Genomic DNA, 137,704 nt, shown 5'->3' on the forward strand with positions numbered 1-137,704 from the left:
ATTCTCGAATCTTTGATTCGTGTTTTGAGGTTAGAACGTGATTCGATCCTTTGTTTTTCTATGAATTTCATTCATAAAACAAATCCTCTTTTACATTCTTTGGCTACCACATCATAAAATTCATCAAACTAATGTAGTGTTAACCTTAAGAAAATCTATAATTAGCTAATCTTTAAAAATTGAGAAGTGGCCCTAAAATAAATTGAAACAAAAAGATTTCCTTGCTCAACTTTCTACAAGCAAAAGGTTGATGACTAGCCATTATGAATAATGTGAAAATGCATCAAAAAACAATGAAGGATCTCATTTAAGAAAAAAAAACCAAGATTAAATTGGAACAAGCATAAGAACCTGATCAACATATATACAAACTACTGATTTTGTTCTTAAAGCATATCACATGAATTTTAACTACTATATCATTATACGCCTGACGCTCCAAATGTTTGAATAGTAAAGAATACTCATCAATGCAAGATTCATCATTCACTCCTTTGCCAAATGTGAAATAGTTATACCTAGAGCTGATTCGCCTATGTAATGGAGTAGAGGATCATCTGATTAAACCATTACCTTAAAATTCGATCACCACAAAAATTTGCACAAGAAACTAATACCTTAAGGATTACTATGGCTAAAAAATGGCAACAATTATGGCAGCTCTTTATATTCATGATCAGTTGATCAATTTGATAAAATTCCCTCTAAATCAGAGACCAAAACAACTTAAACATTGATTTTGCTAGATTCATAAACCAAAATATCACGTGCACACATATTACAGTAAGGTCAATGAAAACAACATGATTCAAAGAGACAAGTATTAAAATTAAGGGTTAATTTCACATACCTCCCCTATGGTTTTTAACAATTGCAGAAAGCTCCTCTCAAGTTCTAAATATTACACATCCCTCCTCTATTTTCACTATTAAGTAAAATTCTAGATTCAAAAGACTATATTTTTTTTCAAAATTCTTATAATGCCCTTGAGTTATAATTCACAACAAAAATATAAAGGAAAAAAATGGTTTACAATCTCTATTTCATTTATCTTTATTTCCTACCACTATTACCTACTCATCAACATCTAAATTACTATTAAATAAATACTTATATTTATTCTAATGTTTCTTTTTTACTTAAAAATTTCTGATGTAGACCATTGTACCAACTATAAATGCTATATCTTATACCTAAAAACTTACCTACAATCTAGGCATGTCAATGGGTCGGGTCTTACCCAGATCTAATACATATGAGTAGGGTTTAGATTTAATTTTTCAAATCCAAACCCTACCCAGACCCAGACCCTATGAGAGAGTCATGGGTCTGAGTAGGATTTGATTTTTTAGAATCCATATCCAAATCCAGACCCATATCAAACCCTAGCCAGACCCATGTATACTTAATTAAATAATATATAGTAGTAAATTTATAAAATAATCTAATATTCTATGGCCATTGGATGTAAGACTTCATGACCGTTAGATTAAATGATTCACTCTTAACCTAATAAAATACTAATTAGTTCCACCTATGCCTATCTATTGTGTGCCTCCATTGTCTTTCTCTACCTCTCTATTTCATTTCTTTAGAAATCTTGCAAACTATTTCTTTTGCCCTACCATCTATCAGTTTGTCTTTACTGTTTTACTCAACTAAGTTCAAATATTGGTAAGTTCAAAAAATATTTCATATGAATATATGATGTAATTTGGTAGTAACGAATCTACTATAATGTTCTCAATTCGTCTATGTACACAATAAATAGTTTGTGCATGATATGTTAAAGTAATAATAAATTCATGATATTATAAAGCATTGGTTCATTGATTGCTTTATGAAATAATAGTCATCTACTGATTACTTTATTCATAGTACTTGCAAATTAAGGTATATTACTTTTATAGGCATTGAATCATGTTAATAACCAATCTATTTCTGTTTTCTAGAAAATGGCAACGGATCCCACTCTTAATATTGGTGATCAAGACAGAGTGGTCAACTTGGGAGACGAAGAAATACACACGCCTGTTGAAGGGAAGAAAAAATTAATTTCAAATGTATGGGATGATTTCGATAGAAGTAATGATGTTGTAACATGTAGGCATTGTAAGAAAAAATTTGCAGCAAAAACTACTTCTGGTACTAGCCACTTGAAAAAGCATATTGAAAATTGTTTTGCTAGGAAGAGAAAAAACCAATCGTTACTTTTTGCAGCAAAGAATGTTACTGATGGGACTGTAAAACTTGAGCCTTACAGATTTGATCAAGAAACTAGTAGAAGAGACATGGCTACGATGATAATTATCCATTTAATATGTGTGACCATGAATTTTTGAGATATTTTGCAATGGTTTAAACCCAAATTTCAAGGTTGTCAGTCGAAATACTTTAAGGGCAAATGTGATTAATTTGCATAAAGAAGAAAAGAAAAGGTTGTACAACCACTTGGATGACATCTCTTCTAAAGTTACTTGTACTACTAATATTTGGACATCAGACCACTCAGATATTGGGTATTGTTGCTTGACTGCATATTATATAACTGAGGATTGGGAATTGAAGAAGAAAATTCTTGCATATAAATCCATTGCATATCCCCATGATGGTGAAACATTGAGCTTGTTTGGATAGTGGGTTATTTTTCCAAATATATTTGCTTACATCACCATTACAATTTTTAATACAGCTTTTTATCTCACATACACCACATCACAAAAAATGCTACAGTAAAAATATCTCAAATAATTTACAATCCAAACAAACCAATTGTTTAAATTCATCTCTGATTTGATAATGGAGTGGAATTTGGACAAGAAGATTTTTTCAGTAGTAGTTGACAATGCAACTTTAAATGACTCTATGGTCAAATACTTGAAATCTTGGCTTGTTGACAAGTCTCTACTACCTTTGGGAGGGGAACTACTGCATGTTCGATGTAGTGCACATTTATTAAATTTGATTGTCCAGGATGGATTGGCTGAAATTGGAGGACTACTTAGCAAGATTCGAGGAACAGTAAAATACTTGAAAAAGTCTGCTTATGCAAATCAAAATTTTGAAAATGCAATTAACCAATGCAAGTTGAAAGGTAAAAGGAAAGTGGGTTTGGATGTTCAAAATAGGTGGAATTCTACATTTACAATGCTTGATACTGCATTACCACTAAGGGAAGCTTTTGATCGTTTAGACCAAATGGGCAAGAACTATAAGTATAATCCATCTCAAAAGGAGTGGGAAGTTGTTGTTATTGTTGTTCATAGTTGTCTAAAACACTTTTATAATGCAACTCGTCATTTTAGTGGTACGAAATTTCCAATAGCAAATGTGTTTTTTCCTGATATTTGTAGCATTCAACTTCAATTGATGAAATGGGAACAAAGTGAACATGACTTTTTTAGACATATGGCTGGTCCAATGAAAGAGAAGTTTGAAAAATATGGGGAAGAGTGTAGTTTGGTACTGACAATAGCTGTAGTGCTTGATCCAAGGTTTAAGATGGATTTGGTGGAGTATTATTATAGACAAATTCATGGACATAATGCTGAAAAATATATTCAACGGGTTCATAGTACTTTAGTTGATTTGTATATGGATTATGGAGGTAAATTTTTACCATCATTAGATCTTTGGAACAGTGAAAGTGTTGAGAAAAGTAGTTCAAGTAACGATGCATTGAGTGACTTTGATAAATGGTACTTCGAGTCTCACTCGTCTTGCCTTCATGCAAATCAAAAATTAGAATTGGATCAATACTTGGAAGAGCAAAAGTTTCCAAGAAAGGACAATTTTGATATTTTAGAATGGTGGAAAGCTAATTGTCCAAAATTTCCTATTTTGGCAAAAATGGCACGTGATATATTGGTTGTTCCGACCACTACAGTTGCATCAGAATCTGCATTTAGTGTTGGTGATAGAGTAATTGATGAGACTCGTGCCAAATTACTTCCAGATGTAGTTAAAGCATTAGTGACTACTGATGATTGGATTGAATCAAAGAAAAAAATGAGTAAGTATTTATAAATATTCTTATTCTATTATTTATTTACTATCGATTCTTTGTCAAATAACTTTTATTTCATTCACTATTTTAGGGCTCAATTGCGAGACATCTACCAATATCGAGATTTAAATAAGAAAAAGAGGTACAAAATTACATTTTTTTAATAAGGTTGAATATTTATATATGTTATGATTGTTTCCTTTTTCAAAAACTAATCCTAATTGGTATTGTAATTGGTGCAGACTTTTTCAGGAAAAGGAGAAAAGGTAAAAGCAAACAAATGAAAGATTAGATGTGGATGCAGTTAAATCTTTGAAAATATACACAAGTAGTCAATAATAGTTCTTTATTTAAGTTCATAATATTGCATTCAACTTTTTGAATGTTATTTTATTATTTGAAAACAAAAATTGGATGGTATTTATATTATTTATGAATTCTCTCCATTTTTAGTACATTTTTACTTTAGTATATTCAGAAATACCCATGGATACCCATTGGATACCCAAATCCATGAGGGTTTGGGTATGAATTTTCTTTTTCAGACCCAAAAGGGTCTGGATTTGGGTCTGGGTATAACTAAATTAAATGGGTCTGGATTTGGATCAAAGGGATCCAATCCAAACCCTACCCATTGACATGCCTACTATAATTTCATAATAATATCAGATTTTACTTAACATACTACAATATTTATCAATATTTCTAAATTTTAATTCCATAGCTGCCACTTTTTTAATACAAAATAATCTAAACCATCACTACTAATATAAATATCCAATATATTCCATTGGTACAGAATTCAAAATCAATCAAATTCTCTCTATAAGAATAATATCAACAATTGTAAATCAAAAATAGAAATACAATACAGTTATAAATATATACGAAGAACACTTTTTTTCATGATAACCATAACAGTATAACCTATATTTAGTTTATATTCCACTTCTTATCCTTAATTTTTATTTTTTATCACAGTCACTATCTCCATCTCTATCTAATTTGATAATAAAATTAGCACTCAATTTGTCATTTGACAATTTTAATTTGCTAATACCTATAAAAAATTAGAAACAAAAATAGACGCAAAGAAACTATTTACTAATAATAGAAATCGAGGATTGGGAATAGCTACCAAGATATATAAATATTGATGGTTTAGTATATATGATGATTTTATTGGTAGCAACAGTATATATTTGGTTGATAATAATAAATAAATGAATTTGAAAGAAAAATAGATATATGAGAAAGAGAATAGATAGTTAAATAGAAAAAACTGTAGTTTAAATTATTGGTTAATAATAGATTAGAGAGTTTTAATATTCGACATTGCTTGCAACCTGGATGTCTTAGGATCAACATTTGTTGATATCAGAAGTAGGATTTAGTGGTCCTTCTCATGTGTGAGAAGTAGGTTTTCATCTGTGCTTGTTCACAGGGAGCTGCTTTGTGCAATAATATTTCCTTAGTTTGTATTTGGTTAGGTTAGTTTCTTGATGCGAATGGTCTTCAAGCAACCAACCAGACCCCCAACCCAGAAACAAAAAGGCAATGGGGAAAAATAATTGTGGATTTGAAACAAACCAGTGTGGTTCTTTATCATTTTCTAGTTTGGAGGTTCATTTGAAATGCTTCATTCTGTTCATCTTAAATATGGGACTGCTCCATTGCATGTTAACTTTCTGAGCAATGCTACTCATTACAGTTTGAAAGTTCTGAAGTAAATGTTCCATTTGCAGGGCACGTGAAGAAGAAGAAAGAAAACTTAACAGGTTTGGCTTAAGATCTGTCTTATCTATAACAGTCTCACTTCCCTTCCTACTTTCTGAGCCTTCCTTTTTTCGTTAACTTTATTGTTTGTCTCTTCCATCCCTGTGGTTTATTTGATTGATAAAAAGAAAATTGTAGTTTTATGAGGAGATACCTAGAGACTGTGTCCTAAACTCAAATACCTTTCTAAGCTTGCCAATTGAAGCCTATAGGTCAACTTTAGTTTGCTATTTGTATAATGTTAGCTGAATTTTCAGCTAAAACTGGGATAATAAGGTGATACATGTGTGGATTTATCCTTATTTATTATGTGGCTACTGGAGGTGGTACAAGACATATTCCCTATGCTTTTAGTTTCCTTTTCAAGACAAACTTTACAGTTCTCTGGTTTTTCCTTATCAAACAAGGACATTGACAAGGTTTATTAAAGGTTCTCATGGGCATATTTTTGTTGCAGGGAGGAATACAAAAGAGCAATAAAGGAATTGAAGCAGACTAGGTTTGGCTCTAATTCTATTGTATGTCATTGAGTTAGGTTGCATAAGGTGTTGGTAGTAGTTCAGTAACTCATTTTGTTTGATGAATACTCGACAGGGAGAGGCTGGAAGCTCTGCTTGAGAGGTATGCTGCAAAATGGTTTTTCCTGAGTCAACATGAATCAAATTACTGGATTTTCCAACTTTAATTAAGATAATATTTTCTTTTGTTTTTGGGATTCAAACTCCTTATTTGAAGATTTCCTGTTTGGGAACAGCACTTTCTTTTCTAAACTAGTTGTACTTATCTAAAGTTGTCATTACTTCAGCCTATGTGTCTGGAGGTGAATTACATAGGTTGAACCTTTTACCTATCTACTAAGATGGTATGTTGGCGAATTTTCTATGAGGATTCATATCTGTTTCGGAAAGATATTGACTGTGACCATCTGCTGATCACAAGTATTTAATGTACTTTAATTTTAACTGAAACCTAAGTGGGTACAAATATAGCTCCAGCTCTCAAAACTGTTTTTATTGCTGGTACTGATTACGGTTGACACAAAGGCATGGATGTTTTCTCATCCGCCTCTTTTGTTGCCAGGAAAAAGTGGTAATTAGGGACTTGTGGAGCTTTGCCAGTGACCTAGAAGTACAGATATGATAAATTTGTTAAAGTGGTTAAGATAATTTTCTGAGTTGCTTTTGGCCCATATGGTTGCTGCATTAATTGATGGCTGTAGTTTCAGCGAATCACTGAGAAATGGGCATGTTAGCATATCAGCTTTATTTTAGGGCGGAAACACCAGTAAATACTTAACTGAGACTGATGGAATCATTGGTTCGCACAGCCTATCAGGTGTTTAGATTTATAAATCTTGGTTTAGCTTTCTTTACCTTGTTATTGCACTAAATCTGTCTTGTAATCTATGCATTTGCCCTTGATTTAAGCTGATAAATATGGAATGAACCTGGTGAAATCTTGTAATTATGAGCTATGTACATTTCAACATCTATCATTTTGCTTTTCAGAAGTATAGTCACTTTTGAATTTTTGAACCATTTCCTTGAACTATGAGTCCACTGTTGCTAAATGGTAACATTCATTATAGGAAAAGAGAAGCAATATGATGTGGCTGAAATGCCCATCAACTCTTATTAAACTTGGATGATACTAATGTGAAAAATTGTGTGGGCAAAAATGGCAAAAACAAAAAAGAATGGCGGAAAAATAAATCTTGAGGTGGATGGGCTTTGATTTTTTAATTAAAAAAATTAAAGCCGAGTTTGACTATGATTAGATCCTCAGTGCAAGTGCTAAGGAGAGTGGTTGAGGATGGTGGCTGTCACAGATATTTTGGAGGCTTGGAAGGGGATGGCTAGCAGAGCAGTGCCTGGTGCCATAATCTTGGGCTTGTTTCTTTTGCTCTCTCTGTACCTCTCCATCTGATTTAGTTGTTTTATCACTTCTACGTCGTATTCTGGATGTTGATATAGTTGTGAAATTTGCGGTTATTGTTAGCTGGTTCAGACAGCAATTATCCAGCTGCGGTAAAAAATTTTCAAGGTGGGTTGGCATTTTAGTTCTGACATCGAGGAGTCTGCTGATAATAGGTTGAAACTACAAGGGGGAGATGGAAGTGGCCTAAATGCTTTCATTTGTTTCCTACTTGTTCTCTTTCATTTCTCCCTTCTGTAACTTAGGTAACTTCTGATGTGAGATGTTCTGTGCAACTCAGGAAAAATGCAGGAAAGAGTGACGGAAAGCAGAAATAGAGCATGAAGTTGACTGGCCAAATAAAATAGAGCTGCTCTAGCTATCAGTTGGATGTTTTGCCCAGGAACCGGATAACTGGGCAGAAAGCAGCAGCCGTTTACCAATTTGAACTAATGTTGTTTTTGTTTATATGCTAGAATGATGACTTTTTGTGTGATGGCTTTCAATATTTCGCAAGTTTCGGGTATAGCAAAACCCAAAAACCTCAATTCCCCGTGCGGGGGGATCCACACTTTTTGACACCTAAGAAATGGTAACGAGTAGAGCAGGGCCATACCAAGTTGCTGGTTAATTACGTTACGAGATGTATTGACGGGCTTTACGCATTCAGTTCCAGCTATTTCTGCATCTTCTAAGCCACTTGAACGACATATACCGACGCCATTCATCACTGGAGGAAATTTTTTTTATTATTTCAAAAAATGGTGATGGCCTTTAAAAACGAAAAAGAAAATGTAAAGGATAAGCTTCTGATAATGTGAAGCTTTGACTTCGTCAGTAGTTGTCCTGCATCATGTTTTGAGTTTTCGCTAGGCAATTTATCTGTAAAGGTACTCGTTGGGTCTGGCTGTGAACAAGAATTGCTCCCTGCAGTGCATCTTATAGTTAACATGCTAATTTGAGAAACCTCCCTTGAGGTTTTTGACAAATTTACTTAGCTTTCCTAAGATTGCAATAATTAATAGACCTTCTTTAGTCCAATCAAATAACTAAAATGTCTTCCGCTTAAGTCATAAAGGGCCAAAAAAGAAAAGAAAAAGTCTTACTCCTCCGTCTCATTGTTATTGTAATATTTCACTTTTTTTTTATTGTCCCAAAATTAGAGTCATGCTACAATTTTTCCCTTCCACAGTTTCATTCTAACCCTTGTTGTGCATGTGTAAAAAAATCCCAAGAAATTTAATGGGACCTAATATTTATTCCCATTTAGAGAAGTTACAAGAGTGTGTAAAACAACTCTTACTTTATAAGGCTAGTATTGATGCGTTGAGGAAGAGATGCATTTGATTGAGATAGGATCCACATAATTATGACTCCCTGACAAACATAAACTTTAGTTGACTAAGGTACTTCCAACGGGTAAATTTGGAAAGCATCCGTTGGAAATAATAATCTATTATACATAAAAAGTTTCAATCACAAGAAACGTTCAAATCATACAAGTGATTGATTCATTGGAGATTCACAAATTCGAGATCCCTTCCTTATTTATTCTTAATTTTGTATAGTTCTAGTGTGTTTATTCTAACACATCCGGATTCATATTATGTTACCACATCCGAATTCCTATTGTGTTAGTATCATTTGTTATTTGTTAAGTGGGGCGTGTGTTTTAAATTAATTCTAGCAGTTGTTAGTTACTTAACTAGTATTAATTAAGAGTTACTCAAGTCATTAGTTTGGTTCACTAAATGACTAAGGTCATTTTGACCATAGTAAGCCGAGTTAGGATTTAGAAACTAGTTAATTGTTTTCTAATTTGATTAGGATTTTTTATTCTCATAAAGGGTATATAAAAGCTTTAGTTATACGTTAGTAAGTTAGACACATGGAATAAGAATTTCGTTGAGAAATTTTCAGAATTTCTTTTTTGAGAGAAAGAATTCTTTTTACTTGTGAAAGCCGTTCTTGAACATCTTAGAGTTGACCTACGATGTTTTCTCGATTTATCAATCAAGTAATTGCCTTGATTGTGGCGTCGTTCTACATGTCTTAATTTTTCTTGAGTGATCGAAGATAGATTAAAGACATCCATCTCCAAACGTTGATCCTAATTTTAGTCCAGAACTTGTGGTTCATGTTCTTGATTCATTTTGGCGTATCGAGAATCGCATCGTTATTTATGAGAATGCTAAAACAATGATGAATTATGTTCTTAGGTTGGGGACACGGGGCCAACACAAAATATATCCGATGACATAATGATCTTTTTATTGGTTGCGTATATAGAAAGTTAAAGTTGTTGCATGACTATAAGCCTTCAGGGGATCAATTGTAGTAGTATATTTTATAAAGGTAGGGGGGTTGATTTACTACTCACCCCTAATTCTAAGAGGGTATTTTATATTTATGCCAAAAAGAAAAAAAAAACCTTGCTTTTTTTATTTTATTTTTTCTGTTTTCCTTGCTTTTCACGCTTAAAAATTCGGGAATTTGTTAAAAGTGCCCAATACGGCCTAGAATCACCAATGCCCACATTTATGTCTTCCAGAGTAGTAGGAGGCAGGAGGCTTGGGGATTTACCCATTCCAAAACGCTCCCATATAATTTGGGCTTGATTTATGCAATGGTGGTGTTGGATACACTACATCATCCCTCCCATAAAAGTCTGTGCCAATGCAATTCTCAATCACTTCCTAAGTTCCTATGCAAGGAAATTATTCTTGAGAGAGAGAGAGAGAGAGAGAGGGTGTGAAAATTTTGAATTTAGGCTAACCCCATTTTAAACCCAAAACGCGATTAATTACCTAAGCCCAGCCGAAAGTCCAAACCAAAACATACAGGCCAGCCCGTCTTCTATCACTCAAACCCAACCAAAAATACATGGGCTCTGACCTTCTAGCCCATTCGAAAATAAGAAACAAGCCCACCAAAATTAATAAAAATTAGCCCAACCCTTTTTCTTTCTTTTCTTTCCTTTCTTTTCTTTTTCTTCTTCTCTTTTCTTTCTTTCCTCTTCCTCCACTTCCAGCCGTTTCCTCTCCGGTCGCCAAAAATTACCAAAATCTACTCCCCCACTCGATTTTTCGCGTAGATTTCATTTCTGGACTTAGTTTTAACAAAAATTGACCTTAAAGTGGCTAAAAAGACAAGAAACAGCCGCGGTTTTCATTTTTTCAAACACCCTATCTTTCACCAAAAATCATAAAAAAATATATTACAATACGCCTTATAATCTCTACATTACAACTATAATCTTAGCTAACCAGAAAACAACAACAAAAGACTACATTAAGGCAAAACAGTCCCTAAAATTCTTTTTTCATTTTTTCAAACAATTAACATGCATTCACAAAATCTATCTCCCTTTTCCCTAATCTAGCTCAAGCTATTTCCCAAAGTTTCATCCATACAACACCAACAAAAACCAGCAAAAATAAGCAACAAAAAAGGTAACCACACATACATTCAATCTAGTTAATTAAAAAAAGAAAAGCTAGAAAAAAAAGAGATAAATACCTCAATGAAGAGTTTGGTCCCTTTGCCAAGGTTTTTGATGAAATTGCCAAGCTCCAATCCAACCGATTGCTGCCTTGTTGTGTGCAAATGTGTTGGAAAAAATTTGGGAGAAAGGAGAGCCGAGAGGGAGTGTTTTTTGTTTCTTTTTTTTTTTTCTTCTTCTTTTCGGTTGAGACAAGAGAGAGAGCCGAGAGAGTCTTTCTTTTGCCAAAGTGGAGCTTGTCTTTCTTTTTCTCATTTCCCCCCAGAGAGAGCCGAGTGATGTATTGACTTGGAGTGTTAAGTTGGGCCAAATGATGGTTTTTCTTCCAAAGACAAGAAATATGCATGGGCTATCAATGATGAATTTTTTACCAAAATGGGAAGAAATGTTCATGAGGATGGAGTGTAGAAATGGGTTAATAGTGGTTTTGGTGAAACAAAAATGATTAGGATGATTTTTATTTTCTTCTTTTTTTTCGTCGTTTTTGTTTTTGTTGTTTTTGTTTTCTTTTTCCTAACATAAACCTAAAAAAATGAGAAAAATACACATTAAAATGTAACAAAATAAATAATTCATTAAATAGAAAAAATTCAAGAAAATATTAAAAATTGACAAAAATTTGGTGTTTACAATTAGTTTTCAAACATCTTGAAAGCTAATTAAAACGAACTTAGGTTGTCTGAAATTGGTATAGAAGAAATGTATGTATAGGTATCTGCTGAGCTTTAAAGTCATTTGCATCTTCCACCTTTGTGATATAAGTTTGAGCGGAACAGAGTGATCCTGTTGAAATAACAAGGGATGACAGTACATTAGAAATTCATTTTGATCAACTTGCAAGCAAGATGAGGCCTAAACTCAGGACAAAGTATATGAATTTAGCGGATTATAAGCATGAAGAAATTCCTAAAGAATCTGGGCAAACAGATGACTGAACATTCTATTTTCTTTTCATGCTACTTCATATCATCAAGATGTGATGCTCATGATTTGAATTTTATTTTGCAGCCATATCGATCTTCTCTTTCCTATGCCCAAACCCCAAATAAATATATAAGAGAAAATAATTTGATATATGTGTTCCTTACGGGATGACTGATTTTAGTTGATGAATGTTGATAGGTTGGTTCTCGAACAAGTTTTGGAGGAATTGAACAAGTAAAGGTTTGCACCATTTGATGATCAGTGCAATATTTGTTTCAAGTTTTGGCATGTAACACCTTTGTTTCTTTTATTAATTTGAATCAATAGCACCTTTGTTTCTTTTTTTGGGTCTGGGTATAACTAAATTAAATGGGTCTGGATTTGGATCAAAGGGATCCAATCCAAACCCTACCCATTGACATGCCTACTACAATCTCATAATAATATCAGATTTTACTTAATATACTACAATATTTATCAACATTTCTAAATTTTAATTCCATAGCTGCCACTTTTTTAATACAAAATAATCTAAACCATCACTACTAATATAAATATCCAATATATTTCATTGGCACAGAATTCAAAATCAATCAAATTCTCTCTATAAGAATAATATCAACAATTGTAAATCAAAAATAGAAATACAATACAGTTATAAATATATACGAAGAACACTTTTTTTCATGATAACCATAACAGTATAACATTAAATTTAGTATCATTTATCTTTTTACTTAAATAACTTGAATGAGATAGTTGGAATAGAAATACCTTAAAATGCACTCCTTTAGGTTTGAAGATAACTTATTTGGCTTCGTATTGATTTTTTCAATTGTAAAACAAGAGAATGACTTCTTATTTTCATGGACGAATTTCATACTCTGTCCATTTGTGCTTATGTATATAAATCTGGTATCTTTTAGCTTTAAAATCTCTTTAGGATTTGAGAATCCATGAAGTTATTTGTGAAAAAGAATTTCATGAGTTGGTTTGTCATGAACAAACGCAGCCACTAGACTAGTGACTAGCAGCCACGGATGATGTCTTCATATTCACAAAGTTTATTTCATTTTTGTTTGGCAAGCGCAATACTTTTGGAAAATCTTGTCAAAATGAGGTTTTGGTCTGCTGGTTCCTTGAGGGTAGTTTCTATGGCAAAGAGAGGAGCTGTAGGTGTCATTTCTCCTCCTCCGAGCGTTGCTTAGTTTGATCATGCCGGGTATGTGTTTGTGTGTGTATTCCTTTGCTTGTCTAGATTTAAAGAGAAGGTTAATCGAGTTCCTTGACCTTGACTAATGCACATTTTCATCCAATTAAGTTCTGTAAATCTCTTAATTTTCTTTTAGTGCACATTTTGAATATATCATTTTGCAATGTCTAGAGGTTGGAGGACTTTTTGTGTCTGATTGGATATTCACCGTTGTTTTAGCCATAGGTGCCTTTTTGGTTTACCATATTGTTATACCATACTTTTTAGAATTAGTTTCGAAACTTGTGATGATAAGTGACACAAGGAAAAATAAAAGAAGTGTGAGGCTTTCACATAGTTTCTACGATTCTATCTGGTTTTCAAATATTCTTAGGGTGCCTTTTTTTGGTTTGATACAAATTACGGTTATAAAATTCATAGTGCTATCAGTATTGAAGATAGTGCATCCTTCTTGCTTTGGTTGATGTCTTACTTTTGTTGTTTCTGTGTTTTTTTGGTCCAAGATGAAAGGCCATGTGTCAATTAGTAGTGGGAGACCTGGTTTCGAAGTCCATATGACTTTCAAATAGGATAGAGTAAGTTGTTCTTTTGGTCAAATGTTTTAGAATAACTCTATCATAGATTAAGAATTTTTTTTGTATTGATTTTTGTTTACAAGCATCCTTGGAATGGTGTTGAGAAGGGAATTGTTCTGCATGAGATCAATGTGCCAAAATCCACTTCAAAAAAAAAAAACTCAAGAAAGTATTTGTCTATGTGATACAAATCAAGAAAAAAGTGCTTCTAAATATGTATAATTTGTTTTTTGGTACATTTGTGTTCAATGGAGTAAAATTCTTGCTGTGGGACCGGCCCAACGAGGAGAAACAAGATGCGACTTCTGCCGCAACTGTGACACGGTTGATAAATCCAAATGATGGATTGACAGAACTTAAAGCAATGGGCCCAGAAAACATGACAAAGTTGGAGGAAAAGTTGGGATGAATGTTGGAAGGCCAAGTAATATCAGTCGCTGTTATTGGCTTCATTGCTTGGTTCATATCCAAGCCATGAAAATTTTGCTATTATCGAGATTCTACTTAAACTACTATTTTTAACTTTGGCAACTCATATTATCTGTTTTAAGTTGCAAGCACACGTCATTTGACTTATGGTTAATTTCACATACCTCCCCTGAGATTTTTAACAATTATAGAATGCTTCCCTCAATTTCTAAATATTACACTTTCTTTCATTATTTAAGTAACATAATTCACTATAATTCACTATAAAATTATAAAGAAAAAAAATGATTTACAGTCTCTATTTCATTTATCTTTATTTGCTACCACTATTACTTACTTATCAACATCCAAATTACTATTAAATAAATACTTATATTTGTTTTAATGTTTCTCTTTTACCTAAATGGTACATTTTATATCAAAAAACTTACCTGCAATCTTAGAATAATATCAGATTTTACTTAATATACTGTAATATTCATTAATATCCCTAAATTTCAATTCTATAGTTGCCATCTTTTTAATATAAAATAATCTAAACCATCACTACTAATATTAATATCCAATATATTCCATTGGCACAGAGCTCAAAATCAATCAAATTCTCTCTATAGGAATAATATCAATAACTGTAAATCAAAAATAGAAACACAATGTAGTTATAAATATATACGAAGAATATTTTTTTCATGATAACAATAGCAGTATAACCTATATTTAGTTTCTATTCCACTTCTTATCCTCGATTGTTATTTTTTATCACTGTCACTATCTTCATCTCCATCTAATTTGATAATAAAATTAGCACTCAATTTATCATTTGACAATTTCAATTTGCTAATACCTATAAAAAATTGGAAACAAAAATAGACGCAAGGAAACTATTTACTAATAATGAAAAATCGATGATTGGGAATATATACCAATATATATAAATATTGGTGATTTAGTGTGTATGATGATTTTATTAGTAGCAACAATACACATTTGGTTGATAATAACAAATAAATGAATTTGAAAGAAAAATAGATATACGAGGAAGAGAATAGATAGTTAAATAGAAAAGACTATGGTTTGAATTATTGGTTAATAATAAATGAGAGAGTTTTAATATTTGATAGAGTTTTTCAATGAGTTGACAATTAATAAATGACATTATTATCTTTTTATCACAACAAGGGTGGTCTATGTAATTATGTAAATCTCAAGGGAGTCAAATGAAATTGCTGAAAACCTCAGGGGAGATTTCTGAAATTATCCCTTATAGATATGGCAAAGTTAATAAACCTTGAGCGTTACAGTAGAGGTGTTGAACCTTGAGAGTTGAGATATGCAAAGATTAGGAGTTGATCCATCCAGGGCATTTTAATTTTTTTCAAATTATAGGTGTTAGGTTTCGAGTCCAAAATTTCTCATTTACACTCCATTTTTTCATATCATCCAATCCATCCCTTCTCCAGACCATTTAAAGTTACTATACGCAAAACACTATAATATTTATTAGCCATATTAACAACTATATTGCTTCTTACTTATCTATCAAACATTAATTTTTGATAATAACTATATTGTTTCTTACTTATCTAAATAGTATAATCTGTATTAGTGGTTTGTAAATGACAATTATCGTATTATTGTCTATATTTTTGTGGGCAAGAGTGGGTAAAAAAATTAATTACAATCGCGCGTCACGCGGTATGTATTGTCTAGTACACACAACAGAAGTGAAGATATGCCACAACGGAGGACGCAGCTGACTAAATGGCCTGTGGGTTTTTTCATAATAGTGGTACTGGTATTCAATTAAGCTTGCGCAGGCAAGTAACTTTCTAGAAGGGAAAATTATAAAATGAACATTGATGGTTCACTACTCAGCTGGCTACTGCTAGCACTATGGTTAATTGAGTCTGTGGATTATCATCCAGAGTCCAAGACTCAAGTGCATGCCTATTGGCTAGATCTGGCAATTTGCCCAAAATCCAATAATCCACCCAATCCACCCATTAATTTGAGAGGTTGGGTTGGGTAAATTGGGTATTGGATCAATTTTGGGTAGGATAATAAAAATTCATACATATTTTGGATGGTTTGAGTATTTGTGTTGGGCACCCATTACCCAACTTAAATTAAAAAAATAAATAAACAAATTAAACACAAAATGCACGATAACGCACGCAGGAGTTGATCTATTAAGTCAACGACTTTCCCAATACGTAGGGCCCCATAGATCGTATAATCAGGTGTAATCCCAGTGCACGATAACTTGCCTAAATCTTGACCATCCAAACAAGTCATATCCGTGTATCGGCTTTTAGCAAGCGGGAATTTGATGCGGCTAAATTCTTGTAACGGCTCGATGGGATGCAGCCTAATGACTGTTAAATGTTTGTGTTTGTGAGTTGTGAGCTCTAGGAACATAAGATCATGACGGTGTCCAATTGTTACACAATACAAATTCAATGGCAGCCCAAGGTGAGATACACACGCCTAAAATGTGTGCATTGTTTAGATGTTTCTAATTTCTCCATTTTACAACGGCTCAGATGCGTTATCATGCATGATTCCTTTGTGTTTATTTTTTGGGTCAAAAGTTCAGTTTATAATTTTCTTTAAAGTGTGATTGGGTCCAAATAGTTTACACAATTAGTATGTATGTGTATTTGTGAAAGTATATTAGTATATATTTTAGTGTGTTTATATGTGTAAAAATAACGTATTTTAAAAGAACTTAAAAAGTGAGTGTGTATTTGTATCTGTGAGTGTTTTAGTATGTGAAAATATATCTATCTATGTAAAAATGTATTTATGTGTGTGAATTTTTTTTTTATATGTGAAAATATATTTGAGAGAATTTATGTATCAAAATCTATTATTTAATATATTGCATCATATTTGGGTCATGGGTTTGAGATAACTCAATATGACCCAATCCAAAATTAATCCAATCTAAAGTTTGGCGTGTTGGATGTAACCCATTTAAATGAAAACTCAATATCAATCTGCCCAAAATTCACTCAACCAGTCCAATTGTCATGTATACAATTGGCAAAGCTCACTAATGAAGTACTTACAAGTCTAATATTAGTTAGACTAGTATATAAGGATGAGATGCCAATATCTTTTTTTTTTTTAGGGTGGATGCCTCTAAAGCCTGAGGCTCAATGCAGAAAACTTGATTTTAGCCTACAAATAATAGTATAATACTACTAGTTATATGCACAAGCAAAACAGCCAATTAGGGGTGGCAATTTTCGATACGATCTGAACATACGACACGAATCTAACACGAAATTAATGGGTTTAGATTGAGATTTCGGAGGTTCAGGTCAGAATCGGATCGAGTCAGATGAACCCGAAAAGAAAATAGGTTGATTTCGGGTCAACCCGTTGATGACCTGGTATGACCCGTTTACGAATTAAAAATATTTTAATAAATATAAAAATTATTTTATCTAACTAAACTAAGTTATTCTTTCTTTTTCAAAGGCATTAATTACTTAATCCTAAATGAATTTATTTAATTCATGTGAAGTTGAAATTATTATATTTGGATAAATAATATGTTATATTATTTTTTACTTTTATACTGTTTTAATTTATTTTATATTTGGTTTGGGATAAAACACTTTTACAGTGTTTAATTTATTTTAAATTTTGTTTGGAATTATTTATTTAAAGTTTTATTACTTGATTATGTAATTAGTTTTGTGAGAAATTGATTTTATTAGAAATTACAGTGATAAATTAATAAATTAAAATTAAGTTTCGGATCATTTCGAGTCGACCCGTCAATTCAAAATTTTTGGGTTCGTGTCATGTATTCTGACCCGTTTCGGTTGGCGGGGCAGGTTCGAGTCAGCGGGTTTTTTGTTATACCTAAGTCTCAACCCGACACGCCAATCCGAATTCGACCCAATTGCCACCCCTACAGCCAATATACCACATTGCCCTCCCTCAGAAAAATGTTTAAATATGAAATGCCTCCTTGGAATTATGGGTGAGTAGTAAATCACCCCCGTATTCATAGCAAAATTTTTCAAACAATATTTCACTTGCATCATAAATATATTTTTCAATTCACTTTTTACATTCTTAATCATCTTTTTATCTCGCATATATTACATCACAAAAAGTGTTACAATAATTATTTCAAATAATACTGGGTTTGTTTGAATAGCAAATTATCCCAAATAATATTTTGCTTGCATTATAAACACATTTTGCAATTCACTTTTTTATATTTTCAACCATCTTTTTATCTCATATACATCATATCACAAAAAGTATCACAATTATTCTAAATAATATTTCAAATAATACTCTATCCAAATAAATCCACTCTATCCAAACAATAGAAACATACCTCCTAAAGACTAGCACCGGTGGTACGCCGAATGATTTGACCAAAACACTTTTTATGCGGACACAATTGCCTCCTTAATTTTGGTACCAAACGACTTCATTTTATACCGATGCTGCTTTTCTCTGCTAAATAAAAACAGTTCCACTCTCAGTGCTACCTTGCTACATAAAAACAAATTTCTATCTAAAATCACAAAATAATAGTAAAATACATTTAAAAATTTCACCAACATCCAATTTATCAGTGAAGTGCCCATAAAAATGGGTACAAAAGTGAACCATAAAAAAAGGAAAAAGAAGCACTACATGATTTTTTTTTTTTTTTGCATCCAATAGATGTACCATTGCTAGTTGTAAAAGGAAAAAAAATTCATTTAACAAGTGGACATAAATAAGTGAAAGGCAAAACAAAAAAAAAAATACAAGATAACAACACTTCGTAAATAGGGGAATATAGAACCACATTACTACAAGATAACAACGAAAAGAGAAAACCAAGTATGAAACTCAAAAACCACAAGCACATACACTTTTTATAAATTAAAAAAAAGCAATATATAGAGAAGTAATGACAGGAAAACTAAATTATGCTTGAATTACTGAAAAAATTGTGTAAAATGGCATTTTTATCATACATATCAGATAAATTATGCAAAATGACATTTTTCCAATCACATAATTGTCATGTGATGGTTTTTCCTCTAATGGAAAGGTGAATTTGGAACAAAAATTTTATTTGTTATTGTAAAACAATAAAATTGCCAACACAACATAAATTATCTAATGGCATAATGGTCTTTTTTATTGGTTGCATCTATATCTATATAAATTTGAGAAGGGGCTTTAATATGGTTAAGTCAAAATGCTTCCAACCCTTCATTAAATTTTGTATAGAATTTTGATTTTTTAAAAATTGTTATATATCCTTTCATGTCTTTTGAATTCAAAAGTAAGAAGTGGCTTCACTTATATTGGGATTTGGTTTAAAATCTATTCATTTGAGGCTAAATAAAATGAAAACATCATCACCAAACCTACTCAAAGTAAAAAAATAAATAATAATTTATTTTACCCTTTAACTTAATAATTCTAACTAAGAGGGCAAATTATATAGAAAAAAAATAATATTCACTAGTCATGGATTAAAAAAATCAAGAATGATACGATTCATGAAACCTTAATTATGAAATCACTAACTAATAAACAAAGTACTACTAGCCTTTAGATATGAAAATTTTTGTTTGAAATCTTTATTTTTGACAAAAAATAATAAAAAATAATTGCAATTCTATCAAAATTAAAAAGAATAACAATACGGCTTAAGGGAAAAATATAGGCCATTTTACCTAAATTGTATCTACTTAATTTGTATATATCTTATCCAAATCCGACCCTAATTAAATTTGAATAAGAGTATAAAACCCAAGCGCTAAGAATAGCTGTAGGTATTATTGATTATTTTATGTACTTTTATTGTTTTCTTCATATGTAAATATGGAACTGCTATGCCATTTTTATATAGATTTTTTTTTGTAGTAGTTGGGGGTATTATAAGATATTATTAGTTTTTTGTTTGCATTTTCAAATACAAATACTATATTGTAAAAATATTAGACCAAAATTGCATATTTTCTTTTGCTTCAAATTTTATCTTTTCAATTTTATTTTGAAAGTACAAATATAAGTATATTTTAAGTGTAAGACCAAATTGCAAGTTATGGAAAATTTTTCTTTTATTTCAAATTTTAACTCTTCAATTTTGGGGTTGATTATGGATTCAACTTCTCATTTGAAATTTTGAATTATTCAATTCAAAATTTATATGAGCAATAACTAAACTTGGTATTTTTATACTTTTGTATTTAATTTTCATTTTTTATTTTACTTGCCAAATTCACTTTATAATAGTGTAACAATGACAATGTGTTAAGTTATATTTTGAATAAAGAATGGAAAAATTAGGACTCTTAGACCAATAAATATGAGAAATACCGATTACAATTAATGCAAAAAGAAAATCCAAACACATAGAGCATGTTATATACACATATGTATATAATTCTTATAAGTATATAAGAGAAAACTATATATTTTTTATAACATAATATATCTCAAATGAAAAACTTTGATATTACTTTATTTTGATTTGGCAGGTAAAAGATCAAGAGAGAAGTAGAGGAAAGGGAAATGAAGGAAATTGGCTGTGGGGGAATAGGGTTTGGGAGAATGATGAGATTTGAATTTGAATCCTTCCGCTTATATTAAAAAAAAAAAAGAAAATTACTTGACGTATCCAATAACAAAAAGGAGAATAAAGAGAAAAGGTGGGCCGACGGATAGTTGTGGTCCTATCATTCATTTTTTGGGCTATCTCATAAGTCCATACCTCATCGGGTGAGGAATCCTCCACTTTCTCAACATGGCCGATACGTGTTTGGCACAAACCAACAAAGTTGGTGGAAAACCAAAAAGTCAAAAAGGAAAGAGGTTTCTAGGGTTTGGATGAAATAGTACTCCACTGTAATAGTCGTCCTGGGGAGCTGGAGCCCTGACTCCGGAGGAGGCGGAGGAGGAACCAGAAAAGCTCAAAGCCTTTGTTCATTTTCTCTCTTCAAGTGTATCAACAATAACGAAAGTAGTAATAATCAATCATGGTATGATTTTTTTAGTATGATGATTTGTGTTTGTTTTGTACGGTACAAATTATATATTCATTAGAATTTGCTGTAAACCTAACCAAATAAACGTTATTTGGGGGTGGGGGTGCTGGCGGGGAGTGCAGCCGCAGGGAGATTATATAGAGCTTCACAGGAAGAGAAATGGCTACCGCCATGACCACTTCCAGCGCAAACGCAAGAAGGAAGCTCGTGAAGTTCACAAGCGCTCCCAATTTGCCCAAAAGGTCCCTTCTTTCTTCCCCTCTCTTCTGTCCCTCCCTCTATGCTTTTCTAATTCCTCAATGACGAGATTCTCTTTTTTTTTTTCACACATCCATTTTCCATTTTCGGCAGGCGCTGGGTATTAAGGGTAAGATGTTTGCTAAGAAGCGATATGCCGAGAAAGCCCTCATGAAGAAAACGTATGCTTCTCCATCACTTTTCACTCTTATTATCTTTCTTTCCTTTTTTTTGGTAAGCATCTTTTTGTTGTTATCTGCACTATTTATTCATGCTAACTTGCAATTGGATTTACACCCCTCCTATGTTGGATATTTTTACTTGTTAGATCTTTCTAGGCTTTTGTTTTCTTCTTTTATATGTCTACTCGTTAAGTTCAAGAGCTTAATCACAATCAAGTCGTTTTGACGCTGGGCGCAGTATCAGTTGCAACATTTCCCTTTGCTTACTTTAATAGAACCCTAAGATGAGATGGTCATTAGTTTATTAGCTGTCGATAATATGGGGCTTTTGGTTTACACCTTTTCCTTTTGCATTGCTGTGTGACAGTTTGGCTATGCATGAGGAGTCATCAGCCCGGCGCCAGGTTGAAGATGATGTCCATGAAGGAGCTGTTCCTGCTTATCTACTTGATCGTGAATCTACTACTAGAGCCAAGGCACCCTTTTTTCATTACCATTCTCTAGTTCTTGCTTATATTGTTCGTACAACTGATTGCTGATTTTCATCTATCTTCCTTTTTGTTAGGTTCTCAGCAACACTATAAAGCAGAAGAGGAAAGAAAAAGCTGGAAAATGGGATGTACCTCTTCCCAAGGTGGGTGCCTCAGTTTGTTAGGCTTGCCTTGCATTTTGGATATCACTGTCTTTCGCAATCGCTGAAAGAATTAAATGATGTCACCCCCCGGCGGGATTTGTGGCAGTTTGATTTTCATGTCCATATCCCATAATGTACAGCTTGCAGTAACTTGGCTTACTCTAAGCTAAGTTGTTATTCTACACACTTGTCTCTTCATCCTCGGTTGGTTTGCCAATCCCAGAAAACTCTTGGCCCATGTCATTACGTGCTTCTAAATTTTGGGTGTATAAAAGCACAAAGGCAGATAAAACCTGACAGCAAAAATTAGTAAAGTTCTCAACGTATGAAATGTCTAAAAGCTTATATGATGCATAAATCAGAGAAAATTTCATTCATTTATTTTTTTTTTGGGGGGGGGGGGGTTGCAGCTGTCTAATTGATGGTATGTTTCCTAGGATCTTTAAGTAGAATGATGGATGTCTGGCTTCAGTTGTACATGAACCAAGGCAACTTTGCCAAGGAGATCAATTCCCTGCTGGTTTCCTCTTTTCCCTGTTGCCAATGTTTGTGATTGGCTTGTATGGGACTTGTCTTGGCTGTTGGAGTTACACTTTTGTTGAGAACCATACCAGCTGGGGAGCCAATATCACTTTAGTTAGCTCGAGTTTTCCTCTCTCTCTCTCTAAAGGAAAAAAATTCTAGGTTCTCCCCTTTTTGTTTAAGGAAGTTTTTTTGGGAAAATTGCCCCTACCTTCCATGTTTCTGTTGCTTTAATCATCTCCCGACTTGAATCATCCAGTTGCCTCCTGACATTTTTGAAGTAGTTAAGATTTTAGGCAAAAAGGGGGGAGCTTTTGGAAGTTGGCCTTGTAGAAGCACAAGTTTTCCTGAGACATTTTGCTGGTTGCTAAATTCCTGGTTGTCATGTGGTTGTGAATTTCTTATACTTGAATTAATCAACTTTCTCATTGTTAGTTCTTTGATATATAGGTCCGCCCTGTAGCTGAGGATGAGATGTTCAGAGTAATCAGATCTGGGAAAAGGAAAAGTAAGTAATTTACCTGTCGCTTGCGTTATTTAGTTCTTTGTGTATGTTCAAATTTGCATTGCGCGAGTCAACAGTGAAATTTTGTTTACTGGCATGCTGTTTTTTTTTTGGGGTTTATTCACAGCAAAGCAGTGGAAGAGGATGATCACTAAAGCGACTTTTGTGGGTCCAAGTTTTACAAGGAAGCCACCCAAATATGAGCGGTTCATCCGACCAACCGGTTTAAGGTTCACCAAGGCTCACGTGACTCATCCTGAACTTAAATGTACCTTCAATCTTGAAATTATTGGAGTGAAGAAAAATCCCAATGGTCCAATGTATACATCTCTTGGTGTTGTAACCAAGGGAACTATAATTGAGGTACACATCTAAATCTGATGTTGCATAAATATTTAGTTTTTCAGGTTGAGTGATGTATAATTGCTAATGTATTCTGACTTGAATATCAGGTGAATGTCAGTGAATTAGGTCTTGTAACTCCTGCAGGAAAAGTTGTTTGGGGTAAGATTGTCCTTTCATTTTTGTCTCGGAAACTAGGAGGGGCCCTTCATTTCAGTTTTTAGTTGTGTGTTCTTATTGTCATTTGTGTTTTCAATGCAGGAAAGTATGCTCAAGTGACAAATAATCCTGAGAATGATGGTTGTATAAATGCTGTCTTGCTTGTGTAGGAATGGAGAGACATTTTGTATGACCGACTCTGGAGTTTTACTGACGCACCGATGATGTTTCTACTTATACCTACCATCTACCTACTTTTGTTCGTCATTTTTGTTAGTTGCTTAATATGACTACAAAATTTTACTGTACTATGAATTGAACATAGCATACGTTACTTTGGCGAATGGCCGCGATTCCTCATTGTTTTGTGTTTAATACTCAAAAGAATGAGCGATTCATGGGAAGGCATTTGTGGGCGATCGGTTTGTTAGGAGGTTACAGGACCAAGTTGACGGAAGTTGCCTGCCATATGCCTCGATGTTGTGCCTCATTTACTTGCTCTGCTAAATCTGTCTATAATCGCTGCATTGTCTGGTGAACGAACTGATAAGGCTAACTTTCCTTGGGGAGTCCCAATAATATCATGCCTAGTGTTATTTTCGAGTAGAGGTGGCAATTTGTCCCAAGTTTCAATGGATTACTCATGCCCATGGGGACTTTGGGCGGGATGGCCGGATGGGTACTGAAATTTAATATTGAGTTTAAAATGAGACAAATCTTAATTGTACCCATTAATTGATGGAAAATTTTGAGAAATATTTGGGTACCCATTGGACTCAAATAGCAAGGGTTTTGTTTGGATTAGCTATTTTTTGGGGGTATTTTTGAAATATTTTATTATAGTAGTGTATATGAAAAATTTTTACTATAAAATTTTTTTGAAATATTTGATATACTAATATGGATGGGATGTTTTTTGAGTTATTGTATATTACTGTAATATTGTATTTGAAAAACTTATTTTTTGAAAAAATAGCCAATCCAAACGGAGTCTTAGATTCAAAAATTATATTTAACAATTTTTATAGTCATACCAATAAATATAATCTAGTAGTCTTCCTAGTCATTATCCACAAGAATTTTCAACATTTCAATCAGTTTAAACCTGTCATCCTTGGATAATGATGAGAATAAATATTCAACACTCTAAGTACCTTGGCCATCTTGATATATGTTGGAATATGGCTGTATATCTATCTTTTCCTTTATTTGTTAATCCAATTTTTGGTGGGAATCCTGAGTATAAAGCACTTGCATGTTTATTTAATAAAACTAAAAGAAATTTAATAAATCAAAAATATTAAAATTATATAAAAAATAAAAAATGAATTAAAGGAAAAAAATATGTAGAAAATAGATTTGGGTATTGGGCGGGATCAATCTAAACTCATCCCAAAGTGATCCCGCCCAAATTAGTCCCAAAACACATGTGGGTAAGGTTGGGTCCAAACCCATATGACTCGGTTCCATCTCAAACCCAAGCAAATCTCGCCCATCCCGCCCATTTTGCCACCTCTATTTTCGAGTAGCATGTCAAAATACGCAGGCTTCACACCTTTTTTTTTTCTTTGTTCTCGTGTTTGATTCATTTTCTTTATTCAAGGTGTAACCCTTTTAATAGTGATCTTCCTTTGCATTTAGAAATTACACCATCTGATGCAAAAGATTTTCATCTAACTACAATACCCTTTTTTTTTTTTTTCGCAACGATAGATGTCCTATAAACTATTCTAGCCTAATCTAAAGGAAGGGGTAAGGGGAATGATCAATTAAGACCAGTCACAAACTGCGGCAAATTTTTGTGGGAGGCGAAGGTTGAACCCCAGAACTCCAGCATCACCGTTGAGGTGATGACCACTGGACCAAATGGCCAGCGGCTCTAACTACAATACCCACGCTTATGAAAATCATTTTTTGTAGTTTCACGTTCATGCGTCCAAACCTAGACAGAACATGAGGAAAGTAAGCCGCAAAAGTGCATGCTGCCAAGTCTACATGTCTGAAATGCATGAAAACATCCATCAAACAAAGAGACACCTGAAACTAATTCCCTCGTCCGAAAAACATAACCAGAGCCAATATTGAAAAGGCCAGATCATTGGGCGGCTTTGCCGATTCTTATCTCTGTTCTTCATGCATCATGGATGAAGGTAAGCACTGCAACCTGCAATAGAACCACGCAAGTACAAGAATACTTCTTGTTAAACCAAGCCTCCTATGCTGACACATAACCAAGACACTTACAAACATGAGATAAGCCGACACAATTTCAAGAAACTATGAAGTAGAAATTCCACGAGTCGAGTACATCATTTCCTGGCAAATGAGGAGAGAGAATCACAAGGGAGATAAGCAATGTAACTTCAGGTTCAGAAGCTCTCTATGCCTCCTATGACATGGGAAGGCAGAGAATTGAAAAGTGAAGTCAAATTACAGATGAATCTGATTAAACAAAGCTGGCAAACAAATGGATCAGCTATGTACTTTAAGAATACAGGAGTAAGTGAGTACTATAGGCTAATGGACAAGAACAGGACCTCACAGCAAGTATCTAAACGATGAAGTGAACACGGAAGACAAACGGAAAGGACAATCTTTGCAGAAGTTATATTCAACAGATAACAGTATACAAAAGAGAAAGACATTCTTAACCCGAGACTCAAACATCAAGAACAAAAGATGGAACTAGAAATGGAAAGTTTGCACCTGAAGAGGTGTGGCAGCAATCAGCGAACCAATCACAGGGCCACCGAAAACCCCACCATCTGGATCACGAAAGGTCAATTTTAAACTGTCCGACAGCTGCACCTGGCCGTTGTTAGAAACGAAGAAGAAGCCTGAGAGACGAACTATCTCATATAGTCCCTGCACATGTGAGCTTCTGAATGAATCTTCAGCACTTGTATGTTTGCATATAGATATGTATATGGACTGAAAGAAATATCAAGCAGTTGAGCAACAGCAATAACCAAAGGTCAGAACTACTCCAACAATTATACCAAGCTGAGGTGCATTTAGATAGCAGTGTCTAAGATATCAACCTGAGGTCCTAAAATCATGAATGCGTCCATTTTTCAACCCCAATACAATCAGGCGAAATTTCAAAACGAAAGCCGATTTTTCCCACCTTTCCTGATCAAAAGATCAGGCTTCTTCTACAAACTGAAGAGTTCCAACTAAATATGAAATTACATGTAAAGAGGGTCCTTCACTACAATTTTTTCCCCAAATTTCAGCCTGAACAACATTATCCTTCTGACAGAGAGGCTGAAGTTTTCCAACCTCAAGCTTCCTTCAGTTATATTTTATACACACATACACATATGTGTGTATGTATGTAAAGATCAAGCTTAAAATTGTTACCATGTGATACTAAGTGACACCCTCTAGGGGCAATCAAATTACCATTCCCTATTGCAAAGATGTTATTATAACATCACTGCTGATATTTAGCCTGAGATTCAACTGTCACACAATAACAAGCAAAGCAATTGCAAAATTGAGAGAAAGCAAAAAGATACAACCTCAAAAATGACTTGTGCTCCTCGCATGTTCATTCTAGGACCGGATATGGCACCTTGTGCTGACAAAATCACACAGAGACAAGAATGACCTCTGAATTGTGATGGAAATCTTCGATGGACTTGAAAATAATACTGAATCTTCTCGCCCACGCCCTACAAGCGGAATGACATACAACAATGATAAGCATATAGCAATAACTCCCAAAAGAACACACACACACATGCATGTGCACAAAAAGAAAGATATCTTAACTGATTCACCACATTAATTCCATGAACATGCTCATGGATATAGATAATAACATGAAATGCTCATGGATAAACCACTCTTGAACATCTTGATTCCCAAAACAGAGAAAAAACCACTACAGTTTCCAAGATGCTTTTATGTTCCAAAAAAAGAAATGCCAGATGCACAGTGCATATGCTTTGTCAATCCTAATTTAAAACCATTGTTGACTTTCTTCTATCAGGTTATCTATCATCAGCTTTTACAGATCTTTTCTCAATTCTTAAAAGCTTCAACACTTACTTTTATATGGCAACATTCACTACTGTTCTTATTCCACCAAGTGTTTATCAAATAAAATATAAAACAGTAGTATATCAGACCGCTCCTAGAAAAGTTGTGCAATTAAAAGATAAAGAAATTAAGTCATACTACAATATCCAGTTCAAGTTGGATAACTGACTGCTGATAGGATAGTTTAAGAATTTTTTTGCTTCCCCATTTAAGAAGTATTTGTTGAACAAAGTCTTCATTATGAATGGAAAAATTACTGTAGGATTTGATGTATGCGAGGAATGATAATAGGGAAATGTGATCACGTAATTTTCCGACGGAAAACTGCAATCCAAACAAAGCCTTAATTAAATGAAAATAAGGACGAAATGAGAAATGGTACTGTAAGATTAAGCTGGAAAGGTCTATGCTGAATGGAGCTGAATAGGGTAGTCATGAAGGTGTCAGATTCATTTTCTAAAATGTTAATACACAAACACAGCACCAAAGACTTTTTAGAGTCGTGTATGAGGGGGTGTCTTACATGCTCATTTTTAATTAACCAAATATGATAACATATAATATAACACCTCTGAATGTAAATAAATTTTATTTAATTTTTTTTTTTTATAAATGGTGGTGCGCACGGTAAAACCATACATAAGAAAGGTAAGAAAAGAGAGGAAGAATTAACATCACTAGTAGAGACCAACCATTGTCTGACTCATGATGAATGGACCAGTCTTTATTATCATTTACAATGCATAGATTCTAGTTGAAGATGCCTTTCATGTGTCTCATATGAATTACATTATACTTATCCCTTACATTATTGTTACGTCTCCTTCATGCACATTAATCCATTGTGTCTAGACATTCTTGAAATAAGACTACCTTCTATATCCTTCTACGTATCTCAATATCAAATCAAGAGTAGTCAATAGACTTTGTGTTGCTATTGCGTATATTAAATTTCAGACGGAAAACTTTTATGTAGATGCATTGGTCGCTAACAGGCCAACTTATTCATGAAGCCACTTTGATTAAATTAGATTAGTATTTTTGATAATCTTCTTGAAGGAAAAAAAAAAAAAAAAACTAACTGGTAATCTTCTTGAAAGAAAGAAAAAAAAAAAACTCAAAGCTTTTGATCCAAAAGAGTGGGTCTGGCCTTTTGATAAGATGGAGATGCGAGACGCAACGGATATCCAATCCGCCAAAGAGTCCCAAACAAATAACGCAGCAGAACTGAACTAGCCTGCAGAAACCCAGAATAGGTATGGACCTATTTTTGCAGTCCATCTAGTCCCATGAACCAATCTAGCCCGTAAAGGAATCGAGTCCTACAGGACTTCACATCAAGGACCGTTTTATTTGCGTGCCAATAGCCATATAATTGTTTTACTTCATAATCTTTAAAAAACTTAACCTCTCAGCCCACCCTAACCTTTATGTGCTTAGTGCCAACACACAACTCCTACAAGTCTCATAACTGACCCATCTAGAAAAAACTATGCGAAATTTGGGGTTCAGACATTGCACATGAAAACTATCAAAGAGCAAACAGAAAACCAAAAATATTGAAATTTAAACCATCAGCATATGCGGACCAAAACCAGATACAAATGCAGTTATTGAACAGGACAATAATGAAAAATCTGATACAAAAAACTGGTACATACTAATAGACCATAAATTGAACAGCCATAACTACATCAGAAGGAAAAGAATAACGATAAACAACCCAAACAAAAACAAAATCAAAAGACACCTCGCCAGCATCCACCACGATCACATCTACAATATAATTGTTGGCCAAATTGGATCCTGCAAGAAAATTTTCACTTTAAAATCCCAGATGAAGCTAAACATGTTTCTGGTTACATACACTCAACGCAACATGTTTTGTGTGCCTTCAAAAAAAAGCATAGAGATATGGAACAAAAACAGATTTCCTTGTGAGCCAGAATAATTTGATAACAAGAGCGAAAAGTGAAGAATATAGATTTGATTTACGAATTCCAGCATTTAAAAAAAATCTTTTATTGTAGCAAAACTTTCCATAGGTGTTTTGGGGGTGTATTTTGGAGTATTTTTAGAATTTAAAATTTTAGTGGGATACTTTTTCAAAATTCAAAAAAAAAAATTCACCAACCACCACCCTTCCCTCCTCCCTCCACCACCACCGTCATCCCTCACCCTTTTTCTCCCTTCTCTCTCCTCTCTCTTCCTCCCCCTCCCTTTTCCTTTTCCTCCCCCCCTCTACTGCCCCGTCAACCACCTCTCTCTCTCTCTCTCTGGTCGCACCGGTGCGAACTAGAAAGTGACCCCCTTCCCTCCCTCCCCTCTCCGGTCTCTGGTGGTGACCAGCGTGACCAGATTTGGTCTCACTGGTCGCGACCAAAGAGGGGAAGGTAGGGGATAAGGGGCTACTCTGGTTCACGTCGGTGCAGCCAAAGAGAGGGAGGGAGGGAGGGGTGAAAGGTTGAAGGTAGGGTAACAAACAAATCGAACCATTCGAATCAAAACTCGACTCGAGTTCGATCAATATTGAGCTCGAATTGGTCACATTAAACTCGAGCTCGAACTCGATGTCAAAATATTAAACTCGTTAACTCGCGAGCCAACTCGTGAACTCGAGTATATATATATATATATGTATATATTTATTTATTTATTTATTATTTTAATAATAAAATTACATATATATTCTTAATTTTTAATTATTTATTGAGAAAAATTATTTTATTCATTTTTTAAAAAATAAAATAAATATTTTTTATTTTTTCGACCTCGAGCTTTAGATTGACAGTTTGTTGAATTCGAGTTCAAATTTGATAAAATTAAATTAAGGCTCAACTTGATTAAACAAAAACTCGACTTGACTTAATTCGTTTATAACCCTAGTTGAGGAGGTGGGTTGGGAAGGGGGCGCGAACTAGAAAATGACCCCCTTTCTTTCCTTTCTTCTCTAGTGGTGACCAGCGTGACCAGATCTGGTCTCACCAATTGCAACCAAAGATGGGAAGTGGGGGATGAGGGGTTACTCTGGTTCGTGTTGGTGCGACCTGAGAGAAGGAAAGAGGGGTGGAGGGTCGAGGAGGTAGGTAGGGGAGGGGAAAAGAAAGAGAAAAAGAGAGGAGAAATGAGAGAGAGAAGAGGGCAGGGGCAGGGGCAGGGGCAGCGATGGCTGTGGAGTAAGGGAGGAATAGTGGACGGTGGTGGTGTGTGGTGGTAATGGATAGAAGAAGATAGAGGTGGAAGGTTTATTTATTTATTTATTTATTTTATTAATCGTATATGAGATTTGTATGGATTAGGTGTTTTTGGAAGTGTGTTATTATAGTTTATTGAAAAACTTGTTTGTGAAAAAATGGCAAATCCATAGAAACCCTTAGTTTTCTGACAAAACAGAAAAAAAAAAGCATAAGTAACTAAATTACATATCCAAAGACCATATTATCTGAATTCCCTTTCTTTCTTTTCATTAGTAATTTACATCTTATCTTTAGTTGTTAGTTTGTATTTCTCCTCCTCTTTTGTTGGTGAGATATGAAGTCCAAAACTTCAAAAAAATTTTAACAAAAACTTCTATCAACAGCATAATCATCATTGAATCAGGAACTCTTTAAATGATGTTTAAGGGAATATATCAGATTGCAACTTTTGGACATACAAGAATGCCAACTGATAACTCTCTCAAAAACCAAACAAAATAGTTAATAAACAAGATGAATTAAATTTACCAACAACTGGAGCCCTTGGTTGGGTTGTGCTTTGTTGACGAGACCCGCTAGAGCCGTCTCTGGGTTGAGCTGGCAATGCAAGTACCACCAAAGCTCCATCACTCGATAAACCTATGTTCATGTTACCTTCCCTTTTAAACTTTTACAAAACAGAATTTAAGGAACTGAATTTTACTTTTCCAGGAAGGGATTGGCAAATAAGCAAAGGAAAATGACAGAGAACTTGAGGAGGGTAGGAGAAGTTTTGGAGGTATTTTTTGTGTTTAGGGAGGCCGGGGGATTGGCGTCAGAGAGGTGTAGCGTGAGGTCACACCGAAGTATCTTAAAAGCATAAATTTATCAGACTGCACTCCAAAATACTCGGCAAATTAAATGTGCCTACTAAATTATTGTCAGATAGCACATTTAAGATCGGATTCAAATAACTATCCTATATGAGAAATGGTAACTAAAAACTCTATATTTCGTTGCACACACACATAAAAAAATTGGCATCTACTAATTTGACCATAGTCTCTGGACATATGGTGCATGATATCAAGGTTATGATAATAAAAAGAGTCATTCGTTTCAAATATTGAAGGTAATGAAAAATTGGTCCCTGATGAATTATAGATTTGATAACTTGTATGATACAACATGGACTTATTACACGAGTTCTCCAAATCCTATCAATAGAGGTTTGTAGCTTCATTTAAATGCAACAAAATTGGTTTTGAATAGATAGCAACAAATTTAGTAACAAATAATTATAAAAAATGATGAAAACTAAGCAACCATGTTGGGAAACAAATAAATGTTGGAGAATGAATTGGTAGACACCTACTAAGCAAGACAAGCTGTCAAAGATTGCGCTAATCCAAGAATATAAAACAAGTGCGTAAACATTTAGCATAGTCTTGTCTATCTTACGATGGATGGAGACATTCACCTCAATTGTTCCATCCACATAAACTTCTCTTCATTCTGTTCCCTCCAAGTTATGGTATGAATTCATTTAGTATTGGAACTAATCTTTTACTTTTCCTATGAAACGGGCCCTCTTGTCCAATAAAGAAAGCATGTCTCAGAAACCATCCTCAAATTTTTAAAAGCAAAAATGCTTGGAAAATAACTCTATTAAAGACTTGCTAAACAGTGGGAAAAAACAAATGTGGTATCATAATACGGTAATTGAAGAACAAAAGCTAAAGAAAACGTACGTGCAACTGAAGTGATTGATCGCCACCATTTACTTTCCTATCTATTCGGCCTTCGAATTAAAGTTTCCGGTAATATTTCATCAAGATGGGCGGAATTAGGGTTGCTGATTGTGGTGGATGGTCCATATGGAGGCCCCTATGTCGGCCAAAATGCCATTATTTCGGACCAATCAACATAAAATTTGAGCGGGGGTTAAACTGGGAGTCCATCAAGTGGTCAACAAAAATAAGAAGAAGAATAGAAGATCATTAGGTTGGTGAGTAGGCAGTTGAGAGAGAGAGAGATTGGACATAGTGTCGACTACAGTGGTACTTTTCCGGATGACACATTACTTACTCCAACTTTTGCGCCAACTTGGTCAGAAGCTGCCTCAAGGACCCCCATAAGTCGGAAGCTCTGACCCATGAGAAGGTCCATTTATCCTTTTCCAAATGGGTCGACGGCAAACCTTAGAAGCCCAATATTTTCCTCCTTTCCCCCATCTCTATCGCTCTTTCTTTTTCCCTTTTTTTTTTCTCTCAGCCATTTTATTGGATCTATGGTTTCCTTATTTTGTTTGATGTTGCTTATTTTTTCATTGAATAAAGGGGTAATTTCATAAACCTCCCCTGAGATTTCTGACAGTCTCACTCTCCTCCCTTGTGGTTTCAAAAATATCAGAAACCTCCCCTGAGATTTAGAATTTTGTAACAAAATCAGACCATGATATCAAAAGTGAACATAAAAAAGTGATTTCAAGAAAGAGAGAAAATTTTGTTTCCATAAATGCCCCTGAGGTAAATGCATAAGTTATATTAGTGAAATAATAAAAACTAATAAAAACCAAAAATAAATTAAAAAAAAGGATAATTTCAGATACAATATGTTATTCATCAATAATATTATATCAAAAGCTTTTACTAGATGGTTATTTGTTTCAATTGCATATTAAATTAACCATTAGTGCTTATGAGAGTGCATTAAATATTTAGTAGAGAGGTAGTTTATTTCAATAAGTAGCATGTATATAAATACTTAGTGAATGTACAATCTGGTTGAAATAATGTACACCGTGTTATCGACCAAGTACGATGCATAGAAATTGTTGAACATGCATATTGCAATTAGTCATCTCAGCAATATGCATAATGCAATGATATGTATACATTTGGAATGATTATTGGTGTTTTGACCCACTTGTGCATCTCCTTACAAGTTGCAGTGGGTATGTAATTTTATCTATATGACTAATACTAATTTGTCTATAAACACCTTACACGGAGTGATATATGAGGTATAATCAATTTACAAATATATACATTATGTTAGATGTTAGTTACTTAACTGTGTATATCTATAAAAGGTAGTGTAATGGTACGCATAAATTTGAAATAGTTAGGTGTTAAAAAAATATACATCATGTTAGGTGTTAGTTATTTGACTATGTATACATGTAAAAGTGAGATTAGATATAGCGTAGAAAAAAATAATTACGTGAATTGGAATGTATTTGTCCTGATAATCACGAAATATTAGCTGACTTGTGAGGTTATTTAAGTCTTTTTTGCCACGATGATGTAAGAAATGGGACCTAAATTCTGACAGGAGAGGTTTGTGATATTTTTGAAACCACAAGGGAGGAGAGTGAGACTGTCAGAAACTTCAGGGGAGGTATCTGAAATTATCCCTTGAATAAATAGGTTTTTTTATCTGTTTCTTTTTTTGTCATGTATTTTTCTTTTTTGATCAAGTTTAATAAGCTAGACATTTAAATCTGGGGCAAAAGAGGGTTTCTTCATGGATTACCATCATGTTATTGTCATGATATAAACCTAGTCATCCCAATCCTAAGTGTTCAAGCTCACTATGTAGCAAATGCAGTGCATAGTTGGAAATCGCTCCAGTAGGAGTAAGACTGAAATTGTGTCCAACATAATGATTAAATTTGTAATTCAAATTCTGATTCTAGTTTTTTGTACTGCAAATTTGTGCTACTAATTGCGGAGAAACCACTACAAAAGTGCACACTTTACACGAGATCAACTTACTCTTAACATATATGCACTACATAAACTTGTGAAACATTAGTCAATAGTACCAACTGCTGAGCATTGACCTGTTAAGCAAATGAAATGCAAATCATGAGACCTTTTCTCTTCTTATGTTTAGGCGTTTAGCTGTTTCTGCCTCTAAGCGTTATGTGAAAGATTATATGATGAACTTTGTGGTCCTTGTGCCAAAATTATGCATCTTTATAGCTGCAATTGGAAGGCACAACAACTTTGTGGCTTCTGGGCTATCCTAGGATGCATAATCTTGTCTCCTTGTGTGTCAATGTCGCATTGCTGGTCACCAACATTTTTTAAAAACATTTTTGAATTCTTGTCCTTGAGTTTTTTTTCAAGAAATTTACTTATCAATGTGTCATTGGTTTGTGATAGCAATTTGTGTCATCTATAACACTCTTGCACAAGTAGTTTATATTTGAGGAAGGATGCCATCTGGTAAGAAGTATGAGGTATGCCAGCAGCATGTATTTCTATGATGATTGCACATTCCATTTTGTCCAGCTGTAATGGATTCATTGTATTCTAGTAATTAGTTTTGTCATGTTGCATCTAATTGTTAGCTTTTCAGTCTTATATTTCTCTTTGCAATGCATAATTTGTCTAATCTCTAATTCAAATATACATTTGTCTGTTCATTAGCCATCCGCTCGGATACTCCAGAACAATGGGCTTGATGGTGTTGCAGCAAAGCAAGTCGCTTTGGTGCAGACATTTATTCAAAACACATGTTGTTTGAGTTGTGTCTTGGATCTCTATTTTTGGGTCTGTGGTGCCCTTTGGACTTAGAATTTTTGTTTAACGGGGCTTGCATGAATATTATCCCTTTATAATTTTGCTATCCCTAACTTGGATCTTATAAACTGCCAGGGTTTTGAATGGAATGAATGCTTAATGTCCATGAATTTTTCTTCTTGTTCTTTTTTTCCTTCCCCCTTATGTTTGTGAACGTAAAAGTAGTCCTTGATGGTAGCTCGTAGGTTTCTTGTCTTCTGCTCTAAGTGATAGTTGCTCTGAGTAATGGTTGTTGGATTTGTATTTTCTTCCTATGCTCACCTTTGATAATTTTCCTTCACCAAGATGTGTTGTGCATCTGACAACAAAGGGATGCCCAGTTGTTGTCCGGTCTTCTATAGGATGGATAAAAGATTTAAAATCCGACACTAGGATAGATGAAAGGTTTAAGATCTCATCCTAGGGTTGAATGTTTGGGGGTAGATTGTTGGATTTTTCCTATGAGCTAACTTTTGTGGTGCAAGAGCCATATCTGCTATGAATATCAACTCACACCCCACTCCTTCCACAAGGAGTGTGGGATAAACTCAATGATTGCATCCCCAACTAACAGAGTGTTTTCTCCACAATCAATGTGGAATAAACTCAATAATTTTCACTTGTCAATAAATACTGTGTCCCTTCTATAATTAATGTGGAATAAACCCAACAATTTACAGAATTTCCCCCTCAAACATAGTTCATATCAACTAACACCCTACTTCCAACAATTTCCTTCTCACGTAGGGATGGCAACGGGGCGGGGTTGGGGCGGGGGACCCCTCCCCCATCCCCCGCCCCGTTGCCTATTAGTTCCCCCCGTCCCCCGCCCCGTCCCCCGCCTCCTGCTCCCCCCGCCCCGCCCCGCCCCCGCCCCGCTTCCCCCGCGGGTGCCCCCGCGGGGTTAATAAAATTTTATTATATAATTTTATTATAATTAAATTTTAATAAATAATCAAGTACTAAAATATCAACACATCACCAAATTATTATTCATTGTAATTTTGCAATTGAAACTCATAAAAACAATCAAACAGAAGTTATTTGAATACAATCCAATATGATGAAATAAATATAACTAAAATAGTCAAGTTTTCACTTTTAGTACAAATGCAATCACTAATTCATTATTGTGTTTGTGGTTTTTTTTGAGAAAAAAGTGTTATTCTATTAAGTGTAATTAGAAATTTAGTATAAATATATTAGTAAATTTAGTATAACTAATTAATAAATTCTATTAGTAGACATGTAGAATTATTCATATAATTGATAATATCAATTATATTACATAAACTAATATACATTATATAATACATCTAACTAATAATATCATTATCATAAGTTTATAACTAATTAACTTACATGTTATATATAATTATATATATACTTTTTTTTGTTTTGCGGGGGGCGGGGCGGGGGATGGGGCGGGGGTATACTCCCCCGCCCCCCCCGTTTCTAAGCGGGGGGAAAAAATTCCCCCCCGCCCCCGCCCCACCCCCCGCCCCATCCCCCGCCCCGAGAGCCCCCCGCGGGGCGGTTGCCCGCGGGCACCCGCCCCCATTGCCATCCCTATTCTCACGTATTGTGGATTAGATCACCAACCATTTATTCAAGAACTGACGCCCTAATGATGCCATAGATGAGCAGCGTAGAACCAATTTGGATAGAGTATTATTTGAAATATTACTTAGAATAATTACTATAGCACTTTTTGTGATGTGATGTATGCGAGATAAAAATGTGGTTGAAAATATAAAAAGATAGATTAGAAAATGTATTTATGATACAAGTCAAATATTATTTGTAAATCTAAACTATTCAAACACGCCCAATATTTATCCACACAGCTTTCTTAGGCTATAACAAGAAAACCAGCCCGCTGCTCCTAGGGCTATTAACTGGTCGGGTAATTTTTTTTAAGTATGGGTTGAGAAATAATTCTAGTATTCGGATTCAGACCCGAATTCATTTACTCTAACAAAACTCGGATCTATTTATTCTAACAAAACAGCGAGTCGGATACGAAATATAGGATTTCAACCCGTATCCGAACCTGACCCGAACAATACGTTAATAATTATAAAATATAAATATTTCTAAATACATTCTTTTTACCAAATTAACAAAAGTGTTTTTTTTTACCAAATTAACCAAATTACCTGTATCTTAGATGAAGCATCTAAGAAATTAGGAATTGAAAGAGGCAAACTTGTTTGATCAGAAATATATTCATCACAAATTGCATATAAGTGCTTTTTGCTAAATATTCTAAGATCATGTTGGACATTTTTGCTAACATAGATAAAAGAAAATGAATTATACATGTTGGATCCTTTTTTTTTTTTTGAGTAGATCTGGATTCGATTTGGGACTCGTCGGATCCGGTTCCGAAATCTTAAGCACACGATGCATTGGATATATGGGTCGGATTTGGGTCTAATACATTAAAATGGATTCGGGTCTACAATTTTCAATTCTGACTCGAATTCGACGTTGATAGGCCTATTGGCCCTTCCTTACTCCGCTAAAAAAAGAGAAAAAAAAAAACAACGACAATAATAACTTGATAGTAACATTTTCTTTTTGTTTGTTTGTTTTAAAAGTCCATTTGGATTACTATATTTTGAATATTTTGTAGAGAAATATACCGTAATAATGTGATGTGATGTATGTGAGATAAAAAGGTAATTGAAAAGATAAAAAAGTGTATTGAAAATTGTAATGATGACGTAAGTAAATACATTTGAAAAAATAATTAGCTCTCCAAACAAACCCAATGTGTTAAAAAACGTAAAAATGTTTTGGAGAAAAATTATAATCCAAACGAGCTGGCTTTTAGCCTTTTAGGGTGGTGCTCTGGTCTGGCCTTGGGCTGGCGACCCCAACAAGCCTAACGATCCTCAAACTTGTGCACAGTAGGTATCATCATCATTTGAAATAAAAAAGGGTAGTAGTAGTAGGATTAGGTATTTCTTTCTGTTGGCGTTGTTGCATATAATTGAGAATTAGATCAGCATCCATATACCCTGTATCTTTTTCTATAGGCCATTTCTTCAAATCTGATTACTAGTAGTTTTTTTCCCCCGTTTTAATTACTACTGGTAGAAGTTAGACATCCCTAAATTCCGGCAAAAAAATCACATATCACAACTGGAAGCTCCTCCACATCCCCGGATCCGGATCTCTCTCAAGCTCATCAACTCCGACGACGACGACAAGACACTAGTCAACAAGCTCCACCTCAATCCCCTTACTCCTCCTCCTCCCTCCCCGCACAAATAACTCTACTGCTAACTGGTACTTCAGTCAAATTGGTGGACTTTTTCCCCTTTTTGTGAGCAAATGGCTTCTGCTAAATCGTCGTCGCGGTCAAGGCAACCACCAGCTAAAACCACCGCCCACCCCAAAGACTCCGCCAATAAGCTCGAGGATAATCTTAACCTCTTCAAATCCGATAATTTCGACGCCGATTCCTATGTTCATTCCAAGTGTAATTCTTTCAACGAGAAGGTCCCCCCCCACCACCCTCTCTCTTCTACTTATATTTCTATTTTCTTCTCCGTTTCTCTAATTTAATATCTTTAGGAATTTAATTACTGCTTCTTATTGTTTGGACCAACTTAAAGATTCTTCCTCCCTCTACTGCAGCTCTTATTGTTTAGACCGCGTAAATATTAAATTTTAGCTGTAAGGAAGGATTGTAGCTCGTTTCAGAAGACACGTTGCCCACATATGACTATAGAACAACGGAAATGCGTTCCGAGTTCTTTTGCCCAATTTTATACCACTACTTCCTAACAGCGTTCTTGCCAATATTGGGAAATGGAACAACTTACCTGCTGCGCTTTGGATGGTTCAAATTATTGAAATTGCGTGGCTTGTAGTTTGATAACCGTCCCATTTTTCATACTCAGCTTCGACCTACTCTTTCTGTTTGCTCTAATCATGTCTCTTTTTATTTGGTCGTGTTTCCACCTGTACCACATATGTTGCTATAACCATTGGACCCTAAGTTGACCCTCCCTCCTACATAACTTTCTGTTGATGAATATCATTTATAGAAAAGACAAGGCCAATCTACAAAGTTGTTCAATCATTGGCTTAGAATATCTTGACTTCGAGATGGGCTCGACCGTCTAAGTATTACCAATATGCTTCATTTCCTCCGGCGTATACTGCAATTGAGGAATTTACCATTCATTCATTTTGTCTTTTCAGTACAATTGCGATGCTCATGGACATTCTGTATATTTTAAGTGCTCAATAAATTATCCTGTTTGAATTGCTTCATATGTCAGAACAGCATACCTCAAGTAGCGATTGGCCTAGTGACCTAGGTGTAGGACTAACGACACTGTCATTGCTCTTCAAAATTTTTGTCCTCCCTCGTATTTGGTAATTTGGTTGTTTATGTATATACTACTTAAGGAAAGTGGGAAAAAGAAATTTGAAACTTAAACTTTCATCACAGAGTGTTCAAAGAAGGCCTTTGGCTGCAAAATGATGCTTCACATTCAGGTTCCAGTATCATCTTAAAGTTCAATTTCACTTAGTGCATGTAGAAAATTCTGTCCTAGTTACGAGAATTGCCATTAGCTGTTTGTTGAATACATACATACATACACATGTGTCTGTGTGTGTGTGTAATTTACCACGATAAATGCTGCCCACGTGCACATGCTAAATTACAAATATTAGTTGTATAAATAATCAAACTTCTATCGGGGGGTAGCTAATCGGAATTGTGTGGATTGTGGTCTGGCAGATTGCATGTGAACCATCATGCTTGTCAGGTTATTTGTGTACTGATTCTTTTGACATTAGTGAGTAATTCTGTCATAATACAATGGCCTCACAAGTTTTGGGGGGACAGATTGTGCCTGGATAGTACAGTACGCAAGTTACTTCAGCTTAAGTAGCAATGTAATTCCTAGATGTCATGATAGTTTTTAATTGCAACATTATAATTTTGCTGCAGTTAAGATTTCTCTGTTTGGTATGTGTGTGATGCTTTGCTCCGCATGAACGTATCAGAAATTTCTGTGTTCTTAAATGCTGGTGTGTTTCTGTTTGCAGGAAATAAGGCAACTATGCTCGTATCTTCTAGATCTGAAGAAAGCTTCAGCTGAAGAGATGCGCAGAAGTGTCTATGCCAATTATTCAGCTTTCATTCGGTGAGCCCTTGGTTATGTTTGCCTGGATGATAATAAAGATTTCTTTCGCAGCACTTACCTTTGGCTGTGAATGACAATAAAAGGATCTCAAATACCCATATTGGCATATGGACCTGCAACAGATGGTACAGAATTTAGGTCCTACAGTGAAAGAGAAATTGTTCTACGAAAGCTAATACTATTGAATTCAGTGGCAACCGGACCAAGAAAAACAAACTCTGTAAACTAGGAAAGACACTGCTCTGATCTGGAAGTTTTATTTGCGACAAACTTCACCAAGTTCTCCTTGCTCATTTAACAGCCTTATAGCTGCAACGAAGCAGAGGCACCTGCCATTTTGATCGACAATGTTTTTAAAAGACTGAAGCTTCATTTTCTATCAAAAACAGTCATTTCCATGTTTCTTTTCTTGGATTGTCATATCTAGTTAAAGATTTGAAATTATTCAGCTGAAAAACTGACACTTGCATTAATGTTAGAGAGACTGATTTGTGTTGTCTTCCCTCAATACATGTTGCATTTATTTGAAGGTTGAATTCTTGTTTTATTGAAATGAAATCTTGGGTAGCACTTTCTGGTTTCATTAATTTGATTATTTTGTTCGCCAATTTCAATTTCCAGTACATCTAAAGAAATATCAGATTTGGAAGGTGAGCTTTCATCAATGAGGAACCTGCTATCTACTCAGGCTACTTTAATTCACAGTTTAGCTGAAGGAGTTCAGATTGGTAGCTTGTCTGACTCTGCAGCTGAAGGTTTGGCTGCTAATGGCTCAGTTAATGAGGAAGTCACAGAGCCTTCAGAACTGGAGAAAAGGTTAATCGAGTTTCCTGATCTTCTTGATGTGTTGTTAGCCGAAAGGAGAATAGATGAAGCATTGGCAAGGCTTGATGAAGGAGAACGCATAGCAGCTGAAGCAAAAGAATTGAGAACTCTGAGTCCTTCTGTGCTCTTGTCTCTTCAAACTGCTATTGCTGAACGTAGAAAAAAACTAGCTGATCAGCTTGCTGAAGCTGCTTGCCAACCTTCTACCCGTGGAGCTGAGCTTCGTGCTGCTGTTTTAGCTCTTAAAAAGCTTGGGGATGGTCCCCGTGCGCATAGTTTACTACTCAGTGCACATTACCAGAGATACCAGTACAACATGCAAAGCCTCCGTCCATCAAGCACGTCTTATGGAGGAGCGTATACAGCAGCCCTCTCGCAGCTGGTGTTTTCAGCCATTGGTCAAGCAGCCAGTGATTCTTTGGTTATTTTTGGTAAGGAGCCAGCTTATGCATCTGAACTTGTGATGTGGGCTACCAAGCAAATTGAGACTTTTGCATTTCTTGTGAAAAGACATGCATTAGCCTCATCTGCTGCTGCTGGGGGTTTGAGGGCTGCTGCAGAATGTGTTCAGATAGCTTTGGGCCACTGTTCATTGTTGGAAGGCCGGGGGCTTGCCCTTTGTCCTGTGCTGTTGAAGCTTTTTAGACCTAGTGTTGAGCAATCTCTGGATGCTAATCTAAAACGGATTGAAGAAAGTTCTGCTGCTTTGGCTGCAGCTGATGATTGGGAACTTGTTTATCTTCCAGCAGTGACACGTCAATCTGTCAGGCCATCCGGTTCAGCTATGGCAACTATGGCATCATATCAGTATAAGTTATCAACTAGCGCTCACCGGTTCAATTTAATGGTCCAGGTACATATTCTTTTGCTTTGTTTCTTTCAAAAAACATTTGGGCATTTTTTGTTGTTAAATTTAGTTTCCTTCATGTTTCCATTAGGCCTGTTGCTTTTGGACTTGCTTTCTATAGTCTTTATGTTATTTCTTTAATAGATCTTTTTTATGGAAAAGAGTTTACTAACCATGTTTAGATCATGAGAAAGAGTGGGATTTGCACTCTCTAACTTGCACGCAGACTGCAATCTGATTAGTGCTACTACACCTTCTGGCATAGATTGAAATATCTTGATGTTGTCAGTTCTTTGAATGTTCTTGTTGAGGAGTATTGATAAGCAGGACCGAGGTAAAGAAATACAACTGTCTTTATGAGCAATAGTTCATTTTCCTTATATTTGTGTCTTCAATGTTTTAGTATGAACAATGTGGCCCAAGATCAAGGAAATCATAAGAGGTTCACCTATCCTTTTTAATCATCTGACATTCTGCAAAGTTGCTGATTTCCCTACCTCTTCATGGAATATATATATATATTTTTATCAGTGAGGTTGAAGGCTAGTCTATTGGATTCTGGCTGCTTAATGATCCTTTTTCAGTGGACAAATTGAGTGCTTCTCAGTTTTCTTTCATCTGCTGATTCATGGCATTCCGTTGCCTTTTACATCTTGGATGCTGTTTTCATGGTTTTTATTCTTTTAAGTGAGGCTGCTTTAGCTTCCTTGTGACTTTACAGATTTTATTTTGGAATTTAGACTGAAGCCTGCAGGCAAGCATGATTTTCAGGGAAAAAAGCTGCGCTTGGCCATGTATTCTGTTTGTTATTTACATGTAGTTTATAACCATTTTAACAACTGTTCACCTGTTTCTATTGTTTGTACAGGACTTTTTTGAGGATGTGGGACCCCTGCTAAGTATGCAGCTTGGTGGTAAAGCATTGGAAGGTCTATTTCAGGTGTTTAATTCTTACGTAAACATGCTCATAAAAGCATTGCCTGGTTCCATGGAAGAAGAAGCCAATTTTGAAGGCTCAGTGAATAATATTGTTCGAATGGCTGAGACTGAAGCCCAGCAAATGGCTTTGCTTGCAAATGCATCCTTACTAGCTGATGAATTGTTGCCTCGGGCAGCAATGAAGCTTTCCCCACTGAACCAGGGCAATTACAAAGATGACCCTCGTAGAAGAAGTTCAGACAGGCAGAATCGTCACCCTGAACAGAGGGAATGGAAGAGGCGTCTTGTGAGCTGTGTTGATCGATTGAAAGATAGTTTTTGTCGCCAGCATGCTCTAGATCTTATTTTTACTGAGGATGGTGATAGCCATCTTACTGCAGATATGTATATTAACATGGACGGAGATGTAGATGAAATAGAATGGTTCCCTTCTGCAGTATTTCAGGTTCTTTCTTTTTCTTTCTTTTTTTTTTTACCTGTTTTTCTTTTGAATATTCATTTCCCTTCTTTCTGCAATATTAAATGCATCCTTGACACAACTTTGTTGCTCATGTACATTTTTTCTTAAGCATTTGCTCTAGATTTTCTCATCTTTTTAGTAGATGAATTAGATGTTCTAGTTTATGGTCTTCCTCAGTTTCAACTCTAAATTGGATTCCAAGTCCCTTTACAAAGATGCACCTCGAGGCATTGTAACGCCTAAGACATCATATCCTAACAGGGACTTCAATGATTGAGGAGGTTCTAGTAGCCGAAAGAGGGTTTTCATATGCATGTTTGATTATCTGTTAAGTTCTGGCATCAAGTTTTATGTCGTGTGCAACTTTGGTTTTGCCATGTTCTTTATCATTGAGAAGGGGTTTAATTATGTCAATTATTATAGAATAGAATTGAAGTAGCTCTCAAGTTTTGTTATGGGAAAGGTGATACTAATAGAATTTGAGTTCTGATTCTGTGTAATCATTCTCTGTGATCCAGGAACTTTATGCAAAATTAAACAGAATGGCCATCTTAGCGGCTGATATGTTTGTAGGCCGGGAAAGATTTGCAACATTGTTATTGATGAGGCTCACGGAAACTGTAATCTTGTGGCTTTCAGAAGACCAGACCTTTTGGGATGATATTCAAGAAGGACCTAGGCCTTTAGGTCCTCTTGGTCTGCAACAGGTTTGCAATCATTATTTTGGATATGCGTCTTTGCTCTTTTGCCTGAACCCATTAGTCATTTCACTGTTCATTTGTTTGCAGTTCTATCTGGATATGAAATTTGTCATGTGTTTTGCTTCTCAAGGGCGGTACCTGTCTAGGAATTTGCTTCGAGTTCTTAATGAGATCATAAATAAGGCAATGATAGCATTTTCTTCAACGGGAGTGGATCCAAATAGGTATGATATTGCAGACTTAAACTTTTTTGTTTATGTAAAGTGTCAACATAATTGGTTTCTCTTTTCATGCTGGTGCATTATGTGTGGGGAGCACATATTGGTATCAGAAAATGGTTTTAAAATCAGTTTGTGAAGATATCTTAACTTAGTGAGTGTGACCACGAAAAAATCATTCAAATCAAATAACTTAAAAGTTCAGAGCACTTTGAAATATCTTTCTTGAGGTTGGGGTAAAAGCACCAAGGTGTTTTTGTTCCAATGTCAATAGACTAGAACGCATTAATGGTGAAGTTGTAAATTTTTAATGTTCATGAGAAAAAACAGACATATTGACATATGGTCTAGTATAGGGTACTAAGTCTTTCTGGATGTGGTCTTTTCTATTTTTGATGTATAAAAGTTTGATGTGGTAGCACACTTTCTAATATTTGAGAGTAGCCAATGTTTATGCATTTCTTGGTTACGCTGTATTTCCTTGCTGTTTAAATTCTATACCTAAAACTCTGTCCTTGAACAATTTTAGAGTTCAAAATTGGTATTTAAGTAGTTATGGGTAACTGTCATGTGGGACTCCTTGTCTACTACGAAGAGTGTATTCGTGTATGTAAAATGAGTATATGTGCATCCTTTTATGAGTTTGTATGCTTCTTTAGGTGCAAGTATTTTTCTACCGTCCTTTTTAACTTGGTTAGACTGAAAACTGACTTCAAAAACTGTGTGCTAGCGTTCTTCCGGAGGATGAGTGGTTTGTTGACATTTGCCAAGAAGCAATAGAAAGGCTTAGTGGAAAACCAAAAGTTGCAAATGGAGAACGGGATCTCAACAGTCCAACTGCCTCCGTCTCAGCACAATCAATTTCATCTGTCAGATCTCATGGGAGCTCTTAAAGAACCAAGATTTATCAATTTGTAAAGGTAACAATAGCAACTATGGTTAGCCCTCGAGAGACTATTGTACTCACATAAGCAAACACCCCCCTTCCCTCCCACCCCTCTTCCCCATTTCCATATCATTCTGTAATTTGGCTCCTGCATATTCCATTCTTTCTGCCATTAGTTTATGGTAGTGTCATTCTATAGTTTTATGTTTGCCTATGGTTAGGAATTCTTTTTGTTTCCGTGTTGGGGAAAGCAGTCTGTATATGCGGATTTGACAATTCGATTCAAAAATTCATTATATTCTTTGACCACTCGAGGAGTTTGTATATGTTGTTTGACGATTCGATCCAACGTTCATTCTAGTCTTTGTGCATTCTGTTGGCAATTGTATTGTATGCTGAAGCTATTGGACGTAATAAAGATATGTAGGTAAGACTAAATTAGGTACTTGTGATTAATCCGAGATATGTAGCATGCTGTGTCGAATTTATGAACAGCCTTAGCAGAGCGCATCAGGATGGTCAGTTGTTATTTTGGAATCTTTTGTATACCGGGATTCGTTTGTTAGTGGGAATTTGGTTGACAGTTCTGAAAGCTATTGGACCATTGACAACATTAGTTCTCATCTCCGGATACTGACAACGGCTCTATGCATCCTTGCAGAAGGATGATGGTTTATCTGAACTGGAGTTTGTATGTATCAACTAAAACCCAAGATGCTAATTGAGATGGACGATTCTTTGACTATTCAACTCATAAATCCTATCGTTTCTCGACACGAGAGGGTAAACAGTCTGCATTGCACCCTTTTCAGCACAATAAACTGTATTTGCAAAGGGTGCATTGGGATATTAACGTTCAGGACAAAAGCCTTGCGAGTCCATAATGAAATGAATGGTTTCATTTTGCAAGGTTTAGCATCCAGTCGTACTTGCACTTCTCTCCAGTTCCTTTCCGAGTAGCAGCATTTGTGCCATCGCGGAATCGATGGTCGGAGCCTCATGATATAGTTTCTAATCATCTTTCCTTAATCTTTTAGAACTTTACAGCTTAGTAAAGTACTTTACAGATAAGAACCACTGGGATTGATCAAGGGAAGTACTCTGTCAGGTTTAAGGATTCAAATCCTGTACGTGACAATTGGGGATGGGAGGGTTTTGACCCCAAAAAAAAAAAAAAACCTTTACAGCTAACAATAATTGCAATATCTGCTTATGCTACAGATTGTTTCCCGAAGCGTATTTACAAAAAAGAGTTTTTATGAACTACCAAACATATGCAATATATCAATACAACAATGAAGTTCAGAGCAATTGTTCAAAGGATATTATTAGGAAGATAATACCTTCTCCCAGCACTGATAAGGACATTTTTTTCACTGTCTACATTACGCATAAGTTCTAGTAACCGGTACTTCACAAGCCAAGTCGCTGACAGAGACTTCAATCGAGGTTGACTGTTCCAAGTTCCAACACGACTAATTTAACTACTTACCAAACACACCCATTATATAAGAACTGGTCATCCGCATAACGTAACTAGGATTTCTTTCGAAATTTAAAATGGATAGCATCCCAAACAATCTTCTCCATTATTCTGACCCGCATAGAACTTACCTTAAGTGATGCGAGATTACTTGGGGTCCTTCAAAACATTTTTGTGGTGTTAGGATGCATTGTTGCATAAGCCGTCATCAAATCACCAGTAATCACCACAGGAACACTTGCCATCCTTGAAATGGTGGAAACGTTTGTTATCTCTAACAATCAATTCCCTCCCGACAATCCTTGACATGATCTTGATGGCATTGTGACAATCACCACAAACACGAAGGTTCTTGATGATCCGCAGAGGTGTCCTGGCAGGTGTACTTATCAGACCATATGCAATTGCCAGACGTTCACTATGATAAAGCAAGGCCTGTTCTTTTGCCTCTTGATCAATGTCGTGAAGCACATATCTAGTATCGGGCACATAAGCTTGTTGCTTCATAGCTTCTCTCAACTTCTCATCGTCCTTGTAGAGAGTTGGGCTACGGAACTCCACAATCCTGTTTCTGCCCTCAAGCATGTTAACTGCAGACTGCTTCTTAGGCGGAGGCGTTGGAATCTTATTCTTAATGGCCTTTGAAGGCTCAAGAGAAACCATTAGTTCTTCTGCACGGTCTTCAAGATCAATATCTCCATGTATGCGCGCATAGTTCATCAATGCCTCCCAAACAGCTGCTGTTGGTTCAAATGGAAGTTTTGCAATGAACTCCTCAGCCTCCGCAAGATGTCCACATTTAGCAAGAACTCCAAGAAGCCCCAAATAATGCTCGATTCCGGGTTCAATGCCGTACTCTGTCTTCATTGACTCGAAATGCAAGAAACCTTCATCGATTGCATCAGCACTAGCACAAGCATCCATAACAGCAAGGAAAGTCTGCTCGTTGGGATGTAACCCCAATTTCCTCATCTGTTCAAACATCGCCAAGCCATCATCTCCCAAACCGTTGATGGCATATCCATTGATCATTAAATTCCAGGAAGCCATATTCCTATCAGGCATGTGATCAAAAACTCTTCGGGCGTCAACCATACTCCCGCAGTTAATGTACATATCGAGCACCTTATTATTCAACAGAAGATCACTCCTGCAAGTCGATCTCAAGAAGTAATCATGAACTTTCTTGGCGTCCCCATAGTTCTTTGACTTCATACACAAGTCAAAAAGGAGATTAAAACAATGAGCATCAGCAGCGATTCCCTCCTCCATCAATTTGAGAGCTTCAGTAACATTACCCGCCTCGCAGAGATTTCTCAAATCAACAATACTCAAAGGAGCAAACTCGTCAGTAACAACCTGCAGCCCTTGACCGTGAGATTGAAGGTTAGCACGGTTCTGAATTCCCTGCTGAGTAAACCTAACAGACTGACTTTCGTGCTGAGAGGATTTCCATGGATTTTGGTCCTGGTAACCCTGGTTATAACCGTGATTATTCTGCGGCTGAACCAAACCTGCACGTCCTCCTTGATTTTGATTAGGAAAATTTTGAGAGTCACAGGGAACCGGGGGGTTCTGCGGGTAAACCCTCTGGTTTTGCTGAAACCCTCCTCCTCCAAAACCTAGACTGCTATTTGGAGCAGCAGTTGTTGGCGCAGTATTGCTGACATTTCCGTGTGAAAAATGCTGAGGAGGAGGAGGGGGCGGGGACGGCGGATAATTGTGTCTAGGATTGACGTTATCATTGGAGAAGTGGTTAAAACCAGCTCCACGACCGCCGCCGCCACCGCCACCCTGTTGGGGAATGGAATGTGGTTCTGAATAACCCTGCCCAGGATAAGAAGAAGCAGGAGCAGGGTTGGACATGGGGTGAGGACTTCGATGATGATTATTAGGATACCCTCGACGATTGTGGTCCATCTGATTCTGACCACCAGATGTTTGATAATTTGCAGGAGCTGCAGGGGCAAAAAATTGAGAAGTAGAAGTAGTGAAATTGTTGCGAGAAACAAAGGTGGCAGGTTTTAGGTTAAGAGTTTCGGCGGAAAGCTGCTTGGAAATGGAGGAGGAGCAGCAGGAACGGATACTAGGACGTACCGATGCTGCCGCGACGGAGCAATTACAGATGAAGAAAAGATGAGGAAAACGACCTCTTCGCAGACTGGATTTTAGATTCAGAGACGCCGCCATTGCAGATCACTCCACCCCTAACCTATCCTAACCCTATTTGCTTCAATCTTGGTTAAACCCTAATACTCCTAAACCCTCTCTCTGAAAATGGGAGGTTTTCCATTTGGGTTTTTTGGGGGGTTGGAAATGTCGAAGAAATATTTATAGTGGCCGGGTTTATTTCCGGTTCCGGGGGGAGTGGGGAGTTCTTTTTGTTTTGCGATTATGTAAAAAAAAAAAAAATGGTAGACAATATATTTTTATGGGAAAAAGAAAAACAAAAGCCAAATAAATCTTCATATCTCACCATCTACCCTTTTCAATGCCTCTCACAGTCATAACACTTTGATATCTCACATCACATCACTTATATTCTTACATTTAAGAGGCAAAAAAGGAGTACACATCAAGGATAAGAATTAGGGCTCTTACTTCTTAGTGAGCCCTTTTCTTTTCTCTTGTTTTCATTTTTTTTACCTTTCCTGACACTAATCAGAGAGATAATTCTAAAAGTCCTCCTTCTCGATCACTGATCCAACTTTAATGGTTATTTTTTGTGAATTTAGATGTAAAGTTGAAAAAAAAGACCAGAAATAGAAATAGAATATGAGAGAAAAAAGTGCTTCGTTTCAAATGTGAGCGGCGAATAAACTCTAAATATAACGTGTGAATAATTATTAACGTAATTTTTCTTGGTTTTAAGTACAAAAGCTAAAAAAAAAAACAAAAAAAGGATTGTAATTGCCTGTACTTACTAATCAACCTTTACTAGAAAAAAACTTTCAAAATAGTTTTGACTAATCCATAATATTAATGCTCCTAAAAATCTGTAACTTCAGTACTTCACATAAAAAGTATGAATCATGATCATCCTCATCATGATGTGAGTGGGGATAACACTTGGTGACTTTTTCAGATACTTGGGAAACAAAAATAATAATAATATGATGGCCTCTAAGCATCTGCGACTGTGACTTGTTTTCACAGCATATCTGTACTGCTACTTTCTAGTTTTATCCGAGGCAGAATTATACATGGTAGTAATTGCTTTCCAACAAATGGGGAAGTCCAATTACTCGGAGAGCTACTATCTTTCTTCTGCTGTCTCCGTGACTATTACTATGGCATCATGCATTGGACTTGCAGGCTCTGTTGCAGTGGAGAAGCCTTCATCATGAGAGCAAACGCCTTCTTCTTCATGATGCTGGTGGTGGTGGTGGAAAAAGCTAATTGCTGGGCTTGGGGCAAATTCATGATTACTCCCCAGAGAAACTACGTTAACAACTGCTGCTTCGGCTCCTGTGCCTTGCTTCTTGGCCGCCCTGCTCAATTCCTTCCTTTCTTCATCAAATATTTTTGCCATTGCAGAAAGTTTCTGGACAACTGAACCATTAGAGACGAGAACTCCCCTATTCTCATAGAGGAAGATAAGCAAGAATATAGCAAGAGCTAGTGAAGAAGACAATCCAGCTATCAGGAAAAGCCCTTTAAAACTATCCAGTGTCAGGCTGTCGGAAGTAGCCACTGCTCCATATTGCTCCGAACAATCTGTTTCTTCCCCAAACCACTCCTTTAGAATTCTCTTCATTTTATCTCCCTCGGTCACGTTTAACACTGCCCTTGATACATCAGGTACGAGGGGAGAACCCTTCGGAAATGCCTGAAAGCATTTGAGAGCAATGGAGATTAACTAAAGCTACAAATCATCAACCGTACCATATGTGATCAAGAAGTAGATGATTAATAATCTCAGAACCTTTTTAGTATCAGGACTTACAAATCCAAAGCCAGCAGTCTGGAATGTCGGACCAACCATAGTGTACTTTCTGCAGTACTTTGCCAGAAAGAGCCTGATATAAGGAAGTTCATCAACAATTCCATCCACTCCTCCATTTCTGCTACCTTTACGAAGTGCTTCATCATACTCTTCAAATGTGTTGTAGTTTCTAAACTGGGACGCATCGAATTTCTTACTCTTGAGCAGCTCAGTTACGAAGGAACCAGTTTGGTAGCCGATATATTCACCATTTTTTGTCAGATCAAAAAGATCAGTAATAGTCGGTTGAAGTTGTTGCACTGTCAACATTGATGTCAGGCTGGCTGTATAACTTGATGTAAGTACTAACACCACAAATACCCATATGATTACTACAAATCTTGATAAATTGCTCATGACCTTCTCTTCTGCAACAAAAGAATGAAGGTTGCATTTAAAACAATAACGAGGGAGCAAGGATGCATTTATATGAACCCCATTGATTACCAAATTCAGATAAACTCTGTGTCCAATCACTAAGTAAAAGAGTGGGGAAACAAAAGGATGAATTGCACCTATGATGGGACTTACTATGAGCAAAAACAAGCGTTGAGAAGGAGAACCAGAAAATCATTCCAACTTGCTTCCCTGGTGGACCTCGGAATTCTTCATTTATACGATGCTCAAGTACCCAAACAACAAAGCCAGTGAAAATGAAAAATGCTCCAGTAGTCAGCCAGAGGTCCATTGTAAGCGGTTTCATGAAGATCCAGGCGTTCTTCCTCTCATCATCCATAATTCGAACAATGGTGGAAACACCAGACTCTGTGTAAGGCAACGTGAAATCCACGAACCTTGATCTATTTGCTAATATGGTCACGTCACCAACCACAGCATCATAATTCTGATATCAGCAAAAGTTTATTAAGTACACATTTCTCTTCCAAATAAAAGAGTTAATAATGTAGAACTCGTGTAAAGTCACACAATCCAAATCAACTTATAGTACTAGTTTTCTGTCTAATTAACAAATTTCAGCCTTACCTCGAGATATATTTGATATACAAGATCATTGTAATCTCCCGCACTGTCACCGTCAGGGGTTTCAAAAGGAATAAAATCATAGGAGGCTGCATATGGGAGGGACGTCATGACCTCTTTGAATACATCCACACAGAAACCAGTTGCAATGACAGCATTTGTTACGGGATCCTTTTCCACCTTCACAAATTCTGGCAATCCATTCTTGACCGGAACTCCAACCCTTAACTTCTTTTCATGACCTGTTGGCATTTCCCAGCCCTTAGGAACAATGTTGGACTCACCCGGCCATATAATGATACCGATATTGTCCTTACTAGACTCATGCACCAATTGAGCTTCATTTGGTTTCAGCTTATCTGAAATGCCATAAGTTTCAGTCCAGAACCCAATCTTCCTCTCCCCTTTTCCAATTACATTCACAATCTCGAAAGCAGATGGCTGTAGTTGCCCCTCAATAATGTGAAAATCGCCACTCAATCCATTGAATCTGATATTTCGGACAGATTCAATGAGCTCAGCTCCCATTCCTGAAGTTCCAATCATATCCAAGTCCGAGAGGTTCTTTCCATTTATCACCGCCTTTTTCTTGGATTGTGGTTGAGCCATATTAACGGCTTTCTCTGTCGCCTTTGCTAGTGCGATCACGGTGTCATACGCCCATAGCCCATAAATGTTTAACTCGAACCTATCAATCTCTGGATTCTCTTCCCTGAATCTCTTTCTCCATCTCTTTGTAAAGATATCCAATTTACTTGATCTAGGGACATGAGGCTTCAATCCCAGTACCCCTTGCATTGAGTCCACGACCGCAGGTTTAACAGAATCCAATAGACTCGTAAGAGCCTCTGTAATGATCCAGGCATAGCCCTGGCTCATCATCCCCACTTCATTTGCTTTCAAAAATAACCGAGAAGCAAGAGATGGCAGCAGATGAACCACAAAGACCCTGGTCTGCATGGTAATTAACTTGTATAGCTCTTCAAGAATCTGATCATCCGAAGCAGCAGGAGATATGACACTTCGATAGGAAACTATGGTATTGCTTTCTAGCATTGCATCAGTCAAGAAGGGAACTATTCCACTACCATAAAGACTGTCCTCATAGACAAGGACAGCTTTCCTCCAACCAAAAGTTTTAATAATCTCTGCTATGGCTGTAGCCTGAGAGGACGAACAATGTGCTGCTCGGACAAAAAACGGAGACTCTTTGGGAGAAAGAGATGGACTTGCGGCTGACGAAATTACTGGAACTTTGGCTTTGTTCCCGAGATCGATAATAAAATCTGCTTGTGCCGACGTTTGAGGGCCTAAAATTGCCTCGACTTGGACATTTTTGAGGAGGTCTATGGCTGCATTCAGAGATATCAACGCATACTTTAGGTATCAATAGTAAGCAGTGTTATAATTGAGAGAGAGATTCGGGAAACGAAGAGCCAAAACAACAGAAACACTCGAAAGGGTGCTTTAGTTTTGCATCCAAATTAAGGTGGGGAGGGGGATATCCAGTACTATAGTAATGTACCTGCAGAAGCTGCTTCAACAGAATCAGATTTTGAATCTCTGAGGTGAGCGACAATCCTAATGGTAGTGTTATCCTGAATGTTGTTGGACCGGTGATCTTCAAGTGCCATAAGCATGGAGGTTTTTGAAATCTTTCCCACCAGGGTGTCCAAATCAAGGATTACCCCAACATCAACCTTCGTCGCATTTTGACCATTCAGGAGGACGACCCAGAAGTTAATGATGATCAAATGTAGGTAAAGGAGCTTAGTACTACTTTTTACAGGATTCTGCATGAGATTATCTAGTCAAAATAAGTAGTTGAGCTCAACTAACATTCAAAATATGTCCAGACCCCCCCTATCCCCTACCTCCCCCACAAACAATTGGCTGGATCGAGTGTAAGAAAGCAAAGAGCTGAAAGAAGAAATGGTACAAGAAATGAAGACAAGTTTAAAGTTGTTGGCTAAAGTAGGGATCCTCTGTATACATGTGGCTTGAACGAAGTCTCAGCGGTTAAGATAGACTGTATACTTGTGGTTGGAACAAAAATATTTGATCAAACATGGCTGCAGTGCGTAGAAATCAGTATGGCTCAATGAATCTTGACCTGCTTTGTTGTGGTCTACGACTGATCATGAACGTCCATCCCATTGCGTGGACTGAGAACGGTTGACCTTTGTGAGATGCAGAGCTGCCAAGAACTGTCCTTGTTGTCGCAATTTTAATTTCCTCCTTTGGGCCTTTGATCCCATACATATTATTAAAAACAAGGTACAAGATGATATTTGAACCGTATAATTTTTTTTGATCAAATCTTGACCGTAAACTGTTCAGGAACGATCATCAAACCGTCCCTGCCCCAAATCCCGATTTTGAGATAGGGACCCTCTGCTCTACAAAAAAAAAAAAAAAAAATTTCCACAACCCTAATATAACATAACATGTTACTTAATTCATATAAATATATTTATATAATAACAATAGCATAGCATTTATTTCATATTATACAAATAAATACACGTATGGATATTATACTAGATTAAAATTTAGGTGGCCATTCCCGTCCCGCGGTCCCCACAGTTGCCATCCATCCGTATTTGACGTTGCAGCTCTTTCCCAAAAAAAAAAAAAAAGAAGAAGAAAATGCTAATACGGGTCGTAAATTATTGAAGTTTGAATGGAAGACGACACATTAACTAAACCAAACAGGTCGAAGTACAACCTAGTGTGCCGGTAATTTGAGTTTGGTCGTTGGAGCAGTGAGTGGAGAGTAACAATTACCTCTTTCTCTGCCACCACTCCATCCTTGGTCCTCTCAATACAAAACTGGGTTCATTCTGATTCTGTTCAAACAAAAACAAAAACAAGAACAAGAACAAAAACATCCACCGATTATGAACACTACTACTCAATGGGATGTGGGGAGTCAGTTTAGTTTCTATAACTACATAATAGATTTGATTTGGTTCTAGAAGTAGAAGTAGAAATGGGGTATGCATCTGTGAGCTGCTTCACTACATCTCTCATTGAAGGCCTTTTGCTCGGCTCCTTCTCCGTGCATCTCAGTGCCACTAAAAGAACATTGGTAGCCTGCTCCATGACACTCGAATCTATAAATTCATCCAAAAGCCCTGGATCAACTGCATCCTTGATTTCTTCTGCTTCATTCCAAACTGACCGAACCCAGCTCACAAGGTCCTCTTCCCCTTCCCCGTCGTTGAATGAACAAGAAGGATCTAGCAGTGGCTTCTTCCTAGTTATCAACTCCAGCAGAACGACCCCATAGCTATACACGTCCGACTCCTTGCTCTTTGTTGTTGTGAATGCATTCTCTGTCAAAATTGTCAAAATACCACAACCACCAGTTAGTACCCTGTGCTAAAAAAAAACCAACACAATCTATAAAGAGTTTGGCAAATGGCAATGGCACAAACACATTACATTAATTACCTGGTGCTATATACCCGACAGTTCCAATAACTGCGCTGCATGACATGGAAGCAGCTTGTTGTTCATCGAGAAGCTTGGCAAGCCCGAAATCGGATATATGAGGATCCCATTCAGAATCCAACAGTATGTTCATAGGCTTAATGTCTCTGTGCACTATCGCGGGATCGCAGTCAAAATGAAGATATGATAGTCCTTGAGCGGTGCCGAGCGCTATCTTATAACGAATGCTCCACTCCAATTGAAGAGGTGGATTCCGCTCGTGAAGAACGTCGTGCAGGCTTCCATTCTTCATGTAGTTGTACAAAATCAAGCCATAGTCCTTTCTAAACCAGAATTCTTCCAACTTGACAAGGTTCCGGTGCCTTACAGCTCCAATCGTCTGAATTTCTCTGATCATACTTTTGCTTCCACCCCTACTTCCCGCCGACGCAACCTTCTTTACGGCATACACTCTACCTGAGCTCAATGAAGCCTTATACACCGTTCCATGCGCGCCCCTCCCAATCACGTACTTACCACTCAGGTTCTCCGTGGCTCCCATTATTTCATTGAGCAGCGAAGAAGCACCTCCTTCAGCAGCAATTGCATTTTGCAGTTTAGGTCCTTTCCTCCGCAGGAACATGTAAGCAAGCCCACCGAGTAGTGAGATGCAAAGTAATGATGACCCCAGCGCTATCATTACCGTTCCTACTTTGCTGCGGCCTCTTTTATTCTCCGATTGAACAGTGCAAGGTCTCAAGAAACTCTTCTCCGTACAACTCGAGCTGCCACCTGAAAGACAATTGACGCAAAGACCCAAGTTTCCTTCAAATGAAGAAGGAGACGAGTTGAGGAGCTTGAGTAATGTTGCAGGTACTGGACCAGCAAAATGATTGTGGGAGACGTTTATGAACACCAATGAGTGGATGTTATCAAGGACCCCTAAGCTTCCCGATAGATTGTTGGAAGATATATCCAGATCTTCCAGCATGTCTAATCTCCCGAGCTCAGGAGGAACTTGACCCATTAATCTGTTACTGCTCAAATTCAACGACCTCATATTTTCACCAGCCTGCGGTGATCCAACTGATGCCGGAATGCTTCCGCCAAATGAATTTCCTCCAAGATGCAGTGTTGAGAGCCTTTCGAATTCAAACAGAAAAACTGGGATATCACCCGCAAATCTATTCTCACTCAGACCCAAGGTTGATAACTCTGTCAGGCTCCTAAAACTGGCTGGAATCGAGCCATTTAACAAGTTATTACTGACTTCAAGTTCCGAGAGCTTTTCACAGGTGGACAGTTGAAATGGCAATTCACCTTCCAAACTGTTGTGAGATAGATCTATGGCCTGAAGCTCCACAAGTCTTCCTAGCTCGGGATGTATAGGCCCAGAGAGTTTATTCATGGATAGGTCAATAGAGGTAACTTTTGTAAGATTCGCCAAGCTTATAGGTATTTCCCCACTCAAGTTATTGCTGCTGAGGTTTATGTACACAAGGTTGGGATTCTCTACAAAGTCAGGAATGATGCCAGTGAGATGATTCTGTTTGAGAATCAGTCTCGTTAAATTAGAACAGCTTCCGACACCAGGCGGAATGCTGCCTCGAAAATCATTTTGGCCCAAGTTCAGCTTCCTCAACTGATTTCCAAAGCAAATATTCGGAGGAATAGGCCCCGTGAATCGGTTACTAGTTAAATCTATTTGCACTAAGGTGCTGTTAATTCCCAGTCCTTGAGGTATAACTCCAGTAAACTGGTTTTCGAACAGAGACAGGTTCCTTAACTGCTTTAGTTCGGTGATTTCGATGGGTATCTCCCCAGAAAGATTGTTTTGATAAACTAGAAGATTCTGAAGGCTTTGAATCTTCCATATACCAAGAGGGATTTCGCCAGTCAAATGGTTGGTAAAGAGAAACAGGCTCTGCAGCTGGCTGAGCTTTTCTAGCTCAACTGGAATTTGGCCTACTAGTTGGTTTTCCTCTATCCGCAGATCAACCAAGGACGCGCACCGTCCCAGCTCCGGTGGAATTTCTCCTGACAGCCTGTTGTCCGAGAGATAAAGATTCATCAGGTTTCCTAGTTGGGCAAAAGAGGGAGGAATTGGGCCGGTTAAGGCACAACTGACAGCAGCAAATTGTGTTAGGCTGCTGCAATTTCCCAAAGCTGGTGGAATGCTTCCCGTGAAGTTGTTGAAAGAGAAAACAAATGTGTCCATCTCTTTGCAGTTCCCGGAAACGAAAGGAACGTCGCCGTCGAGCATGTTGCTGCTTACATCGAAATAAACCAGGTGCTCAAGACTGTCGAGAGCGTCCGGTAATGATCCAACCAACTGGTTGTCACCCAAATAGAGTTCTTGCAAGGAAGTGCAGTTTGCTATGGAGGGCGGAATGGTCCCTGACAAGTGATTTCCGTAGAGCCACAGAGACACAAGCTCGCTGGCGTTTCCAACATTGGATGGGATGGTGCCGGTCAGTCGATTGGTGCTGAGGTAAACGGTGTGAAGGGCTGGGATGGAAAACAAGGAGCGGGGTAGGGTACCAGTCAGAGAATTGTCGTACAGGCTTAAGTAGGAAAGACGGTACAAGTTGCCAAGGGCGAGAGGTAGTCGTCCAGTGAAGTTGTTGGAAGAGAGATCCAAGTGCTGGAGACGAGTGGAGTTTCCTAGTTGGGAAGGAATTGAACCAGAAAAGGCGTTGAAGCGCAAGTCAAGTACGGTCAAGTGATATAAACGAGAAATTTCAGGTCCCAATTGGCCAGAAATGCCATAGCCGGAAAGATTCAAAGAAACCACGAAGAATTGATGACTGGGGTGGCATTGGACTCCAACCCAAGAAGAGCAAGGGGTGGAATGGGAAGCATTCCAGGTAGATTTGATGGAAGGAGGGGTAAGCGTCCAATGCCTAAGAAGTGACAAGAGAGCGGTTCCATCTGAATTGAGAGCAGATACGGCATATACAGATGCGGACAGGCACAAGAAACGCAGCAAACGAATCACAGCAAATATTGCCATCCTTTTTTTTTTTTTTTTCTGTCTTCGCTTCCCTTTTTATCCCAAAAAACGAAAAGGAAGGCAGAAAAGCTACGGGAAGAGACGACAGAAACGGTAGGGAATTATCGAGAATTAAATAGTTACCCTGAAAAGACAAGAAGAAGGAAGAGGAGGAAGAATGATTGCAAAGATGAATGCGGCAGGAAGCTTACTAGAATACATGACCCCAAGTGGAAAGAGGAAGAAGAGTGATGAGGAGGAGGGTGGACTGGTGGGAAGAAAGCATTTGAGTTTTGAGTAGCAGCAAGCAAGCAAGCAGATGAGGTGGAAGAAAAGGGGGGCGGTGGACGGTCATGAATATTACGAGGCTTCGGCCCCAGCAGCAGTGGCAGTAGAGAGCATTGAGAGCTGAATGAGAGGAAGGAGGTTGGTTTGTTTATTTTTATAGGAGTTAACGGACAGACTGACTGCTAGTAGTGGTAGTGCCACTACTCTACTATTTATTTTATTGATATTTTTGATGGATGATATTTATGTATATATTTATTAACAAAAAAAAAATGAAGATGAAGAAGAAAACATATTATTATTCCTTTTTTAATTCCTACTACTAGTGGTAGTGGACAGAGACCATTCCTTCCATAGCATATAGTGTTTCTGTTTGTGTTGTTGGTTAGGAGGAACTTTTTTTTATTAGTAGTATATTAGGAATTTAGGATAGAATAATATAATATATTATTTTATTAGTGTATCAAAGACAGCAACTACTAAACGACTCACTCAAAACGGGAAGACAGACAACACAGCCCCTATGCTAATGCTGCTCCCTAAACCCAACTTCATAACAATAATGTGGACCGGCGTTCATTTCCATATTTATTTTGTTTTGCAACGTTGTATGAATTTTTCAAAGCAATTCCTCCTTAGTGGAAGTTGTTGGTAAGCGCATCAACAAGAAGAGGTGATCCAACTATTTTATGCTCAATTCCTGGAAAATGGGGGGGGGGGGGGGGGGATCAATTTCTGACGTAACCTTTGGATGCCAAAGTCCAAACTAGAAAATTGAGTTTGGGCTGCTCTGCTCTGCTGAAAATGACTCGTCAATCACTCACACTAATAAAGCGGAGAAGAGGGGAAGCAGCACAGCACCTCTTCTTACTCGGTTTCATACACCAACCAAAGTGAGTCGTGAAGTGAAGGAAGGGGGATTCTGTTGACGTACGCGGTCGCGGACTGATTTCTTTCCTTTTCTTTTCTCTCTCTCTTTTTCCCCAGGAGCAAAAGCTTTCAAACAAAACGAAGCAGCAATCAGTCAGTCATAAAGAAGATGTGGTAAACGGAGTTTCACATTTATTTACAATAGTGGCGGTTGTGGGTTAAAAAGTTCTAACCCACTAAGGCTCCCGCTGACACTCTTCCTCAATTAACTCGCATTTTCCACCTCATCTCGCGCGGTGGAAGTAGGCACATACATCACAGCCACAGGATTAGGGCTGCAAACAAGCCAAGCCGAATCGAGTTTTGAGCTAATCGAACCGAATCTCGACTGAATTTTACCAAGTTCAAAGTCGAGCCGAGCTTGAAAAAAATAAAAAATAATTATTTTTTTCTTAATAAATAATAAAATATTAAAGATATATACGTAATTTTACTATAAAAATAAAAAATAAAAATATATATAATATACGTAATTTTATTATTAAATAAAAAAAAAATATATATATATATATATATATACTCAAACTCGCGAGCTAACGAGCTTAATATTCTGAGCTCGAGTTTGACTCAAACCGGCTCGATTCGTTTGCAACCCTACACAGAATCCATCATTTCACACACACCACCAACACCACCCCCCCCCCCCCCCCCCCCCCAAAAACCCCCAAATACTTATTAACTTTAGGAATAACTCAAAAAGATTTAGTAGTCAGTGATTATGTCTGAAGTCTTAGGAGATGATCTTTCACTCCTGCGCCTGCAGAAAAGCATTTATTATTTTACCAAACTTATTAGAGAATTGCTTCAGACAACCCAAATTGTACCGTTTCAGAAACCATTCGAGTAAAATATATTATTGATTCTCAATACTATAAACTTTTCCCCAACTTGACTATAAAATCAAGATCAAAATGAGAACATCTAGTTAGCTAATGTGAAATCTAGATTAGGCAGTTCAAACCAACCGACGAAGAAGGGCCACAGTCGATCAGGAACCAAAAAGGTCATCTGACGTCGTTTGGTTTTAGGGTATCTTCAACGTTTAGACCCACGACAGAGAGAGGTAGGGGAGGAAGAAATCCTTCCGAGCCTCCTTGCATGCTAACATCAGGGCACACGGATAACTCAGACTACACAAAGCGCAGCGCCGCACTTTGCCCAAACTTTTTGAGTCGAGACATGAGATCAATTACAAGAGACGTTGATCTACAAAACCTGAAATTTTACAATCACAGGGCTAAAACAAAAGAAAATAAGCGGGGCAACGAACAGAAACGTCCAACATTTATTGCTAGGGTAGATATATACTTCAAATCTTTCTTGTTTCAACATTCTCCCTCCCTTCCTCCCTCCCTCCCTCTCTCACTTCACTGCGCTAGACTTCAAACAAGTTGCAGGCAGAGAGCTGGGAAGGCCTCCTAAGCTCAGAGCCAACTTCCAGCCACGTAAAACAACAACTCAACCAGATGCCAACCTCAAACGTCTAGAATCAGACTGTCCTACTGGAGTTCTGGTATCCAGCAACTAGAGCAGATCACCAAAATGAACAGCAGCTCCAGCAACAATTGACCCTGCATAACAACAATAGAATGGACAACATTCCAGATTCTTGGATTTGCTCATCATGCAAAGCCTGGACGCCAAGAGCGTCATAGAGCTAATGAACTTATCTTAAGCTTAAGCTTTCATCGAAAGATGCTAGTGACAGCAACGTGATCTGAGTATAATTATCATGACTTATGATATGGGTTTCTAAAATTTCCATGTCATGATGATTGTGCCTGGGGATGAGCCTCAGTTCATTGTGACATAGCATGGCATGTGGTATCCATGGGATCTATAATACATATTGATGACATGGAGAAAATTGGTTTGCAAGGCAACATGTGTAAAAGAAAAGCATTCCTGACATTGTAAAGAGTTGAGGAGTGAAAACCATAAGATTCAACAGCTACAATCCCATGCACCCTTGACATAATATATAGAAACAAAAGTCCTAATCAAGCTAAGAATCATTCTAAGATAGCATTGCCGGAATGCATATGTCCTGCATAAGCAAAATATAACATGGCCCAACAATATGTTCATGAGACCATTTCGTGCATTCATTAACATGTAAGATGCTAATGCTGATGACTTGATGACAAAATGGATGCATGCAACAGCTGCACGATGCATCCTATCATATGTAGTGGTTTGTTTTGCTCAGAGCATAAAGAACAGAATACATCCCCTTCCAGCCAGTCAGCTACTGGTAGGTCATAGTTGGCACGGCTCCATTAGCACCGGGAGCAACTGCTGGATGGTTGGAATCCTTCCTTCTCCCAAATGGGTTCTTGGAATACGTTTCTAATATTAAGAGAAAAACAATGGCCAGGATAAAAGGAGACACAAAACTATGTAACTAGCTAGATTAAGAAAGCAAGAAAATGTTGATATAAATCTAGAGAGAGAATGAGGATGTCAGAGTGTGTACGGCCACACACAGTAGAGACACACATGCAAACTAAGTCCAGAAAAAGTCATATACAAAGGATATTGGATCCGCATGCCAACCGAACCAGAGCTAGGTATGACAGCACCCTGCAAATTATGATGCACATTGGTAGCACTATTGACATCCTGCAGAACAAAACCAAGAACTCAAATGACAATCTAAGAAAGGCAAACAGCTATAAGACCAAGGAATTGCATCAGAGAGCAATTGCATCCTCGGATACTCACTTCAAACTCAATGAAGCAGACTGTGTGTCTTTCCTGCCTCAATACCTTCATCTGCTTAAAACCAGGTTGTCTATGGTCATACAAAACAAAGCACAAGAAATGAATTAGTATCACTGAAGAAACATTTTCGCTTCTCTCAACATCTTAAGAAGAAATAAAAAATGAAAAAGATGCATACGCGCTGAAAAGACTCCTGAGCTCTTCCTCATTTATGTTCTCTCCAAGATTTCCAATGAACAGTGTGTTGCATGGCGGGTTGTCCTTAGTGTTCTACAAGACAGCAACAGAACTGCCTCACAAAGGGGAAGCAGAAGAAGATAAAGAACAGAAAGTACTCAAAAATTAATAGTACCGGGAACTGCGCCAGACTGGAACCAAAACTGAGAGCCGGAGAGGAACCGTAGGTAACGGATCCGATTCCGGTTCCAGTTCCAGTTCTCTAAAAATAGAACCAGAGCCATCTAAAAAATTTGAGGAAAAATAAAGCTTGGGCCAAGTCCATGCTGTCCAACTTGGAAATATTCTTAATTTCTCCAAAATCCTGTATCTAGTCTTCTATTTAAAATTGTTACTAACATTCAATAGTGTGAGGTGATGAATATACAGAAAGCAATTGCAATAACCCACCTTTCAATAAGCTTCCTCTTTTACCCTTTTTTTCTGGGGGAAGGACAGGCATATTCGCATTCATGGGCACCTTGCTGTACTTTTCATGAAGTTTCTATCATTTTTTCTATTCCTTATTCAATAATAATAATAAAATCAAAATCCTACTTTCTTCTATATTTATTTTCTTCACATCTGCTTTATTTTAAATATATTGTCACATTATTCTCGCAACAGGAACAGGAACCGGAACCAAAACCAGGACCGTAACGGGAACCAGAACTGGAAGTTTCAGAACCCATTACTGGGAACTGTCATATAAGGTGCGGTTTTGGTTCCACCATTCCAAGGAACCGAAACCAGTAGTTCTAGAACTGTAACCGCAGTTCTAAAACCATGGCCATGTCTACTCATGACGACTTCCCCCCATATAAAAGATAAGTGAATCATTACTATTTTTTGACCTAAAAGCAAAAGAAAGCACTAAATTCCCCTACATCAAAATTTCCAGTAATGTCCTCTCTTCATATGCCCAAAGATTTATGCAAACCCAAAAAAAGACAAAAGACAAAGTTAACCATTAAAAAGAGACAGACTTAGGATTGGAGCCAAAATTTAGTAGATAATGTAGTCTGATTGAGCTTTATACATTCAGCTTTCTGAATAATGACATTTTATACATTAATCAAAGATTCTGGAACTCGTCATGCTTTGCCGTGCTGGCCAAGGAGACTTTCTAACTACACATATTATGGTTTTGAACCCTTACAGGCGGGCATTTTGACTTTGCTTCCCTGACATATATCCAATAGCATGAAAGCAGATGGAACATAAACAAAACAACGATACAAACTATCAGGGTGCAAAATTCAAGCCATATTATCTGTCTAGAACACAGCAAAATTGCTAAACTAAGAGACATGTATCAAAACAGAATATAGATGTAGGTCACCTGAACAGGTACATAACTGCTTGGAGCCGAAACAGGGGCAGGAGCAGGCATTGGTACTGGAGCAACAGGATAACCAGCATATGGATCATATGGTGGGGGGGCTGGAGCCATATACCTAAGCCATACAACATAATCTCAGCAAACCAAAATTTGATATCTACAGGCAACTTTGGACAATCATCAAACATATATTCGACCAAATAATGCACATGAAGTCATGCTTCCATGCAACAGAATAACTGTGCAAGGGAAAAACAGGCAGCGAGAAAAGCAGTTTACCCATGGGGCCCCCAAACAGGTGCTGGAGGAGGATGAAAAAGAGATGGACTTGAATAACCTGTGTGCGTATAATCACCACCAGTTCGCAATCGTTTACTCTGATCATATGCATTTGAGTCCGCAACTATCCCTGCAGAACAAACAGAAAATACATATCCAAATGGCGAGAAAAATTGCACTTTCAGAACCGTAATACTGATGTCTGAAGTTAGATGGAAAATACTCACCCCTCTTTACAAAAAGATTCTTCTTGGCCATCTCAGTGTGCAATATCGAATTTGATTCGGCATCAAAAACCAAATCCTGTAGCCCATATACATCATTTGCCCAAGAAAACAAAAAGGAGAACAGTTTAAAAAAAAAAAAAAAGAAGAAAAAGAAAAAGAAGGATCAACTAGTAGAATAGGGATAACAGAAGAAATTGGAGGTGCAATTACCCGAAGGGCATCCTTGGCAGCAATAGCTTGCTGAGGAGTGGCAAAGAGGGCAAATCCCATGGGATGTTCGCCTTTGAAGTTGACCTGAGACGCCTCGTATCCCGGCAACCATCTCAGTAGGTTCTGCAGCTCTCTCTCCTTGACGTCCTCAGGCAGCCCAGATATGAAAATTGTCCGAACCTTAGGGGAGAAGCAAAAAGTTTCAAGTTTCACCCCCTTTTTTTAAATCACTTTCACCGCTACTGTAATAATTCGTCGATGGAAATCTTACCTCATCGATGGGAAGGCGGTTATGATTATCCATGGGGATAGGAGCAGGGTGAGGATGCGGTGGGGGTGGAGGAGGAGGAGCAGCGACTGGAGGCGGAGGAGGAGCTGCGGCCGGAGGCCATTGCTGGTGGTAGGGGTGAATTCCGGCACCAGCCATAAGAAATTGAGAAGCAATTGTGATTCTCCGCTATTAGGTCGATCGGAAATAAACCCTAGCGGTCCCAAGTAAAGGTAAGACAACGACAACGACGGCTAGTGCTGGACCACCACCAAAACCACCAACGCAACGCAACGCAACTCTCCGATGGATTTGAATTTTGTACTGCTACTTGCTCGAGATTTCTTCCTCTCTTCTTCTTTTTTCCTTTCTCGGTTTGCTAATTTACCCTTTCCCCAACACCCCAACCAAACTACTTTTTGGTTGAATTACTGTGGAGAGCCGGAGACCCGGTTCCTTTTTGAAGTTTCGACTAGACCCCTCACAATTTGTCTGTTTTAACTTCTGCGCCTATGGTTTGTTTGGATTGCTTCATATTTCCCCAATTTTATTTGCTTACATCATCTTTACAATTTCCAATACACCTTTTTATCTTCCCAATATCTTTTTATCTCACATACATCACATCACAAAAAATGCTACAGTAAAAATATCCCAAATAATCCCAAATAACTTACAATCCAAACAGATAAGTTCCTTTTGGAATTTTCTCCCTACTTTAAATGATTTTTTCGATAAGTTTACTGTTTAAGGGTCAAACTTAGCTCTTATTGTATTTAAATTTTATCAGAACATCTACTCTCTCTACTCAACTCTGAGATGTTTGTAAATAAAATTTTACTATCAACATATTGTTTGATGAAAATATAAAATCATTGTAAATCATGATTAGGAATTCTGTAATTGCTAGCGGCAGTTGTGGACTTGAATTTATGTAACAAATATATGCACGAGCATATTAAATTTATGTGGCTCCAAATTATTTACCTGAATTACAAATATAATTTTCAACGCACTTTTTTATCTCACATATATCACATCACAAAAAAGTGTTACAATAATCATTCCAAATAATATCGTATCCAAACACACTCAAAAATCGGAGAACCGATCTAGAAAACACAATTCAATGTGCATGCACCACAATTAATTAAGTGAGGCCAAATACACCAAACAGATGGTAATAGGCTATCATTTTATTTTGGCGGGGGAATTAGAATTATTTAGATAACAGATTTGATGAAAATCGTAGGGGGCCTATGTATGATCAAGCAAGTGTGGTGGCGTTGGCAGAAGTGTCGTCCAAGGAAACAACAACGGCTTACAGAAAACCTTTGAAAAAGGCCCAGGAGCCCAATAGAGTAAGTGTACAAAACACAGCCCAAACCTGAGTCTATTGATCGGCATCTTTAGTTTAGGAAGTGAAGAAAGCGGGGGAGCCGTCTGTAGTTAGGGTTTTCGGGGCGCAGAGAGCAAAAGCTGGTTGGTTGAAAGGCGACTGAGCGGGAAGCAGCAGCAGCAGCAGCCATGGCTAGCACCAAAGTTCAGAGGATTATGACCCAACCTATCGTACGTCGTCACTGACTCCAAACTCACTTTCGTTTCTTCTTTCTTTCCTTTTTTTTGTTTTGGCCTGAACAGTTGATTTTTTTTTGGGGTCCAATTGGGTGCGGATGCAGAACCTGATATTCAGGTTTCTTCAAAGCGTAAGTTATCTTCTTCCTTTTTCTTCTTTCTGTTTGTAATTAAACGCATATTTTGTTGGTCGATTGTTCATATTCAGCCTGCAAAAAACAAGTTCATGTTGGGGATTACTTGTTAGTAGTGTAACGTCCATTCTTTCGACTTTGGCAGAAAGCTCGAATTCAGATTTGGCTCTTTGAGCAGAAGGATTTGAGGATTGAAGGCCGCATCATTGTAAGCCTTCTTTTTCCTTTTTTTTTATTAAAATTATTTAGTAATCTTGCTTCAGGTTATTGATCCAATTTCACCTACGTTTGGGGTTTTGTTGCGGCATTATCTTGTCTCTACTCCTTTGTTCCACAAGATATTACAGTCGAAGGGAATGCTGATTTAGTGTCTTACAGCTCTTGTTCTTTATTTTGACAGGGTTTTGATGAGTACATGAATTTGGTCCTGGAAGATGCTGAGGAAGTCAACATAAAGAAGAAGACCACGAAGCAATTGGGTCAGTAACTGAAATGTGCATTTTTTTCCATCCTTTACCTGATTTTTCATGCTTCTTTCTTTGAATCACTTCTCTGGTGTTTATATTGCCTTTGTTTAGGGAGGATACTTCTGAAGGGGGACAATATCACATTGATGATGAACACGTATGGCTAAGCTCTCTCTCTCTCTCTCTCTCTCTCTCTCGTGAAGCCCATGTATAGAATAAGCTATCCTGAAACACACAAGACCATTGCATTTCTTGAATTTTGCTGATTTTATATTGCATTTCGTTTTTTGCAGGGGTAAATGATGTTCCTGGCTTTGATGCCTAGATGTTCGTGAATGTTTCAGTTACTACCAGCGCACTTGGATGGTTTATTTTCAGTGATGATGTATTATTCTAGATACTCAATAGCTTTTCTCTTATTCATAGCTTTATGTCTCAGCTATTAACTTTTAGTATGAGCTGGTAAGCCAAATTGTATCTTCCAGAATTGTTGTATGAATTGGGCAATGGCTTCAAATTCAATTGCCTATTATGTTTTCTCCTTCGTCATTAGCCAATTAGGGATAATCTTTAGGCTCATTATTATTTTCGTTTAAGTGTTGTATTTCCTCTTTTGGGATGCTGGGTAATTTCCTCAAAAGATAATTGTTGATGTTGAAAGAAAGATTGAGGTTCTCTTATAAAAAATTTTAACATGTTTGTGTTTTGAGTAGTAGTTCTCTAAGGATGACAATGGATTTGGAGTTTAAGAAGAGATGGTAGTGCCTTTTCACTTGATCATCCGATTGTGTCTTTTAGGATGTTTTAAGTTTTCTTGACGTTCATTTCATCCGCAGCAACTTGGTAAATGCCAGTCCTTTTTGTAAGCGCAGTGTGGACAAGAAATGACATTTGGAGTTTTGAACAAAGGGCTTACGAAACGTCTTAGAAAGTGGTGTTAGAACTTGGAAGGAAGCAAAGGTCCTTTTTTTTTTTGGCTCTTCTTGTCCTTTCGCAGAGAGAGAGAGAGAGAGAGGAGGGGTGTGATGGTGACGGTAACGGAGGTGGAGGCGGAGGCCAAGGGGGGGCGCGGAGTTATTTGGGGGTATCCTACCTATCGTGGTTGACTATGACTATGTCTTTGGAACATATGATCCTAACTGAAGGATTTAAATGAAGCTTGACAGAACCTCAAAGTTGGTAACTCACCTGCAATAGTTGTTGAATCGAATTGTTTAACTGATAAGACATAGCGCAAGTTAGATCACAGATTGGGAAAGGCTAAATGGAGAACAGTAGTGTGTCAGATCTAAATATTTTCTTGAATGAACATTTCGTTCACATATCATGAAATGAAGATTGAATACGAAGCAGAATGCATGAAATTTTATGAAAGGGCGGCCCGCGCCCACAGAAAAAACACAAAATACAAGCCAATATACAGCAGTAGACCGCAATTGATGTTCCACAATGAAAACAAAGCAACAACAATCACTTCCTGACATTTTGCTACAGATAATTATATCCCTATGAACAGTTACAACAGGGTTTCCGTGAAAACTCACCTTCTGGAAGTAGATGGAGCGCAACACATGGTTTTAGTAGCAGTCACCTTTTGTTCTCAAAATAATCCTCAGAAAGACACCAAAACATGCGCTCTACAGTTCAAGGAACACGAACTCTTCAACTGCAGGCACTTCCCCCACCTTCTTAAGGGTATCCTTGTCAGGTTCTTCATCTACTCCGATGGCCATGATTGCCTTTATCCTCTTAGCCGTCCTTCCTACGCTCATAAAGCTGACATTGACATTGCTCTCTCCAAGAATATTCCCAACTCTCCCAATCATTCCGGGTTGATCAACTTGGCGGCACAGTATCAGATTCCCTTCCAAACTAACATCCACACTAAATGATCCCACACCTGTTAAATGAGGGATTCCATACTTCACCTTGCCGTCGATGCTAATATTTCCTGTCTCTGACAATGCGCTTGCAAATTTAGATTGAACATTGCTAATTTGAACTTGGATTGAGTCGACAGGGTACTCAGGGGAGGAGTCAACAAAGACTCGTTCCTCGCTAATCCGAAGGCCCTTCTGTTTTGCTGTGAAATCAGCATTTACCAGGTTTACAAATGAGATCGATATTGGCTCTATAATGCCTTTCACTATCATGGCCCTCAGAAGCCTGGTATCCAAGTTGTCCGGGTCCCGAGCTGATCTATAGACGACCTTCACAGATTGGATGCCACTCCCACCAGCCACTAACTGCACAGCTAGTCTTCCTAACTTCTCAGCTAAGACAACATAGGGAGCCAACTCTGACATCACCTGAGTACAGCAGCCAACCGGAAGACAATGAAGGAGGGTCATAGAAACATCAATGTCTTCTAGTGATTACCTCAGCCAAATGGAAGACAACAAATAAGGGTCATAGAAACATCAATGCCTTTAAGTGATTACCTCAGCAGGAACCATAGGAGCATTTACCGCAGTTGCCGCAAGTTCCCCTTTCAATGCACCAACAACGGCCTCAGCTATTTCAACTGCAACGCCTTCCTGAATGTGTTTAAAAGGATGATAAAGTAAGAAATGACAGTCAATTTACAGTTGAAAATAATCCCAAAAGAACAGAAATCTATACTTGTGCTTCCTTTGTGCTTGCTCCAAGATGTGGTGTAACAATGACATTCTCATGTTGCACCAATTTACTATCTTTTGGCGGTGGCTCCTCTGTGAACACATCAAGTGCTGCCTGTTGCATGCCAGGATAAAAACACGGCTGAGTGGTAGAACGAAGCACCGGAGTTTGGATTAAAGTCATACAAAATAATATCGCAAGCAAAGGAAAACACACTCTTAAGAGAACTTTTTGTAACTGACAAAGGTACAAACTGAAGGCTAACCCAACTTTGACTGTCACATCTGAAAGGTTGATATATGGAAAATCTAACCTGTAAAACCAAAAGAAATAAGAGTTAAACCGTGATGAGCATACCTGTGCAACTGTACCGCTGTCAAGGGCCCTAACTAATGCGTCTTCATCAATGACACCGCCCCTTGCAACATTTATAATGCGTGCTCCTTTCTTCATCTTTGAGAATGTTTCGTCATTAAATATTTTGGAAGTAGCAGGAGTAAGAGGCATGTGAAATGAAATGAAGTCCGCAGTAGAAATTGCCTCATCGAAAGAGACTAAATCCACACCAATGGCACGGGCTCTATCTGCCGGGGCATAGGGGTCATGTGCAATAACATTCATACCAAGGCCTTTTGCACGCCTTGCAACTTCAGAACCAACCTTTCCAAATCCCATAACAGCCAGTGTTTTCCCAACCAGTGAAACACCAACGTACTTGTTACGTTGCCATTTTCCTGGAAAAATCATGGTTTTTGCACGTTCAAGTAAAATCTAACTACAATAAAATGCTGTATTGGAAAATCACATTGCTCTGCAAACTTGTTCAATTCCAATTTGAAGCTCTAAACTACATATGTCCAAGCGTAACCGTCAATATGAACCTTATAGTAGAAGACCAAATTTGAATTCCGAGCAAATATGACATTGTATTGGCAGCAAAATTTACTAAAGGCACGACGTTGTTCTATAACAGTTGGTGAATCTGCTTATGCTACCTAAAAGCAAATCCTCCAGTTCCCCTTAAAAGAACAGCTGATATCTGACAACCACAATATCGGGGTAAACCAAGTAATTTGCACAAATTGTACTTATTTCATATATCACCAAGTATTTATTTCATACTCTTGGAAGGCTGTCGCAGATTTGGGGTAATTCGTAGTCAGAATAACTGAGCATAAGCCCAAACTTCTGTACAGAAGTCAGTTCCGACTATCAACAGCATGGAGACCAAAAACTTAAAAACTTCGAAGGGCAGAAAAAAAAAAGAAGCAACACGGAGAAGTAGGAAGGTTTGACGAGTGAAACATCATAAACTTCTGATGTTGCAGGATCAAAAACTGAGCCTACTAGTAACAGCCGTGGAAAGTAAGGAGAGTATCAAGTGTACAAGAAACCCACAGCTGCTAATATATTTACACCAGTCCAACCTGTCAGTACGTAGTACGTAGCTGCCGAGTAAGCCAAAACTTGAGCACAACGCATGGAAAAAAAAATTATTATTACCATACAAAAAGAAGAAGACGGATAGAAACATCCGATCCCATCCAACAACTATTTTAGCCGCGTTTTTAAAAACTGATCTGATCCAAGAAAATATTTTTTTAAAAAAAAAAAAAGAAGAAGAAGAAAGAATGAATGATACGTAATAATAGTACTCCACAAGAGTCGAGTAATTTTGCACATGAAACTGAAAATTTTGGTTTACCAGCTTTCATGGAGGCATCAGCCTGAGGAACATTGCGAGCCATGGAAGCAAGGAGGGCGATGGCATGCTCGGCGGCAGCAATGGTGTTGGCGGTGGGGGCATTGACGACCAAGCAGCCGAATTCGGTGGCAGCCTGCAGATCGACATTGTCAATTCCAACACCGGCACGGCCGACGACCTTCAAACGGCCCTGAGCAGCCTGGAAGACCTGTCGGGTGACTTTGGTGCCACTGCGGACGATGAGGGCGTCGCAGAGGGAGATCTTGGCGCAGAGGTCGTCGGGGGACAGATTGTAGGAGCAATCGACGTTGGCAAAGGTGCGGAGGAGCTGGAGGCCGGCTTCTCCGAGCTTCTCGGAGACAAGAATGGTGGGTTTGGGAGGGGTAAGGATTGAATCACGGAGAGGGGTGGGGTCGGAGAAGGAGATGGAGGCGGATTCAACGGCGGTTTTGAGAACGTTGAGAACAGGAGGAGAGGACCTATTTCTATTTGGGGCGTAGAGGAGTTTGAAGGAAGCAGAGTTGTTGGAGGGAGTAGGAAGGAAGGAAAGCTTATTAGTAGGAGTAGGAGAGGAAGGAGGTAAGTCCGAGGATTGCTGAGTTATGAGTTTCGTAGAAATGAATGCTGCAGCTGCTGCTGTTGCAGAGGAAGCCATCTTCGTTATGCGGAGCTGTCTTCTTTTTTTTTTTTTTTTTCCCTCGCCTCTCTTTCTCTCTCTTCAGTCTTTCCGGTGCTCTGCGTAGGCACTAGGCAAACAAAATGATGAGCTTTCTCGTATAAATATTTGCCCCACGCCCGCCATCACAAATGCCCCTCTCTCTCCTCCCCCCCCGGGGCCCGGGTTTATGTGTTTTAATTGTATGTAGACTGTAGAGCAGTGAGTGCTACTGGTGGTATGATTGCTGTGTTAGCATTTCTTTCTCTCTCTCTCTCTTTTTTTTTTTTTTTTTTTTTTTTTTTTTGGGTTTGGCTTTTGGGCTGGGATGGGGACGGAGGGTGGGTTGCCTCTTCTAATCTCTAAAAAAAAAAAAAAAAAAAAAAAAAGGGTTGTTGGAGACGATCAATCCAGTCGTACGTAGTATGCATGCATAGTCGAGAATTGAGTAGGTGTGGTGGATGTATAAATACTGGTGTGATTTTATAATAGAGAGAGAAAGAGCAGTGAGGGAATATGCAGGGGGGTTTGGTGGACGGGAATCGGGGACAAAATTTTACTATTGCAGCTTTCCACTTTAAACATTTGTTGAATTCCACCATCATTTGAGTCTGGGACAAAATTTAAAAAGAAAAAAAAAACACACACACACAACGAAAAGAAAGAACAGCGTGGATGAATTCGCAGCGAAAAGACGGCGATTTTGTAATTCCTACAATAAGTAAACGATGACACAAATCATCAATTCCTATAACTCTATAACAAGTAACAGATGACAATTGACTCTTCGCAACATTTCAAATGCCCTCATCCATTAATTTGGAACACCTCGTTGCACCTTGTTTGGACAGTTATTTTTCAAAGAAAATTTGTTACGTTTTTCGTGAACACATTTTTTAATCATTTTTTTGTCTCACATATATCAATTCGTTACGGCAATTTTTCTACAAAAAAAAAATCTAAAAAAATACAATCCAAACACAACAAATTAATTTATTAATTTTACTACTTCATTCCAATTATAATTCCTACAGCTCTCTATTATAATAGCTAACAAGTTATTTTGATACCCTCGTCTTAATCAAAAACTTTACTATTCCTTTGTTCAATAAGGCTCCCTATTCCATCATGTGTGTTTGTGCCTTGTATGGATGTTTGTCCCTATTACATTATTGATGCAACATGGGCAGTCGGGCGATCCTCTTTCGCTGGTGCCTATGAAGGTAAGGTTTGTCGGTGTTATATAATACTAATCGTTAACGACTGACTGGATTCAATTTCAAGGGAGGCAAAGGTGTGTGTGTGTATAATTTTCTTGATTAAGTGGGGGCAAAACCTACCACAATTATGCTTCTTGTTTTCTGCTGCCAGTATTTTGTCGTTGGAACCTGGCTGTCCCCACTAGTGTTTGTTGGCTGTGGATCGGTCACCAAGGATTTTCTCCACAAGCACGCAAGGGGAGGGAGACTTGAAGTCGTCGTCGTCGTCGTCATTGTCATTTTACCGCGCACGTTTGTATCGTTATCGAAGTGACAGAGCGCTTGAAGTCGTTGTCTCGTCTTCCAGACTAACACGCTATCGTCGAACTTCTTCGGCATTGATGGAACTGCCAGATTCCACATTTCCACTCACAAAGTGTACGAGTAGAAGGATCGCCACCCCTTTCCTGAGGATGCAATTGTTGTTCCCCGCAAATTATTTTCGATACGTACAACTGCTAAAAAAACAAAAAAAAAAAAAATCTTTTTGTGGAACTAATGAATGTAGTAGATTCATTATTTACAACAAAAACTAGTGGTAGTAAATTAATAAATAATACAAAACAATATAAAAAATCAAACAATTTATGTGTAAACGGTTATGTTTAAATAATAAACATGTATTTTATTGGTTGTGTGAGGTTAGTAATTGAGTTGAAGTGAATTAATGGTGAAAAGTTATTTGAAGAGTAAAAAAGAAATTTTAAAAAGTGACATCGGATTGTTTACACCAACTCTTCTGCTCCCACTTTATATATTATATTATTAATGCTTAGTCACATCAAAAACGATATGTGTGCAATTCATAAATACTTTTTTTATGAAATAATTTTATATAAAATTTTAAGTACTAAAGCAAATGGTGGTATTTCAACCTTTTTCTCATCAAATGGTTGTTACTTTAGTAGTTACGATGTTTTTAGATGAGTTATGGTTAGAAATGATTATAGATAGATATAACAAAATTTATAATGAAATGCTTCAAAATTTTTAGATATTTATTGACTAAGCTTTGCCTAGAAGTTATTAACTAAAACACATATTAGTTTGATAAGCTAGAATAACAGAGCATTGTGGGGGGTTTTGATCTAAGATATTTGAGGGTGAGGAAATTTTTTGGACAGCCTCTAAACTATTGCTTTTATATGATTTTGACCCATTAACTATAAATTGTCACAAATAGGCATTTGAATAATAATAATAATAATAAAAGCTTAGTTTAAGGATTTCTGTCAATTTTAGCCATTAGAGGTGATGGGATTAGGGGTAAAATTGACTACATAAAAAAATCAACCCACGAAAATTACCTAAAAAGTCTCGTTGACTGATTATTTCATCAAATTAGGGTTAGAAAAAGGTGGAAGATGAAAGACAAGGAAGAGCATTAAATTCCATATTATTAGTTAACTTAATATAGTTGGTTTTTTAACCAAATAGTGGGTTAATTTTTTTTTTTTTTTTGTTTGAAAGGTTTTGCCCCTAATTTCTATATTTAACGCTCAAAATTGACGGAAACCCTTGAACTAGGCATTTTTTGTTTAAGAGCTTATTTGTGACAAAATTATCATCCAACAATTTCAAGTTAGAAGAAACTTATTTCTTCTAAAAATTTTTTTAAAAAAAAAGTAGTAAGCAGTAGTGATGGAGTATCACTTTCCCAATTGAATGGAATGTCTTGTTATTTTCGGGGGGTTGCTCCGGCGGGCCGGAATAAATGAATTGAAAGTTGAAACACCAATAATACTCTCATCGGCCTATCACGTTCTGCCAAGCTTCTTTCATTCTTCAACTACTTTTGGACTCTTCATTCTTCAACGTTTTGGACTCTTCAATAATTGAACAGGTATTCCTCATATAGGACCACAAAAAATGACTTGAACAAATCAAAGTCAACCAACCATTCCCAAAAAAAATTATTGGGAGCGGGCGGCGCCTTGGCTGGTCGTCATCATCATCATTATCATAATCATAATGTAGGTCTTTGCAATTTGGTTAGTAGTACTAATAGCATCCATAATGATTTACACACATTCTTCCGGGTATAATCCATGTGTCACATCAGCATTTTACTATCTCCTCTTTTTATTACACTCACAGAGTATAATAGCATTGATCCACATGCCACATTAGTATTTCACTATCTCCTCTTTTATTTTAATAATGCACAACTCATAACCCATAAATAAATAAATTTATTATTTTAAAAACAGTTATTTTTAAAAATAAATTATTGACGTGACACCTCAAACGTGAAAATAGCATAATAATCCATTATTAATTAATAATACACTATCTACTGAATTTAACTCCACGACATAATATTAAAATTAAATAAAATACAAATAATAATATAACGAATAATACTTTTCATTATTATTTCCTCCGAATCGTTCCCAAATATGCTCGACCAAATCCGACCGAAGTTGATGATGTACTTCCCGATCACGTAGTTCTGCATTCCTTTGAAGATAATGGTGAAAATTTTTTACTAAACCTTGAGTCACAGGGATCGTTGGTTCTTCATCATCATCATGCCAGTTTCTTATTGCATTTCTCTCATCCCTTCTTTGATGCTTTTTGATCAGGTGGGCGAACTTCACGTGCTTCATTATCATCGATGCCAAAATTTTGAATCCGCATTGGATGAAGAAGTGTATGCCCCGCTTTCATCAGTCCTTATCTTTTGAAGAACGCTGCATAGGAGTTTCTACTTTCCACTTCAAATCATTTTTCAACAACACCCATATATGTTCATGTAAAAAATACTTGTTATTATTCTGATGAAATAGCTCACGTGCGTGTTGCTTGATCCGGTCGTCATTCCACCCGCTATGATGTTTGCCGACCAATCTGTTGTAATATTGGTTAAATTCATTAACCATCCGACTCAACCAATGTCACTGTGATTTCATTACTTTATATTTTCATGGTGGTTCAGATTTTCAATTCTCATTGAAGTAGTCGACGACTCGTTTCCAAAAACTCTCTTCATTTTGGGAGTTACTCACAATGCTGCAATTTGAAATTGTGAGTCAAGCACTTGCAAGCATTTGTCATCATCCACACTTCATGGAACGCGTTTACCGTCAGGTTCTTCTACCGCCTCATTTGTGAGATTTATATTTTCTACCTCACGTTGTGTTGAATAGGGCGGAAATTGAGAATCCGAAATTGACTTCGTTGGTGTTGCATTATCTTGTTGACCGGCGAAATCAAAATCCTTCCTTATCTCCGACGGAGTCGTTGAGCCTCCACAACCCGTACCAAGGTTATAATACTCCGGTGTATAGTGATTTCTCATAGAAGAATTAAAATAATTAGGTGACGGATACATGGGAATTTGATATGGAAAATGTGGTGGATTTTGAAAATTTGATGGATGATTGGAATTGGGTAAATTTGGAATTGAAAATGGATAATTTGGCAAATTTGGATAATTTTGAAAAATTTGGTGGTTTTGATTTTGTGAAGCAGATGAATTTTCTATATTTGGACTATTTAACATATTTCTAAAACTATTGAGATTCTCATCCATAATGATAAAATAATGAAATTTATAAAATTATGTAAAGAGATTGAAAATAATGAATAAGGGAGTAGGAGACATAATGGAGTAAAAGATTGTGAGGTGAAATAAAAAAAATACTTTGTGTATTTATAGGAAGTAAAATAAATTATCCGTTGCTAAAATATAGTCGTTGTAAAAAAAGGACGTTGTAAAATGATTGGCTCCAAAAATGACCGTTGTAAAATGTTTCAAAAAATGACCAAGTAAAATACTGTCTCATTTTGGCTATATTTGGGCGTTTGCTGATGTTGTTATGCGTTTACTGACGCGCATCATCAGTATTGTACGTGTAATTTCCATGACACGGCTCGATATAATGGGGGGCATTATACCCCCATTATACATTGCCTTGGATGCTCTAAGTATACATACCACCCAACCCGACCAGCCAGCACTGCACTGCACTAGCAGAGGAGTAACAGAAAGGGTGGCCCACTGCCAGACTATTCCATAATTCAAAGTTTCAAACCATTTGAACTTTCCAGCTCCCGGGGGGGGGGGGGGGGAAGGGCAACCACTTCTCTAGGATTGATTCGATCAGGTCCAGCAAATAGGAGAATGTTGAATGTAGAAGCACGGAATATGCTATTGTTTGTTTGGAATTGGTTGCTAAATTAGAAGAATTGGAACTTGGAACAGAGCCAGAACACAAAAAATTTCTGAGGCTAAAACTGCATTCTGAATCCATCATTAGCCGATTGACAAAGGAATCTCAACCACCACCAATTCTTATTCCCACCCTAATGGTTCAAGTTCCCAACCACTGAATGGTTTAAAAGGAAAACAAAAAAGATTTTTCTTTCTTGTAATTTATTCTATCTGTTTACAGGGTCGCCAACAAAGCTCAACCTTTTACATATCCTAAGATACAATTCACACAAGAGTTACAGCGGGCGTCGAAAGAAGAATCATCAACCTGAATATCAAAAGCTGAAAAACTTCAAAGAGCTGCGAAATTCAAACGTATGAGCTCTTTCAACTTCTTAAATTTGCATTTCTTTTTTACTTTTGAAAAACATATTATCAACAAAAGTACCCATCTCAAAAGTACTCCTTTGACAAAACCAAACCAGATGTCAGCGGAAAAGCCAATATACAACAACAACAAACAACAGCAGAGAAAGTAGTATTTATCTAATGCTTTTAGCTTGGCGAAGATAGAAATGATCGATGCGAACAGCAAATGAAGTCAAGCGCTTCTTCTATCTCGTTCGCTCCCTCAGAATCTTCATGCCAACATACCTGTCGAAACACAACAACAGGAAATTAGTCTCTGTCTTTTAACAGTTTCTTTTAATCAATCACCATTGAACTCACCGGCCCAGCATTAAAAGAGTGGCTTGAGGATTAGTTCCAGGTGACACTGTGAATATTGAACCATCAACAACTCTAAGTGCCTGAATTCCCAGAACCCTGAAGTTTCTGTCAACCACCTTTCCTACAAGGCAGCCGCCATGGTAATGCCATATGGTATTGACCGTTCGACGACAGAACTCTCCCATCAGCCTGTCGTTCGATAGATCAACAGGCAATGGTGGTCCTATGTACCTAAAATCTCGATCCCCAAACAACTGAGAGAACTTGAAATCCTCCATGGAGCGGCTTCTAAGTACATCAGCAATCTTTCTCGTCCCATTTACGCATCTCTCAGTATCAGCAGGGTCACTGAAGTAATTGAACCTTACTATAGGGTTCACCCTGACATCGGTTGAAGCCAATCTGAGAGAACCAGCTGACAGGGGTCCAACAATCTTCTCCATCAAGGTTGCAACGGTAAAATAGACGGGAGAAGGCGGAGTCCTAGAGAAAAAATTGTGAGCACGGGAAGCAAATGGAATAGCGTTTGAGGCAGCTTCAAGATAAGCCCCAGAAGAGGTAATTCCCACCACCTGTATCAATGATTGTTCAAGAGGCACCGGGGGCACAATGGAAATGCCATTTCTTGGATTGTCATATAGGAACTGACCCACGTAAGGATGGTGATGCACTACAGGTATTCCCCACGAGGAGAGATAAGGCCTTGGTCCAATCCCACTCAAGAGCAGAAGCTGTGGGCTGCCAATAGCTCCTGCAGAAAGCAAAACTTCTCCCATCTCCCGCAGCATTGCATGGTGGAACCGACCCGTCTTGTCTCTGAATACCACCCCAATCGCTGATTGTCTGGGAGCTGCAGAAGCCGGTGAAGAAGCGAAAATAACCCTCTCAACACTAGCGTATACAGCCACCTTAATATTAGAAGGCTTTGCATAGCTAAGAAGATCAGCAGCACTGTGCCTCCTACCAGCGCTATCAAAAGTGGAACCCCCAATCTTGGTGCCTACAACATGGTCCAAAGCAAACCCATTGTAAGGACCGATTCCAGCCTCCAGCAATCCATCCCTAATGGCAGATTGCCAGATCCTGAGTTCAGGCCTGAACACAATGGCCTTCTCAACCCACTTATAGGATTGATTAACCACCCGAAGATCCCAGTTGATTAGTGAATTCCTGAAGAAATCCGGGTCGGCTCTGCTGTAGAAACCAGCATTAATTGCGCTACTGCCTCCAAGAACTCGGCCTCTGGCGTTGGGAACACCGTCTTCAGAAGTAAAAGCTTGAGCAGGGGAATCAGTGGCATCAAGATCGACGAGAGTTGAGAGGAAACCTTCTTGGGTCATCAGATTAGGCATGCCATAAGGAACACCGCCTCTTTCTAGAACAAGAACTCGAAAATTCTCAGACAATGTGGCGGCCAGAGGACAGCCGGCGGTGCCTCCTCCAACAATGATGTAATCATAGTAATCCTCCGATGGCATCTCCGTGGCATTGAACACGAAACCCATGTAGCTTGGACCTGAAAAACGGCAAAAATGTGAATCATCATAGGTCAATTATTTCAGGAAAATGGCTGATTCATCAGAAAGTTGAAAGAACTTGGATGGTGTAAAAAATGAGGAATCCAGAGAGACAGAGAGAGAGAGAGAATTACTCTGCTGGGAAAGTGATTTCGGCAAAGAAATGAAAGCGGCAACCATTAAAAACGTCAGAATTGGAGAGTAAGAGTAAGGAAGTTTAGCCATTGTTGCCTGGTGACGAAGAAAGATTGGATTTATTTATGTTTTTTTCTTTTTCTTGGGTGTCGTTTTTTTTTTTTTTTTTGGAAGAGGGGGGGGGGGGGTTTCTTGAAAAGCAGTTGGTGAGGCAGAGAGGAAGGGCGGCGGTGGGTTTTGTTTGAGTTGTTGGATTCCGGTAAAAGCAGCAGAGGGAGGAGGGACTAGGGAGTGGAGAAAAGAGTCACTGCAGACGTATGTTTTTGGCGGGAAATTCAGTTAGTTTAGTTAGCATCATCTCTCATCAGGGAACGAACCACACCGCCTATTGTATCGGATTCGGTGGCGTAGGAAAGGCCAAATTATCATATTCTCAGAACGACGTCGTTGGTGTGCTGACTCGTACTAGTACCGTGTGATATCCAGTTGGGATCCTCTATGCCACTACTCGGAGCAGTTGGGATCCTCTATGCCACTATTCGGTGCCAAATCTAGTGCCAATCCCACTTATCACGTGATGGTAGAAGAAATTTAAATAAATAGCACATGACAAATATAAAAGTGACACTGAATTATCACTGAAAAAGTGGCACTGAGGATCCCGTGTGATATCATAGGACTATTTAAATTCCACCCCCAACCTTAAAACCCAATGAAAAAAGCGAAAAAAAAAATAAGTTATACCTATTCCAAGAGAAGAAAAGAGAAGAAGGGTGACTGGGGGAGCAATAAAGGGAATAACAAAAATGTTTGGGCTAGGCCCATCATTTAGCAAACAGGTCCACGATTGTAAAAAAACAATCCAGTGGCCGGAGTTCCTGTCTCGACAGTACAGTTGCGGTGTGGATCATATTTGGCCAGCCGCTCGCCTACAATTTGTACAGTTACAAGATTTTTTTTTTTTTTTTTTCCTTTGTACAGGACGGAGCAGACGTTCAGGTTTCTAATGACCAGTAGTAAAATAGAAAGGGATGAGTTGGGAAAGGGTGTTGGGTATTCATAGCTACATACATTTGAACTCCCACCCTCGTACACCAAAAGTAGGTGGTGATTTGAATTTCATGTGTCGACTGGACAGACACCAATTGGCACTTTAGCTGAAGCTTTTGGTTCTGCAATAAAATTGTCTTCGTCCAGGTATTTTCCTTTTTCAATTTTTTCTTGCTCTCCCCTCCCCTTTCTCTGTTTCTAGCTCATTATCCATCATCGTCAAATGCTGCCTACTACTAAAAATTGTACCACAATTTCTCATCTTTATGTTGTTCAACGGACAAGATTAAGAAATCATAAGTAAAAAGGGACAACATTAAAAAAAGATGGAAACTTTTGATTAGGGTTTTATATTTCGATGTTTGTTTTCCTCTAAATTCGTGGCCGTGGATGCTACTCATCACTCTATCTGTTGAGATATCATACTCTATTTTATGGGTATTGAGGACATACTGAGTTTGCTTCGGAAATTGGAAATTATCCTGGCTGCCCATGTTGTCGCTCTGTATCTGTAGAAAGATCAAATTTTGTGGATATAGAGACATAACTTATTTTGCCTCTGAAATTGGAAGTTATTCGACCCATGTTCTGAAGCAATTCTGCGCCTTTACACCACTAATTAGTGCTAGACGCACTGCCATATTGTTACCAAATGATTGAACCAATACATTGAGTTAATTGACCAATTGATTGTACGCTTTCGGGAGGTAATTGAGTTCATGCCTTGATCTGGTAGCATCCAATTGAATTTCATACTGTGATCTGGTTGCATCTTTTCTTATACGGATAGATATGTGGCAAGTACACTCTGCTTTCCTGATAGTTGCAAATGAAGAAGTATTAACTCTTTTGTGAAACACAGTTCTCATAGTATAGTCATTAACAACTTTGTAGTGGACGGAAATTCAGTCAATCCAATGCCTAATGTCATTATGGAAATCTTTCCTCTAGAAATTTAATTTTTGTAATTGTTAAGATATTGCATTTTTGAGGATTCATGTCTTGGATCTGTAAGCTTGGCTTGTCAATTGAAGACTTCCTGGACAAGGATGGATTTAATATAAACAGCATTTCTCTAGGTCTTCAGAATTGGATATCATGAATTTTTTTGTTTTAGAATTGATGGAATCTTACTTGTTATGATCTTGGTTAAGATTTTCCCATTTCACATGGATTTGAACGACCTTAACAAGGTTTGGGAAGTCAAACCTTTAAGGAGGACTCGAGAAAATGAGGCCAGGCAAATTCTTGAAAGAGTAGCTAAACAGGTGCAACCCATTATGCGCAAACGGAATTGGAAAGTCAAAGTTCTTTCTGAATTCTGGTAATGATTTTGCTTTACTTTTCCACATTCACATCTCCAGTTCAAGGCATTTTCAGCATTTGTTGTGCCACTTTGCTGATCAAAAGAATTTGGTTTGCAGCCCAGCAAATCCGTCTCTTTTAGGTCTTAATATAGGAGGGGGTGCAGAAGTTAAGCTGAGATTGCGCCGACCGAACAATGAGTTGGATTTCTTCCCATATGATCAGATTCTTGATACCATGCTTCATGAGCTCTGCCACAATCAATATGGTCCCCACAATGCCGATTTTTACAACCTTTTGGATGAAATTAGAAAGGTGGTCGTTTATCTTAGTAAAGTGAAAATTCCAACTTGAAACTGCTTCTCCCTTAAGTACTCCTAGTAAGTATTTGCACAATTGGAAATTTCTTTCCTGCTGTCTGGGTTTCGGAATGGCAGGAGTGCAAAATTTTATTTATTTATTTATTTTTTGGGGTGGGGTGGGGTGGGAGAGGACGGTGAGAGCTGGTTTCAATTACCATTCTTTCATATGTTTATGTTAGTACTGGGAAAGATCCAACTCTGAACCTTTTTTTTTTGGCTGAAGTTCTCCTATTTTGTCATAAATGGGAATTTCTTTTCGTGATGTCCTGGCACCTTCCTTTGGGTTTTGGCAGGCTGGGAGTTACCTTTTTTGGTTTTTTTTTTGGGGGGGGGGGGGGAATGGTGGGGAGGTTTGTGGGAGGGGTGACACCTGGCTTGATTTTCCATTTTGCAGTTCAATATGTAGTTCCGTAGTCTCAATATCAGTGTCGATTGTTAGTTTTTCCTTCAATTGACTTGCTAGATAATTCCCCTACAACTGATTTACCTAATTAACAATTTTCAGGAATGTGAAGATCTTATGGCTAAGGGAATTACAGGCACTGGGCAAGGATTTGATCTCCCTGGTAGACGACTGGGTGGCTTTTCCCGTCAGCCTCCTTTGTCATCACTCCGGCAGTCTGCATTGGCAGCTGCAGAAAATAGAGCTCGGCGTGCAGCTATTTTGCCATCTGGACCAATGCGACTTGGTGGTGACAGTAGCATTAAGGCCGCCCTGAGCGCAATACAAGCTGCTGCTATGGCTGCAGAAAGGAGATTACATGATGATGTGTGGTGTGGTTCCAAATCTGCAGAAAGTGAAGGATCTTCTGAAAGTTCTCAATCCTCTACTGTGCGCGATAATGAATCTGATCTGATGTCAAATCTTGGCAACGCTCAAAGCAGTGGTACTAAAGATCTTCAGTTGTCGTGGCAGTGCAGCACTTGCACCTTAATAAATCAGGTAAATGTGCCCATTGCTTTTTCCTGTACTGCAGAGCCATGGAGTTTTCTCCAATCAATTTTCTAGAAACTGCCGTGTAATTTTAATTTACATGCTAATGGTTGTAAATGTCTTTTTTTTTCCAGTTGTTGGATATCTGTCTATCCAGAGCTTAAATGCAAAAATAGAAAAATAAGAAAAACAAAAATGCATCTGATAGTGTCTGCGTAGGTTCTTACATGACAACCATATCTCTTCGTTAATGGAACGGATATAAATTTCATCTCAAGACCAGTCCACCTCGACCTTTTGCCTCTTTGTTTCATTAATAATTAGGTACTCACTTTCCAGATTTAAATTTTACAGCCCCTGGCTCTTATTTGTGAAGCTTGTGGAACGAAGAAATGCGCAAGCAATGGAAAAAAGTCAAAGGTTTGGTCTTGTAAGTTTTGCACTCTAGACAACAGTGTTGAGGTTGAGAGGTGCTTGGCTTGTGGGGAATGGAGATATTCGTATGGTCCACCCACAGTACCTCTGTTGGAAAATGCATAGGTACCTGGAATTGGGAAGTTTAAGTATATTAGGGAGAAAAAGAGACGCATTTTCCGCAAGCACTCTACACCATGCTGGTTAAGAAGCCTTCAGATCCAATCCTTGTCAGTGAATTCCAATTGCACAAAGGTCTGCATGGGGTAGTCAACCTGGGCCAACAACAGCTGTGTAGTTGTCCAGCATGTTGATGTATGAAAGCCAAGAATTTTGTTACTTATTCTGCCGTTGAAAAAAATGTCCACGTGTCTCTCGGACACTCTGTATTTGCTACATAAAGTGTGGAGATACGAATGTAAAAATTATGCTTTAGCTGCGAAAAGGACAGTTGTTTGCTTTTCGTGTTGTGAATTATAGGCTACCTTCCATCAGTTATTACTTTTCTTCTTAAAGATTGGGCTCGCTCCTGGTAACAAGCTGCTTGCGGGGATAGCACTGGAAAAAGGGCAGGCTGTTTTCTTTCCTTGTATGCTTGGATCTGAATCTTGAATATAGTAACACACACACAGTTAGTTACCTTGAACAATGGTTAGCGTTCATTAGTGGGGCAACAAAAAGGGGAAACTGCGCGCGTTTGTTACTTATTTTGGGATTTTGGCAAGAGACAGGATTACCATCAGAGTAGCAGGTTTCGTTGGAGGGTCTGATAGACAAGCGCAAAAGGAGCTGGATGGATGGGTTTTAGTTAGAGCCAGGCATAGGTTACTCGGACGCTATGCTGGAAGAAGAGCAGGAGTGGGAAGTGCCCAGTTATTGATCAGAGGGATTTAAATAATAACGGTGGTGTCGTCTCGTCATGGCAACAATGTGGGCTGGTTGTAAAGGAAAGGATCAGAGTCGGACAGAAGAAATGCAGCAAGAAAGATATTTGGTAGAAGCAGCAGCGTATAGAGAGACGGATCAACTCAAGTAAGGACATCTTCTGAAGCAAGGAGTCGGGAGGAGAAATCGAACGGATGGACATCTGGCCTCTCTGGACCTTACCACATAGTACGCCGTATAATCATACATACAGTATGACGGGAAGTCTGCTTCTGCATCATCATCCTGTTTTTCAAAGGCGGTAGAGCCAAGTGTAATCAATCCTCTAGGACGGGACCCACAAGCACCAGTCACCCTCGTAAACCATACGCTTCCTATCAATCAAAGAGTAAGTCTCAGTGTGAAGAGGTTTTGGGCAGTTGGGGGATCGAGAATTTCTGTCCAAAAAAGAAAAAAAGGGAGTTCCCGGCCCGGTGGAGCGGCAACCCATCCATTCCTTGATCAATAAGAATTAGTAAGCCTGCGTCACTTTTGTCATTGTTCGAAAGGTCAACTCCCGTATGTCCTTCCTTCCTTGCTTTGACCATCACCTCTCCATCCAATCTCGAATATCTCTCCATCTCATCTCTCTCTGGGGACTGACTGCGGAGAGAAAATATATCTTTTTTTTCCCCGAAACGATAGAAGGCAGGCGGAGAGGAAATATATCAATGCATCAAATTTGTTGATCAATTTCGTGTGCGCGCGCGCTCAATTATATTAGGTAAGGACGCGCTCACACACCAACCCCCACCACCAAAAAAAACAAAGCACAGCACGAAAAACAAAATGCTGACCGCAACGTGCCATCTATTTTTCAAAATGAAGTTCACTGCTAAGTAGTCCACCGGTACTGCTACAGGCAGGTATACAAAATAAAGAGGAGGAGGAGAAGGTAAAAGCCATAAACAACAAGGGAGGGGTCGTTTCTTTGCTTCTTCCTTTTTTTGCTATTTTTTGTATATATTGTGGCGACTGAGGAGTAGGAGGGGGGGGGGGGGGGGGGGGAACTTTGGGGGGCGGTGTGAAAGGGGGACGTAGAGGAATCTTTTTTGGACAAGGCAGAAAAAAGGAAAATGGAGGGACCTGAGAGGGAAGACGGGCTTTTCAAACTTCCGACCAAAGTTTAAGTTTGACCTTTAGTCCTTCGTTTCAAATCCTCTCTGTCTCTCTCGTGTTTATACGTACAACTACTACTACGTGCGTGTATATTGTTGCATTGATAATTTAAACAAATCTTTGACTTGCTTGATGAAATTTGTTATCAATTTGATTGAATTATCGATGCAATAATACATGTGAGAGTTGTATAAACACGGGATAGAGATGATTTCATAATAAAAGATTTGAAGCGCTCAGCCTTATATGCCACTCCGCTACTAATTATTATTATTTTTTATCAAAATTAAATTAAACAAAGAGAAAAGGTTTAGTGTAAGTCAACTCCTCTGCGCTGTCCGGGGCGGGGCTTCTTCGATACTCACTGACCTCTCTAAAGTCCAAGGAGCCTCTGCAGAAACTTCCTCCATGTAACGTGCAGCAGCAGCAGCAGCAAATGTAGCAACATTCGTCTGTGAATTTGTAACACCAAAACCTTTTTTTTTTTTTTTTTGCTTTAATAAATTTGCAAATTGTAAATATAAATCATGTAGATACTGCAAATATGTTGGTTGGTACGCACTTGAGATGAATTTTGATTCAGTGGTAAACTATACGCACAATTCAATTTAATAATAATATGCGTCTATCAAACAATAGTTATTTTTTCCATGCAACCATTCTAGTTAGATTTGATCCGCCAAGATATTTTTCACGATTAACCCCATCAGACAATTCTAAAAAACAGACAGCAGTATTTTTTAGTAACTCTTAACTCTCTCCCTCCCTAGTATTCAATTTTTTTATTTACTATAGTAATTGGCTAGTTTAAAGAACGTAAAAGCCAAAAAAAAAAAAAAAAAAAAGAGCCAGGTACTCCAAATTTTAAGGTAAAAAAAAAAAACCCCCGTTGACTCGATAAACTTTCTGAGTCCCTCGAAGTTTGCTTGGCTGCGAATTGTGTGACCGTTCCATCCACACGTTCATTAAATGGAGCTACTACATTTTCTACTCTTTTTAGATTCTTACGAGTGTCGTTTCAGCAAGCATGCCAAATTAGTTCCAGCACCTAGAGTTGCTCCAATTATCTTCCGCGCACCACCCCCCTCCCCCGGGGCCCCCCTCTCGCCACTTGTCTTAAAAAAGTACAAAAAAAAAAAAAAGAAGATATAGTACCAGTAGTTGGTACCATGTTGTCTTCAGACGAATAAACTCTCTATAGAGCAATTGATCTCTACGCTACCAATTGCTACCAAAGCTGTAATTAATTACCCATAACTTTGCTGCTATTACACCATATGCCACATTTTGCTGCTATTCTATCCTATCGGTCACTTGGTGGCCTGGCAATATGTACCATCATTCATGCACATGAAATCAAAGCCCTTTTTTTTTTTTTTTTTTCTCCTCATCTTTGATACAGTAGTACTCCTATATGAGAGAAATAAATGAGAACCCCAAAAAAAAAAAAAAAATTCAAACCTAAAGTACTATTACTACTACTACAGAACTACTACTACTTATAAAATTAAAAATAAAATACAACTAGCAAAAGTTTCTCTCTCCTGCCAAACCTAAAGTACTCGTAGCTTTCTTTCTCTTTCACGACTCAATCAGACAGAAGTCACCCTTGTCTTTCTCTCCTTCCAAGAACCTTCCGCTCTCTCTCCCTCTTCAGGCTCTTCTCATTCTCTTCCCGTACTCGATTCTCTCTCGCTTCCATTTCCTTCCTCTCCCCTAATTGTACTCCTCCATTTCCCTCCCCCACCACCATGGGATGGGGCTGCCCTCTTTCTTGCAGAAACAACCCCCTCCACCGTAACAATTAACAACCCCATCCACCCTGATGACCCGCCCAATAAACAATTATACCAGTTGCTACAACACGAACCCCGCCCCCTCCCCTTCTTTCGTCCCAAGCCTTTCTTTTGCTAGAAAAATTTTAGTACTACTACTTTCTAGTCCCAGATTTTATTTTGTATTTTTCTCTGGGTTTTCCTTTTTTTCTTTTTAGGGGGTTCGTTTATAGAAATTCCATTTCATTTTTGTCATCAATCAATAACCTAGACATCTATATCTTCAACGAAAGACAACCCAAAACAAACACGGGTGAGGGGATTTATTCCGGACCAATTGAAAACTGGGGGTGGGGTGGCAGTATCCGTCCGTCCGTTTGTTTATTGATACAGTGCTAGTTTTTCCTCCTTTTTTTTTCGGGTGGAGAGGTTTTGGAGGGTGGTTTAGATAATCGATCAGTCGGTCGGTCGGTCAGTCAAATCAATCCAAACACCTCTAGAGGAGAGCTAATCATGCGACCGATTCAACCATCGCCGCCAGCCACCTCCTCCGCGGCTACCCCTCCCTCTTCCTCCTCTTCCTCCTCCTCCTCCTCCTCCTCCCCCGCATCAAATCGGAACCGCTCGCGGCGGCGCCCCGACCTTACTCTTCCGCTTCCCCAGCGAGACCCCAAGTTAGCTGTCCCCCTTCCCCTCCCGCCCACCTCCGCCCCATCCTCCTCCACCTCCTCCTCCTGCTTTTCCCCTCCCCTAAACTTCTCCCAGCTGGAGAGGATCAATCGCATCGGCAGCGGCAGCGGCGGCACCGTCTACAAAGTCCTCCACCGCCCCACCGGCAAACTCTACGCCCTCAAGGTCATCTATGGCTACCTCGATGACTCTGTCCGCCTCCAGATCTGCCGCGAGATCGAGATCCTCCGCGACGTCGACAACCCCAACGTGGTTAGATGCCACGACATGAACGACCACAACGGTGAAATCCAAGTCCTCCTCGAGTACATGGACAAGGGCTCCCTCGAGGGGATCCACATCCCCCACGAGCCCTCCCTTTCCGATCTCACTCGCCAGATTCTCTCCGGCTTGTACTATCTCCACAAGCGTAAGATCGTTCACCGGGATATTAAACCCTCCAACCTCCTCATCAACGCCAAGAGGGCCGTTAAAATCGCCGACTTCGGCGTCTCCAGAATCCTAGCCCAGACTATGGATCCCTGCAATTCCTCCGTCGGCACTATTGCTTACATGAGTCCCGAGAGAATCAACACCGATCTGAATCATGGCAAGTACGACGGCTATGCGGGTGACATATGGAGCTTGGGCGTCAGCATACTGGAATTCTATTTGGGAAGGTTTCCGTTTGCGGTCGGCAGGCAAGGTGATTGGGCCACCCTCATGTGCGCCATTTGTATGTCGGACCCTCCGGAGGTGCCGCAGACGGCGTCCAGAGAGTTTAGGGATTTTATTGCTTCTTGTCTCCAGAGGGACCCTGCTAAGCGGTGGACCGCCGCGCAGTTGTTGCGCCATCCCTTCATCCTTCAGTACAGTTCTCCCAGCTCCTCCTTGGCTAGTGCTAGCTCCGCCAATAATCAAACCCAGGTGCTTCATCAGACCCACCAATTATTGCCTCCTCCACGTCCGCATTTTTCTTCTTCTTGATTTTTCTTGCCAGCCCCGAGGAAGAAAAGAAAAGTTTTTTTTTTAAAATTTTACCCCCCCCTCTCTCTCTCTTTTTTATTGCGAGTTTCATTGTGTAAGTCTATTTTCATGAAATGGAGAAAATTACTGTTGACTGATGTGATGGAATGGATAGTGGATGATGTATTTTAGGCAAAAAGAGAAGGAATAGAAATTTGGCGAAATGGGCAAAGTTTTAATTTGAAAGGTTGTGTTTAGCTTATGGTTCAGTATCAATCATTCAAATTTGCCTTTTGATGATGTTTTGCCATAAGAGGAAAATCTTTACTTTCGAGATTAGCTTGAGCTTGCTGCTGTGCTAGTTCTTCTCATTTGAGTAAGCAATTTGATGATCCATTGTATTCCAGCGCTGCTGGATGGATACTTTTGGTACATGGCATTTTGTGCGTCAATCGTGAGCACGAATGATTGATGTGTAAAGTGGCAAATAATTCTGTACCGGGAATCTTAGCTTGAGAAAAGAATGGCAAGGTTGATTCCTGTAGTTTGATAATTGTAGCTGGAAATTGGTATATTTTTATCAGTTTGACTTGGAACATTCAGTTTTTAAGTCCTATGTTGGGGCTATGTTTGCATGCATAGCCCGGGATTAGGTAGTGCAGAGCATTGCTTGAGTTAGGTTTCATTTGCCTTTTGAGAATATCTTGTATGTGAATGCGGAAGAACCTATTACTTGGTGGTGGTGTATCAATTTCTCTTTTTAAGGGAGGACAATTCCAATAACGTGAAAAGTGAAACCTTTCTTTTTGTTTCCCAGACACGTGCAAATTAGCTTTCCATTTTTTCCCCCCCTTGGTTTCCTAGTGAGATCAGTGCGCATGTTCATAATGCCTTTCCTTTACTTCTTATGGTTTTCATTTATTGGTGACACAAATTTTGTCTTCTGGTGTTGTCTCGTGTATAACGGCTTTCTTACTGTTGTTTTGTAATTCATGCACTTGGAAGCTGGATTACTCTTTTGGGTTTGGCAAGACTGGCTTCTTAAAAGTAGTCATTTTAGTTCAATTACTTGGTACTACTATACTAGCATCTGCTGGGACATTCTTAAATTATATGGATCTTCAAGGTTCGTTCTTCTTTTTCTTTCTTGCGTTTAAGGCTGTTCTACTACTATTATTATTTTTCTTCTGGGAGGGAAGGAGGAAGGTGGGTATTTTTTCGATTTTTGAATGGGGAGGGGGGAGTTTCCAACACTTTTCTGGTCTAGGGACCAGGAAAAGTCATTTGGCCTTGGTTGGTGGGGAATTGCTCATAGAAACTAAAGTTGAACTGTTCTTCTGCCGTAATAAGCAGTATATGTTATGAAATTTTAGTGGGGAATAGGGATCCCTTGTTTTAAGTTTAATAAAAAAAAAGAAGAAGAAGATTCTCATTGGGCATTAATTATGTAACGGGACAAAATGAAAGCGGTAGGTAAATGCCTAGCAGGTGATTAATGAAAGTTTTGAGATTGCCGGATTGTGTCCCTTGGATGAATGACCAATTCAACAACACCAAGACTGAAGGCAGGGCAGCGTCAGACGTCCATGAGCAGAATAAGACGGTAAAACTCATTGATGGAAGTGCAGTGTCCCAACAAATCAGAGAGAGAGAGAGCATTCTAGCCTGGGAGCCAGTTCTGGGTCAATGTCGACAAATATTCCTGCGTCAACATTATGTAAAAGTGACTTCTAAACAGTGGCGGGGCCTGAAAAAATTTTTGATTGGGCAAAAGTAATTCTAAAATTTTTTACCTGTTATTTTTTAAATTTTTTAAGAAAAAAAATCCACCAACAAGAACAAATGATATATATATTTCATAAAAAATATTAAAAAAATAAATTCAAAATTATTAATGTAATAATAATTTTATTTCAATAGTAAATTAAACTATTTATAATTGCTCATGATAAGTTTTCATATTTTGATAACGGTTTACAACTTTTTAATTTGAAATTTCACGAAATATATATATTTTTAATATAAGTAATTAAATAATTATTAATTCTAGGGTCTTTCATTCTATTTTGTAATCGATTTTTTACTGTATTCATCATTGAAAAAATCCTTTCTACGATAACTGTAATAACAGGTAAAATCAAAGACAACTTTAAAAGCATATAAATCAATAGATACATAAAACTTCAGGGGGCATACTTGAAATTACATCAAATTTTTATAGGTATTATAGAAATTTAAGGGAGGCAGTGGGGTCTATAAACCAATATATACATAAAACTTCAGGAGACCAGTTGAAATTACATCAAATTTTTATAGGTATCATAGAAATTTAAGTTACATCAAATTTTCATAGGTATCATAGAAATTTAAGTGTAAATCCGCCATTGCTTCTGAATGATGAATCCTCTTACTACTCCTGCAGTCTCCAGTTGTTGCATTATGAAATGACACGTAAGTATCAAAGGAACTATCCATGCAACTGTCAAATCTTATATTTGAGGAGGAAGAGAGTAGGGCGTGGAGTGATCAAACATACGCACTAGTAGACAGTAGTACTTGTTTCCTCCTCCTGTTGAAGCAGAGAGCTCTGAAGGAGGAAGAAGCTAATGATCTTTTCTGACTGTCGATTTTGACCGCTCGGAATTCAAAAGTACCACGTGCCATACGTTGATGGAATAAACCGTCCAAGACCGGGTTATGTACCATAATATTTCAATTTTTTTAATGTTTGACGGGCAAGTTTTTTGCTACAAGTTTTTTAAAAACTTTAACTACAATAATATCAAAAACTTCTCAAATTTTTTAAACTATACACTTCAAAACATTCAAAAATTTACACATTTCAAAAATTTTGTAAAAAACTTTTACAGTAAACTACAGTAAAGTTTTAGACAAACACCCAAAAAACTCACTTGTCAAACGGGGCCATAATATAGACTGTGATAAAACTGGCCGAGTTTCCAGATGGTAGTGGTTTATGACTTTGTGTTCGAACGAGATGGTGGTTAATCGCAGGGGCATGTCCTCCGCAATATTTTGTAAAAGTTAAAAAAGGCCTGTTCTCTTTGTCGTTAAATTTTGTGAAGTCAGAAACGAATGGACTAGTACGATTGTGGAACGTTGAGTTGGATTAAGGCCTGTATACTTTGCTTTAGCTTTTCTACACTTGATTGTGACAAAACCGTTTTTAAAAGGCCCAAAAGAAACACACACGCGGACTTCCAAACGGCCCACTGACTCACTTATAATAATTGGGCTAATATGAATGGACGAAGACAGAGAGCCCAACTTGTACTTTTCAACTTTCTGACCTTCGGTGAAGTTAAAGAGCAGATAGAAAATTTGGACCTGGGGCTTCAGTAAATTGTAGGTGTGGAGAATCCCGGACGATGCAAATCTGAGTGCCGATTATTATTAATCTGCATAACTTGTAAAAAGTCTTGCAATGCATATTATTATTAAGGATTGATTATCGAGATGACAAGCTCCAGTGCAGTACACGACTCGTGTTATGTACTACTACTGGCATTAGTTTTCAGAGTAGTGTGCGATGCTGATGGACATGCACACTCCGCCGTCAATCAAATCTATTAATTCCAACTTTGCTAATGCACATTACAGTGTATGGAACTTGAAGTCACTCGTGACGCCAAATCTCTCTGCCACTGTCTTTACAAGCGTCGAATTTGGGGCGTAAACGGTGGTCAGCTCAATCGTTCCTATCGATTTTTGTCTAATTTCACAAGATGCACCTTACTTTCTTCGTGATGTAATTCACTTTTAACAAAAAGTAATTATAGAACCTATTTTTGTGAACCCGTACATGACATTAAATATGATGAACATGTATTGATTTTAGCCTTACAATTTTTTTATGACTAATCTTGGCCATTAACTGCTCAGGGACGGTCATTCTAATGTGTACTTTATTAGGATCTCTATTATCTCAAACTGGTGTCCCATTTGACAAATGAGTTTTTTAGATATTTGTCTAAAATTTTGTTGTAACTAACTCTAGAATTTGCAAGAAAACTTTTTCAAGCGTGTAAAAACTTTCCTTTTTTCTTTTTCCTTTCTTTCTTCTACTCTTCTTCTTCCCCATCGCATCACTTCCCCATCCCACCACTGCTCTTCCTTCTCTCTCGCCCCAAAACTGGCCGCCGTCGATAGCCTTTTTTTTTTCTTCCCTCTCTCTCCTCTCTCCCTTTTCCTCTTCCTCCTTTCTTATATCTTTCCTCTTTATCCCCTCATCTCCTCTCCCTTATGCCGCTACCTTTTCTTCCCTTTTCCTTTCACCCTGGTCGTAGGACTAGATGTGGCAAGGTAAGGGAGAGGGGAGTGAGAGAGGGAGGGAGGAGGAAGAGGAAAGACGGTGGAGGAGGAAAAGAGGGAGAGAGAAAAAAAGAAAATAATGGTAGTGCTGGTACTGACATCAACAATGATAATAGTAGCTGAGGTGGGGAATGGAAGAAGAAGAAAGAAAAAAAATTGGATATTTAAAAATATGTATTTTAAAAATTTTGAAAATGGTCACTAAACTATTTAAAATGGCACGAGTTAGTCATTGAACTTCTTTTTTTTAGGCCAAAAAGTTCATTCAACTCCCTAAAACGAGCCTTTAGGATCACTTTATGCTAAATTAACCAAATTTGCAAGTTTTCAGGGGCAAAAATATTTAAATAATGCCACATTGCTCTCCTTACCATCCCTGCCGCGATAGCACCCTCTATCATCCTATGATTTAAATTTTGAGCTGATTCGAATCAAGAACCAAGCCATTTGGTCTAAATCTCTTTAAAAAATCGATAGTTAAATACTCAGTCAAACTCGATCAAAATTTGGGCTTGATTCGGAATTGATAAATTTGATTAGAACTGGGTTTTTTTGTCCCAAAATTTCCATTTTGATGACTTTTTTTTTTGGAAAAACAAGCACCATGAAATAGATTAACCAGAAGCAAAGTAGCATCAAGTAAATGAGAAAGCATATTGTGTTTTGTGAGAATCTAATGCAATATCCTCTACACTAAATTGAGGGATTTTTTTAAAGTCACTGAGAAAGTGTATAACTTCAAAATATCCAAACTAAAAAAAAAAGAAGAAACCAAACTCATTGCCATCCTGACGACGTCTTCTTCTTCTTCTTCACTTTTTTCCCCATTCCTTTGATCTTTGAACAACGCCAAGAATTAGTGTCAAACAAAGTCAGAAACCTACATTAGGAGAAATTTTTCATTCTCTAAATTAACTAAGCCCGATTTCATGCAACTAAATTTGAAATATTTGAAGATAAATAAGAGGAAAAAATGGAAAAGAGCAAAGAAGGAAAGAGAACAAAGAGAAAGGAAAAAATAAAATAATGAAGAAAAAGATAGTTTTTATATGTATTTGATTTGTGTGGGATAAAAGAAAATAGGAGAGTTGTGGACCTTATGGCGGATGGAAAGAAGAAAAAACAAAGAAGAAGAAGCAAATACAAGATGAAAAGCAAAGGAAGGGGCGGCTAAGAAAACCAAGCATTACGTTTAGTAGTATTTATTATCTTTAGATGCCTTAAAATTATTTAATAAATTCATTTTGACTCCACATTGTTTTAATAAAATATAAAATTAACCTGTTATAATTTCTAAATTACATTTTTTACCTATAACTTTTAAAATTTTTAAGTGAAATGCTTCGGGTTAAGTTTAAACTCATCAAACCTATATATAAAGTTATAAGACACCAATTTCAGAAATTTTTTTATATATTATACTGATTATATATTATTTATATATATTTATGATATACTCATGATGTCATCCGATTTGACATCAAAGCTAATGGATTGAATTCATGATCCCTAAATGCTGAATGAGAAAATTGCAATTTTTGTATCCAAACTTTGGCCCATGAGCAGTTTTAGTCTCTAAATTTTGGATAAAAATAAATCCGGTACCCAATCTTTCAACTATTGAGTACATTTAGTATTGTTGACGGATTTTTTCCAATTTGCTACCCAAAAAAGTCATGTAATAATCATATGTTCGGCAACTATTCTATAAAAAAAGCCAAAAAAAATGTAAAAAATATCCTTTTTGACACTAAGTATAATGTAAAATATTCTTCTGATACTAAGTACTTAGTTTAAAAACTAATAATTTTTTCAAGTAAAATATATTTCTGACACTAAGTTTAAGGACTAATAATTTTATCAAAAGGATTTTACATTTTTGGTATTTTTTTATACAATAGTTGCCAGATATGTGACTATCATGTGACTCTTTATAGTAGCAATTTGAAAAAAAATTGTTAAGGGTATTACATGTAATCAAAAGTTGAAAGTTTGAGTACCAAATTTTTTTTTGTCCAAAATTTGAGTACTAAAACTGCTTATATATCAAAATTTGGATACCAAATCTCTCTATTTTTCTTGTGCTGAATTCTGCCGAGTCAGCAGTCGGTGCTAGTTTCAAAACATAATAGCTGCCACCCCCTCATGTTCTCTTTCCCCTCCACCATTTCCCCTGCCACTTCCTTCTCTTCTTCCCGTCACCATTCATTATCAATATAATGTCTCTTTTCATTGGTTTTCTCCTTCTCCTTCCTAACCATCGCCCCTTCCTCTTTTCTTTCCCTCCCTCCCTCCCTCTCTCCCATCACTCGCACCCTTTCTCATTCCATCCCCTCTTTCCCTTTCAACAACCCCAAAGAGGAAAAGACGAAAGAAAGCAATGTTTTATCAATATCATCATTTTCACTCTTTCCTTGCATCAAGATCATCATCGTCATGGGCATCGCTTTCCTTTTTGTCTTCTTGTTTGATATGAGGCTGTGATGACACTTCTCTTTCTCTCTGAGTTGTAAGTCGAGCATGGAGGTCTTGTAACTTAACTAAGCAACCCCCTGTGTTGAAATGGGCTCTCCATGCTCAAATACACTTGGGCAGCGATAGCAACGCTCATCCTCTTTGCCTGACTTTCTTGACAGATTCGAGCCTTTCTTTTTTCTATATTTACTCGTATAGTTTTAGCTTAACAGAATGAAGTAGCCAAGAGATGGGTTTTTGCTCCTTCTCTCTGCTTAGCTTGTGATTTTCTTTATTATCTGGTTCAAGGATTCTACCAGGTTTATATCCTAAAATTCAGATCTAGTCGCGGGGATTGAGAGAGATGAGGGGATGGGAGGAGAGGAGAGAGAGTGCGGCGGTGAAGTCGTGCAATAGCGGCGAAGAAGAATGAGGACAATAATTAATGTTGTTGGTATATATATAATTTTTTATTAATTGTATTTACTTCCGATGAAGTTTGGCCAAAATACGTACTGATTAGCTTCTAAAGTTTGGTTTTTCTTTTTTAAAGAAAAATAGAGTAGTGTCAGACAAAATAGGACATTTTTACCCTTGAGAACTTACAATAGCAGGTCAAGTTTTTACTCGAAATTATACCAATAAAGAATAATCTCATCAGGGACGCTGAAGCTGATACGGGCTCTCGACCAAGGTGTACTTGAGCAAAACCAGCAGAGAGAAATCGTACAAGTTTTTAGTGGTACGATAATGGAGTTGCCAAAAAAGAAAATTAATGACTACGGGCGGTTTGTGATTGGTCAGGGTCTTCAACCCTTCAGCTCCACATCTTGTGGTTTGTTTGGACTGATCATTATTTCTCCAGTTTTATTTGCTTACATCATCATTACAATTTTCAATATACCTTTTTATCTTCTCAATTACCTTTTTATCTCATATACATCACATCATACAAAGTACTGCAGTAGAAATATCCCAAATAACTTACCATCCAAACAAACCCTGGTTTGGATTGTCGGCGTACTAGTAGCAGGTACAGTAGTCTTTCTTTACCAATATACAGTCCTCATTTTGCAGAGGTAGACATTTTAGCACTAGGATCTACGTATCCGTCCGGATTATTTTCTCGTCCATTGGCAAGTAGTAGTAGTTACTACCAGTACTCTTATCTTCATTTTGAACTTTGATGAGGAAGAGAGATGATCGGATAATTATTAATTCTCCTCCTCCTCCTGAAGTATATGGAGTACGTACTATGTATGCTACTTAGATTGGTGGATGCACAATGAAGGACCAGGATCCCAACAAAGTTCGTTCATTTATGATTTATGGACATTCATTTTTAAATATTATCATGTCTGTAAACCAAAAATTTAAAAGAAAAAAAAAAAGAAAAAACCCCCTTATGAATTGTTTACTAACTAATCGTCTACAAGTTTGAAGAAGCTAAACTTCCCAGAAGCTTCGTCTACCTCAACCCATTCCCCCTGCTACCCCTTGCCGGCCACTTAACGCCATCCCCCATTTCCTCTCTCTCTCTCAATCTCTTCCGGAACAAGGAAATTTACCGCATTTTCCCTTCTTATCCCTCTCTTTCTTCTCCCTCCTTCTCTCTTTTGTCTGTGGTTTATACAAATTTGAATTTTTCTTCACCTACTACATCTTGGGTTCAAGCTAGTTGCCCGATTAGTTCAAGGAAACTGTGAAATTAGATTCTTCATAAGATTTTCGACCTAACCAGGTAAGATTTTTGTAGATAGTTAAACGAATGTAAGTATCTTTATTGTCTTTTCTTCTTTCTAACTGCCACATTTTTTGCTCTCTAGAATCCTGATCTGGGCTCCTCTATGCTTCTCTTTTCATTCATAATTATCTTTTCTATGCTGCTTCGAGCTTCATTTTTTTTTATCACATATGTTGGGTTGCGATCTGCGTAGATAAAGACGGGATCTTTACATTAATCATTGCTGGTGTGAGTTGACCCCAGTTTTGACTAGCTGGGTACTTAAGTTGCCTTTCTTAGGATTTACCCACCTTTTCTCATCCATTCTGGTTTTTTTTTTAACCTCCTAGCTTAAGTAACTCAGAAATCAGGAGGCACCCCACAACTCCTTGATTGAAATGTAGTTTTTGGTAATTGCTTAACGGTAAAAAGTTAGAACTTTATCAGAACAAAATAGTTCCAGCGGTTCATATCTTACGGCAGTTTTCCGCTAACCGGTCCATATTTGGTCGTCCCAAATTCCCAATTGAGTATTTCGCTAATTGGAGAACTTTCTATCCTTGTAGGGATACTCTTGCTTTATGGTTAATTATCATTAGTTGATTCACTGAGGTGATTCAGGTGAGCCATTGTACTGATTTTGGTCTGTGCTGCTTATTTGTTGATAGCATTTTGAATCAAAGTTCTCTGCCTTTCTTTTGCTCTTTTTAGTGTCTGGATTGGCAGTGGAGCTACCATGGGATCTGTAGAGATGAGGTCGACGGAGGACAAGGTAGACCTTGATTCTGATGAGGAGATTCCGTTTAGTTCGTCCCATTCTGCAATTAAAATGCAGTCCACGGATTGTGAGACATCTCGGATCACATCTCCCAGACATCTTTCCCATCGATGGGTGTTAAGAAAGATAAACCATATCAGCCCCCTCAGGAGCATTTACGTTGTTCTAATTAAAGCAAAGATCAATATGCTACTCCCTTTTGGACCACTTGCAATACTGCTCCACTATTTAACGGGAAAGCAGGTAAGGGACATGAAATTGTCTCCTCAATCTCTCTTTTCATTAGATCTAATATGGAAGAGAGTGTGATAAAATTTAAATTTGCAGTCGCAACTGTATCAGACATAGTACTTTGCTCATACATTTGTTTCTTGGACTGCTTCATACTCAGGGATGGGTTTTCTTCTTCAGCTTAGTGGGAATTACACCTTTGGCTGAGCGTCTGGGGTATGCAACTGAGTAAGTGTTGGCTTCTCCAGTTTCCAGCTTTCAGCTACTTTAGCTCCTTCTATTTTCCATATCTTAAAGACAGTCACTGAAATTGTATTCCATCAACTGCTGCTGCAGGCAACTAGCATTCTATACTGGGTCTACAGGTAAAGCTTTCTTTCTTGGTCTTCTTCTTCTTCTTCTTCTTCTCATCATCATCATCATCTCTGCAATGAGGACTCTTTTGATTATAGTGAAGTCTGCTTTTGTTAGCTGTTAGCTGGTGGCTAAGCTTTTTTTTTGGGTCAGTTACAAAGGTTCTCCTATGCGCCCAAGGGAAAACTATGAATCCATGTCTTCACATACATACTCTGTTGCATGCTATGTTTTTCTTTAACCTGGTTCTTTATCAGAAATAAATTATATTTGGGTGAATATGCAGTGGGAGGCCTTCTAAATGCCACATTTGGTAATGCAACAGAAATGATAATTTCCATGTATGCATTGAAGAATGGGATGATTAGAGTTGTTCAACAATCACTACTTGGTTCTGTTTTGTCAAATATGCTACTAGTGCTTGGATGCGCCTTCTTCTGTGGTGGCATCGTTCATCGCCAGAAAGACCAGGAATTTAATAAGGTGCACTTTTTATTCATATCAATGCATATCTACTGAGAATGCTGCTAATTCTTTGCTAGCACATCATCTTATTTGATGTAATTAATCATGTGGTGGAGTTAGCATAAAGATCCATGGTGAAAAACTGGAGTTTTTGGATTGTTTTAGGCCACTGCCCTGGTGAATTCAGGATTATTGCTGATGGCTGTCATGGGCTTACTGTTTCCAGCCGTTCTTCACTTTACCCACACAGAGCTGCATTCTGGGAAGTCAGAACTTGCACTTTCCAGATTTAGTAGCTGTATAATGCTGGTGGCATATGCTAGCTATCTTTTTTTTCAGCTGAGAAGTCACAGGAACCTATATGATATTATTGATTCGGTGGGTACCTCTATTGACTTATTCTTTTGGTCTTTCCTTGATATTTTTGACCTTCTCTTTGTTGAACCATCGCATCTGTATAGCTCATGATATGCACACTATGTAAAATTTTGTTCAGTGAAATGATTTATAATTTGATTACTAGACAAGTAGCAGCTGTGCAATCCAAAAGCCTCAAACCATTTTTCAATGGGTAAATTTTTCTGCCGTTCTTCAGGAGCAGGACAATAATGCAGAAGATTCTAATGAGGCTCCTGAAATTAACCAGTGGGAAGCTATTGGTTGGCTTGCAATTTTGACTTTATGGATTTCTATACTATCGGGTTACCTTGTTGATGCCATTCAGGTAATCTCAGCCGTTTCTTTTCATTGCTGCTTCTCTTATTCTTTTGTCCCTTGCTAATTTGTTGGGCGTCTGTCTTAAACTTACCATGTTTAGTGTTCCTAAAATTTCAAATACCTTTTTGGATACCTGGTAGAGTTAAATATCGCTAGTTACGTTATCTTGAAGATGGTTTCTGGTCTACTGTTGGATTACTATATGAGGTATCGTATACTTATTAGAACTTGCTATGTAAATGGTAATACCTAGACAGTTGATGTTTTGTATATATTCAATTAATTGGTAGAGTAACAATGATTTGGAATGGATACAATCATAGGCCATATATATCAATATCCAAGGCTTCAATTCTTCATCAGTTGTTAAGATTTCTCCAGAATTATCTTTGTTTTCTGTTTAACTTTCTCTGGAATAAAAGGATGGATCTGTCTAACAAGTGCCTGTTGGACACTTGTTAAGATGTAGTTCGGGTGTTAAGTATTTGAAAATGTGAAGCTAATGATGGAAAGTGTATAAATGTAATCGTTTATTTTTTTTTGGATATAATTGGTTTCACTCATTAAGAAACTGTTTGAATTAAGTTGTTGGAGTTTTTAATAGCTTACATTTTACTATTTTTTGTGTGACATGTTGTATAAACTGTTTGATGATTAGCTTCTAGACTGAAAGTGTTTGACTTGATAGTAACTTGACTTTGTTAGACTAAGGAATCTGTTGCTGGTTTTTCTTTTAGCATTCCTTGGATCCAAATTGATGTTTTAGTTTTTAAAACCTATGTCAAGTGAAGGAGTTACAAGGCTAAAAACACAATGCTATGAGATTTCCGTGAAGAGTTTCAAGTGTACAAGGCTACATGGCTATAACTAACAGTGATTTCCTTATACTCCTACTCAATGTGTTGACAGATGCTTAGAATGTCATGCTAAAACATGATTGCTTATGACATTATACTTGAATTTGTTGCTTAATTTTTTCAGGGAGCATCTGATACCCTGAACCTACCTATGGCTTTTATTAGTGTCATTTTGCTTCCAATAGTTGGGAATGCTGCAGAACATGCAAGTGCTATCATGTTTGCAATGAAAGATAAGCTTGTGAGTTTTGAAAAATTTTCTTGACTAGATCTTATTTGTTGCAATGCATGTCAATTTAGAATCTGTTTTTGCAGGACATTACACTTGGAGTTGCCATTGGATCTTCTACTCAGATATCAATGTTTGTGGTAAGACCTGTATACCCAGTTAATTAAACCCGAATACCTTGACATTTGTCAGGACTTCAGAACCTTATTGAACTTCTTTTTAACCAAATGTGATATTTTGCCAAGAAAGGGAGGACAAAAAGAAAATCTGCTACCTTTTCTTGCCACGACCTCCTTGGATACAAAAGTGATGCCATACATGGAAAATTTTTGTTACTAAAATGGATATTCTTATTTAATTGCTGTAGCTAGCCTATAAAATCATTGTAGCGTATTAATCTTATTCTGCTGATAAATGCAGATTCCATTTTGTGTTGTTGTTGGTTGGTTTATGGGGCAACGGATGGACTTGAATTTCCAACTGTTTGAAACTGCTACACTCTTCATTACAGTGTTAGTGGTGGCATTTATGTTGCAGGTTTGCATATATTATTCTTTTGTAATCTCCATATTTCCTGATTGTTATCTCAATGTGATTGGGGAATCTAAAACATAAACTCTGCTAGACGTTTTTTCTTGCTGAAACATGTACAAAGTTAGATTGAATTGACTTGGACAAAAACTATGGGGTATAACAGTGAAATGGTACAATGGTGCAAGATGAAATTGACTGATGCTATTATTTAATAGTATATCAGAAATGTCTTATCTGTCTATTATCATCAGTGGCAATTATGTGTATCAGCGGATAATAAGAAAATCACTTTAGTGGGACAGTAACGCTCCCTGATGGAAAGTAGTTTTTAGGACCACTTGATAACGTTTCTCTGGTAATTGCAGGAAGGGACATCAAACTATTTTAAAGGATTGATGCTTATTCTATGCTACCTCATTGTTGCTGCGAGTTTCTTTGTACATGTTGATATCTCAAATGGTAAGTCACGGATGCTTAATTTTGAGACAGTAATAGTATCTCGACACTGGTAATATTTATCTGTGTTTTTTACAAAGCAAAAGCCGTGTTAACAGTGGACAAGGCAAATTTAGGGACTAAAGCAAGGGATGAGGTTTACTAATAACATCCTCTGGCCCGCCCAATAAGTTGTGGATTCCTGCACATAGGCGCAAAACTATGTTGAAGGCTATCAAGAAATTGCAACATGCTTTGGTAGTTGGCTTAGTGTTTCATTTACTCTTGCCTTCTTGGTCATTATAGGTCGTCTCCAACAGTTTTATAGACTTGCCAAAGCTAAAAACGTGTTAGGATGAAACTGTAGAATCACTAGGCTTAGCATGGAATTTTGTAATAATTTCTGGCTGTGCATCTTGTTGCAGATGACAATTAAATAGGTAGCGAGGAAGGATGTGACGCTCCAGGCAACAATATTGGTTCCTGGTTTTGGGAAAGCATCATCATGGTCGTTGGTCAGTCCATCGGCCTGTTTTATGGCACGGGATATAGATTTTGCATACTCACTCGTACATGTATGCAGCTTCACGCTTCCAAAAGAGCAGTCGGCTCGGTGCGCCTGGAAAAAAAGGGTGGTAAATAGTCAATTCTTGTATTTTCTGGCTTTGATTGTAATGAGAGATTAGAATTCTTTTCAAGCAGCATTAGATGAAGCTGGTTTTTGTTTTTTTTTTTTTGGGGGGGAGCTGAGAAGAAAAGAAATCCCTTCTCAGTTGACAAAGTTTAGGTGTTCCAAATCAAGAAGTGGAAGTTTTGCTGTTGTTCTTATTTTGGAAGGCCAAATTCATTCATATCCTGTACAATAAATTGTGCTGTATGGACCAAAAATGACTACTGTTTGGTCAAATACAAAACGCCTAATTTCGGGCTCTTTTCTTAGCTTCCACCACCATCATTTCGGGCGCATGGGATCAAGAAACAAGCGCACTTCGACATTAATTGGTTCTTGGTCCAATATTTTCTGAGTTCGCCCGGCTGAGCGGTAAGAGATGCTGTACTTACTGATCCCACTTTTTCTGTTCTCTATTTTTATCCGCTTTTGTGTTTTTCTTCATTAGTACGCTTAAAATTCACCTGATTACCACGTGAACGTACGCGTTTACTGCACCCCTTTATTTAGATTATTTTCTCGGATCAATTTTGCTCTTTAAACAAGATTAAGGAGTGTTTAGTGGTTAGCGATTAGCCAAATCCTTTAATTCTTCTCCAAAGAGGTGGACGTAATGCTATGCTTGCGCCCCTTTTTGTGAATTTACGTGTGCTAATGAGACTTTGTAGTGTACGCTTACTTTGTGTCCTGGCACCCGTCGCTCCTACATTTGTTCACCAAAACCATTTAATAGGCTTCCTCTTCCTGTAAAGTAATAGGATAGATTAAGTTACCAAAACAATAATAAAAAAAAAAAGGAATAGACTAGCTGCAGTGTATCTTTAATCCATGCAGAAGCTGGTAAACTAATAGAAGAATTCTAATTGTTGTTTTTCCGTCTAAATTTACAGCTTCATAAAAGGGATTTTCATCCCAAATATCAATGGGTTAAATAGAAAAAAGATCCCAACAATGCCTAGAACCCCAAAAAAAAAAAAAAAAAATTTTTTCCCAAAATGTTCCATGACAAATTGTTCCACATTATTTCTTGGTGGGGAATGCATTTCTACAACGTAGACCTGCGCAATATTGGTGAGGAAATGGTCGAGTTGAGGTCATCCAGACGAGGATCTTGCCTTGAGAAACTTTCTGTCCTCTTGCTTGCTCTGTCCACATGCGGTTTTCAATCAATTATATACTTAAACGAAACGTCAAATGGGTTTGGAAGAAATAGGGGGTTTGTCAGACTAACAGTAATAATCCCTTTTCATAATAATGTACTAGTACTTTTTCTTCTTTTTTTTTTTCCGAAATATTTTATAACACACTCAAATCAGATTAATGCCCCCAGGTTCTGTCAAACAGCACATCTGATCTGGGGGAGTTGGATGTTATGACAAAGTACCAAGTGAGTGATTTTTTTGTGTTTGGTGTAGGATGGTGGAGGTGAAGGGACGAAATGGTCCCTCCCTCCGTTTCTTGAGTTCAAACAACATTTTTTTTGGACGGAAGAGCCAAATTCATGCACATCAACTTACGTTGTTCAGGGGCGGGCAATTTACTCCTTGCAGGACAATGACTTGGCTGCCTCCTCCTCATTCATCAGATTATATGTTCTCTTTTCTGGACAACGACTTGCAAACCCAAATGCTTACGAGTAAAGTAATATACCACGTCGTCAAATAAGTTCTTGGAAAATTTGACGTATCATATAGTAACAGAATGGACCGAAAACTGCCCCAGATGAGAATGAGTTACTTGCTACAGCTTTAATTTTGCATCCCGTAAAAAGAAAAGAAAAGAAGAGAGTTTCTCTTTTTCCTGGCTGGTCAACGGCTGCAAGTTTGATTGAATACGTTTGGACTTGGGGAATAAAATTTAGGTACAGAGAGAAGAAGAAGAGAAGACCAAAATATTCTATTTGTAGTTGTACTACAATTGACATGACATGTGCCCCTGGGTACCATTTTACACTTTTACCCACCATCCACCAAATGTCAACCTCCTCCTCCTCAACCATACATCAGCACCCCATCCCCCGCAGGCAATATACCACTTAACAGTAAATACTACTACTAGTAAAATACCCAATACATATCTCGTGATCCATCTTCTCTAAAGCAATTTTCTACTAGTACTACTTGTTATCTCTCCTGTTCTGTGATCCCAAGAGCCATTCAGCAGCTTTGAGCATATAAAAACTAGCAAAGGAGTCACACACACACACACACACACCCCTCCCCTTTTTCCCAAGGTGGTGGTGGTGGTGGTGGGGGGAATCAAGATTCAAGAGACTAGTAGTAGATTGCAAAAATGATTATGTCAAATATTGCGATGACATCCGAGCGCAACCCGTGGTTAAAGTTATTAATCAAACGACAACAAGATTGCTACTTGGTTTTATCTCTAGGTAGAAGGATGAATATAAATATATATGTATATAATAATATAGTAACAGCAACAAGTTGATTGATCAACTTGGGGTGGGAGCATAAGAATCCAGTTCAGTGCGACTTGAAAGAAGGTTTAGTTTAATACAAGTAGTGCAGAGCCCACTATAATATGTCCTTATCCGGGCAAAGCAAAGTTCCAGATACGCAGACGGAGCCTCTCTACGCTGCTATTTATCTCCCCCATCCCAGGTTTCAACACAACATTACCATCCTACACGCTTTTACCTCATTCCTCCATCTTCCTTCCTATACAAATATATCATAATATATATACAGAAAGTCCACCACCTAGCCAGCCGTCCCAAAAGTAAACGCTTTTTAACAATTCAGACCACAGCTTTTTAATATTGCTCCATGTCAACATCAACCACTATATCCTCTCTCTCTCTCTCCCTCATGGGGGGTATGACTAAAGTCTGCACAAACTAAGATGGAAGGGTTAGAATACCCCCATGATTGATTAAAACAGAGTAGTATCTTTTGGCATCTTCGACTGTCTTCTTCTTCTAATAATAATATGATCAAATATGACAAGGAAACCTGCAGGCAATCTCGGCTTTCTCCTCCTCCTCCTCATCATCATCGCCATCACAGGGCAGCCATGCTCTTGTCCTCCTCTGTCCCTTCTTCCTCTCCTTCGTCTCACCTTACCACAGTCAATCCCTTTTGCTCCCTCTTTTCGGATGTGCTGCTGTCTCTACTTGTCATAACCCTCTCTTGCTTTGCGACTGCCACCCATGCCTCCTGCAATCGCCTGGATCGTGACTCTTTATTATCCTTTTCCACCAGCATAGCCAGCCCCTCATCTCCTTTGAATTGGACTATCTCGGTTGATTGCTGCATCTGGGAAGGCGTTCTTTGTGACAAAAGCGGTAGAGTCGCCAGTTTAAGGCTGCCATCAAGAGGGCTTGTCGGAACCATCTCTCCTTCACTGGCCAACCTCAGCAGTCTTTCTCAACTAAACCTCTCACGCAACTTCCTTTCTGGTCCTCTCCCAAATGGATTCTTCGTGTCCCTCAATCACCTGCAGGCGATTGATTTGAGCTACAACCGACTCTCCGGACAATTACCGCCTTCCGATAAGTTTCCAACAACAATCCAGCAAGTGGACTTCTCCAGCAACAAATTTAATGGAACCGTCCAATTTACATTTCTCAAGGAAGCAATAAACTTGGCAAGTTTCAATATCAGCAACAACAGCTTTTTTGGGTCCATTCCTTCATTCATCTGCAGCATTTCACCCTCCATTAGACTCCTTGATTGCTCTTTCAATCATTTCAGCGGCTCGATTCCCCAAGATGTTAAATATTGTTCAAATTTGGAGACTCTACGGGCAGGTTTCAATTCTCTCTCGGGTCCTCTTCCTCATGCTATTTATAGCGTGTTGACTCTGCAAGAGATATCTTTACCTGGAAACAAACTGAATGGATCAATTAACCAAGATATTGCCGGACTCAACAAGCTCAGGATTTTTGAACTCTATGCTAACGAGATTACAGGTACAATCCCTCCAGAAATAGGAATGCTCTCCAACCTGGAAAATCTACTCCTTCACATAAACAAACTTCATGGTACTCTGCCACCATCTGTCACAAATTGCACAAGACTCAAACTGCTCAACCTAAGAGTCAACTTACTTGTTGGTGATCTTTCCAAATTTGATTTCTCCAAACTCACCCAACTTGTCACGATTGACTTGGGGAATAATTTTTTCAATGGTAGCCTGCCGGTAAGCCTTTTTTCGTGCAGATCATTGACAGCAGTTCGCCTGGCCACTAATCACCTGACCGGAGAGATCCCACCCCAGATACATGCACTACAATCTCTGTCTTTTCTCTCAATTTCCAATAACACACTAACCAATGTCACAAGTGCAATCAGAATTTTGACAGGTTGCAAGAATCTCAGTACACTGATTCTGTCAAAGAATTTTTATAATGAATCGTTGCCAGGTGATGACGGTTTAGTCGATTCTGAAGGATTTCAGAATCTCCAGATCCTTGGTTTAGGTGGTTGCCAATTCTCTGGTCAAGTTCCCAGTTGGCTGACTAAGCTGCAAAAGCTTGAGGTCCTCGACTTGTCAGTTAATAACCTCACAGGCTTAGTTCCAAGTTGGCTTGGAAATCTGCCAGACCTTTTTTACTTAGATTTATCTCAGAACCTCCTCTCAGGAAACTTCCCTGTAGAACTTACTGGACTCCCAAGACTAGTGAGGCAGCAGGGTGCTGATCAAGTGGATCAGAGTTACTTAGAGTTGCCAGTCTTTGTTCAGCCTGAGAATGTCTCCAGCTTACAGTACAATCAGGTGTCTAACCTCCCCCCTGCTATATACCTGAATGGGAATAACCTCAGTGGCAACATACCCATTGAGATTGGCCAATTGAAGCGCATTCATGTCCTGGATCTCAGTCACAACAATTTTTCAGGCAGCATCCCCAACACGATATCTTATCTTACTAACTTGGAAAAGTTGGATCTTTCTGAAAACCATTTTTCTGGTGAAATTCCAGCTTCACTCGGGAACCTCCATTTTCTGTCTTCTTTCAGCGTTGCAAACAACAATCTTCAAGGCCCAATACCCGCAGGAGGCCAGTTTGATACCTTCCCCAATGCCAGCTTTGAAGGAAATTCAGGGTTGTGTGGCCGATTTCTACGCCCTTGTAGCAATCAATCACCAACTACAAACCCCTCAGCAACAAGAAAAAGCCCAAAGAGGAAAATAATCATTGGACTCATACTTGGAATCTGTTTTGGCATTGGATTCACTGTTTCTGTAGTGGCATTTTGGATATTTTCCAAGAGAAGGATCCTTCCTAAAGGTGATGCTGAAAAAACTGATCTGGATACACTTTCCTACAACTCTAATTCTGGACTGTCCACTGAGTTTGGAAAAGACACCAGCATAGTTGTCTTGTTTCCTGATAACACAAAGGATGTTAAGGATCTCACAGTATCAGAGTTACTGAAAGCCGCAGACAACTTCAACCAAGCAAACATTGTTGGCTGTGGGGGTTTTGGTTTGGTTTACAAAGCAACTTTGACAAATGGCACACAGCTGGCTATTAAGAAGCTTTCAGGAGATACAGGGTTGATGGAAAGGGAATTCAAAGCAGAGGTGGAAGCATTATCAACAGCCCAGCACGAGAACCTAGTTGCTTTGCAAGGTTACTGTGTGCACGATGGGTTTAGATTACTGATATATTCGTATATGGAGAATGGTAGTCTAGACTGCTGGTTACATGAGAAGCCCGATGGAGCAGCCCAACTTGATTGGCCAACCCGACTAAAAATTGCCCAGGGTGCAAGTTGTGGCTTGGCATACATGCACCAGATATGTGAGCCACATATTGTGCATCGCGACATAAAATCCAGTAACATCCTGCTGGATGAGAATTTTAAAGCACATGTGGCAGATTTTGGATTGTCTAGATTGATTCTTCCCTACCGAACACACGTAACCACTGAACTGGTAGGCACCCTAGGTTACATCCCACCAGAGTATAGTCAATCATGGATAGCCACTTTGAGAGGGGATGTTTACAGTTTTGGAGTTGTCATACTTGAATTACTGACGGGCAAGAGGCCTATGGAGATATTCAAGCCTAAAGTGTCAAGAGAATTGGTTGGATGGGTGCAGCAAATGAGAAATGATGGGAAACAAGATGAAATCTTTGATCCAGTACTGTGCGGCAAGGGCTTTGAAGAAGATATGCTGCAAGTGCTTGATGTTGCCTGCATGTGTGTCAACCAAAATCCTTTCAAGCGGCCAACCATTACAGAAGTAGTTGATTGGCTCCATGACATAGGGTCCAAGAGACAGGCACCAAAAGAAGGGCAATTGTATAAATGAATAGAGAAACTCCAGAATTTGTTGTTAATATAAAACGTCAATGGCAGTTTTTTTCCCTTTTTTTTTTTACCCCCTTCTGAAACGAGAAAAATATACGTAATGTTCAAGTGGAGGATTGTATAAAGCTAAATGTTGCTACCAGTTAGTCAAGCATACACTTCTAATATTGTCAACTAGAAGGAATTGATCGCTGTAGTTTCATGCAGGAGTGTCTTCTTGAAGTCTAAAAGGACCGATGAGTTCCTCTCTTTAACTATGGTTTTGGCGAGTAATGACGAAAATGAGTAAGGTTTGTCATAGTTTGGCTTACAGCTACAAGATGACTTCTGGAAACTTGAATTGATTATCCAGATTCTCGCATTTAAGCTAACAAGCAAAAGAACAACAGCCGCAACCTTCTGCTGCTCCAACGAAAAATCAAGAGCTAATTGTCGTCTGTACAAAAGTTTGTGAAGCAGCAGGGGCCGGGACAAGTAGAATGTGGTTGAAAGGGTTTTGATGATTTAGCACGAGGTATAGACTCTCAAAATTAAAAAAAAAAAAAAAACCAGAAAAATGTTAAGATAGACAAAGCACCATAATTAACCAAAAAGGAAAAAAAAAAGGTCTATTTGTTCGTGTGTGTGAATTGACAGGGAAGAAAGTAAAGAAAAGACTCATCTCATTCTCATTCCGTATTCGTACTTGTTAAAATGCTGCTGCATTTTGGTTTGGGCATTTTCACCGGTACCTGGCGGCCTATGGCGGCGGATTTCAATCCACAAACAGCTGCTCATCCCACCCAGTAACTATTACTAAGTAATACTACTAACAAATGCCTGCGGCTTGAGGTGGCGGCGGCGGCGGCGGCGCTAACTCCTCCGTTTTTCTCCCGATTTATGGCGCCAATCCTACAGTATGAGAAAGTTGAAACCTTGCCCCAAGGCCTCGTTTGGACGGAAAAACTTGGAAAGAAAATACTGACACAGTTACCAACTTTTAATTGGAGGGGAAATAAACGGTTAAAATGGTTTAAATGCTTCTTTTTTTTTTTTTTCAAATGTTAAAGAGATTGAGGAGGAAAAATGAAAAAACCAAGGGAAACCAACCAACCATTTTGGGAGTCTTCATCAATTTAGTCCTTTATCTATTAAATTTATCAATTTATTCTCTCATCTTTATGAAATTAAAAAAAATTCTCTAATAGAAAATTAAATAATTCTATTGAAATTGATCAGCAGATGGACATTTGAAAATGACCATTTTAGTCTCGAATCTTCAAGTCTCTTCAATTTGGTCTCTTATATATGTCATTGTCTATTAATTTATATATCATTACCTATTGATTTTATTTTGTGGATTTGAGGATTTAAATTGATAGATGGTGACATCTAAATTGGAGACAACCTCGAAGGCAAAGGGATGAGTTGGTCATTTTGAAAGGTTCACATGCCCAATGCCCAATTTTGTTAGAATTTTCTAATTTTTCATTACAGGTCCCAGGTTGACATTATTTTATAAAGTTGATGGAATAAAATGGTAAGATTGATAAATAATAAATTGGTAGGATTGATTGATAAAGAACTAAATTGGCTAAAATTCTAAGCAGAGGGGGCCCAAAATGATCATTTTCTCAAAGAAACATGGCATAGAAAAAAAATAACAATCAAAGGTTTCGTGATACCAAGAAATATGCGTTGAGTAACAAGTGTCAAGTAGCAGTGTAATATGCAATAAGTATTAACCATATTCCACTTATTTCTTCAAATCCCATTCAAGTTTGATCTTCTTTTAAAGTTTTAGTGCGTAGGTTTATTTTTTCCCTGGTTTCCCTTTTATTGCTTTATTTTATTCAGAAAATATGTCATCAATAAAATTTGCTTACAGTTCTAAAGGCAACTAAATTCAACAATAGGTGGGAGAGAGATGAGTTGAATGATAAGAGGGAAGGAAGTGTAAGTGAGAGGTTCTGAATTCGAAATCTCCTATTTATACTTAAAAAAAAAATCCAACAACAACTAGAGGAAATTTGAGTTGGGTTAGGTTAAGTAGTAAGACGAGGGATCTCAAGTTTTAGACTTCAGTTACAGTATAAAAAAAAAGTTTCAACAATAGTTAGGGGAGGGATAGGTTGGGTTGGGCGGTAGAGTGGGAGAAATTGTAAATAAGAGGTCTTGAATTCAAGACATTCAACTTATCAAAAGTAATATATATATATATATATTCAACGATAGTTTTTTATTTTCACAACAAATAATAACAAACCGAAAACCTTTATGATGAAACCCATGTCGTCTCTTTCCAATTTTTTATACTAAATGTGTGAAATTATTCCACTGTTGGGAAAAAAAAAAAAAAAGGGTGTTCGAAAGGTTACTGTCGGTATTCCATTTCTTTCGCACAATGCACTACTTGATTAAAGAGACAACTAGGTGGGATTACTCTTTGCAGAGTCACGGGAATTTGGTCGAACTCAAACACCGAAGTATCGTTGGAATCTTTTAAATCTACTGTCAATAATAACAAGTGACTGAACAAAAACTAGTATAATTTTACATGGATCGAAATTTACTCTACTGCAACAAAATATTCACTCTTGCAAAAAAAAAATAAAAAAAAAATGCAAACCTTCTCTTCAAGGCTCAAGCTGTAAGTGTCTGTGGAAGCAACCATATATAACCGAGGTAAAAAAGACAAGTAATGGATTTGAATTTCAGCCATACTCATACAAGTATTATTATATGTTTGTTTAAGATCAATTGGAATGAGTTTCATAGATGCTTCAATTGGTAAACTGCTAAAGAGTAAGGTTTAATATTTTGCTATTACTAAAAATTTATCTATCGTTGCAAAGTTATTTTTATCACACTCGTGTATTATTTATTATTCCTTAATTTATTTATCATACACACAACGAGAGTGATTATGCAATATGAACGAAACGGCTGTTATGTTACACTTACTTGATGAATCCCCTCAGACATTGAAGATGTTTTTTTATCGGTCGAGCATTTTAAATGCTACTAGCGGTAGGTAGTTTCGTATGGGCTTGGCCCCTGTCGGGGTTTCTATCCCACATCGGCTTTCGGGGGTTGGGGTTTGGGTAGTTAAGTCCCTGGGAGCAATTCAAGAGTTGCCGGCTTTTGGATTGACTTCTGGGAATAGGTCTAGTTGGTCAAATTTCGTTTCCGAGAGAAGAAGGTAGGTAGTTTCGTATGGTTTTCGTTTTTGGTGCGTTAAATGGGAAGGGGGTAAAAGTTGGGAGTAATCCGAAGTCAAACAACAACCCAACAAATAAATAACTAATATGGAAGGCAAAATAGAATATTTGTGCCTTTCTTTGGAAGGGAAAAAAAAAAAAAGAAAAGGAATAGTGTGCTGCTTCTTCTTCTTCCAAGTTCCAAGTTCCAAGTAGTATCAGCATCAGCAGTGGAGTTAAACAAACCACGAAGTCCGAGTGGGAGTGAGCAAAAGATCGTCGGGGGAAATGGGAAAGGAGAGGAGGTTGACGGTGTTTTTGAGCATAATTTGGGCTCTGACCATTCTGTATGGTGAGATGTTTGCATATTGGGTGCCCTCTCTTTGGACTTGTTCTTGGCCTCATCATCTTCGCCACTCTTCTTCCTCCTCGGTAATTAGTAATAACCTCACCCACCCAACATAAAGAAAATTACTTCTTGAAACGTTAAACTCATTTAACTTAGCTCTGAAAAAACGATGACCCACAAGTTATTTCTAGTGGCTGTTTTCGGATTTTACTTAATCTGTTGGATCTTCTGTTCCAGCTATTGATAAAAAGAAAGAAAAAAAAAATCGAAGTTTTCACTTGCCTTGATTCGTTTTCTCTTTTCTTTATTTTGGTTAATATGCACTTCGTTCGTTAATCTGATGGTAGTTTTTAGTTTATTTCATCTCTTTCTTTCCATTTCTGATGCGGCTCTTCTTTTGCTAGGGATATTGCCCAAATTACTTTATGGATTAATGACGTTGAATCTAATCGGCATATAAGATGCCAAAAAAAAAAAGGATAGAATTTTGATTTCATAGGTGCCGCCTAGAAATATGTATAAGTTGCGCTACGGTCATCATCTTTTCGACCAAGGAAGGGAGCGGAAATGCTGAATCAATTACCAAAATCTGACTCATACAACTAACTCCATTGATGCATCCGAACATTTCATTAGGTTTAGCATTATTAAGAGGAGGAGGATACAGGTTGATAAAAACATTCCCGGTTAGGATCTTCCTGGTTACCATCATTTCCTGCAATTAGCTAAGTATTTCTTTAGTCATTACTGCATGCTCTGAACCATTGTCACTCTTTTAGGCAATGCAAAAAGGCGGAAACATTTTAACACAAGGTCACTCCCCTCGTTGTGCATTGATGATTTACACAAAAGCATTACATTGTGGTAGTTGTTGCAAACTCGTAAAGACTCATTAGCGCAAAAAAGTTTGTTTTTCAATTGTTAAATTTACAAAATTTTCTCGTTTCTTCTTATCTGTTATGCTTCAGTATTTTTGCAACCAAATACATGCAGATTATTGAAGCCCAAACTTTTTTTTTTTGGGTGGCGTGTGTCTCTCTGCCTGATTGCAGGTGAAGAGACTCAATGATTCTGGTGATTATGTCAAAATTGCCGTTCTGGCTGATCCTCAGGTAAATCTCCTCGGAAGTAGTTCCATAATTGTGTCCAAACATAAATACAGATGTATGAAGATACATGCCTTGGTGAGATATTTCAATGATTCTGCAAAGCAACTGCCAATTGAGTACTTATTTTCAACAGCTCATGGATAGGACCTCCCTTCATCTTTCCCCAAAGTCACTGGCTCTCGAGATTGCTCAGTTCTACACAGACTTGTTCATGCGCAGGGCATTCCTGTTGTCTGTCTTACGTTTCAAACCTGATGTGCTTCTCTTTTTTGGTGATTACTTTGATGGGGGCCCTATTCTGTCTGACAATGAGTAAGCCATTTAATTTTATAGGTTTTGTATGAAAGTTTACACAGGCATTTATGCGGTTGAATCTCTATTAAATGTGAAAATGCAGCTAGACTGTTGCAACACACTCAATTTTGATACTGTTTATCTGAACTTTGTCTTCACAACGACGCATCCCATTGTTGAACAGATGGCAGGAATCCTTGAGCCGCCTTAAACATATCTTTGATCTGAATGTGCTCCAGAAAACTAAAAATATGAAAGTGTATTTCCTATCCGGAAATCATGACATTGGATATGAGGCTCTTTACTCCAAAACGCCAGAGGTATGTTAATGCATTATTCTCTAAATCTCATACTACTTGTCAGAATAAATCATTTTCGTTTTCCAGGTCGCTGGATTAAATTTAGATGCTTAACTTGTTCTGGTGATATATCTGATGCTACTTTCTTGGTAACGAGTGATCACAAGACAATTCGAGCTCAGAACCCTAATAGCTCGTCCATGAATGTTCATCTGCATAGGCATATAAGAATTTGTTTTATTTATCTGTGTCAGTTTCTTCTTGAAGCAGTATCCATCTATGGGGTTTTCTGAACAAGTACTGATTAATCACTAATAATGCAATTTCTGACACTTCAATAATGCAACCCTCCCTCTGATCATCTCTCTGGCTTGTTATCTCTGCATCTACTTGTCTGCAGGTTATCAGGCGTTATGAGGAAGAATTTGGAGCACGAAACTATAAGTTTACACTTGGAAAAGTGGATTTTATTGCTATTGACTCACAGACATTAGATGGTAAAAGCCAGTGAACACGTATCTCCATATCATCTGTAATAGTATAGTATCACTTTACTGCAAAAATTTCTGGAACTCTAACAGGTGCCCAGATTATAATTTGGAGATACCCAAAAGGTAGATAATTTACTGTATTTCATAGTGATTGCCGTGATCTCCTTGGACACTAGTTAATCATTTTTCCTTGTATATTCATTGTTTGCCAGGCAAATCAAGGTGCAATTTTATGTTTTATGCAGTCCAAGTTTACATGAAAACTACGAGGATAAAACAAGTTTCTTATCTCATTAATTTGTTACTTTTCCCCCTTCATCTCTTTGACATGAAAGTGGCTCGTTTCTTTAAACTTCCTAGATATCTGTGCACTTGTTGTATTTCTGCTGGTAATAACAAATGTAGTGTGTGTGATGCTGGTGTATTACAGATGATATCTCTGACTAACTGAAGCTTATAACTTGGACTTTATACTCTGAAGTGTGTGTAAAGCTGCTGGATACTTTAACTGGCTGTGTATTTGTACTGCTCATGACGACCTAGTCTTGTTGATAAAAGTCAAAAATCTTTTTCTACTAACTAATCAAGACTTGGTTGACATGTTAGACCTAAGTTGCAAGTAGATTGACGCTGTCACTTGCTGGACCACATAAGGATCTGTATGGTTGCTAGAATAATGGTATCTTTTCTTGGTCAATCAAACTCAGTAGGACTGCTTTCCTAAGTTAGCTTTGTTTTGCATGTCTCTTTATGCAATCATGTGACTTTGCTGAACTACACAAGGATATCTGCAGTAGCTTCCTTCTCATTTGTATATTAGAATTATTTTCTTTGCTTAATCATCTATAGATAAATTTACCTTGTAAGTTGGCGATACTAAGAGTTGATGGCAAGATTTTTGTCCACAGGGAATTCACAGGGAAATGTAACCTCTGCCACCTGGAATTTTATTGCAAATGTCTCTCAGGGTAATTGGCAGCGACTTCTAAGAAAATCTATCATGTTAGATAATTACAATACGGTATGAAGTCCATGACATGCCTTATGCATCCAGATTCCAGTTCAATGACAAGGGTTCTATTGACTCATATCCCATTGTACCGGCCAGATTGGACTCCATGCGGTCCATATCGTTCTTCACCCATTATCAATCAGGTTAATATTTTTCTCTCTGCATTGAGTTAAATGGCAATCTTAGAAACATGTTGGTGCAAGTTATCACCTTGCATACATTTTGTTTAGCTAAAAATTACTATCTCTTACTCTGTTCCAGAGGATTTTGCGTGCCCCAGAAAATCAACAAATATTGTAAGCATCTTATTGTGTTCTGCTTCTTTGACTGTATGTGGTGGATTACAGTCCTTCATGGAATGGATGTTGGGGTATGACATGATACTTTTCCTCTGATCTATTAATACAGGTATCAAAATTATGTCACTGAGAAATCGACAAATAACTTACTGAACATGATTAGCCCAGTATGTAAACTCTTCCCTCCTTAATGATCTATCAGAGCTTTGGAAAATCAGACTTCGAAAAAACTAAGCTACTTGAGGGATTCATTCTTGGCGGTACTAATCTGCGTTTGTAAACTTCAGGCACTAATCCTTTCAGGGCATGATCATGATCAGTGCAAAGTAACCCACATCACTAAGCACGGTCCCGTGGAGGAGGTAAGCACTGCATTAACTTGGCAAGATATACTTCCAGTAACAGTGCAACTTTTGATTATTTACATCATGCAGCATACTATAGGGACTATCAGCTGGCAGCAGGGAAACTTGTTCCCTTCTTTTATGCTGTTATCTGCTAGTAATCTCAGCTCTCCAGATGGTTTGGCTCTAGAAGATGTTGTATACGCCCATCTCTGCTTTCTACCTGTTCAAACATACATATACATATGGTAATTCATAGTTAGTTAATACTGCTGCCGTTGGCGTGTAAGTTTTTGTTGGCTTCATTCTGAAACATCATCTGATGAGAATTTCAGGTATATGGTCCTGTTCATCATGACCCTTCTCATTGTTCTCTTTTGGCCTGCAAAAGAGGAATTATTCTCCCATTATATTGGCAATTTCAAGCTATGCTTCAGGAGTCTGTTCGATGGTAGTGTGTTTGGCAGGGTAATAAAAGAGAAAAATGAAGATGAGAACTTTGAGTACGAGATGATGTGGGATGCCGAAGGATCGATGCACCTTATCAAGAAAGCGTCAAAGTCCCCTCCTAAAAGTTCAGGTGACAACGCTTCGGTGGAAAGGTATCATGGGGCCTAGTTGAGGTGCTACGTATTGTCAGTCTATTTCTTACTGTGGGATTATGTTTTGTTATGTTTGCATTCAGCATCTATTATATCTATGCCGGAGCATCTTTTACTCTCTTTTAGAAACTGCAAACTGGCGTATTTAAAATTTTAGACTTTTTAGTATTGCCCACTCTTGCACTCTAGGGAATTTTGCAAATATTTCATCTAACCCCATTATTTGCCTCCCAAAATAAATTTTAACAGCTGCCCCCTTCCCTTTCATTTTCTCTACTTAACATTGAACTTTTCTTATATGTTCACCAAATTATGATCGAACCAAACGTTCATTTGATATTTTGATTGTGTATATTGTATGCTTGTTGTCCACTTACATCAAATAGTAGTAGTTCAGGATTCTGCAACTTACTGCAACTGTACTTAGGGGCAATGCTGTTATGCGGGCGAAAAGACAGACTGAACAGGAAGTAGAGGTCGCCGTGGCTTGTGATGGGAATGTGGAATTTGACGCGAGGACACCAGGACCGGCTCGAATGAAAACATCCATGACAAAATTGGTGATACGGAGACTATTGCGAGGCATCCGCGTGCTTAGCTTTGTTGCTGCAATCAATGTTCCTCTCTACATGATGCTGCTATTCAAAGATTGGGTGGATAAATGATACTGCTACTACTTACAAATACAAGTACCACTAACTCCTGCTTACTACTACTACTACTCAGTATGACAAAATAATTTCGGATTCTTGCACATTTGACACACATTGCATCTTCAACATTTCTGATTTCCAAAAAAAAATTTTGGCGAGTGATCGTCTAAAATCCTCATTGGCATTACTTACTAGCGCTAGGGCTGCCTCAGTCGTTTAATGTCACGACCAGATTTACGAACTCAAGAGTTAGATTCATATAGTGTCATAACTCATCAGAGGTAGCCATAACGTGTAAAATGGAAGGACCCCATCTCATACTGCTAATCTCTTAAGTGGAAAGGACAATAAGAAGAACAAAATAGTATCTGACGTTCGACTACTGCGATTAATTTATATGCTCCATACGTCGATGTAAAACGCACAACAGGTATGTTATATGTAGAAGAAGAAGCATTAATATTGTTAAAAAAATAAATAAATAAAATTTCAGATTCTCATAATTAACGTAGTAGTCCATTGATTGATGTTAATTCAAGAACGGCTGCTTCGTACGGAGCAGATTTATTGTAAGGTACAACATAGTACTGTGGAAGTCAAGTAAAAGTACGTACATGGTCTTCTACAAGACAGCCACCACGACGAAGATAGTACCGCAACATTCACATCCATGATCCATCCCTTCTGTGTCTTATTCCACATTTATTGTGCATTAATTAATCATGCTACCATATATATATATATATATATATATATTTGATGGTGTCTGCATCGGCCATAACACTAAAACAATACCGCTTGAACAGAGGGGAGTTACATACATAGATTACTGAAACACATAAATAAGTAATGGCAGACCTTGCAAGCTTCCATCCATCCATCCGAACTTGGCAGGGATCCCCATATGTTGGCCTTGTCCGTGTCCTGATCATGTCCGGGCTGTCAAAAAGCACCAGCCTTGATCTCTCATGTGCCCAAAAAACCTAACAATGGACTATCACCATTTAGGTTTACAAAAAAATACAGGATGACACACATGAAGAAGAGGGCTGATGACAACAAACAAGCCAGACCAGCAGCACCCTATGGACAAAGCCAACAACAGGGAAACAAAGTGGCCGGGGGCGGCCGGGAGGACATATAAATTTTGCTTCCACACGTTTGTAGAACAAATCTTTACCGACAGGCAATTGACGCCTATCAGAAACACACTGCTGCTCGTGCTTGGTTCGAAAACAAGACAAAAGCTAAAGAAGAAAGTAAAGAGAATAAGGCAGAAGAGGTTGGTGGTGCATGGTATCTTTATATATTTTATACGGAGGATGAGGATGGTTTTGGTAGCTCAATCATCTCCCTGGATATACCAGCAGAGGAGCATGGTGGCACAGCGACGTAAGATGTAAATTCGCGCTCTTTGTTCTTTAACCAAAGAAGCGCACTTTCTTGTGAAGCCACCACTGTTCTTTCTCTTTGAACAAGTGTAGAGTACTCCACTTCTGTGCTGTTGCTTGAGCTCGGCCATTGCTGATGATGAGTGTTGGTGGCTAACGAATCAGATGATTGTCAGCTTTCTTGCAAGCGAATCACAGGGAAAAACTGAAAGGACAAAAGAAAAGAAAAAAAAAAAAAAGGAAGGAATGCCAAGGGGAAAAAAAGCCCACGAATTGGAGCTAGACCCTGAAGAGGAGAGTAAGTGGAATCCCTGTATTTATACGAAGAAGGTGTTGAGTAGCTTTTGAAGTGGGGGAGTGAACATGGTCATCTTCGAGAACCGAGGGATTTGCATGGAAAGGTGTAGATCATCAGCCAACGGGTAAAGGGGCTGTAAACGTGGGGTTGGATTTTTCTGGATTAAATATTCAAGATGATCAGCACACTGCAATGGGGTAGAAGGGATGATTGTTAACACTGGCGTGTATTTGAGTGCACTTGGATTAGAAAAAGGGGTATAAGTAGCCATGAGAAAAGGAGGATTGCTTGATGAGGACAAGGCAAAGTCGGAGATATGGGAACATGGTGTCGGCCAAGTCATAGGTGGCTTATGGGGCAGATTTAATTGGTTCACAACTGTGGCTCGCAATTCAAGGTCTCTCTCCATTCACTTCATTTTGCTTGCTAGTATAATATACTCCCCGAGTCTTCCTAATTTATACAGCTTCATGTTGAGCCACAAATTTGTTCTGCCAGCCATGCTAGCTGTTTTTCATTCTTCAGCCTCGAGCCGTTGCATTAGTACTGACGGAAGTTACCGGTCTACGGGCATCTTGCATGTACGTACAACTGGAATTGCATCAGCAAATAATTCATTATTCAGCTTCCAAGAACCAGTTGCATTTCTGCGCCGTGGACAAGCATCATATACTAAGCAACTGAAATGCAGATTCAGGCAAATCTTAGCTGCAGTTTCAGATTATTTAGATATGAGTAGGACTTTGAAGTTCACAAGATTGGGCAAATTTTGGCATGTGGATATAGAGATCTTTGTCTGATGAAGCCATCTGTCACGTTCGGGGCAGGTCTTAGGACAACCTCAATCTTCATAGATTCACTTGTTCAACCCTTTAAAATTAATCAAGGGACATATATGGCTCATCTCCCATGATTAATTTAGGTTACAGCTGTAAGCTAATCATCACCATTACATTTTTAATTGGCAGTTCGACCTAGCACAGGTTAACAAATCAAAATACTCTAATAATGAAATAGTGGACATCCAATCCTTTCGAGTAAGAAATGTTAAGCAAGCATTTCTTGGTTTTTCGAATTGACATAATTCAATGGACGATGGTTTAGCAATTAGTAATACACAACTCTTATAGACTAATAAATTTTTTTTTTTTTTTTTTTTTGGGGTGGTTCGGAAGATAGACTATAGTTTTACTTGCTTTCCTCTCTCTGTCTCCAAATTCCACCAACCAATGATCAATAACTTGCAGGTTGCCATGAATGTTCTCAATAACAGTGAATCCCTGTAATAACAGTGGCAAGGTGGAGCAAGTTGAGTCATCTCCTTAGCCTCGTTAGCTTGTAATTGATAATCGACAAGGATACGTTGTACTAGTAGAACACAAAAATTCGTGAAAAAACTGATTTTTCTTTCTTGTGCGGTCGGTGATTTGCAGTGTATCCATTGGTTCTTGAAAGACGAAACAGAAGTTGTAACATCTGATTCTGCCGTGTGTCACTATCTCCAGGATGCTAATTAAAGAGGGCCGTACGTGCTTCGTTCTAACACTTTGGATATTGGTTTTGCATCTCCGAAACCATCCTTCATAAGTGATGATCGATCTTCTAAATATGATTAAGACCAGTTCTAATTACACCTGTTGATTGACTAATCACGTACGTACTAAAAGAATAGGCTGTCAGGCATGATTCCCGAGAAGCTGGAGCACTGAACGAAGCCTAACAGGCTGGAATTAACAAGTGCACAATCGGGCCCATAGGTCGGACAGGACAAAGGGAGCAGGAGCCTCCAAGCGTCCTATCCGATCTACGAACATTCCCATATCTTTGGATTCATTCCCCCGTTTCATCAGCTTCTCTCTTTTCTTTTCTTTTTTTTAAGTGTTGATAATGGTCCAAATACAGCTAGTGTATGTCGAAGCTCCAAATTTGCAGCAAAAGCAAGCGCTCCTAATCTGACGCTTTAAGCAAGCAGCTGTCAACGGCTGAATGGAGGACTTGAATGGCCCCCCACAAGTACAACGCGGTGTTCTTGACTGAGTTGCCTTGGTCATTTTGCAGAGAAGGAACACTTCCATGTAAGCACAGTTTTAAAAACCCAGTTTACAACTTACTTATTCTCTCAATTCGTTTTGCTGCCCGGTTGAAATAAGTAAATGAATGGACAAAAGTTGTCCGCAGAATTACTTCCACTTTTCATTGAGCTGATTATCTATTGAAATCTCATCTATGGTTGCGATTCTTTTGCCCTGGTGGTCATCACCAAATATTATTGCTTATTCTTACATCCTACATCAAGGGGATTAAACACGAAGGTATTAGCATACGAGTCCAAAGGATCTTAAGCCATAAATATCATATTATCACATTGCAGTTATCATATTACCACTAGATTAGAGCAAAACATTGCAGCAACTTCATGATTTAAGTCTTTATTTTTATTTCCTCATTAAACTATTTACTTTTACTTTCATTGAATCTCATGTGTGACCATCCACCTTTTGGTTGAGTGATGATTGGTATTAAACTATGAGGTAAAGATGCAAAAGTTGTATTTATAGAGAGAAAAATATAAGAATGACTTGTTTTATTTTATGACGTGACACCGCTTCCAAATAAAGACAATGGCCTGTGCATTCGCACAGGGTTGATGAATCTAATTTGTGATATATTATCAGCCTGCCCCAGTCACCTATCCACTGTTCCCAGTATACTGGTCGAATATCGCCCCAATTATCAGCTTTTGTAGTTGTCAGGCAGTGCTTGCCTCGGGTACCCTCTTCTCAATGCGGGCAAGAAGCAACTCACTATCCTGCAAAACATACAGGTATTGCATGGTTTAAAAGGTCGGCAGAGAGAGACAGAAAAGCATATTAATTTAAAGCAGTAAGGCATCCCTTTCTTCCATTCTTTGCTTCTGCTCCATGTTTCGATACTCCCTCCAAACACGATTAATTTCTAGTAGTCAATTCACAAAATTCAGGCACTTCATAAGCTTCCTCTCGATTATGCTAGAACGAAAAATATGTTAACCACGCCATATAGATGAAACAAGCCCATCCCCACCAGACAGATAGCAGTAAGCAAGCATTTGTGCAATATTCAATAATATTCAGGATTTTAGTTCTGCTGGAACTGTTGATCATGCTTGATATTCCTTTCTCCAGAGATTACTAGAAAACCACCTCACTTCCTCGATCCAAATGTCACAAATTTGACTGTAACAATGGCCAAGACAAAGGTAATTCATAATGGTGGTTGACTTGGTGGCTTCCTCAGGCCATTGTAAGTTGTATAAAACAAGGGGGATGGGATGTTCAATATCCCGAGTCACACACCTGATGCTTTGAACTCTAGATAGAGCATAATAATTCTCTGACTACCTCAAGCTGCAGATATCACAGCATAACCTAAAATTTGCATGATGTAGGTACTCTATCATGCCATACAACAGTGTGTGCATCACTGCAGGTATATATATTGGACCAGTGAAATATCACCTGTACAATTGCTTGTGCACAAAGCTTTCCTGAAAGAACGGCACCTTCCATTGAAGCCAAATACTTCTGTTTTGTATAGTCACCAGCTAAATAGAACCCTTGAACTGGAGATCTTTGCAACGGACGAGAGGGTTCAGTTCCGGGCACAGTTTTATAAACTGACCTAGAAAAAGAAAAGCTCCATTTTCATTTTCAGAGGTCAATAATAAAATGACTGCAGAATTCTGAATCTCAATGAATTCAAATTTCAGGTGCTTTATAGGTTGACAAGGCATAAAATGAATTTTGAGGTACGGTGAGCCAAATTGTTATGAAAAGATATTGCTACAAAGCTATATTTCATGGACATGATCCAGTGCATTACCATTACAAAGAGGACCATTCACATTCTCAACATTCCAGCGGACTTGAGCAAAACGTATTATATCATTGTTTCCAATTTTCTATAATAGCAAGGAATAGAAAGACAAAAAAGTCACCTTGGAGTTTTTACAATATGGTATTTCAAGAGTTTTGCTTTGCTCTGATCAGCAGCAATTTCATCAGGAAATAATTTTGCAAGTTCCTTCATTGTAGCATCAATAATTTCCTCATCACTTTGTGATATCCATTCTTCAGCAGGTGCAAAAACTAGCTCCAACATTGATTGGTTTGGACTGTAATATTCCTGCATAAATTTTACTTTTGTGTTTAAGGGTAGCTTAAAGATAGCTCCTCTGACCATAGTCGTCACAAATTGTTGTGAACAAATCATATCAAGTTGCAGCCCAAAGATACAACTTCCCAAGCACCGATATACAAATAAATAAATAAATAAAGAGAGGCTAGAATAATTAATAGCAACAAGAACCAGTTTCTAACTGAAACTGTTTAGATGCGCTAAAAGCTTCCAACAATTTGAGATGAATTTTTTACTTTGAGTAGAATTTGCTTTAGCCCAATGATTTAACTCTAGGGTACCTGCCTGAGAAGAACTCTGGGTCATACCCGGACTTTCTTTCTCTAAACTATTACATGGTGAGGTACGCCAACTTGCTTATTTTTCAGTATAATATACCTTACATCCATGCACAAAATAAGATTTCTCTGTCATGTGATTTGGAAATTTTAAGCAAATGACTTTGCTGCCTTGCTGATGGGAGGAAGAAAAAAAAAACCTAAATTGAGAGCCAATACAAGTATATTACATTATGAATCTTAAACAGTGTACAGGGAATACCTTACACGTCACAGACATGTCAGCATACACACTAAGAAGTGGACTTCTGCAAGAGAAAGAAGGTTGGTTCAGGAAACAAGTCAAATAGCATAGGATGGGACTTGAAACTGGGGCAACGTTACTTTTCCCTCTTCAAGCCCCATTAGGGAACAGGGAAAAAGGAAAAAACAACTCATGATTGTACACAAAATGGTTCAAATTGTCTTATGCTTCATTGTTTCAGTAACAGAAAATCAACACATTAGAGTAATGCATATAAGATCTCAAGACACTATATTTTTCCAAATTGCAGATAGTGTAAGCATAGTTGTTCTGATTTTGTGTTAAGAGATCTGTTAAGACAAAAACATTCAAAGATAGGAATACAGAATAAAATTTTGTTCACTGATGGTACGAGTATGGAAAAGACCTGCTAAAAAGAAGATGATCATATGTGTTCCTGAGCTTCCTGTCAAACCTGCAATTGAAGTCAATTATATCAATATCACTGAGCTAAGATATTATTGCAATTTGTGACAACAAATAGGATTGTTCACTTATACAAGATGATATTCCTGTAAGGAACCGTATTCTAAGTGTTATTTTGTGTAGTTACAGGAGGAATCCATAAAATCTTACTCCTGATTAATCCAATGAACGTCAGGAACAGATTGTCATTTTGAAATGATACAGAAAGCATATCAGGTGTTAATTCATAACTAGTGAAGATTTGACCAACAAGGATAGTCAATTGCATCATTTTGACCACAAAATAGCACTCATCTTTGCAGGTCAAACTTATCCTTTAAAGGTCATACACTTTGTATATTATGATGAACTTTAAGTAGTTTTATATCGCATAATGTAAATGTATATATTAGAAATAATCATCTAGATAAAACCTTTATAGCAAAAAGGACAACTGTTGAGTAATATCTTTAGAATTGCTGAAAACTAAATCACTAACCATATGTGCACATTTATAACAGGAACTCCAACTAATTGCTCCAACTTTCTGAAGTATGGCATCTCTTTCCAATCCTCAGGCAAAAGAAGCTTCAGGATATCAACTGTTATCGTCACATCAAACTAGCAATCTTAAGATAGTTCACAAAAAAGTGGGGAACATGTATGATTTCTTAGATTAATAAAGACTCTACCTGGAGTGGCAAATACATAAGCATCTCCTCTAATCACAGTTCCATTATTCAGCAAGAAGTTTTCAACACTTCCGTCATCATTGAGCTCAATTTTCTGAATTCTTGAGTTAAGGTGTACTCTGCCTCCGCGTGACTCAATGTGCTCAACAATCGGCATGCAAAGTCTCTCTGGAGGGTTACCATCTAAAAATGCCATTTTGGATCCATGCTTCTCCTGTTGATCGATTCTAAAATTCTTTCAAACAGCTAATACGATAGAAAGAAATCTCTATCACATCCTTCTAATTTACATATGAAAGTGGCAAGAACTTTATTAAGAAAATGGAGGTATAAATTGTAGCAAGAAAGTCATTTTCAAGTAGCAAGAACTTTATTAAGAAAACGGAGGTATAAATTGTAAAGGAAGCCAGAAGTAGATTAAGAACTGCAAAGCACCCTGTGCCTTAAAGAAAACTTCAAAACCCTAAAAACATAATCTATCTTTTCTCTTTTTTTTTTGTCAAAAAAAAAAAAAACTAATCCATCTGCCTTCTAAAGATTGAGGAGAAACTTCAATCCATAAAGTCCTACTCCTTAAAGACATTGCATGTACTCCCGTGTGCTCAAGAGATCTATATGTTCAGACTGTGAGTAATTAACCTACTTTCAATTTTCTGGTCAAGGAAAAAAAAAAAAAGAAACAAGAAACTAAAGAACAGCAATGAACTGCACAGAGACTACTGTTTCTTAGTGTTGCACTGTGTGTTGGAGCAGTACGAAGGGCACTACAGAATAAAGGCCTGGATTTTAAAAAATTTATCCCAAAAAGAAATACTCAATTGTGGATAAAAATTTCACTATAGATAGAAGATTATGGCATTAGGCAATGGCACCTGGTTTTAACAAATGAAAATAAGTGATCTTCCTTGGTCATAGAGTGAGTAAGAAATGTCCACTACATGCAAAAGTAAGTCATTCAATTTGTATATACTTCATGAGGAAGTCTATTAAATGCAGGTGATACATTTTATTTAGGTGATTATTTGAATGAAAATCCTAGCATCTCACTATAAGTTAGAGATGTTATCAAAAACACACACACAGAGACACGGAGAGAGGAATGGATCCAACCTGAAGAAATCGGTTCAAAGCTATTAAAATGCACTGCATTGAAAGTTCATCTGGATTTATGAAGTTCAGTGCCTTTGACATGGCAAAGAATACTTCATCAGTCACCCGATCTGGTATGCCCTAAAATACAGTCAAAGATTAGACCATATTCTTCTAGAAAAATGCACTAATATAACTTCTCAACAGAAGCAAAGCAAATACAGAAAGGAAAGAAAAGTTCAACTTTGTAGTGAAGCTTAGGTAAGCATTAACTTGGCATGGTAGTGGATCGTTAAACTTGCTAACTTAACATTCTACTGAAAATGGTTGCATACTTGCTTTCTCATCCAGTCTTTGACAGTTATACCATCTTGTGCCTCAACATAAGACTGTCCACCCAGAATTGCTGGCAAGAGTCCAATTGCAAATCTGACTTTCTCTGGCCAAGTAAGCATGTCATTATTCTTCAAGATGGCCCATATTCCTGCAAAACCAATTTGAAAACAATATCCACATAAAAACAAGTTGCTTCATTTGAAATTTGGCTGCACAAATTAGCTCACCATTTAATGGTGCTGGTAGCACCTCAGGAAAATCAAATCGACTGAACTCTCCAGGCTTATTTGGCATTGCAAATATCATTGAATGCTCCTTCCACTGCAATCGATCATTAATTCCTAGTTCTCCAAACAGGTTCTGCATATTTGGGTAAGCCCCAACTTAAGGTGGATCAAGAATCAATGTCACAAGTTATTTGCTGCATCATAATGTGTCTTAAAAAGAAACAAGAAGAATCATCTACATTCATGCTCATAAGAAATTCAAAAAAGCATGGAACAAGATAAGGCAAATACGAAAATCAAGAAAATTTGACAAAACAACATCCCATGATATTTGGAGGTTAATTAAAATAACCTCTTTACGATTAATCACCTTTACAAGAACCTTAACTGATTTTACTGAGAAAAAGACAATGTTGTCTATTAATGCTAACCCGGTGCAACTTGTAAGATATTTGCTCAACAATGTTTAAGTACTGTGGTTCGAACCCTTTGTTATCCTAACAGCAGTAAAGTTGGATTTGAAAAATTTAGAAAAATCCAATGTAATTTCACAAAACAGAAGAGCTGTCTCCATAAGAATTATAAAACTTATAAGAGATCAGCGTAGCTTGCCTTAATATCAAAGACTAACAGTTCTTCAGAGGACAACATGGGCAAGAGAGCATTTGAAAAGAGCATGATTAAAGCAATCCTTCCAGTAGCAGTCATCATTACAAGGTTTAAGTAAATCGTTACATTTCTTCCTTATACTTACAGAATACATGCAGGCCAGTCTCATACCAGTCTCCATCATCATCTTTCCATGCAGCAACCTAGGTACAGACAAATGATTTTCAGAAGAGGAAAAGTATTCCTTAGATAAAGAGGTTAATAGATCATATTCCTCTACACATCAATTTTGCATAAATGATGGAAGCTAGTTTTAGAAGTCAACCAATAATTGCAACAATGTTGTTCTATCTTCCCTTAACATACCAACCACAGATTTCACCAATATAACACTGTGTGCAATGCTCATATAGAAACTTGGATAGCAAAAAGTTTACACATTATGCACACATATAGACCAACTCCCACATCCATATACTGGAAAATTTTGAAAGACTTTCCTTGAACTTTGACACAGTCCATTATGCCACAAGGAATTCATGAACACTAATGAGTAATAATTTGGCTACCTTTCCTCCCAGAACATCCCTAGCTTCCAACACAATAGGTTTATGACCTGCATCGGCCAAATACTTTGCAGTAGACAAACCAGCCAAACCTGAAAGTATAAAACTTAATCAAGTGAGTGGAAATTTATTTCATAACAGACTTTGTTCTGTATGTCATACCTTGACTTATTTTCAGAAGCAATTCACTTACAACATCCGATGTTACAAATTTATGACAAAATATCAAATTAAGACAACATAGATTCTAATGGAGGCTAAAACATATAAAATATCAGCTATAAAAAGTGATCCGTCTTGCAAACCAGATAATCATCTGATAGGACTCCTAAATAAGACAGCCCCAAATTCATTCACAAGCCTACCTATGCATGTACAGTGACGAAACCTTTCAGAACTTAACCAATCATGAGGAGCACCTAAATTATGTGGAGGAAAGTGGATAGGAAAGCACATGCATAATGAAGTCAAATTATTCTGCCAAAAATTATTAAACACTGTTCTTAGCTACAAAAGCGAGTGTGTGGCTGCCAGAGCTTATGCACCAAAAGCATGGAACAATACTAAAACGAGACATGTTTGAAAAGTGAAAAACTATAATCTAAATGGATACCATAGCACAGCTTATGAGTTCACTGGAAATAAGATTTACTTTCTAAATAAAATGGCAGAAAAATATAATTAAGATTGAGTGTGATATTTCCACCTGCACCGGCGATCACCACCTCTAATGGTTTATTTGGATGAGGAGAAGTACGGAATGTTGATGATAAATAAGCAGCTTCCAAATAGTTGACGGCATTTTCAAGCTCTGGCCTTGGATAGTCAACACAAGCTACCTGCATGATGAAGCAAAGAGTAAATTGGATTAGTTTCCCTTCTTTTGTTATTGTTTGTCGTCCTTGATATTGATGATCATCAGATACATTTTTACCTTTAAAGGGCCTGCATCCTCCGCCCTTGATCTCATGACAACCGAATTTGCAACTTGAACTTTCAATTTATCTCCCATAGAATCACCACCTCCAAATGAAAGTGAGGTCATTTGCCCAGAACCAAAACAAAGGCCACACTTCCAAGCAGAATGAGGGCTCCGAACATTAATCACACTAGTTTGCCTGGTCAGGCTTAGTGCAGAAACATGTCCAAGTTGAGACATTTCTCCAAATTGGGCACAAAATTGAGTTTGCTTTTAGACTTCTCAACGGACCAACGTCACAGTGCAATCAATTTGGAACTTTTCCTAAATCAAATGGTTCATTAATACAATTAAAACCAAGAGATTAAGCTGTGCTGACTATAATTAGGTAACATTCCCCGACCCCCCACCCCCACACGGGCCAAAAAAAAAAGCAACAGCCAACAACTCTCCTCCATACATGTAGCCACGAAGCAGCTATACAGGAAATGACTTAACCCACACAGGTATAAGGGTACAATAATTTATTTTTCGTTACGAAAAGAGCAACAAACAGAAGACAAAAGAAGGAAAATTGTCGAATTCAACCTACGTGCAAATGGGATCAGATATCATGACAAGGAAAAGAAGCAAATCAAGTAAACCAACAAGAAATAAATAGACAGAGTAGCAAAGACTTGAGCGTCTCAAATTTTGAGCAGCTGCAAAATTTAACCCAAAAAGAACTGGAATTGAGGGTGGGAAAGAAAGGTGCAAAATTCCCGGTGCAAACTACAAAGACTATAGTTTGAGGTGGTAAGCTTGATTACCTCTAGGCGAGCAAAGAATAGTCCAAGGAAACTCCTTTTTAGCTGCGAGTTCTTTAAGAGTGAGATAAGGGAGAAGCAAGAAAGGAAGGCAGGCAGGATTGCAGAGTAAAGGCCATCAGAAATCCTCCTTCCAGTTGCAGCTAGGAGGTATAGCAGTTACTACCACTGACTGGATACGCACAAAAATACACACAAGAGGTGACAAGGGAAAAGATAAAAAGGCAAAAACGAAAGGTAGTAGTGTAATAATTATTATATAGCAATGGTTTTGTGAGGGAAGCGTGATGTAATTTGGTGGGTTTTGGCCGCATTTGTTATTGGGACACATTTGTTATGGCTTAGAATATTCTATCCATCTTTTACTTCACTTACATGAGGACGGAACTTACTTTTCACCTTCCACTGTATTTTACCTTTGTGCCAAAGCTCCACCAGGCTCCGCCTCCGTCCATCCATTTTCCTTCTGTTTCCTGCTTCTCTCTCTCTCTCTCTGCACTTTTCATTCGGCACCGGTCCCTGTCATTGTCCTCACAGTAGTTCCATGAGCAGTAGTTGTAGTAGTAGTAGCGTACATCATCATTCATTCATTCTCCCTTGCTATTTTCTTGTATGGTCGCGAAAGACTAGCAGTCTATACAGTTAGCCCTCTCTTACTAACAATTCTGATCCGCTACCCAACCCACCATTAATATTACTCCTTGTTGGACCACTAAAATTATCCTATCCTATGCACCACCAAACCAAATTTATCAGCATTAGGCGAAGATCCAATTTACACGTCCATTTACGTCTAATATACTCAATGAATCCATCTTCATCATCATCATCATAATTAAAAAAAAAAAAAAAAAAAACTAAAATGAACTCCCCAGCCTGCTAACATATTCTCATATGTGGATATGGGACGCATCCATAATCCTCATGGACGTCAAAAGTACACTTGTAGTAACACAATTGGATTCTTGGTCCATTCCTGTGAGCCACCTTTTCTTTTTTTTTTTGGGAGTTCTCACCTGAAAAGTCTGGACCCAATACCAAGATCAAATGTCTTGTCTCCAGGCCCAAATAAGACAGGCCATCGAACAAGCCTCCCCCTGGGCTTCCAAGGAAACCCGCACCGAACACCAAGTCAACTCTTTTCGGACCAACATGTACGAGAAATATCTCGCCAAAGTCGAATGTGTTGTGTTTACCAGTTGTTTGTTTTTTTTTTCAGCTGTTTACCAAAGTCGCCTGTAAGGCTTGGAGTTTTATCCTGAATCTAAAAATAAATAATTTAATAAAAACAACTAATAATAAAAACAGAATGGGCAAGAAACTTGGATGGCCGTTGAACTTTTAAGCGGGCAATTTTTAGTCCCTCAACTATTAAGTAAACACTTTTAGTCACCGAACTTACTAAAGGGTCAATTGTTGACCCTTTTGGCCAGTTTAGCTAGTTTTGCAATTGGCAAGATCATCAAGTGTGTCGCAACTCTTAAATTTGAAAGTCCTTTTTGTCCATTCAAAGATAAAAAATCAAAGCAAGCCCTCAAAGAACCTAAATCTGACCATTATTCTTCACTTCAACATCCTCATCGTTCTCATTTGAAGTAAGAAGGAAGTGGGGTGCAATTGGATATGGCTAGGCAAACTTGCAATTGGACATGGCTAAGCAGACAAAATATATTTCCTTCTTACTTCAAATGAGAACGATAAGGACGTTGAAATGAAGAATAAGGGCCAAATTTAGATACTTTAAGGGTTTTGTTCGATTTCTTATCTCTGGCAGACAAAAAGACCTTTCAAATTTGGGGGTTGCGTCTCATGTGATGCAACGAACTAAACTGGCTCAAAGGGTCAACAATTGATCATTTTGTAAGTTCGAAAGCTAAAAGTATTCGCTTAACAGTTGAGGAGTTAAAAGCTACCCAACTTAAAAATTTGAGATCTATCCAATTTTTTGCCCAAGCAGAAATCCAACCTCAGGTTTAGAGATAAGAATGCATCCATATCATATGTATTTAGTGCTCAAAAGTTCAATTTTTTTGCCCAAATAGAAATCCAACCCCAGGTTTGGAGATAAGTATGCCTCCATATCACTGTATTTAGCGCTCATAAGAAGAATTTTCTCATACGTCGTGGGCCAAAAACTCTACAAGCCAATCTCATCGAGAGAGAGAGAGAGGTCACACTAGCATTTGACATACTAGACTCTGTCTGATAACTCAATTTAATAATTAAATTTAATTGATTCAGGTGTTAATATATTCAAATACGTTTCATAATCAAAAGTTGAATATCTGAATTAATTAAGGGGTGTTGGATTTTTTAGACAAAATTTGCTTCAAAAATTAAATTATTCACTTACCACTTAATGTGATATACACTCAAACGTACAGTATTAATTTTAATATTTAACAATTCAATAATTTAATATATTCAAAATTCAATTTTCAAACTTCAATTTTATCAAATCTAAAATTTTCCAATCCCATAAAATTACCAGAAATCGGAATTTAAAAAAAAATAGAAGAAGAAGAAGAAGTTACGTAATTAGTTGAACAATGCGAATTGTGATGTGAAAAAAAAAAAAGTCATCCAAAATTGTCCGCTTAATAAATTAGCTGAGCTGTCTTCCGGAAAGCATCTGCCGGTTGTGCGTCTTACAAGTAAGTTACTTGCGACTTACAACCACCAAACTACCTTTCAATCAAAACAAAACAAACGTGTTGACTTGGCGGGAGATCTGAGATAACGGAGCCGAAAATTGTAAGAAGACCGTTAGGTTTGAAAGTCCTGCAGATTTGACTGTCAGTTAAAATACCTGCCCTTCTTCCTCTGCTCCTCAATTCTGAATTTCAGTCCATTTTGAACCATCCTTCTTGTGAATTTTTTCTTTTGGGGCCCCCCTTCAATCTCCATCATCATTTTCTCTTTGTCCTCAAACCTCCTGCTGTATAGGCTGCTACCAGATCATCAGCGCCTGCTGCTTCTACGCTAGCACACTACTGAGGCCCTTTATAGTTTATAGCTCCACCCATCCTTCCGTCCATTCAAATTCCCCCAACTGATTATTGTCCTAATCCCACTACAATTCAGTGAACATCTCATTACTTACTTGAGGAGGACCGACCCCTTCTGCTATCTTTTGGCGGCAGCAAAAATACAAAAAGTAAATGCATCTACATAACGGAAGTCCTCCATCTATGTTTTAGTCTGTTCTCTGTCATGTTCGCTGTGCTCTGTGTATGTTCAATCTTGAATGATTAAGTTGTCTTTGGGCCTACCTAGTAGACATGGCAATGAAAAATCACTCTTCCTGAATCATTATTTATTTCGGTAAATTATCTTCTTCTGTTCCGGGACATTTAGACAAATCTTGCTGAGATCCTATTATATGCCTGATATCTATCTCCTTTGAATTGAAATCTACAAGGGTGTCATTGCAGTTGCTTCTTTTTGCATTTAAAGGTTTAGGCCTGTTCAAGCCCCCATAGCTTCAAGTTTCAAGCGTCAGCATTGGAAAATTATATCATAGTCTGTTTTTCACTTTTCTAAGTGATGAACTTCCTGTAGGGAAAAATTGTCATTCTTTTCCCATCCTAATCGCTTCCACAGCCAATCAACTTCTTTATGTACTTTCTCATCTGACAGCCTGGACATTTAGAGCAAATGTCCCCAGCATATCAAGATTTCTGGCCTAATAATTCATAAGGTCGTATTTTTAGGGTAGTGTGGACTGTGGAGCATATGATGTGAATACAGCTACTGGCTGATATATATGTCTATAGATTTTAAAGGAACAATTTTGGTTTATGATGTATTGCTCTAGAGGTCCAAAGGAATTTTAGAGACATGCTGCTCATTTATCTCCTCTGATGTAACTGGCATTTGTTATTTGCCATCACATTTCCAACTAAAAACAAAATTCCACATTTAGATTTCATCATTGAAAAATTTAAACCAAGATTCCATTTTTGTTTCTTGTTTTTGGTCCTAGACTTGAAACATGGCAGAAGATATGAATAAACCATTGCTAGCTCCTGAAAAGTTTAGTAGAGATGGAATTGATCTGGTAAGCTTTTACAACATTATCATTCAAGTTTAACATCAGAAAACTTCTGCTCAAGGCGTATGATATCACCGTCTATATGGCTTCAACAGGAACACATACCACTGGAAGAAGTGTTTGAACAACTGAGAACTTCACAAGCTGGACTTTCATCCGAAGATGCAGAAGTTCGATTGCAGATATTTGGCCCAAATAAACTTGAAGAGAAGCGGGTAAGTTTCCCATTCATAAAAGTAGATTATTAGTCAACAGTCCAATGAAAGAAAGAGTGCCATCATTAATTTCGCAGCACTAAAATACAAGGTTCTGCCGATTTGCTTAAATGGGCATCACCATACTCCTGTAGAAAGCTCATATTGATGACATGCTTTCTTTGCAAAGATGAGGGTGTTCAGGGTGGAACAGGCGCAGAAAAGCAACCAGTGAATAGATACTTCTGATTATATATTCCTAATGATGTGCTATGTTCTAATACAGTTTACACTGCATCGTACTTTAATTATTGCAGCACACTTGTGAAGCTCTCTGCTCATGGATTTCATTAGATCTTGCATATTCTTGTAGTTCGTTTGTCTTCTCAAAAGTTGTTTTCGGTCTCCAGGAAAATAAGATTTTGAAGTTTCTTAGTTTCATGTGGAATCCCTTGTCATGGGTCATGGAAGCTGCAGCGGTGATGGCAATTGTTCTTGCTAATGGTGGAGTGAGTTTAATGAACCTTTTCATTTCCTTTCTCACTATTCGTGTCAATTAATCGTCTGGAATGCATCATTTACTGGGCTTTTATTTTCTTCCTTGTACCGGTCTCTTAACGTGTAAAAAAAAATGGTGCACTTCAGGGGGAGGGTCCTGACTGGCAAGACTTTTTGGGGATTATTTGCCTGTTGCTGATAAATTCAACAATTAGCTTTATTGAGGAAAACAATGCTGGAAATGCTGCTGCAGCCCTTATGGCACGTTTAGCTCCAAAATCTAAGGTTTGTATTTTCAATACTCCTCTGAAAATCAGCACCATCCTCTAAATTTATTTGACTAATAACTAACTCCGTTCCAGTCAACTGACCAAGGACTCGAACATTGTCCAGAAACTCAAAGAGGCTTCTGCTTCCTGGAGTGTTCAATCTTCACGAGAGATGAATAAGGATGCAAGTTTATCACAGAAGAGAAAAATCAATCGGACCTCATTCTTAACATGTCACCGCAATCTTTTGTTTTATTCATGCATGATGCATCTGTTAGATACACAAAAATGATAAAAGTCATTCATTTTGCGTTTCACAGACTGACTGATAAACCGCTCATTTTTCCCTTTCTAGTTCTAATACAACTTTCCAAGATTCAAGCTGAGTCTATTCAAACATTACCTTCGTCTTTATTTGAAAAGATACGTACTAAAACATCAAACGGTGGTCTTCTTCTGCAGGTCCTAAGAGATGGAATATGGCAAGAGCAAGATGCAGCTATTCTAGTACCAGGAGATATTATTAGCATTAAGCTTGGAGACATCATCCCTGCAGATGCTCGCCTACTCGAGGGAGACCCCTTAAAAATTGACCAGGTAACTTAATTTGAATATTACTTGCCAAATTCATGTAAAAGAATTAAAGAATTCCTCGACATGGGGCAAAATCATGGATTTATCTGCAGTCAGCTCTTACTGGAGAATCCCTACCTGTCACCAAGCGGACAGGTGATGAAGTTTATTCTGGATCTACTTGTAAACAAGGAGAAGTTGAAGCTGTAGTAATAGCTACAGGGGTTCACTCCTTTTTCGGCAAAGCTGCACATCTAGTTGACTCGACTGAAGTTGTTGGTCATTTCCAGAAGGTGACTAATTTATACTTCACAGAAATAGTTTAGCTTTACCCTATTTCCAAAACTAAATCACATAGATACTGAATAGAATAGGTAGATTGAACTTTAGGAGTCTCTGATCATGTCTGATATTGTATTTATTGGTGAATTTGCTCTTTTGGTTTGATTAGCTACAAACATACTGAAGTCAGTAAATTGCTTCTTCCTTCCCTTGTATACCAATGTTTATCCTTTTATGGTAAAAATAGACTTCCACGACAGGAGGCCCTGTCTCTAATCCATAATCAGGGCCCGGAAACGTTATTACTAAAATTTTCAAGTTCTCAGTCGAATTGAAGTCTGTTTAGGATTGGAACTTTGAAGAAAGGGACATCTCTTTGCCGCAGGTCCTTACAGCAATTGGGAACTTCTGCATTTGCTCTATAGCTGTAGGAATGATACTGGAAATCATTGTCATGTTCCCAGTACAGCACCGCTCGTACAGAAGTGGAATCAACAACCTTCTTGTGCTTTTAATTGGAGGAATACCAATAGCTATGCCAACAGTTTTATCTGTAACACTTGCAATTGGTTCTCATCGTCTCTCTCAACAGGTATAACTCTTATGCAAATTCTGGAACTAGCAGGAGTGTTATGGTTGTGTTTTATTTCTTGAAAAGTAATTAATGTGAATGGCAAATGCTTACAAGATAGGTTTGATCAGTCGGACCATGTAGTCAGCAATGTAGTTCTCATTTCTTTTTGTGTTCCTTTCTTATCCCTTTCATTCATCTCTTCAGGGTGCCATTACAAAGAGGATGACAGCAATTGAAGAGATGGCTGGAATGGATGTTCTTTGCAGTGATAAAACAGGAACACTTACTCTGAATCGCCTCACTGTTGATCGGAACCTCATTGAGGTACAAAAGCAGCTTGACTGACTTCATATTTGTCAATACAAACATGTTGCTTTTTGCTAGGTAGGGATTTAATTGGCTTATACTTTGGAACATTGGTCAGCTAATACCTCAGAAAACCAGAAATGAAACATTTGTCAGTTTGGACTCGAAACTTTGGAGTAGGATATAAGCATTCTGAACTTTCCAGTTTCTGGCTTTTAGCCTGACACCAGACTCACTTTTGTCGTGCTAGCAAGTTCCTAATGGAGAGAAAAGAGCTCTTAGAAGTGTCTTTCACTCCATATATTCATTCTCTTAAGATCTAAAGCTTTTGAACAGTTCTCTATTTGACGTGCATCTATGTGATGCATGATCGATGCAAGTTATATCATGATTCCTTCTTAAATGGTTTCTGATCTTAATCAATCTTCTGCAGCGTCCAGGTTCCTAATCACTACTAATGTAAACAATTAGTCAATCTGATGTCTGTTTACTTGGGTCAACCGAAATTCTTATAGGCATATAAGATCGTTTTGTCGTTTCCTGTGCTCAGAA

General features: G+C 37.8%; 18 protein-coding genes across 24 annotated transcripts in view; 10 read left to right on the forward strand and 8 right to left on the reverse strand.

Moving 5' to 3' along the window:
• The first annotated feature begins 2,799 nt into the window (after positions 1-2,799).
• LOC113767821 (zinc finger BED domain-containing protein RICESLEEPER 2-like) lies at positions 2,800-5,795 on the forward strand. Its single transcript, XM_027312023.1, has 2 exons — positions 2,800-4,012; positions 5,752-5,795. Exons 1-2 carry the CDS (start codon positions 2,800-2,802, stop codon positions 5,793-5,795), a joined length of 1,257 nt encoding a protein of 418 aa, XP_027167824.1.
• A 15,320-nt stretch (positions 5,796-21,115) lies between these two features.
• Positions 21,116-24,538, forward strand: LOC113768059 (ribosome biogenesis protein NSA2 homolog). Its single transcript, XM_027312290.1, has 9 exons — positions 21,116-21,355; positions 21,484-21,603; positions 21,713-21,780; positions 22,148-22,256; positions 22,346-22,414; positions 23,387-23,444; positions 23,569-23,804; positions 23,894-23,945; positions 24,045-24,538. The coding sequence occupies exons 1-9, from the start codon at positions 21,353-21,355 to the stop codon at positions 24,110-24,112; spliced, it is 783 nt and encodes a 260-aa protein (XP_027168091.1). The 5' UTR covers positions 21,116-21,352; the 3' UTR covers positions 24,113-24,538.
• Positions 24,539-38,675: 14,137 nt separating this feature from the next.
• Positions 38,676-46,135, forward strand: LOC113768159 (exocyst complex component EXO84B). Its single transcript, XM_027312409.1, has 7 exons — positions 38,676-39,246; positions 40,813-40,910; positions 41,532-42,588; positions 43,451-43,966; positions 44,500-44,688; positions 44,770-44,906; positions 45,631-46,135. Exons 1-7 carry the CDS (start codon positions 39,079-39,081, stop codon positions 45,791-45,793), a joined length of 2,328 nt encoding a protein of 775 aa, XP_027168210.1. The 5' UTR covers positions 38,676-39,078; the 3' UTR covers positions 45,794-46,135.
• Positions 46,136-47,023: 888 nt separating this feature from the next.
• LOC113767806 (pentatricopeptide repeat-containing protein At2g15690, mitochondrial-like) lies at positions 47,024-49,644 on the reverse strand. 2 transcript variants are annotated; one of them, XM_027312008.1, is made up of 2 exons: positions 49,367-49,448; positions 47,024-49,227 (listed from the first exon to the last, which is right to left on the reverse strand). In XM_027312008.1, exon 2 carries the CDS (start codon positions 49,187-49,189, stop codon positions 47,483-47,485), a length of 1,707 nt encoding a protein of 568 aa, XP_027167809.1. In that variant the 5' UTR covers positions 49,190-49,227; positions 49,367-49,448; the 3' UTR covers positions 47,024-47,482. The 2 variants fall into 2 exon arrangements, with proteins under 2 accessions (XP_027167809.1, XP_027167808.1); XM_027312007.1 differs by having other exon boundaries at positions 47,024-49,644.
• A 605-nt stretch (positions 49,645-50,249) lies between these two features.
• LOC113768388 (glutamate receptor 2.7-like) lies at positions 50,250-54,297 on the reverse strand. The gene is made up of 5 exons (XM_027312724.1): positions 53,761-54,297; positions 52,239-53,587; positions 51,786-52,098; positions 51,216-51,622; positions 50,250-51,098 (listed from the first exon to the last, which is right to left on the reverse strand). Exons 1-5 carry the CDS (start codon positions 54,032-54,034, stop codon positions 50,526-50,528), a joined length of 2,916 nt encoding a protein of 971 aa, XP_027168525.1. The 5' UTR covers positions 54,035-54,297; the 3' UTR covers positions 50,250-50,525.
• Positions 54,298-54,803: 506 nt separating this feature from the next.
• LOC113767412 (receptor-like protein kinase) lies at positions 54,804-59,080 on the reverse strand. Its single transcript, XM_027311498.1, has 2 exons — positions 55,692-59,080; positions 54,804-55,573 (listed from the first exon to the last, which is right to left on the reverse strand). Exons 1-2 carry the CDS (start codon positions 58,681-58,683, stop codon positions 55,173-55,175), a joined length of 3,393 nt encoding a protein of 1,130 aa, XP_027167299.1. The 5' UTR covers positions 58,684-59,080; the 3' UTR covers positions 54,804-55,172.
• A 1,931-nt stretch (positions 59,081-61,011) lies between these two features.
• LOC113767705 (U2 small nuclear ribonucleoprotein B'') lies at positions 61,012-65,611 on the reverse strand. The gene is made up of 9 exons (XM_027311883.1): positions 65,150-65,611; positions 64,879-65,058; positions 64,669-64,744; positions 64,442-64,571; positions 64,163-64,277; positions 62,783-62,874; positions 62,605-62,674; positions 62,420-62,502; positions 61,012-62,225 (listed from the first exon to the last, which is right to left on the reverse strand). Exons 1-9 carry the CDS (start codon positions 65,303-65,305, stop codon positions 62,129-62,131), a joined length of 999 nt encoding a protein of 332 aa, XP_027167684.1. The 5' UTR covers positions 65,306-65,611; the 3' UTR covers positions 61,012-62,128.
• Positions 65,612-66,539: 928 nt separating this feature from the next.
• On the forward strand, positions 66,540-67,879 carry LOC113767884 (small nuclear ribonucleoprotein E-like). Its single transcript, XM_027312087.1, has 6 exons — positions 66,540-66,715; positions 66,826-66,852; positions 67,001-67,063; positions 67,256-67,334; positions 67,434-67,479; positions 67,616-67,879. The coding sequence occupies exons 1-6, from the start codon at positions 66,674-66,676 to the stop codon at positions 67,623-67,625; spliced, it is 267 nt and encodes an 88-aa protein (XP_027167888.1). The 5' UTR covers positions 66,540-66,673; the 3' UTR covers positions 67,626-67,879.
• Positions 67,880-68,604: 725 nt separating this feature from the next.
• On the reverse strand, positions 68,605-72,383 carry LOC113767774 (D-3-phosphoglycerate dehydrogenase 1, chloroplastic-like). The gene is made up of 5 exons (XM_027311961.1): positions 71,647-72,383; positions 70,299-70,675; positions 69,945-70,055; positions 69,764-69,859; positions 68,605-69,631 (listed from the first exon to the last, which is right to left on the reverse strand). The coding sequence occupies exons 1-5, from the start codon at positions 72,299-72,301 to the stop codon at positions 68,960-68,962; spliced, it is 1,911 nt and encodes a 636-aa protein (XP_027167762.1). The 5' UTR covers positions 72,302-72,383; the 3' UTR covers positions 68,605-68,959.
• Positions 72,384-78,213: 5,830 nt separating this feature from the next.
• On the reverse strand, positions 78,214-80,141 carry LOC113768500 ((R)-mandelonitrile lyase-like). The gene is made up of 3 exons (XM_027312886.1): positions 80,097-80,141; positions 78,446-79,961; positions 78,214-78,370 (listed from the first exon to the last, which is right to left on the reverse strand). The coding sequence occupies exons 2-3, from the start codon at positions 79,948-79,950 to the stop codon at positions 78,331-78,333; spliced, it is 1,545 nt and encodes a 514-aa protein (XP_027168687.1). The 5' UTR covers positions 79,951-79,961; positions 80,097-80,141; the 3' UTR covers positions 78,214-78,330.
• A 950-nt stretch (positions 80,142-81,091) lies between these two features.
• On the forward strand, positions 81,092-85,358 carry LOC113768501 (DNA-dependent metalloprotease WSS1-like). Of its 3 annotated transcripts, none has more exons than XM_027312888.1 (5): positions 81,092-81,294; positions 82,302-82,471; positions 82,572-82,767; positions 83,320-83,757; positions 84,103-85,358. In XM_027312888.1, the coding sequence occupies exons 2-5, from the start codon at positions 82,317-82,319 to the stop codon at positions 84,286-84,288; spliced, it is 975 nt and encodes a 324-aa protein (XP_027168689.1). In that variant the 5' UTR covers positions 81,092-81,294; positions 82,302-82,316; the 3' UTR covers positions 84,289-85,358. The 3 variants fall into 3 exon arrangements, with proteins under 3 accessions (XP_027168689.1, XP_027168690.1, XP_027168688.1); XM_027312889.1 differs by having other exon boundaries at positions 82,341-82,471; XM_027312887.1 differs by lacking the exon at positions 81,092-81,294 and having other exon boundaries at positions 82,227-82,471.
• Positions 85,359-87,797: 2,439 nt separating this feature from the next.
• Positions 87,798-90,429, forward strand: LOC113768134 (mitogen-activated protein kinase kinase 5). Its single transcript, XM_027312380.1, has one exon. It carries the CDS (start codon positions 88,494-88,496, stop codon positions 89,634-89,636), a length of 1,143 nt encoding a protein of 380 aa, XP_027168181.1. The 5' UTR covers positions 87,798-88,493; the 3' UTR covers positions 89,637-90,429.
• A 7,365-nt stretch (positions 90,430-97,794) lies between these two features.
• LOC113767593 (vacuolar cation/proton exchanger 3-like) lies at positions 97,795-103,670 on the forward strand. 2 transcript variants are annotated; one of them, XM_027311742.1, is made up of 13 exons: positions 97,796-98,142; positions 98,691-98,745; positions 98,836-99,145; positions 99,294-99,361; positions 99,470-99,498; positions 99,774-99,970; positions 100,118-100,330; positions 100,548-100,676; positions 101,651-101,767; positions 101,842-101,895; positions 102,176-102,292; positions 102,655-102,748; positions 103,150-103,670. In XM_027311742.1, the coding sequence occupies exons 3-13, from the start codon at positions 98,861-98,863 to the stop codon at positions 103,158-103,160; spliced, it is 1,314 nt and encodes a 437-aa protein (XP_027167543.1). In that variant the 5' UTR covers positions 97,796-98,142; positions 98,691-98,745; positions 98,836-98,860; the 3' UTR covers positions 103,161-103,670. The 2 variants fall into 2 exon arrangements, with proteins under 2 accessions (XP_027167544.1, XP_027167543.1); XM_027311743.1 differs by lacking the exon at positions 98,691-98,745 and having other exon boundaries at positions 97,795-98,142.
• Positions 103,671-105,841: 2,171 nt separating this feature from the next.
• Positions 105,842-109,732, forward strand: LOC113767592 (tyrosine-sulfated glycopeptide receptor 1). Its single transcript, XM_027311741.1, has one exon. The coding sequence runs from the start codon at positions 106,344-106,346 to the stop codon at positions 109,674-109,676; it is 3,333 nt and encodes a 1,110-aa protein (XP_027167542.1). The 5' UTR covers positions 105,842-106,343; the 3' UTR covers positions 109,677-109,732.
• A 3,280-nt stretch (positions 109,733-113,012) lies between these two features.
• LOC113768860 (uncharacterized protein C630.12) lies at positions 113,013-118,416 on the forward strand. Its single transcript, XM_027313367.1, has 13 exons — positions 113,013-113,286; positions 114,256-114,315; positions 114,446-114,624; positions 114,791-114,926; positions 115,306-115,402; positions 116,305-116,364; positions 116,451-116,551; positions 116,670-116,704; positions 116,817-116,874; positions 116,995-117,069; positions 117,142-117,299; positions 117,387-117,653; positions 118,081-118,416. Exons 1-13 carry the CDS (start codon positions 113,143-113,145, stop codon positions 118,316-118,318), a joined length of 1,608 nt encoding a protein of 535 aa, XP_027169168.1. The 5' UTR covers positions 113,013-113,142; the 3' UTR covers positions 118,319-118,416.
• A 610-nt stretch (positions 118,417-119,026) lies between these two features.
• Positions 119,027-120,479, reverse strand: LOC113769461. Its single transcript, XM_027313907.1, has one exon. The coding sequence runs from the start codon at positions 119,826-119,828 to the stop codon at positions 119,649-119,651; it is 180 nt and encodes a 59-aa protein (XP_027169708.1). The 5' UTR covers positions 119,829-120,479; the 3' UTR covers positions 119,027-119,648.
• Positions 120,480-122,527: 2,048 nt separating this feature from the next.
• LOC113767643 (15-cis-phytoene desaturase, chloroplastic/chromoplastic) lies at positions 122,528-130,684 on the reverse strand. Its single transcript, XM_027311801.1, has 15 exons — positions 130,406-130,684; positions 129,612-129,920; positions 129,384-129,516; positions 128,681-128,769; positions 128,257-128,314; positions 127,503-127,658; positions 127,275-127,423; positions 126,961-127,080; positions 125,851-126,064; positions 125,658-125,760; positions 125,121-125,168; positions 124,712-124,757; positions 123,972-124,159; positions 123,493-123,655; positions 122,528-122,804 (listed from the first exon to the last, which is right to left on the reverse strand). The coding sequence occupies exons 2-15, from the start codon at positions 129,834-129,836 to the stop codon at positions 122,745-122,747; spliced, it is 1,752 nt and encodes a 583-aa protein (XP_027167602.1). The 5' UTR covers positions 129,837-129,920; positions 130,406-130,684; the 3' UTR covers positions 122,528-122,744.
• Positions 130,685-133,297: 2,613 nt separating this feature from the next.
• The window catches only part of LOC113767422 (ATPase 10, plasma membrane-type), a 9,730-nt gene continuing 5,323 nt past the window's right edge, over positions 133,298-137,704 (forward strand). Inside the window, exons 1-9 of one of the 3 annotated variants that reach the window (XM_027311515.1) lie at positions 133,298-133,559; positions 134,388-134,462; positions 134,552-134,671; positions 135,061-135,159; positions 135,296-135,433; positions 135,880-136,014; positions 136,104-136,283; positions 136,658-136,864; positions 137,051-137,170. In XM_027311515.1, coding sequence (XP_027167316.1) covers positions 134,397-134,462; positions 134,552-134,671; positions 135,061-135,159; positions 135,296-135,433; positions 135,880-136,014; positions 136,104-136,283; positions 136,658-136,864; positions 137,051-137,170 — 1,065 coding nt within the window. In that variant the 5' untranslated portion in view covers positions 133,298-133,559; positions 134,388-134,396. The other 2 variants (XM_027311517.1, XM_027311516.1) reach the window with 2 other exon arrangements.

The sequence above is a fragment of the Coffea eugenioides genome, chromosome 4 (genome assembly GCF_003713205.1).
Source record: "Coffea eugenioides isolate CCC68of chromosome 4, Ceug_1.0, whole genome shotgun sequence".
NCBI lineage: Eukaryota > Viridiplantae > Streptophyta > Magnoliopsida > Gentianales > Rubiaceae > Coffea > Coffea eugenioides.

What these genes read in the sequence shown, in the direction of transcription:
- LOC113768059 (XM_027312290.1), top strand. An exon ending in CAGATCTGGGAAAAGGAAAA is followed by an intron (nt 23,445 to 23,568) that starts GTAAGTAATTTA and finishes GTTTATTCACAG; the next exon opens with CAAAGCAGTGGAAGAGGATG. An exon ending in CCAAGGGAACTATAATTGAG is followed by an intron (nt 23,805 to 23,893) that starts GTACACATCTAA and finishes CTTGAATATCAG; the next exon opens with GTGAATGTCAGTGAATTAGG.
- LOC113768159 (XM_027312409.1), top strand. Translation starts at nt 39,079, where the DNA reads ATGGCTTCTGCTAAATCGTCGTCGCGGTCAAGGCAACCACCAGCTAAA. An exon ending in AATTATTCAGCTTTCATTCG is followed by an intron (nt 40,911 to 41,531) that starts GTGAGCCCTTGG and finishes TTCAATTTCCAG; the next exon opens with TACATCTAAAGAAATATCAG. An exon ending in GGTTCAATTTAATGGTCCAG is followed by an intron (nt 42,589 to 43,450) that starts GTACATATTCTT and finishes TTGTTTGTACAG; the next exon opens with GACTTTTTTGAGGATGTGGG.
- LOC113768501 (XM_027312887.1), top strand. Translation starts at nt 82,287, where the DNA reads ATGATCTTGGTTAAGATTTTCCCATTTCACATGGATTTGAACGACCTT. An exon ending in TTTTGGATGAAATTAGAAAG is followed by an intron (nt 82,768 to 83,319) that starts GTGGTCGTTTAT and finishes AACAATTTTCAG; the next exon opens with GAATGTGAAGATCTTATGGC. An exon ending in CTTGCACCTTAATAAATCAG is followed by an intron (nt 83,758 to 84,102) that starts GTAAATGTGCCC and finishes TAAATTTTACAG; the next exon opens with CCCCTGGCTCTTATTTGTGA.
- LOC113767774 (XM_027311961.1), bottom strand. Translation starts at nt 72,301, where the DNA reads ATGGCTTCCTCTGCAACAGCAGCAGCTGCAGCATTCATTTCTACGAAA. An exon ending in TGATGCCTCCATGAAAGCTG is followed by an intron (nt 70,676 to 71,646) that starts GTAAACCAAAAT and finishes TGATTTTTCCAG; the next exon opens with GAAAATGGCAACGTAACAAG. An exon ending in ACAGCGGTACAGTTGCACAG is followed by an intron (nt 70,056 to 70,298) that starts GTATGCTCATCA and finishes GGCATGCAACAG; the next exon opens with GCAGCACTTGATGTGTTCAC.
- LOC113767705 (XM_027311883.1), bottom strand. Translation starts at nt 65,305, where the DNA reads ATGGCTGGTGCCGGAATTCACCCCTACCACCAGCAATGGCCTCCGGCC. An exon ending in TCTGCTTCATTGAGTTTGAA is followed by an intron (nt 62,503 to 62,604) that starts GTGAGTATCCGA and finishes TTTGTTCTGCAG; the next exon opens with GATGTCAATAGTGCTACCAA. An exon ending in TCGGTTGGCATGCGGATCCA is followed by an intron (nt 62,226 to 62,419) that starts ATATCCTTTGTA and finishes AATATTAGAAAC; the next exon opens with GTATTCCAAGAACCCATTTG.
- LOC113767593 (XM_027311743.1), top strand. Translation starts at nt 98,861, where the DNA reads ATGGGATCTGTAGAGATGAGGTCGACGGAGGACAAGGTAGACCTTGAT. An exon ending in CGTCTGGGGTATGCAACTGA is followed by an intron (nt 99,362 to 99,469) that starts GTAAGTGTTGGC and finishes CTGCTGCTGCAG; the next exon opens with GCAACTAGCATTCTATACTG. An exon ending in TTGCAATGAAAGATAAGCTT is followed by an intron (nt 101,768 to 101,841) that starts GTGAGTTTTGAA and finishes CTGTTTTTGCAG; the next exon opens with GACATTACACTTGGAGTTGC.
- LOC113767821 (XM_027312023.1), top strand. Translation starts at nt 2,800, where the DNA reads ATGGAGTGGAATTTGGACAAGAAGATTTTTTCAGTAGTAGTTGACAAT. An exon ending in TGAATCAAAGAAAAAAATGA is followed by an intron (nt 4,013 to 5,751) that starts GTAAGTATTTAT and finishes TTCCATTTGCAG; the next exon opens with GGCACGTGAAGAAGAAGAAA.
- LOC113768134 (XM_027312380.1), top strand. Translation starts at nt 88,494, where the DNA reads ATGCGACCGATTCAACCATCGCCGCCAGCCACCTCCTCCGCGGCTACC.
- LOC113767643 (XM_027311801.1), bottom strand. Translation starts at nt 129,836, where the DNA reads ATGTCTCAACTTGGACATGTTTCTGCACTAAGCCTGACCAGGCAAACT. An exon ending in GACTGGCCTGCATGTATTCT is followed by an intron (nt 127,659 to 128,256) that starts GTAAGTATAAGG and finishes ATCCACCTTAAG; the next exon opens with TTGGGGCTTACCCAAATATG. An exon ending in CTTTGAACCGATTTCTTCAG is followed by an intron (nt 126,065 to 126,960) that starts GTTGGATCCATT and finishes ATCGATCAACAG; the next exon opens with GAGAAGCATGGATCCAAAAT.
- LOC113768860 (XM_027313367.1), top strand. Translation starts at nt 113,143, where the DNA reads ATGGGAAAGGAGAGGAGGTTGACGGTGTTTTTGAGCATAATTTGGGCT. An exon ending in TACTGAACATGATTAGCCCA is followed by an intron (nt 116,875 to 116,994) that starts GTATGTAAACTC and finishes TGTAAACTTCAG; the next exon opens with GCACTAATCCTTTCAGGGCA. An exon ending in GACAACGCTTCGGTGGAAAG is followed by an intron (nt 117,654 to 118,080) that starts GTATCATGGGGC and finishes AACTGTACTTAG; the next exon opens with GGGCAATGCTGTTATGCGGG.
- LOC113767412 (XM_027311498.1), bottom strand. Translation starts at nt 58,683, where the DNA reads ATGGCAATATTTGCTGTGATTCGTTTGCTGCGTTTCTTGTGCCTGTCC. An exon ending in TGTCGGGTATATAGCACCAG is followed by an intron (nt 55,574 to 55,691) that starts GTAATTAATGTA and finishes CAATTTTGACAG; the next exon opens with AGAATGCATTCACAACAACA.
- LOC113768500 (XM_027312886.1), bottom strand. Translation starts at nt 79,950, where the DNA reads ATGGGTTTCGTGTTCAATGCCACGGAGATGCCATCGGAGGATTACTAT. An exon ending in ACTCTTTTAATGCTGGGCCG is followed by an intron (nt 78,371 to 78,445) that starts GTGAGTTCAATG and finishes GTGTTTCGACAG; the next exon opens with GTATGTTGGCATGAAGATTC.
- LOC113769461 (XM_027313907.1), bottom strand. Translation starts at nt 119,828, where the DNA reads ATGGCCGAGCTCAAGCAACAGCACAGAAGTGGAGTACTCTACACTTGT.
- LOC113767806 (XM_027312007.1), bottom strand. Translation starts at nt 49,459, where the DNA reads ATGGCGGCGTCTCTGAATCTAAAATCCAGTCTGCGAAGAGGTCGTTTT.
- LOC113767884 (XM_027312087.1), top strand. Translation starts at nt 66,674, where the DNA reads ATGGCTAGCACCAAAGTTCAGAGGATTATGACCCAACCTATC. An exon ending in GGATTGAAGGCCGCATCATT is followed by an intron (nt 67,064 to 67,255) that starts GTAAGCCTTCTT and finishes TTATTTTGACAG; the next exon opens with GGTTTTGATGAGTACATGAA. An exon ending in GAAGACCACGAAGCAATTGG is followed by an intron (nt 67,335 to 67,433) that starts GTCAGTAACTGA and finishes GCCTTTGTTTAG; the next exon opens with GGAGGATACTTCTGAAGGGG.
- LOC113768388 (XM_027312724.1), bottom strand. Translation starts at nt 54,034, where the DNA reads ATGCAGAATCCTGTAAAAAGTAGTACTAAGCTCCTTTACCTACATTTG. An exon ending in AACGCTTGTTTTTGCTCATA is followed by an intron (nt 51,623 to 51,785) that starts GTAAGTCCCATC and finishes CTTTTGTTGCAG; the next exon opens with AAGAGAAGGTCATGAGCAAT. An exon ending in AGACTGCTGGCTTTGGATTT is followed by an intron (nt 51,099 to 51,215) that starts GTAAGTCCTGAT and finishes AAATGCTTTCAG; the next exon opens with GCATTTCCGAAGGGTTCTCC.
- LOC113767592 (XM_027311741.1), top strand. Translation starts at nt 106,344, where the DNA reads ATGATCAAATATGACAAGGAAACCTGCAGGCAATCTCGGCTTTCTCCT.